We start from the raw sequence: 112,477 nt of genomic DNA, 5'->3' as shown, positions 1-112,477 counted from the left end.
GCCTGTAAGGCTCATAGTATGGTGGTGTGCCTCACAATTGGAAGCAATCATAGAATCATAGAATGGTGGATTTGGAAGGGACCTCTGGAGATCATCAAGTCCAACCCCCCTGCCAAAGTGGGATCACCTGGGACAGGTCACACAGGAATGTGTCCAGGAAGGTTTTGAAAGTCTCCACAGAAAAAGACTCCACAGCCTCTTTGGGCAGCCTGTGCTCTGTCACCCTCACAGGAAGAAGCTTTTCCTCATGTTGAGGTGGAATTTCTGTGTTCCACTTTGTGTCTGCTGTCCCTCGTCCTGTCACAGGAGACCACAGAAAAGAGACTGGAACCTTCTTGACACCCACTCTTCAGATATTTGTAAACATTAGTGAGATTCCCTCTTAGCCTTCTCCAGGCTAAACAGCCGCAGGTCTCTCAGCCTTTCCTCACAAGACAGGTGTTCCAGTCCCTTAATCCTCCTCACAGCCTCTGTTGGACTCTCCAATAGGTCCCTGTCCCACTTGAACGTGAGAGCCCAGAACTGGACACAGTACTCCAGATGTGATCTCATTGGGCAAAACAAAGTCCTGGAACAAACTGAGTTCCTTCACATGGAACGATGACCAGTAAAAGAATAAAACACAATACAATCTCTCCTGAAGGAAAGACCAGTAACTTTTACTCTTTTTGTTGTTGTTGTTTTTTTTTTTTTTTCCAAAACCTAGCAGTGCCCAAAGCTTTTTTACAAAAATAAATTGCACATTTTGGAGTGAACCAAAAAAAAAAAATTCTGCAGAATTAGCAGTGTAAAGATAAATTTTTAATCTCTTATCACTGGTATTAACAGCATTGTAGTTATGTTTTGCAGTAATAGGGCCATGTTTCTACATATCCTGAATTAGTGGGCAAAACTAATTATCACCCTTCTGTAGATGCAAAAGCTGAGGTAAGATAGGTGATGTCTTAAGCACAGTCACACAGTTAATGGTGAGGCAGAGACAGCTTGAAATAGTAACTGCTAGATGTCTTCAGTTTCTAAAGTAATACTGTAGGTCATTATTTAATTTGATGGATTTTATGCAGTTGAAGTGTCAGTCATGGGATTTATGAAGGCAAGGATTGTGCTTATGAAGCTTTGACATTTTTTTCTGGAAAGAGTTAAAATGTAGGATCACAAAGTGCAAAGAAAGTGGTGTCATGTCACTGGATGTGTTTGTGTGTTATTAAGCAGATTTAGTTCTCTTGTATTTTGAATGAGACAATGGTCTGAGATTACTCATCTCTTAATGTCCACATTTACTAAGATTTTTTGAGACACTCCTGTATATAAGGATTCTATGTGGCAGCAAAATTGCAAAGAAACATCTTAGTTTTGAAATAACTGAAAGAATATACTCAAATGAACTCATTTCTGCATTCTGAGGTAAGCTGTAGATTTTAAAAACATAGCTAAGAGAAAGACAATTTGAAAGATGGAGCTAAGCTGAAATTTATAACTGGCCACTGAAACAAGAAAACCTGAATTCACTCCTGAATGAGTTCTTAGGAAGCTAAATGATGGAACTAATGTAGATATGCATAGTGTTTCAGATCAGTCTTGAATTATCTTGAAATATTTAGTTCAATCTTGAATTATTACAACTAAATTAACCAACCAACCAACCAAAAAAAAAAACCCCTACAAAAAACCCAAAAGGGTCCTGGTCAGGCATAGTGTATAATTAGGGTTGGCAAAAATGTCTAGTTGCAAACTTGTTGTTTTGTTTGATTTTTTTTTTGTTTGTTTGTTTGGTTTGGTTTTAGGTTTTTTTGGTTGGTTGGTTGGTTTGGGGTTGGTTGGTTGGTTTGTTTTTCTCCTCCATTTCACACCAGTTTTACTTGCCACTACTTCAGTTTTCAGTATCAAATCCTGTAATTCTATCTTATTTAGGAGAACTGTCTCAAAAAGACCTACAATAAAAACCCAGTCAGAGAGATGTATAAGTTTGTCACAGTGAACCTACAGAGAAGTTTTCTGAATCCATCAGCCCACGAAACTCAGAATCTACAACCAAAGTAGATATGTCTGACTTCATGAACGTTCTCAGAGTCTTAAAATTACAAATTTGTTTTGGCTTGAAAGGCATCACAGGAATATGTGCCGTGAACACTGCAATAGCTTTCTTTAACTAGAACCCAGATATCAATGCAGACAGAAATGTTCATACCTTCTTTGAGCCTAAAGCATTTTCCAGATAGGAATTCATTTATAATGAAAACTATGATAGTCTTAATTTTTGGAAGATAAATGATTGCTAATTAGTTATAATAATTTGAAATATTATAGCACTTTTCTCTGTGGATATCAAAACACTTTGCTAAGATGGTAAGTATTATTATCTCATTTTTCAAAAGAGATAACTGAGACAGCCAGAGGTGGAATGGCTGATACACAGTGTACACATCATTACTGGAGTTGGAATTAGAATTCAGGTCTCTGAACACTCCACTGTGTATTTATGCAACTATCTACTCTCTAACTATTCCTTCAACTTTGGTGATATCAGTTCTGTTAGCCCATTAAAAACTCATGAATTTCATTGAAATATATTGAGATATATTGCAATTATTTTATTTTGATTTGTTTTCTGAATTAAAACTTTAAGCATATCTATTTTCAAGTTTGTCTCAGAACTCCTGAGGGGTAAAGGTAATTTTAATTTTTAAATGAAATTATTCAGGAAAGTCAGACCCTAGCAGAGACTTAGAACTCTTGGATGAAGACTGAGTAGGGCAATTTGACTAGTCATATAATGACAAGAATTACATGTCTACAGTACTTCTTTTCCTACACTTTCCTTCTGGTGGATGACATTATGCTTGGACATTTTGCCTTTCCTGAAATACCTGAAATAGCTCAAAAGATCTTTTCCCAAAAGGATTCTGACCCAAAGCCAGAAACTGGACTTTTATCCTGGTATCAAACTCGGGTATTTCCCATTGTTATATAGTGATTTCAATAGATTCATAGAATGGTTTGGGTTGGAAGGGACCTTAAAGATCCTCTAGTTCCACCCCCTCTGCCATGGGCAGGGATGCCTCCCATGCTCAAGGCCCTGTCCAATCTGGAGCTGTTGACAGCACATGGCCGTGCTATGGTGAGGGTGCAACACTCTGTCTTGGTGTGGGCTTTTGAACAGCAAACGCGGTCTTGTCTGTGTTTAGCAGTGTGCCACTCGGGAGTCTTGTTAGTCCTGAGTCCCAGGGAATATCACAGAATGGTCTGGGTTGGAAGGGACCTTAGAGATCATCTAGTTTCAATCTTCCTGCCATGGGTAGGGACGGCTTCCACTAGACCAGGTTGCTCAAGGCTCCATCTGACCCAGCCTTGAACACTTCCAGGGAGGGGGCATCCACAACCTCCCTGGGCAACCAGTTCCAGTGTCTCACCACCCTCACTCTAAAGAATTTCTTCGTAATATCCAGTCTAAATCTACCCTCTTCCAGCTTAAAGCCACTCCTGCTCATCCTATCACTATGAGCCCTTGTAAAAAATCCCTCCCCATATTTTTGGTAGGTCTTCTTTAGGTACTGGAAGGCTGCTATAAGGTCTCCCAGGAGCCTTTTCTTCTCCAGGCTGAACAGCCCCAACTTTTGCAGCCTGTCCCCATAGGTGAGGTGCTCCAGCCCTCCAATTATCTTTGTGGCCTTTCTCTGGACTCTCTCCAATACTGAACTTACGGTAGCTTCTGGCTTCTCTCACCACTCACCTCTTCCTTATACTAGCAGATGTTCATCTTCTGTGCTGCTCTTGGGATTGCTAAATTTTATTTCTACTCTGGACAAAGATGACCTCTCACAGTGAAGTTCTGGGCTGACCATTGTGTCTATAGGTCCCATAATTCCTCAGCCCACAAAGTCTCTCCCCTGAATCTTTTTTGCTGCTGTCTCTGTAGCTAGCACTCCAATTAATTAACTTTACTGGTCTCTTTCTGCCAGAGACGTGTATTTCTCCTTTTAACACCATTTTCATCTTGAAATGCCTGTCCAGTGTCTATTTCGGATGTTCTGCATGTCACCTAACATGTCTACCTAGCTCTAGGTACCATGGATAACAAAATCCACTAGTGAGTCTTCTGTGGAACGTTTTGATGCTTATATTGGCATCAGCGCTGGTTTGATCTTCCTATTATAATTTTTTTCCTGATACAGGATGTGGCTCTTCCTTCCACTAAGTTTAACAACATATCTTTTTTAAAGCAAACTTCTCCCCACCTAAAGAGTAGGAAGTCTGTTGTCGCGCAGAAGGAATTTCTTTTTTTACTACAGAACTGTGTATTTATTTAACATGGCATTTATGAGCAAATTAGTCAGAAGGATTCATACTACAGAAAGTAATCCCAATTGTCTTTTGCAGAAGAAACTCCACCAGCTGCAGAGGAACAGGAGGAAGAAGGAGAGCAGGTGGAATCAGAGACTGAGAACATTGGTGAGTACTGCTTTCCACTGAGGAGATGTTGGCATGACCTTAAAAATTCCACTGCTTTCTTGTTTCAGTTTTTCATTGTTATTGGTATGAACAGCATTTCAGACCAATGCTGTCATGTTACAGTTCCTGAGTTTCCCTTTCAGTTGACTGAACTTGTGTACTTAATTTTGCTCTTTGCTATGACTGATCTCTGACCTCTGGTTGTTTTCCATCAGATGTCTAGGAGAGAAAAATTCAAGAACAGCTTACAAAATAGGTAACACAGATTTGGTCTGAGGTATTGAAATGCAAGGTACTTTTGTTTATGACTTGTTGCAAGTCGAGAGTGTGATATATTGCAGGCCAGAGAAGGGCTACACTGGGTCACAGTGTCAGGGAGGATGATGGTGTCTGGTGGTCTGCTCTATGTCTTTTTCCTAATTTCTATAATGGTGTGTCTCCAATATCTAATGAAAAGGGTGCCCACAGCATTAAGTAGGACATCTACCTGCTGGAGCAGGTCCAGAGGATGGCATGAAGATGATCAGAGGGCTGGAGCACCTCCCCTATGGGGACAGGCTGAGGGAGTTGGGCCTGATCATCCTGGAGAAGAGAAGGCTCTGGGAAGATGTTATAGCAGCCTTCCAGTACCTGAAAGGGGGCCTACGAGAAAGCTGGGAAGGGACTTTTTGCAAGGGCTTATAGTGATAGGATGAGAGGTAATGAATTGAAACTTGAGGAGGGCAGGTTTAGACTGGATATTAGGAAGAAATTGTTTACACAGCGGGGGCGGTGAGACACTGGAACAGGTTGCCTAGGGAGGTTGTGGATGCCCTCTCCCTGGGGGTGTTCAAAGTCAGGTCAGATGGGGCATTGAGCAGTTTAGTCTTGTGGAAGGTGTCCCTGCCCATGACAGGGAGGTTGGAACTAGATGATCTTTAAGGTCCCTTCCAACTCAAACCATTCTATGAATTTATGAGCTTTAAACTTTACGTGGTTTTTAAAGCTGAGAACGAAACACTAAGCAAAGCTGAAGTGAACTACTTTGGTATATCTTGAATTTTAACCATCAAAATTTTTAAAACTCAAAAATTTTCTTTCTCAGTTTTGAATATTCACAGTGAAGTTTTTAACAGCCTAATAGTACACTTTTTCCAGACTGTCCCAGGACAAGTTGTTTTGATCTGTGGAGTGCCCATTACTCTGTTGAAGGAGGCAAGGAATGTGTTTGCCCTTTCCTTTTGCAGTTAGATGCAAGTATCAGCAAAAGACTAAAATTTATGGTGATTATATATTTCTCTGTGTTCTAACTTTTGAAATGCAGAAGGTGATTTGGAAGAGCAAGATAATAGCGAACAGATATCAAAAAGTCCTCAGAAGGCAGAAAAGAAAATCTCAGAAACTTTCTTCTATAACTATGAAGATATACATTCACGGCCATTTGTCACTGAAGACTCTGGGATACCTGTTAACCTTCTTACTCTTAAGTATCCTTTCTGCTGAGGCTGTGCATATTTAAAGCCATAAATATTTGATAAGGGTTCTTTAAATAGTACTTCTCTAATTTGGAGTAGCCTATCTGCAGAATGGGACAACTCTGTGCAGCCAGCTCTACACAGCCAGCTCCATGGGAAAGCACTCTGTGGGTCTATTATAGGTGGCAGAACCACTTGCAAGTTTGTTTCTGCTGTGCCTTAGGGATTTTTCTTTTTTTTTTTTTTTTTTTGGTGCAAGGGGTGGTGGGGGGTGGTGGTGGTGTTTTTCAATGATGTTCCACCACCCCAACATCCTCCTCAGCCCCAGACAATCACAAGTATGGGGAGCCAGCAGCTCCTGCTGTGGTGGCCCTTCTTCCCCATCTGCACAACACGCATGGCAGTAGCAGCACTGAAGTGACCACAGGGGCTTGGTGGGTGGTAAAAGGCAGAGAGGCAGCCACCTGCTCCCCAGCTACCCAAGGAAAATTTTCCTGTAGTTCTTCCCATCTACCTTGCATCCCAACTGCACATTAGCTGGCCATGCTCATGCTGGCCAAAGTTTTAAATGTTGTAATTTAATTTGTCAGGTTTCATTTAGTTGTCTTTATCTCATCTTTGCTTTTATCTCATTGTGAATTTTTTTGTATTTCAGATTTGATTTAGTTACCTTTATCTTATCAATTAATTTGAATATTACTTTGTTAATGAGTCGTTGAAAAAAGTTGCAGAGCAAAGTTGACACCTCTGATGGCTGAGCACACTGAAGGCATGGGATTAATTAGCTGGCACATTTTACAAATCGTGTGACTCATTATTTCTTACACTTGAACTCCCTTACCCATGCACAATTTCCTTCTTCCTGCCATGCTCAGCTCTGCAACTGGAGCAGCTCTCCCCACTGCTTCCCCTGTATCTGTGCACACCCCTGCTCCCCACAGCATCATGCAGAGCTTACATTGATCTTCAAGGGCTGTGTGGCAGGGAAGACTGGCCAAATTTGCTGACCAGTGGAGAATCGTCTTTTGAAAAGCTAGCTCTAGAGACTTGGCATCAGAGAGTTGTCCTAGACCAGCCTATGTGGCATCAGTGGGATGCTTCTGGTTGAGACATGGATAAGAATCCTGAGTGGTTATGATTCTGGATGAATTTAATCTTGAATTTAATCTTAAATGTTGTCTTGCCCTCATAAACTTTTCTTACTGCTTATTGTCATAACTACTCTCATAGAACTCAATTATGGACAAGTTAATTTGACCAGGCAGAAGACTAGCATAAGAAGATTCCCTGCAAAGCTCTCTCTTTCTGTATAGCCATACATAGTTGAGGGGAGGTGTGGAGAAGAGTGGCTGTGTACCTTGTACTTCCTCAGAACTGCTAAGGGAGAAGTGGGGAAGAAACCAGGTAGATTTGTAGTCTGGTAGAATGGAGCGATGCCCATCAGGTAAGAGGTACAAGAAGGCTTTTGCCATATATGGTGTGTGACATATGGTCAAGAAAGATATGTGTGACTTTCACAAGTGCTTGTGGTTTTCTCTGCAGACAGTCAAGTTGCTATTGAACACTGGATTTTTTCCTTTTCAGCATCTACCTTTAAACATTTAAGAAGTGAGCTTGAGTACTTCCTTGGTTATCTATTGTCTGTAAAACAGTTACTAGTAATCTGATGCATATCTCCTACATTCTATTTGAAAAGAGAACACTTAGAGAACATAAATTCTTTGCAGCCCCGAAGGATCCATCAGAGGCAAGAGGTGTGCCGTGTAGTGGAGATGAAAGGATGGAATATGAACTTTAGAAGGTCTTCACTTGTGCCTTCCTCTCAGTCATAGAGGCATGGTATATGTTACCTTGACTATATACTGAACAAAACTATCTCCCACCATTAGGCTTTCAGTCACCAGATTCAGTATTCCACCTTCAGTTTTCATCTCTATCCTCTTAGAAAACCTTTCTACAAAGCCAGTGTCAAATCTTTTCCTTACTGAACTGTTCTCAGATATTCTTTTGGATACGACTTCAGCAGAAGTGTAAACCTGCTGCCCATCGATAACCAAACCCTGATGTATATAGCAGGCAACCACATCGTGCTCCTGGACTTGCAAACTCAATCTCAACGTTATCTCCGGAGCAGTGGTGGTGGTGGAATTGGGTTTATCACGGTATGGCTTTGGTTTCATCTTTTAGGATGTTACTCACTTCCTAGAAGCAACTTGTTCACTTGATTACCTGATGGGAGCTTTCTACAGCTGCACATAAATATGCATAAGAAAGTGTAATATTGATTAGGGGGATTTGTGGACTCTGCAGTGTGGGCTACTCGGCCTGTCAACATGATTTTCAGAGGACAAGTATCTACATACCTGAGGCCCAGGCACAGGTATCTTAAAGGACTGACAGGTGTCAGATAGGATCAATTTTTAAAATTATTACATTCCTATATTTGCTCATATCAACTTTTTTTTTTTTTTAATCCAATTGATATTAGTATAGTGTTTTGCCTGCAGTTAAAATGTAGAAAATCAAATTCCTAGATAAAGGAATCACAGAATCATAGAATGGCAGGTGTTGGAAGAGACCTTTAGAGATAATTTAATTTAATCACCCTACCAAAGCAGGATCATCTAGGTTAGGCCACATAGGAACACATCCAGATGGGTTTTCAAAGTTTCTAGAGAAGGAAACTCTGCATCCTCTCTGGGCAGCCTGTTCCAGTGCTCTAGCACCCTCACAGGAGAGAAGTTTTTCCTCTTGTTGAGGTGGAACTTGATATGTTCCAGTTTGTATCTATTGCCCCTTGTCCTGTTACAGGACACCACTGAAAAGAGACTGGCCCCTTCTTCTTGACACCCACCCACATTCATAGACATTATTAAGATCTCCTCTCAGCCTTCTCTTTTCCAGACAAAACATCCCCAGGTCTCTCAGTCTTTCCTCATAAGACAGATGTGGCCATCCCTTAATCATCCTTGTAGCCCTTTATGAAGATAAAAAGTATCTCTTTTCACTCTAATAAGATCAGATTGGATATTAAGAAAAAAATTCTTCACATAAAGGTTTATCAGGCATTAGAACAGCCTTTCCATGAGGGTGGTGGAATCACCATCTCTGGAGGTATTAAAGACATGTGGATGTGGTACTGAGGGAAGTGGTATAGTGGTAGTAGCTTAGCAGTTGTGGTGGGATCGTGAGCTCTAGGCAAGCATTTGGGCTTGATGATCTCAAAGGTCTCCTCCAACCTCAACAGTTCTATGATTACAGAATCATAGATACTACCAAGAACTTGGACTCTTAAGGCTTCCTCTGCATTTGAAGCACCTTACCCTGTGAAGGGCTCTGCTCTCTCTCAGTGGTGTTCCTTATGAGCAAGGCTTCCAGAATACTGGCCTCGGACCATTCTGCTCCAATGTAAGCAGCCTTTTCTGGAGAGTCATGGTACATCTTTATGTCTTCTGAACAATGGCATTCAGAACGGCTTTCCTGAAGCTGTCCGCTGAAGTAGGTGGCTGCTGACAGAAATGCTGCTCGTGGAAAGATCAGCTACTGGGTTGAGTGAGGTAGGAATAGTAGAAGAATGCATGATAAAGCAAATTATTTCACAGTTTGTCATGGTTCTGCATTATATGTCCAATTTTGTGTGCATAGTAACTGTGTTCTGATACTGAGCAACAGATTGGCAGTTCAGAAATCTGCTATTTATGGCATGATCTTTTTCCTAATGAGTCAGTCAATGCAATTTAGTTATTACTCAATAACTAGCAGAATAGAGTCAAAGCTGTCATTACAGCATGCAATGGGACTTTTGCTTTTTCCAAGGCACACCCTACTAAGCAGTACTTTGCAGCAGGAGAAAAAGGGAAGAAGCCAAACCTCATAATCTATGATTATCCTTCACTCAGGCCCTACAGGATACTGCGAGGTACTGTAAGAAGTTATATTTTCACTTTACACAAAAAATGCCAGTGTTTATAGATCCCAGCAGATGGAGAAGTTGGTCACTTTAGAGGTTTAGGAGGAAATAATGACCTTTTGGTCCTTCAAAGCAAAATAGAAAACACTGGTTTCAAGCTTTATAATTATTGCATGGGAAGAAACATTTTAGCAGAAATAGTGAACTGAGAGCTTTTACCTGTTGAAAAAAAAATAATTGCAGTCAAAGTTGAGCTGCTTCTTGTTCTTGTTTCTTCCTCTTTTCTGTGAGTTTTGTATGAGGTCTTGTATATTTCTTCAGGTGGAACAGAGGAAGCCTATGTTTTTGGTGATTTCAGCAATGCTGGCACTTTACTGGCCAGTGTTGGGAGCAGCCCTGACTACATGCTGACTATCTGGGACTGGAAACAAGAAAAGATAGTGTTGAGGTCAAAAGCTTTTTCACAGGATGTTTACAGGGTCTCATTTTCCACCTATAATGAAGATCAACTCATTACATCTGGATCAGGACACATTAGGTAGGTTTACTGATTAGGATTAATAGATATTATAAGACGACTAATAGGAATGTATCATTAGCAAACATGGACCATTGAGGAATGCTATTTTATCTGCCCATTACAATTACAAAAATGAGGAAGTTCAAGTCCTTTAGCCAGTAAGCAAAGTCTTTGACACCTTTGCTCTGCTGTTCTTCATGTTGAATATTGGTACCACTGGCTCCACACTGGCAGTTCCAACAAGCACTAGGGAGAATTAATAAAAGGTATTTATATATACATGTCTTCTAGCTGGTAACATGGCATATGTGCCTCCTGTGCCTTTGACTGTGCCTGGAGAGGTTTATATTGGACACTAGGAAAATTTTCTTTACTGAAAGAGTGATCAGGCATTGGAATACATTGCCCAGGAAGGTGGTTGAGTCTTGGAGGTGTTCAAGAAACATGTGGACATGGCACTTTGGGGCATGGTTTAATGGCCATGGTGGTCTTAGGCTGACAGTTGGACTCTGATCTTAGAGGTCTTTTCCAAATGAAACAATTCCCTGATTCCATGATTCTTAAAGTCATCTGCTGTTTGGGCAGCCATTAGAACTGATTGCCAAGTCATATATCAGAAACCCTCTGATATCACCAAAAGCTTGCAAGGAAACCTTAAAAATATATGCTTCCATGTCATGGGTTGAGTTGAACCTGCTGCTGTTATTCATAGCATGCTGCAGTCATGCCAGCTTCAAAACATGAAAGTGCTAACTGGATAATGGGGCTTAAAGTTCAGATTGCAACATGGGAGGCTTCCTGTTCCGGTTGCTGCTTCTGGGTCCCAGGTTCTTGGATGCTGGCTTTTTCTGCAGGCATGGCGGTGGAATGGGTGGGAGAGGGGTAGCTGCTGGTTTGGGTTTTCTGTTTCATGCTGGGGTTTTCCCTGTATTTCACTGCACTTCTTCTGCAAATAGGCTAAGCTAAGGTAATCATGCATTGTATTATTAGATTAATTAGATTATTAAGGTAATTATGCATTATGATCATGATATCTCATGTTATATTAAACTCTTATCTCTTTATCTCAACCCTGAGTTTTGTCTGTTACTTTTGTCCTCACTTTTGTGTTGAGGGAGCAGGGAGTTTAGCCCCTGCACTAAACCATTACATTCCATAAATTCTAAATTCCCTTCTCTGATAAGTTTACAGATCCTTTTCTGTGAAAAAAATAAAACAAAACAAACCCACAAAACCAAACCAACAAACAAACTACAACTTTCAGCTCTTTGGGGCAGTGATTAGCTTTGTGTTCTGTGTTTATTATAGAATCATAGAATTATTTTGGTTGAAAAATACCTCTAAGATTGAGTCCAAGTCTCAACCTAAGACCACCATGGCCATGTCCCAAAGTGCCACGTCCACACGTTTTTGAACACCTCCAGGGATGGTGACTCCAACACCTCCCTGGGTAGCCTGTTCCAAGGCCCGACCACTCTATCAGTAAAGAATTTTTTCATAATATGCAATCTAAACCTTTCAGGGTTAATATAGCAGACACTTAAGATATGACTTGGATGCTATTGTAGTAGGAGTGATATTTTTGTAATTATAAGACATCTAAAGTTTCTTTTTAAAGGTCAAAATCTGAGACTTGCTCTACAATTTGGTTGCAAGGTGGGCCTGAAATAGCAAATGGCTTATTTAGACCCAGAACAAATGTAGTTTAGAATACATTGTTTAAGAAAGTCTGCTAAAAGAAAATCTCTTATGAAGTTTCTTTTGAGCTAAAATACTATGAATAAACTCCAACCTAGTTTTTATAACGTGATAAACATGACCTTTCACTGCAATGTGGCCTCAAAATACAGTTTCCAACACCTGTCTGAAATGTAATGTCTCCTGCACACACAGTGAACTATCTCTAATTGCAGTAGGTGTTAATTTCTGTAATGCAGTGATTTAAAATTATGGTTTACACTGATAAAAATATAATGATAATCTAGAAATAGCTATAACACCTAGGATAAAAGCTTTGCTGAGTGCGATTTTATAGTCAAGCTCAAGTTTGTGGAGGTACTTAGAAGAAATTCAGTGGAGACTTTAGCCCCTCAGATTTAAAAAGTTGAGCATCATATGCTTAAGACAACAACCCTAACTAGGTGTATTTGCTATGCTTAGTAATTTTAAATACTAGTTTTATCTTCATTCTGCCCATTCCAAATCCTTTTCCTCACTTTTTCATAGAGATTAGTATAGGGAAATTTTTGTGTAATTAAAAAGCTTTATCTAATTTTAAAAATAAAATGCCAAGATGTCCTATGGAAAAGAATAATAAATGAACTTCAGAGGTACCCCGGTAAGATTATTGCAATGTCTGAAGGGGACTGAAGAGTGTGTTTAGGAAAGCTTGTGTCAGAGTGATGTTTTTTTTGTACTCAGGTTCTGGAAGATGGCTCTCACATTCACTGGTCTGAAGTTACAAGGAGCTTTAGGCAGATTTGGAAAAACTGCAGTAACTGACATTACAGGTTATGTGGAGCTGCCTGATGGGAAGGTAAGTTAGAAAAAGTTAAACTGATTTTGTGTTCTCTCTCAGATTTTAATATAAATTCTTCTAAGTTGGAGAGTTACTATTTGCTTCAAAGTTATTTGAATTAGACCCTTAATGCACTGCTCTGATAAGCTAATATTGACATTAATGTTCTAAAAACCTGGCTGGCATTGTAATAATAGAAGAATATGGTTAGTATTGCAATTTCCACACAAAAGATCTCTGTTGACTTAGATATGAGGCTCCTCTAATGAGGTAGTGAAAACATTAATATTAGTGTAAAGAAACACAAAGATTGTTAGCTCTAATTTTTAACCATTTCATAAATTACATCATGTTGCAAAAAGTTGAATCTTTACAACTTGAAAATATCTGGACGTTGGTATTGATTTAATGCTTTTATGGAAGGAAGCCACAAATGTTAAGTAGATTCTTCAGAGGACTGGAGAACTTCTCCAATGGGAACAGGCTGTGAGAGTTGGGGCTGTTCAGCCTGGAGAAGGGAAGGCTCTGGTGAGACCTTATAGTGGCCTTCCAGCACCTGAAGGGGGCCTACAAAAAAAAGATGGAGAGGGACTTTTACAAGGGCTTGTAGTGAACAAGACAAGAGGGAAAGGATTGAAACTTGAGGAAGACAGATTTAAACTGGATATTAGGAGGAAATTCTTTACAGTAAGGGTGGTGAGACACTGAAACAGGTTGCCCAGGGAGGTCATGGATGCTCCCTCTCTGGAGGTGTTCAAGGCCAGGCTGGATGGGGTCTTGAGAAACCTGGTTTAGTGGAAAGTGTTCCTGCCTATGGCAGGGGGGTTGGAACTAGATGATCTTTAAGGTCCCTTTCAACACAAACCATCCTATGATTCTGGCCAGTATTTCTGCATAGTAAAGTGTAGGTGTTTATGTGCATGTTTTCATTTGCATTGAAGGTTATCTCCGGGTCTGAGTGGGGCAACTTGCTGCTTTGGGAAGGGGACCTCATTAAAGCAGAGCTCTGCCGAGCTAGACAGAAGCCCTGTCACAGTGGTCCTGTCAGCCAGTTAGTTCTGGAGAAAAGAGAACTTGTCACCATTGGAAAAGATGGCTTCATTCGGGTGAGTTTTTCTCCTGCTCTGCCTTTAGATGTGCAAATCTGTGGTTTGCAGGTAAATGTTATATCTTTTCTTTACCAGACTTTATTTATGAAGGCAATTTTGCAATGCAGTTTCTTTGTGAGAATGAGTTTTTTAGAACAAATAGAATAAGAGCACATCTCCACAGTGTCTGTGTTTGAATAAATGATTTTTTACTCTAGTAAATCAAAATAATTTTCAGTCATTTCTTTAAAAGCTTTGTCCTTGCCTGCATTCTAGCTATTTTTCTTTTAATTTGTAGTTTTGGTTAATCTTTAATTTTCAGGCCTTGGTATTATTGCAAAGGATAAACTATAGCAATATTTGAAATTAATTTTCTGAGTATTTGAAAGCTCAGATTATTATAAGGACAAAAATTAACTAGCCTCTCAGATTAATATACTGAGATACAGGAATTATTAAAAGAAAAAGCATCCTGAAGTTAAGATATCATTCTATAAACTGACATCAAAAAGTTTTCCATATTCATACCACCAATTTCTGATCTCCCCTCTCAGTCATCAAGGATTTTTCGGTCATGTTTGCCTGCTCTTTAAGGGAAGATATGATGTGTATTGTGCTGATGTGTGGAAGACTCAGATAACCAACAGGAAGCTGAGTGCTATAGTCAGTAGAGAGTTTCAAACACCCTGGAGTTCTTGTTGTTGTGTTCTGTAAATTGCTATGATTTCATCAAGAAAATTCACTTAGTTACCAGGGTGCTGACTGTTTTCTTGTCCTTATCTCACAGAGCAGAATATGGATATGGTACATTTCTCATTCTTTCTTCTGTGCTGCTTTAGTATGAGCAATGCTGAAAGCAGGCAGATAGCATTTACTGTTTATATTTCTGAGTATTGTGTCCAATTTTGGGTTCCCTAGTCCAGGAGAGACAGGCACCTACTGGAAAGAGTCGGAGGCTATGAGGATGATGAAGGTATTGGAGCATCTGTCTTACGAGGAGACGCTGAGACACCTGGGGTTGTTTAGCCTGCAGAAGAGTGGGTGCCAAGAAGAAGGAGCCAGTCTCTTTTCAGTGGTGTTCTGAGATAGGACAAGGGGCAACAGACACAAACTGTAACGTAGGAAGTTCCACCTCAACATGAGGAAAAACTTCTTTACTGTGAGGGTGATGGAGCACTGGACCAGGCTACCCAGAGAGGTTATGGAGTCTCCTTCTCTAGATACTTTCAGGACCCATCCGGACACATTCCTGTGTGACCTGCCCTATGTGATCTTACTTTGACAGGGGAACTGGACTTGATCATCTTCAGAGATCCCTTCCAACCCCTACCATTCTGTGATTCGCTGAGGCTGCTATGTGTAGCTCTAGTAGTACCAGGACTGAATTTAATTAACATTATTTCAGAATTGGATAGAGAACTTGCACATATACTTTGCATTGCACCCAAATAGATCAGAGAGAAGTTGCTGAATGTCACTGTTCAAGGTTGCATTCAAAGCAGATATGACAGGTTTCATACTCTGCCTGTAGAGTCTATGCTCCATGGTTTCTCATAATTCTGAATTTCCATATTAATTGTGTATGAAAGCATAACCTTTTTTTGTTTTTTCTTTAATGCTTCTGGCACCATGAAGGTGTGGAACCTCAAATTAATAGAAGCTGCTGATTCTGTGGATGACACAGGGTTACTGGAAATAGAGCCTATGAATGAACTTCAGGTTGGCAGGAATGTCAGTCTGAGTTTCATGGCAAAAGCTTATGACAATGGACAGCCTGTTTGGTATGCTCAGGTAAGATACAGTCAAGTACACCCATCTCTGTGGAGAAACACAGAGTGAGGGAGGTGGTGTTGAATAACAGCAGGAGTACAATACAGATCAGTTTGCTTTTGATAGAATTCAGTCTTCTTCTGAATATAGACGTGTGTGTGTGTGTATAGGGGTGTGTGTGTGTATATCTATATCTATCTAATCTGATTGTTTTATAGATATATAGTCTTCTTCTCTCAAACACTGAAACAGGCTTTCTAGAGAGGTGGTTTATGCCCCCAGCCTTTCAGTGTTTCAGAAGCATTTTGACAATGCTGAGGACAATCTCATGAGGTTCAGTAAGTCAAAGTGCAAGGTCCTGCACCTAGGTTGGGGCAATCCCCGATATCAATACAAGCTGGGGGATGATGAAATTGAGAGCAGCCCTGCAGAAAAGAACTTGAGGATACTGGTGTAAAAGAAGCTGGACACAAGCCAACACTGCATGCTTGCAGCCTAAAGGCCAATGGCATCCTGGGCTGCATCAAAAGAAGCATGACCAGCAGATTGAGAGTTGTGATTCTGTCCCTCTGTCCTGCTCTGGTGAGACCTCACTTTGAGTACTGTGTACAGCTCTGGGGCCCCCAACACAAGAGAGACATGGACCCCCTGGAGCGGCTTCAGAGAAGGGTCATAAAGATGATCGGAGGGCTAGAGCACTTCTCCTACAAAGACAGGCTGACAGAGTTGAGGTTGTTCAGCCTGGAGAAGAAAAGGCTCTGGGGAGACCTTATAGCTAGATTTCATTATCTGAAGGGAGCCTACAGGAAGACTGTTAGGGATTGACTGTTAGGGATTGACAAGGGATTGACTGTTTAGAAGGACTTGTAGTGACAGGCTGAAGAGCAATGGTTTTTATAGTGGAACAGGGTAGATTTAGGTTGGACATAAGGAGGAATTTCTTTACAATGACAGTGGTAAAATACTGGAACAGGTTGCCCAGGGATGTGGTTAAGGCCCCATCCCTGAAGATGTTCAAGATAAGGTCAATGTTGCCCTGGGCAGCCTGATCTAGTTGGAGGTGTCGCTGCTCACTGCAGGGGGTTTGGGCAAGATGACCTTCCAACATGATGCACTTTGTGAATCTGTGAATGCCCTTAACAGTGCGATTTAACTTGGTCAAGCCTGAAGTGGTCCAGCAGTTGGACTAGATGATTGTTGTAGGTCCCTTCCAACTGAACTATGCTATGCTATTCTACATTTTTAGTGTTTCTCTGGCTTTCAGAACTAGAACTATATAATAATAGGAGAATATCAAAAGGTATTGTCCAAGTTCTGTTATCCTGACCTCAACGGATAGGACTGACAGGACCAACATCACCACATTTCAGTTTCACAATGATAATCATTAAGGAATTTTTAAGGAGTCACCTTGGGCAGTTTTATTTCCAAATTCTGTTTGAAAATACTCACGTTATATTGCTTTTTCTTCTACAGGACACCAGTGGAATAATCTGGAAGCTGGATTTGTCTTTTCGAAATATAGTAGGTTTGTTTTATTTTTCTTTCTTCTGAATTCTTGGCAATAATTTCCTTTAACTATGCTGGATGCATCTGCAATGAAGTTTGTGTTTTCTGAAGCTGCACAATTTTAGCATTGAAACATACTCCCCCACCCCATTAAACAATTTGCATGATGTTATTGATTATAATGATTGTACAGGATTATAAAAATATTTTGATTTTTGATTCCTGGCATTTTGGCAGCCAAATTCAAGTTACCTTACAGGAGTTTATTTTCATGAAGTGGTGCTAAAAGTTGCATATATGCAGGAAATTAGTTCAAGGTGTATTGATATATACTATCTAGGTAGTTTTTTGGAGCAATCCTTACTGTTGTCTTTAAATGGCATAAAGAACTAGGAAAAAACAAGATGATGAGATGTACTTCACATGTTTTATCCTACTAGGTTCTAATTATACTGCTGGAAATGTTTTTGATGGAGAAATACATGACAGTTAAAACAGGAGCATTTAACTTTTGCTCCCAAACATACTAAAGTAAATAGGAACAATCTTTTTGAGTGGAATAAAGGTATTTGACAACAGGTAAAATTATGTTTCAAGAATTTTATGGTAAATAAAAGATGTACAAAGCATACTATAAAAACTAATGCAAAAAGTGTATAGCAAAACCTTGAATTTTTGTATGATGAAATGACTTCCCAGGCAGCGTAAGCCCTAGGCTTGGAAGCATTTTCTTTGCCTTCAGAGCAACAGCTCTTTGTCGAAAATACTAATTCCAAGCCTGAAACAACTTAATAAAAGGCAGAAATATTTTATATTGAGAGTGGTGAGACACTGGCTCAGGTTGCCAGTGCCAGTGTTGAAAAGTGGTAGATGCCCATCTCTGGAACCATTTCAGGTCAGGTTGTTCGGAGCTCTGAGCAACATGCTCTGGTTGCAGGTGTCCCTGCTGACTGCAAGGGGTTTGGACTGGATATGATCTTTAAAAGTCACTTCCAACACAAACCAGTCTGTGATTCGTGATTCTGATTCCCTTTTATTTTCACACAGAAAATGGTGGACTTTCAAATTATCTTAATATACCTACACTAATCTGGCTTCTGATTTTATGAACATACAAAAAAAAAATAAAATGGGAATTGCGTATAGATACCTCATGCATACAAAATTTTGTTCACCCAAATAGCACCTGTCTAGATTTTTCAGGTTTGTGGTAGGCCTGTCTAGTAATAACTTGCAAGTGCAGTTCCAGAATCACAGAATCATAGAATCACAGAATTGTTTTGCTTGGAAAAGACCTCTAAGATCATTGACTCCAACCATCAACCTAAGATCAGCATAGCTGATAAGCCATGTCCTGAATGGCAATGTCCAAACATATCTTGAATACCTCCAGGGACGGTGACTCCATCACATCCCTGGGCAACCTATTCCAGTGGCCATAGCAGAACTTCTGTTCTTCTCCTCTGCATTGCAGACCCAGGATGCAGAGTGCCTGTATACTTTTCATTCTGGAAGGATTGAGGCCATGAGTGTTTCTCCCATTACATACCTCATGGCCACTACTGCTCTTGACCGTAAGTATACTGTTCCTCTCTTCTCATACCACTGCAATCACTGGTTTTGAAGAGCAATGATGCTTAGTTTGGAATAATTCTCTTTTGAACTGAAGTTGTGTATTTGCTCTTGAAAAGTCAATTTACAGACAATTGTTATTCCTAAGTGGAATAAGAAAAATCATTAATGTTTTGCAATAATGCATTAAGACTGCTTCATCTTAAAAGCTTGTGTCTTTAACGAATGAAAATTCTAATGGGAAACATAGTAAATTCCATTCTTTCTGAAGAAATGGCTGAAAAGATGAAACATTTCGTTTGAATAACAACACTTGTGTACAAGGCTCTGGATTGATAAATGGTGGGATTTGGTTTGGGTTTTTTTTTTTTTTTTTAGGAATTACATATAACACTATCATTGTATAAGTCAGTGTGAATATCAACATTTGTGCCTTTCTTAGTAAACGCAATAGCTATCATGCTTTCACCAACAGCTAATGTCTAATTACAGGAATGTTTATTTAACTGACATAAATACAGCAATTTAGGCCTCTCACAATTGGCTTTATCATGCTTTGAAGGAAGAACCACTGTCCAGAACATTAACAGTGTCATTGAAACTTCTCAGAAAATGCTACAAGGTCTTTAACTCAATTCTTGTCAGCAGTATCTTGTCATTTGTCTGTGTTATACAATGTACATGCTCATCTAGCCTGAAGACAAACTTCTACCAGTTGAGCAAATGACACTTAGGATATATGCCAGCTGGAATGTTATTTTATGCAGACCAATATGTGTGTCTACAAATCTGTTAATTTCACCTCTGGTGAAACTGGCTTTTGCTTGGACAATCTCCCATTTTCATCCATTTAAATGTTTTCCTCCCAAGGCAATCCCAAGTTTTCTTATGTTGTCAGTACAGATTTTCCTTACAGTTCTTACTGTACAGTAATCCTTACAGATTTTCCTTACTTTGCCACAGCTCTGTGATTATTGAAAATTACCCAGGGTAGTCAGCATTGAACTTCTTATTACAACACTTAGCCCCAATAACTCTTCTGAGTGTGTAAGCTGAAGAGTGAACAAAGCTTATGTTTTTTTCATGAGGACCATGCTAGCTGTGGTATTCTATAACTATCAGTCATATCTTCCCAGGCAGGCATTTGATACTCAAAGAGAAAAAATAATAACATTCTATGTAGCTTTTAATTCAAATAAATAGACATTTCTCCATAAATTTTAACATGTAAGAGATATTGCAAGAAATAAATTCTTACTGTCTTCTTTCCACACAGGAACAGTTCGTATCTATGATTTCATCAGCAATAGACAAATGAGTGAAATGAAGTTCACACAAGGAGGAACAGCACTGACGTGGGCACCTACTGTGGTGAGTTTTTGCTAGTGAGTTAATAGAAATGCCTGAAGGACTTATAAACCTTTCAGCACCAAGAATGGCATTTACTGTAGTAGTATGTATATATAGCTTTGTGCAATAGTATGCATGCATATAGCATGAGTACAGTTTGAATTTACTGTGGGTTATCAGGTACTTTATTTTGTTTTCCTGAGATTTAAAAATCCAGTCTCAGTGTGCAGTCCCAGGAAGCAGTCTTGGTTTATAGATTAACAGCTTCTATGTAACCCACACAGAGTAATTGTCAATTAACATGAGTTAGTTAACACATTTTGAAATGACAGCCCAGACAGTCTACAAACATTTGGAGATAAATCATAGGAAACTCTTGCCAGAACTGATCATTTTTGGAGTGTGGAGTCTATCACTTTTAGACATATTTGCTAATTTTAATTAAAATAGTGTCTAATTATGTTCTTGAGGAAACATAGCAAGTCTGGTGGACTAATTATAAGCAAATTTATGGAGAAAAGTGCTTACTTGAATTTCCAAGGCAAGGGTACCACTAGGACAGTGCTCTCACAACTGTAATTCTGGCCATGCAGACTTTCAGGGATACTGTTAGGTGATAATCTATCTATTTAAGAGGTAAGATGACTGTCACAATAAATAGTACATCATTACAAAACTTACTCAGTTCAGTTTTACAAACATTCTGAAGCCCTGAACCCAGGCAGGTTCACCTAGAGGAGATCACAAAGGAACACACCCAGGTGGGTTTTGAATGTCTCCAGAAACGGAGACTCCACCCTGCTCCAGTTTACAACCACTGCCTCTTGTCCTATCGCTACAAGCCCTTCTAAACAGTCAATCCCCAGCCTCCCTGTAGGTCCCATCCAGATACTGAAATGTAGTTACAAGGTCTCCTTGGAGCCTCCTCTTCTCCAGGCTGAACAGCCTCAATTCTTTCAGCTTGTCTTTGTAGGGGAGGTGCTCCAGCCCAATTTGATGCCAAATATTATATTCAGGATAATATAATGACTATTTGAGTTTCAACTCTTCTCTTTAAGAAGCATCTCCTGTTATATTTGTGTGTCTGTATGAATGACCTTTTCCTCAGATGTTACAACCACATCCTCATTAACATTTTCAGTCTCAGTGGCATTCTGTCAGTAAAAAGAAAAAACACAGTTCAAAAAATAACCCCTAGTCCTCCCTTTACAGTAGCATTTCTCATGTAAGAAACATTCTTTGTGCTTTAGCAACACTTCTATGTAAAATTAATTAAAGGGTAACACCAGAGCGTGTGCCATACAGGTTCTAAGCTCTCAGATGTACACTGTGATTTTTTGTCTTCATTCTCTCACTGAAAGGTAAATCCTGAAGGAAGTATAATTGCTGTGGGCTTTGAAGATGGAGTTGTCCGCATAGTTGAAGTTTATGATCCCAAAGGACTGCCTGTTCTTGCAGAATACATCAATACAGAGAATGCAGAGATAAATCTGAAACAAGCTTTCAAACCTCATACTGCTGCAGTTACTGCCCTGGCATATGAACAAAATGGAAATGTGCTTGCTACAGGGGTCTGTATCACTTCCTTTGGTTATTTTTATTAAGCCACAAGATTATTTAAAGAGATAAGGTAAAGTTTGTTTCCTGTCAACACAGTTCTACTTATTTTAGTGCTGTGGATGGTTCCTTGTATTTCACAGCAGTGCCTGGGAAAGAAAAAGATCTGTTTGGACTCACATTTGTTTTCTGAAGGAAAGCAACCATGCAATTCTTACCATTCCTTTTGTGAATTACTGGACTTATACTGTGAATAATGTAATCCCTTTGAAGATGGATTTGGTTCATTTTGGCATTAGCTTAGTGATATCTGTTAGTTTAATGATATATCACAGAATCATAGAATCAGTCAGGGTTGGAAGGGACCACAAGGATCATATATCGGCAGTGAGGTTGAGTGCACCCTCAGCAAATTTGCAGATGATACCAAGCTGAGTGGAGTGGTTGTTTAGATTGAAGGGTAGGATGCCACCCAGAGGGACCAGGATAGGCTGGAGAGGTGGGCTGAGTAGAACCTAATGAGGTTCTATGAGGCTCCAAGGTGACCTTATTGTGGCCTTCCAGTATCTGAAGGGAGCCTACAAGAAAGCTGGGGAGGGACATTTTAGGCTATCAGGTAGTGATAGGACTAGGGGGAATGGAATAAAGCTGGAAGTGGGGAGATTCAGACTGGATGTGAGGAAGAAGTTCTTCACCATGAGAGTGGTGAGAGCCTGGAATGGGTTGTCCAGGGAGGTGGTTGAGGCCCCATCCCTGGGGGTGTTTAAGGCCAGGCTGGATGAGGCTCTGGCCAGCCTGATCTAGTGTGAGGTGTCCCTGCCCACGGCAGGGGGGTTGAAACTAGATGATCCTTGTGGTCCCTTCCAACCCTGACTGATTCTATGATTCTAAGTGTAAGGTCCTGCACCTAGGTGGGTGCAATCCCTGATACCAATACAGGGTGATGAAATTGAGAGTAGCCCTGATGAAAATTACTTAGGGGTACTGCTGTATGAGAAGCTGGACATGAGCCAACAATGTGCACTTGCAGCCCAGAAGGCCAATGCCATCCTGGGCTGCATCAAAAAAAGTGCAGCCAGCAGGTTGAGAGAGGTGATTCTGCCTCTCTCCTCTGGTGAGACCTCACTGTGCTTAGCTCTGGGGCCCCCAACACAATAGAGATGTGGACCTGCCAGTGTGGGACCTACAGGAAGGCTGGAGAGGGGCTGTAGCAAGAGGATGAGGGCAATGATTTTAAAATGGAGCAGGGTAGATTCAGATTGGACATTAGGAGGAAGTTGTTTACAGTGAGGGTGGTAATATATTGGCACAGGTTGCCCAGGGATGTGGTTGATGCCCTGTCCCCGGACACATTCAAGATCAGATTTGATGTGACTATGGGCAGCCTGATCTAGTTGGAGGTGTCCCTGTACACTGCAGGGGGTTTGGACAAGATGACCTTTGAGGGTGCCTTCCAATCCCATGCAATCTGTGAATCTTGGAATTAGTTAAAGCAAGTCTTTTAGTACAGCCCCTTGGCAGATGCTACCCAGCACTGCCTGGCCTTACAACAGGACTGACCAGTTGGTTTGTCAGTGTGCCTGCTAGTTGTTGAGCTAATTTTTAGTCAGTTTGGTCTGTCTTTGTAGAAATTAGCCTTTAGCCATGATCAGAGCTGATTCACCATGCATTTCACTTAATGAAGAATTTAAGCTGTCATGTATCATGCTGTGCACCAGTTGTGGCTTTTCTTGTTATCCAGCTTCTTCAGCCTATCCTCATAGCAGAGGTGCTCTGGCTCTTGAATTATCTTTGATCCAAGTTGTAATCTAGTTCTAACTTTTAAGATACCCATAAATCTCCCTGTTGAGCCACAAATTAATTGAATCACAGAATGTTAGAGGTTGGAACGGACCTCTAGAGATCATCGAGTCCGATTCTCCTGCCAAAAGCAGGATCACTTAGGGTAGTCTGCACAGGAATGCATACAGGTGGGTTTTGAAAGCCTCCAGAGGAGACTCCACAGCCTCTCTGGACAGCCTGTTCCAGTGCTGTTTCACCCTCACTGTAAAGATTTTTCTTCTCATGTTGAGGTGGAACCTTCTATGTTCAAGTTTGTATCCATTGTTCCTTGTCTTATTACTGTGCACCACCGAAAAGATTGGCCCCCTCCACTTGACACCCACCCCTCAATATTTATAGACATTGATCAGATCCCATCTCAGTCTTCTTCTCAAGACTAAACAGTCACAGGTCTCTCAGTCTCTCTTCATAGGGGAGATGCTCAAGTCCCCTAATCATCCTCATGGCTCTCTGTTGGACTTTCTCCAGCAGATCGCTGTCTCCCTTGAACTGGGGAGCCCAAAACCGGACACAAGATTCCAGGTGTGGTCTCACCAGGGCAAAGTAGAGGGAGAGAAGAACCTTCCTAGACCTGCTGGACACACCTTTCTTGGTGCACTCCAGGATCCCATTGGCTCTCTTGGCCACAAGGGCACATTGCTGCCCCACGGAGAACTTGCAGTCCGCTAGGACTCCAAGGTCTTTCACCATGAAGCTGCTTCCCAGCAGTGCATAGTACTTACAGTATTCAGATTTTTGGTTGGCTTTGATTCAGTCATCATCTTTTTGTTTGTTTGTTTTTCCTCAGAGTAAAGACAACACTGTTTTCTTTTTTGCTATTGAGGATCAATATGAGCCAATCGGATTCATCTATGTCCCTGGGCCTGTGCAGGCATTACAGTGGTCTCCACCTTCTCAAGTGAGTAATGTATGTTTGTTTTCTTTCCTTCCCTACAGAGTGAAAATGTCATTTTGAAAAGAACTTCCAATGAACCCTAGCCATGTTTTTTATAGACAATATAAAGGATGTTTTGCTACTTTGCTGTTCATGCTGCTTAAGCTGCTGTGTAATGGTATGTCTGTTTTGGTCACTTTGGACGTATTTTTGGACTTTGGATTAAAAAAAGCAGAAACATCTGCAAACCATAAAATTTTGCTCAGCTTTTTGGATTTCTGCCATGAAGAAACAAGCCTGTTCCTCAGGCTTTGGAAGGTGTTAGTCTTCTTTGATAAAAGAGTTATTTGAGCATTAGTGCCCGTGTCTCTCGCCCATATTAAAACAGACTTTTGCAAAGCTTTCAGACCAACTTCTTGGAATTCACACTCTGTGTTTGAAGTGTGTCAGTGACATATTCAGATAGATTCTCGATGATATTTTAGAAGTTTTATAAATTTATAGTAACATCAGAATTTTTGGTTAGTCCAGTATTCTTTTATTAGAGGCAAGATTGTTAGTTATATTTAGATGCAAAGTGGCCAGCAAGATACATTATACTGGTGGACAGTGGAAAAGTGTAGCTATTATTGCTTGTTCATGGGAACTGATAAAAACTGTGCTGGTAAAAGAACTCTTGCTGGTATGAAATCTTACCTTACTGGGGGAATGGCAGATCATGATCTGCATTTTGAGTCCTTTTCTTGAGAGGAGGTGGTGTTCCTACTTAGTGAAAAGGCACTCATCATTTCTTTAATGTGCTAGGTTCCCTCTGAGCAGTTTTGTCTACTGGTGTCAGGTCTCCACTGCTAGATGTGAACACTTACTAAATGTAGTACAAACATCTTAGTCTTACACTACTCTTTTCTTTCTCTTTTAAAAACCTAACTTAGTGGTTAAATACTATACATCTAATGAATACATTTGTAAGGCTGAGATTTTATAGACATAAGAACCATATCATTTCTAGCTGAGCTTTCCATAGCAACTGTAATATGCCCCCTTTGCACGTTTTTAGTGACTGGTCAGATAAAATAAGCCTTCCTCCAGATTGCTTAAAAAAATGGGAACTAAATACACATTTGCCTTTAAAAATCTCCAACAGTAAATAATTATTTCCCTTGCCTTGCCTATTTTTCCTGACTTTGCCTTTTAAAGAACCTGGCAGGTATCAGCAAAGAACAAACAAACTCAAAGCTAAATATTGTTTGGCAAGATTCCAGGCTTTAAAATCAAAGGTATTTATTATGGTAGAAATGTGTGAACTTCCAAGCAATTATGAAGACAAACCTCAGCGCCTGACTTTTGGGTCAGATTCATCCTTTAATTTAACCAAACTCCCAAAATGCAGTCATGCTGCTTCCAAGATGGACGTTACCAGAATGATAGCTGGTTTGCATATGGCAAGGACTTCTTCAGTTCCTTAGCTTTGCTGAGGTTACAGAGTATAAAGCAGCTCCCTTATTTCTGATGTCCATTTAGAAGTGTCCATTTGAAAAAGAGTACAGTTAGAGTGAGTGCCTCCTGGCTGGAGCTCAGCTTTGTGTTTATGCATCTTCTGACTAACTTTTTCCTGTTTCTCTCAACTCTGTGTATGCATCTGCCCTATAGTTGTATTCTTTGTGATTTTGTACAGGTGAAGAGCACTCTGCTCATCCTTTGTGAGAATGGCTTTGCTCTACAGGTTCCTGCCCCTCTCCCTGAAGAACAGGATACATCGTCCACCTATCAAATAAAAAACTTGCCCACGCAGTACTTCCGTTTTTCTAGTATAAAATCTCGAATCAAGGTAAAGAACTCTTCTGTAGAGGAATTCCATGTTCTTCATATGCCAGAGAACAAAACTACCCAGAAAAGTTTCTTGTCTTTGTATAGCATCACAGGATATTTGCCAAGCTTTTTAAAGGGTGTCAAGGTGCCAAAGTCACCGTCCCTGGAGGTGTTCAAGAAACATGGGGATATGGCACTTTGGGATGTGGTTTAATGGGCATGGTGGTTTTAGGTCAGTGGTTGGACTTGATGATCTTAGAGGTCTTTTCCAACCAAACCAATTCTGTGATTCTGTGAAGGGTTAGAGCTGTACCAGCCACTAAATGAGTGACAGACACTCTCTATTAACTCCTCTTCCTTCCCCAAGGGGTAAAGAAAGAGAATAACAGAGAGAGACTTACAGATTGGAAAAGAAAACTAAAACTATGTCAATGAAAATAATAAAATTAAATATATATAAAACCAATACTGAATCCAACATCCCTGATGGGGATTGCATCACTGTCACCACTGATGATGCAGCAGAAGTCCCAGACTGGACTAAGCAGATGAGAACTGAATCCAGAAGCTGGATTCTGGAACTGGATTCAGGAAGTCATGGATTGGGATTCAAGGCAAAACAGAGAGAGTTCTCATTGCATGCCAGCTGTTGAAGCAGAGAGCTTGATCCTTGTAGACCTTCAGCTTTCTACCGAATACATTGTACTCAGGTGGATATCTTGTTGGTCAGTTTAGGGTCACCTGTCCTGTCCGCTGATCCCCACAGGTCCAGCCTATTCCTCTGTACCCTCCAACATGGCACACAAGATTTAGCAGTGGCTTTGGCCTGCACACCAGTCCCTGGAACTAACTATAACCATCAAACTTTATCACTCCTAGAAGCAGACTCTGTGCTGTTATTTTCAGAAAGTACAGTTACTGAGAAGAGACTGAGGTGAAACGTAAAATCACCAAAGAGTTTTGTTCTAGCTCAGACCAGGACAAAGGGGAAGGACAGGTGGAGTCTGTGGCTGAGTTTCAACCTTTGAAATGACAAGTTGTTATTTGTTTATTCAAATAGAACATACATCACACTGAAAGCATGATGTGCCTTTTGATTAGAATTAAAAGATAGCATTAGTGAAAAGAAAAGGTAGTAGAAGCATGTCTGTTCTTGAAGTATTTTCATTGTAGTAATTTTCAGGGTTTATGTGACTCCTTCAGTCAGTAATGTGTTTCATGTCAGTTTCATGCCTTGGTTTCATGTCAGTTTCTCTGCATGTTGTGATAGCTGGAAGAGGAGATTGCACTAAGAGAGAAAAAAAAGCAGGAAAAGGAGAAAGCAAAGCTTGAATGGATAAAGCAGCAACTGGAGATGGGAAGGGAGATAGAACAAGAATCTGGAGAGGAACCTGAAGAAGAGCCATTGCCACCTCTCTACATACCAGAGGAGCCCTGTCCCATCCTCTGTGGATTTTATTCATCCCCAGGAAAATTTTGGCTTTCCTTGGTAAATAATTTTTTATTTCATGTTGATGTGATTGCCAGATGTGGCAACATGGCCTTCACATCTTGGTGCCTTAGAAAGTGGATTATTTGACACCTGCCAGCTCGAGGACATGGAATTCCCTTCACAGCTCATAGTTTCAGTGTTTTTTGTGAATTAAACCATTAGTACCACTCCAATTCAGATTGTTCAGTAAATTTCCAGTAGGTACGCTTCTTGGTGCTGCCTGACTGAACACAAAGACTAAGCTGTTCTCTCACAAGCAGAAGCTAGAATCTTAACATATTGGTTAGGATGGCTTGTAATGCCAGTGATCATGATAGGTTTTTCTTTGTGGGTAAATAGGATCTATAGATGTTTGGAAGCAACATTTTCTAATCTGTCATGGATTCTTAAGAAAGGAAGAATTAGTCTGAACATTGCATTTACCTGTCATCTGCTTCAGTGTTCTTTTGACACCATTTCTTTATGGTCCTTCTCTTCTTCAGGGTGGGTATGACTCAGGGTTCCTCTATCATTGTGAATTCTCAAATGGTCACCAAGGAGACCCTGAAAACAGGAAAGATGAACCCTTTGAAGTGATTCCTATTGAGGACACTGACAACAATCCCATCCAACAAATCTCCTTCAGGTAAAATGTTGTAGTTTAACAGATAGCTTTGGGATAAAGCGTGGTGAAAGTGGATTTTGAAGGGAGAATGGTACACTGCTTTGCCCCTTTTTGATTGTGGCTCAACTCCAGTGTGGAGGAAGTCTCTCTTATTCACTTCAAATTTCTAGTGGACATGGTTGGGCACTGTGTCTGACAGAGTAATTCTAAAAGCCCTTTAAAGATTAAAACATCTGATTTCTAATTAAGTACTGATTAGGATTCAAACATCCTAGATTGTAGATCTCTAGGAAAACCATTAGAAGTCTCTGAAAAATGTGATCACCAGAACAGCAATGCTTTTTAGTAGTTATCAGAAAGAGGACACAGCCCTCAAGGACAACACAGAGGGATCGTCCTCTTCCTCTTGTGAAAAGAATACAGGCTTCTCAAGGACATCCTGTGAACTGTACGAATGAAAAGGGTGGACTGTTTCCAGAATACCAGTATTAGGTTTCTGTAAGGCTTGCCATGTTCTGCATCTAAGGAGGCAGGTTTAGTTCAGGCTTTAATCTACAGATGGCTGTGCTTACCACATTCATACTAGATGAAGATCAGGGAAGGGAAAGTGCTTTTATAACTCTGAATTTGGTGTCTGCTACCCTACCCAACTCAGGACTGAGAGCATTTCCATGATACCAAATAAGTGCTGTAACATTCCTGATCAGCCAGTTAGCTGCAAAAAATTATGTATTAGTATCACATGTACTTTAAATGGTCAAAATGCTTTGCTTCCTGCTTACAAATTTGGGGAAAAAAATGCATTTATTAAGCTAGATTAGCTCTTTTCAAGTATCGTGTTCTGAGCTCTGGCCCTGTTACAAGTTTCCTGCTATTTCTGTTTCTCATTGTGTATTTGACAGTACCAGCAGACAACTGATGTTCTGTGGGATGCAGAATGGTGCACTGCGTGTTTACCCTCTCCAAGATAAAGACGTCTCAGTGAATACCCTGAAGGAATACTGGTCCCTCAATGTACATGACAACGATCATGGCCAAATCCAAGGCATCTGTTGTAGTTTTGATGACAGGTTTCTGATTACTTGTGGTGAAGATGGAAACATTTTTACATTCAACGTTTTTTCGGAGGATGTTCATAAAGAGCTAAAAGCCCAAATCCCCTCTCCTAGGGTGAGTTGCTGCCCTCTTTCACTGAATTAGGCCTATTTACTATGAAATTACTGCAGATTGACAAAATGCAGCTCAATTACTTGGTATCACAGACCTTTCATAGCAAACAATTGAAAGAATAGCTCTTGCAAAAGATTCCCTAATAAAGAGGCTCTATGACTGCATTTTTCCTTCTCAGTGTGTTGTGATTGTCTCCAAAAATCATAGTTTGTGTTGCTCACTACAAGAAAAACATTGAGGTGCAGGACTGTGTCCAGAAAAGGTCAATGAAGCTGGTGAATGGTCTAGAGAACGGGTCTTGTGAGGAGTGTCTGAGGGAACTGGGATTAGTTAGCCTGGAGAAGAGGATGTTGAGGGGAGATCTCATTGCTCTCTATATCTGCCTGAAATGAGGTTGCAGTAAGGTGGAGGTCAGTCTCTTCTCCCTCGTATCGGGTGATAGGATGAGGAGAAGTGACCTGAAACTGTGTCAAGGGAGATTTAGATTGGTTATTAGGAAAAATTTCTTTACTGAAAGACAGGTCAGGCATTGGAAAAGGCTGCCCAAGGAGGTGTGGAGTCACCGTCCCTGGAGGTGTTTAAAAAAACAAGTAGATGTGACACTTTGGGACATGGTTTAATGGCCATGGTTGCCTTAGGTTGACAGTTGTACTTGATGATATTAGTGGTGTTTCCCAACCAGAACACTTCTATGATTCTGTGAGTCTACTAGTCTTTTCCCACTCAAGGGTATAACCATGCACATTTCTAGAATGAAAGAACCACAAGAACTTGTCATACTTAACACTTGTCTTGGATTTAATTTCAGTAAAGCAGGATTCTGCCCTGGGTGGGGATTCCAGAAATAATGCTGGAGACTACCAAATGTACACTTTCTTGATGCATCTAGTACCATTCATATACAATTCTGAGGTTGGATTTTTAAGTTTGGAAATTGGTGTGGAATGATGTTGATCCTGTTGCTCTTTCACCCTTGTACAGCAATTAGTAGTAATGATTTATAGGTGTCTTGTAATCACTGTAGAGCTCATCACCTTTAACATGTTTGAACAGATGATGCTGGAACACAATAACATTTCAACCTCTAATACACAAGAAGAGAGAGCTGTCAACTGAAAATCATAGAACAATAGAATTGTCTTGGTTGGAAAAGACTCTTAAGAGTCCAACTGTTGACTTAACACCACCATGACCATTAAACCACGTTCTGAAGTGCCATGCCCACATGTTTTTTGAACACCTCCAGGGATGGTGACTACACGACCTTCCTGGGCAACTTACTCCAATGCCTGACCACTCTTTCAGTAGGGAAATTTTTTATTAATATCCAACCTAAACCTGCCCTGACACAATTTCAGGCCATTTCCTCTCATCTTATCACCTGATACTTGGGAGAAGAGACTGACCCCCCACCTGACTACAACTGTCTTTCAGGTAGTTGTAGAGAACGTTCAGGCTTTACTGAATTTTTTAAAAATCTCTTGAGTCCCTGATTAAAAATCTAATGTGAAAGAGGCAGTGAGGCCTGTTGAATAAAGAAGTCATACACAATGAATTTTCGAATAGATATACGCTCAGTACAGTGTCAACATAAAACAAATTCAACTTTAAAATATTTGTAATATGAGTTGGTAACTAGTTTTTAAAGAAGCTTGATGAGGGAGGCAGAGAGGAAATTGTGATTTTTGTCATTTAGCTAAATTGTTCTTTACTGGTTGGAATTCTTTACCAGTATCACAAGAATATGTAGTACTGAGAAGAGGCTCAACATTATTTTCTTAAACTAAATTAATGATCGGAACCTGTGATATCAGAACCTTGCTAGCTCCAGTATTACAAGTAGTGATTAATTTACATTTATAAAGCATAGATAAAGTGTTATCATTTTGAGGATGTAAGTGGCTGTAGATAAAGACCTTTATGGTCAATTTCTGTTGTTCAGAGTAGCAACATAGCTTAATGACCATCCTAATAGAGCTTTTCCTTTATGGAAGTATATCTTAATTAAGTATCTATTCTACATTTAAGTCATATGGAAGATTTAAAAAAATCCATCTTTATTCAACTTAATGAGATTCTTAGAGAATCAAATACAAATCCTCTGAAACTAATTGAGTTAAATTACAGATCAATTTAATATGACTGCATTCACTGTAGGGTGATAGTCATCCCCTCCACCCTTTTTTTATAGCATGATTGCCTGGGGGAATGAGACTCATGCGACTTCAGTGTCCATCCATCTGTCATTTCTTCACAGCTAGTAACTGTGAACCCATTATGCAGTCAGCAGAAAGCAAACTAGATTAATTGCACATGTAACTTGGAATTATTCCAGGATATGTTGTGTCTTGTCAATGTGGTAGTGAGGAGAGACCAGAGAATTGGGTTTGGGGAGTAGAGAATCAAAGATGTTGTGGGACAAAGTGATGTTAGAACAAGCATTGGTGAAATGGTTAATGTTGATGGGGATGATATAGGGTTTGTGTTCTCTGTTCCTAAGAATTATGCTTCATTAGTTCTTTTATATGTAAACCAACTTAATTGTTTTTAATTCTTGAAACATTAAAGCCTGATTCTTAAGACCCCTATAGCAATATTGATCACAAAGGCTTGTTTTGGGTTTGTGATAGGCAGTGGGAGCCCTGTCTTAATGTTTGCAAAAACTTTATTGTCTGTTGAAACTGTTGCTATGTTGTCTGTTGAAATTATTTCTTGTTTAAAGACAAGACAATGTTTTTATTCCAGAGTGGTCTTGAGAAGGAGAAGGCTACTGAAGACATTGAGAATCCCAATGCCTACAAGTAAGAGATGCTTGGATAATGATAAAAGAGATTTCAAGTGCTGATAGGTCTTCCTTCAGACCACAGGTTGTTTTTTTTTCCATTTTAAGAGGAGTGGGAAGTTGATCACCATGAATTTGGGTCGTTTCATTGATACACACAGTTTTTTCAGCCTTTCCCTCCATTTCACCTACTTCGCTGTGGTAGGAATTGGAACTTCAGACAACAGAGACATCACAAAGGCAAGGTCAAAGCCTCACAGTGTTAGGACTGTACACATAAACAGGAAAATGATTCCTCTCTAAGTTACTTTAAAAGTCATTGAGTTCACTGGGAGTTTAAGGTTGCCAAGGTTATAGAAGGTGGTTAAGGTTACATAAAATACAATCTTTCTACTTTTTCATTGAGATAACACCACTCCCTTTTTCGTGCATTTTCAGCATTGAGCAAGTCAAGCAGAAAGAGGAGTATGAACGGATAATGAAGGAAGCTGAAGAAAAAAAAAATAAGAAAAGGGAAGAGTTACTTGCACTGAGGCATAAGTTTCTTTTTCTTCTTCAAAAGAATCAAGAGCTGCCCAAGCACATGCAGCTACAGAGAGAGGTACATGTGTTTTTCATAAGGCTCATTTACCTTCAGAGGTACCTTCTTCTAAAGTGCTGGTAGGCAATGTGTCAGGGCAAAAGAAGTTGAACTCTTTGGATTAAGGTAATTCTAGGAATACATAATTTGCTGGGACTTCTGAATCACAGCTGATGATCTGTGCCATTTAAGAAGCAGGTGTGGGAAAACGTGGTTCTCTGTGGAGATCTGAATAGCTCCTTCAATAAAGGATTGTGGTGATACGTATGGATCTCTGGCACTGGGGAAAAAATATTTATTATAAAACCTAGTAGCCAAGATAATGTCATGCTGGGGTTTCTGACTTTCTGCAGGAGTATGAAATGGATCATAGGATCTTCGAGGAGCTGACGAGGCAGACAGCACAGAGAACCCAGTTGGTGCAAAAAGAGCTGGCTTGGGAGCATGAGAAAAATTTGATTGGACTGCAGAAACTACAAAATCAGTAAATACCACTTTTCTTCTACCTCTGACCTGGTGTGGTAATCATTTATGAAGTTGTACCTGACACAAGAAAGTAGAATGTGATTTTTTAAAAAAAAATTTTTCCACTCATATAATTAATATTTAATCTGTTCTGGTATGATTCTGTTTTTATTTACTTGGAACATATATAAGAGATACATTGATATGTGGGTGCGCTTACTTCTTACTTCTTTTGAGACTTTGGTAAAAATTCAGATATTCAAGTCAGGGAAGAACCTTAATTCTGATTCACATCTATATTAATAAAAATTGTTTGGGTTTGATTTTTTTGCTTTTTAGATTAAGTTTGCCTGGATTTTTGCCAGTAAGAAGCAAGAACTCTTATTAAAACTCTGAAGTACAACATGTGAAATGAACTTTTGTAGATATGTTGAGTATCTGCCAGATATTTTCGTGTCACTGCTAACACAATGTTCCCTATACAATTTAAAGTTATGAAATGAACTTTCTCAAGAACGCAAGTTTAAACATGGGATGCATTTGGTATTGGTTTTCTTAAATCTAAGTGTATAGCAAAAGATGAATTCCTAAAAAGAAATACACAATAGAAACAATCTGCAATAAGAAGAACACCTCAAGCATGCAGCATGTGTGACTGGATAAAAAAAGACTTGAATTAACATATTTTTAGTCAGCCCTTAAGAGAAAACAAATGATATTTTCATGAAGAACCTGATTTAAGTTTTGATATTGGGAGAGGTCTTACGATGTTTATTCTAAAGCATCTCCATTACTAGATTGAACAAAAGTCAACAGGTAGTGTCATATGTCATAGAATTATAGAATTGTTTGTGTTGTAAGGGATCTTAAACATCATCTAGTTCAAATTCCACTGCCGTGGGCAGGAAGACTTTCCCCTGCACCAAGCTGCTCAAGGCCCTATCCAACCTGGCTTTGAATACTTCCAGGGAGGGGGCATCCACAACCTCCTACTGTCTTGTGAATTTACATGCTAAGATTGCATGTGCAATAGTAAACCACATTATTCATGTCTTTTTGGTCAAAGAAAAATGGTAGGTTGTGCCTACTGACATGAGACAATTTTGTCTAATTTGGCTTTTCAGGTTTCGGGACTCGCTGGAATTTGACACAGTTGTTGTTCATGCTATTCAAAGCAATCATGAGATTTCCACCTACAGACTTCTAGCATTGCCTGAGAAATGCTACCAAGATAAACAGATGGGGGAACAAGCACAAGAAAGGGAGATCGTCACAGAGAAAACACGTATGCATTGGGCTACTGATGACCATTTGCAGTTTACTAGTAATATGGTTTCTGTCTTTCATCTCAGTTTGTTTTCCTGAGTCCATGCTAAGGTGTCTACATTTTGAGCCATCAGAAGCTCTTTTACCCCTCCCCAAAAGAGTAAAAGAAAAACGCTCCACACAGGATTGGAAAGAACTGGAAATTGAAATGGAAATACTATTCACAATTATATACAACAGTACAAAACCATACAAAATACACAAATCCATATTCAGCCTCAACCCAGTTCTCTCCAGCCTGGGCTTACCAAAACCTCAATAGACTAGAACCTTCTCAAAATGTTCCCCTCACCAGGCCAAAACCCCACGCCTCAATGCACCCCTCCAGCCCCTGCCCCACCCCCCACCCTGCTGCCCCATACCTCTCTACCCAGGCCTGGATGATGCAGTAAAAACTATCCAGGCTGCTCAAGGCCAGAAGCCTTCCCTGAAATACCAAAGAAGAGATAGCAGTCTGCACTGGGAGCAGGAGAGAGGGAAAAGGGGAAAACAGCCTGTGCTGTCCATTTATAAAGGGGAGATGCAGGCATGATGGGATGAAATAACAAAAGATTACACTTTCTGGTGTCCACTTCCCTGCACTTCTCTGGTACTTGGAGGACTTTCAACTCCATGGCTAAGACATCCACAAACCCACAACATGAAAGAAATTAGAATTTCTTTAGGTACAGGTAAAGAAATATAACTGTGGTATATTTTTTTCAGTGCCTACATATATAGTAACACAGAGACACAGTTTTTCCGTATTTAGGTCAATATCAGCAATTGTCTGTGAACCCCATGGGTATAATGAGACTAAGAGTCAAGACAAAGAACCCAAGTATGTTCAGAACATCCACTACACTGAAACTAAACTGCCTGACCCCAGCTCTACACAGGCCATCCTGGGGGAGTTCCATTAGTAGGGACTGCGCTGTGCTGCATGCTATCTACATCTTCACGTGATGATTTTTTGGTCCAGATCCTAGAATTGTTGAGGAGGAGACAGCTGAAAAACTGGAGACATTAGAGGTCCGAAAGCCAACCATAAGTTATATAGAAAGCAAACATGAGAAAATCAAAAGAAGCATTGAGAAATCCGACAAGGTGAAAGCTAAGATCATGAAGAGGAAGGCAGAGTGGGATGAATTGTGAGTTTTGAACTGGACTCTGTGCCCTTTTAGTTCTGCTTCCTGTTTGAGGTCAGGTAATGCTATCTAGCTGTCATATGGCACTATATTCTCCTTGGCTAGCCTTTTATATTCCTAATGGTTGTAAGTAAAATAGATGAGTTTTCAGGTTTCTCTGAGTCTCAAGAGAGCATTACATTCTTTTGGTTAGTTTCTGTGGTGCTTTTAAAATATTAAAGAACTTGAATTCAGCTACGTGACTGCATTTTCAGATAGGGAGTAAAAAGTGTCTAAATGACTGAGAGATACCTGGACCATTACAGTCAAACTCAGTTCATAGCATCATAGAATCACAGAATGGTAGATATTGGAAGGGACCTCTGGTGTTCATCTAGTCCAACCCCTCTGCTAACACAGGTACACCTAGATAAGGTTGCACAGAAACATGCCCAGGCAGGCTTTGAAAGTCTCATTTGAAAGAGAAGGAGACTTCACAACCCCTCTGAGCAGCCTGTTTCAGTGCCCTGTCACACTCAAAGTAAAAAAAGTTTCTCCTTAAGTTCAAGTGAAATAGCACATACTTAGCACATTCCTAAAGAAGGAATATATTAAAAAGAAAGAACTGGGGGAGAATATATTACAGAATCATAGACTCATTTGGTTGGAAAAGAATTCCAAGATCATCAAGTCCAACTGTTGATGTAACACTTGCCTGGCCATTAAACCACGTCTCATAGCGTTTTGAACACTTCCAGGGATGGTGATTCCACCACCTCCCTAAGCAGCCTATTCCAATACAAGGCTTTTAAGGCTAGGCATAGAGTATATAGCAGTATAGAGTAGGATCAGGTATTCTGCACCAGAGACTGCTGGAGTGTTGAGACAGCTCCCTGAGATGGCAAACAGCAAGTACTCCCTAAACCCATAATTCAGCCAGTGTGTAAAAACTTAGCCTGTCTCATGGAAGAGTTGTTATAAGAGTGGTGCAGTGGTGGTGGGGTGTGTGGTATTAATCTGATGTTTTCATTCAAATGTGCAAGGATATTCTTCCAAAAGTAGCCATTCTTTTCTGGAGGACGTGTGTGGTTCTTGATCCCTGGCTCACCTCCCAGGCCTTGCTGCACAAACCAGAAGATATGCAATGACTCCATTTTTGATCCTAAAGTTCAGCTTTGATTTGTACCTACCAGATACAAGAGCAAACCTTCTGATGACTATGAGGATCCCAAAGATGCTGAGGAAATCAAAGCAGCACAGGAAAATATGGGATTTTATGAGCTGAAGACTGCCACTAACTACAGAGTCCCTGAACACAAGCATATGAATGTTGAGAAGAAGATGATGCAGCTTACATCCCTGGAAATGTTGGTAGGTAAACCGATTCATTAATGTCTATGTTTGCCCCTTTTTGGGGAAGGGAAGTGTGGAGGGTTGAAATTACCCCCCCAAGTAACTGGAATTTAGCCTCAGAGTAAACTACCAAAAAAACCCTCAGAACGCAAAATGAAAGTTATATTTACAAAAGGCAAACTAATATCTACAAGTGTAAAATTCAATGAATATGTACAAAATATATTTACATATATTTACAATTCAGAAAAACACAATTACAAGTATCCCAATGTACAGAATTACCCCCTTGGATGATCCAGGGGCACTGTTGCAGCCTCCTCCCCTTCTTCCCTTCCTGGTACCTCACAGACACAATACTGAGCCAGCAGAAGGTCCGGAAAGAGAGAAGGGAGCAAGCCATGCAAGCCATAAAAGAGAAGAAACAAAAAGGAGATGATAGTTTATGCATCAACCTTTATTTTAGTCAGTGAACAAATGGAATGATGTAGACAAATCAGTTGTTATTCTTCTGTATCCAATGGCTGACTTTATTTACCTTTTACCATTTTCTACTCAAAGTCTCTGGAATTTTCCTATTCTTGTTTATAATTAAGGCACTAGGCTAAAGCATCATCCTCAAACGATAACAGGAAGATAGGGTATTAGTCACTGAAGACATTTTTGTAAAGGAAATCAAAGTGGATGCAGATGACAACCTCCTCCTCCAAATGGTGGAGGAACCAACAAGAAAAGGTGCTGTGCTGGACCTTGTTCTCACCAATAGGGGAAGGGCTGGGGACCAATGTGAGGCTCAGGGATAACCTTGGCTATAGTGATCATGAAGTGATAGAATTTAAGATCCTCAGGGCAACTAGGAGGACGTATCCCAAGCTTACAACCCTGGACTTTAGGTGTGCAGACTTTGATCACTTCAGGAATCTGCTGGCCAAAGTATTGTGGGACAAAGCCCTAAAGGGAAGAGGGCCCCAGGACAGCTGCTCAGTATTTAAGGATCCCTTTTCTGTGTCCAGGAGCAATGTATACCAACAAAGAGAAAAGCACAAAAGAATGCTAGGAGACCTGCCTGGATGAGCAAAGAGCTCCTGGACACACTGTGACACAAAAAGAAACTCTACAGGGAGTGGAAGAAAGGACAGCTATAGTGGGGGCATATAAGGAAGCTGTCTGAGCAGCAGGAGATCTGGTTAGAAAAGCTAAAGCTCAATTAGAATTAAATCTAGCCAGGGAGATCAAGGGGAATAGTAAAAATTTCTATAGGTCTGACAGTAATGGTAAAAGGAAGACTAGGGAAGGTGTGGCCCCCTCAGAAAGGAAACAGGTGAATGGGTGACAAGTGACATGGAGAAGGCTGAGGGTCTCAATTACTTCTTTACCTCAGTCTTCACTAGCAAGGGCTCCAGCCACATTCCCAGAGTAACAGAAGATAATGGCAGGGACTGGAAGAAGGAACTGCTCATTGTGAGTGAAGATCAGGTTCGTGACCATCTGAAGAACTTGAAATTGTTCAAGTCCATGGGACACGATGAGATACCCCCACGAGTGCTGAAGGAACTGGCAGATGAGGTTACTAAACCACTCTCTATTATATTCCAAAAGTTATGGCAGTCCAGGGAGGTCCCCACTGACTGGGAAAGGGGAAACATAACTCCCATTTTCAAAAAGGGAAAGAAGGATGATCCAGAGAACTACAGACCAGTCAGCCTCACCTCTGTGCCTGGTAAGATGATGGAGCAGATCCTCCTGCAGGCACTGCTGAGACGGAAGAATAATGATTGGGTGATTGGGTACAGTCAGCATGGCTTCACCAAGGGAAATCCTACCTGACAAACCTGGTGGCCTTCTATGTCAAGGTCACAACATTAATAGATGAAGGTTGAGCAACTGATATAATTTACCTGGACCTGAGCAAAGCCTTCAACACTGTCCCACACAACATCCTGGTCTCCAAGCTGGTACAGTCTGGGTTTGATGGATGGACCTTTCAGTGGATAAAGGACTGGCTTGATGGCCGCACCCAAAGAGTGGCTGTCAATGGGTCCATGTCCAAGTGGAGGCCAGTGACAAGTGGGTTCCCTCAGGAATCAGTCCTGGGACCAGTCTTGTTCAACATATTTGTTGGTGACATGGACAGTGGCATTGAGTGCACCCTCAGCAGGTTTGCTGACAACAACAAGCTGTGTGGTGCAGCAGACAGGCTGGAGGGAAGGTATGGCATCCAGAGGGACCTTGACAGGCTGGAGAGGTGGGCACAAAAAAACCTGATGATGTTCAACAAGACCAAGTGCAGGGTCCTGCATCTGGGTTGGGGTAGTCCCAAGCATTGGGCAGCGTCTGGCTTGAGAGCAGCCCTGAAGAAAAGGAGTTGGGGGTGCTGTGGATGAGAAGCTCAACATGAGCCACCAGTGTGCACTTGCAGCCCAGAAAGCAAATCACATCCCGGGCTGCATCAAAAGAAGTGTAGCCAGCAGGTGAAGGGAGGTGATTCTCCCCCTCTACTCCGCTCTGGTGAAACCCCACTTGGAGTACAGCATCCAGTTCTGGAGCCCCTATTACATGAAGGATCTGGAGGTGCTGGAACATGTCCAGAGAAGGGCCACCAGGATGATCAGAGAGCTGGAGCACTTCTCCTATGAAGACACAGAGAGTTGGGGCTATGCAGTCTGGAGAAGAGAAGGCTCCAAGAAGACCTTATTGTGGCCTTCCAGTGTCTTAAGGGGGCCTACAAGAAAGCTGATGAAGGACTTTTTAGGGTGTCAGGTAGTGATAGGACGAGGGGGAATGGAGCAAAAATAGAAATGGGTAGATTCAGATTGGATGTTAGGAAGAAATTCTTCACTATGAGGGTGGTGAGACACTGGAACAGGTTGCCCAGGGAGGTGATAGAAGCCCCATCCCTGGAGGTTTCTAAGGCCAGGCTGGATGTGGCTCTCAGCAACTTGATCTAGTGTGAGATGTCCCCGCCCATAGCAGAGGGGTTGGAACTGGATGATCCTTGAGGTCCCTTCCAAACCTGACAATTCTCTGATTCTAAAAGACCTTGAAAGACAGACTATGTTGAATCAGCTTTAGTTACAAGTCAGCCTTTCTCTTGTGAACCGTTAGTGCTTCACCAAACTCTAACCTGAATCAATCCAGGGTAACTCTCACACTTTTTAAATAAGAAGGAGAATTTACCCTTTCTAGTCCTTCAGCAGGAACATCTGGAAGTTGCAAGCAGGTTTTGTCACACTTGGCTGTTTAATTCCCACCTCTGACATCTGAAATAAGCATCACTTTTCAGACTAGTGAATCTTCATCTTGAGTTGGAGAAAAAAATATTCAGCTGATGCTAGAGGTTTCTGAGTTGACTTTGGGACTCTGGACTGCTGGAAGGCCTGAAGTTAATTTGTTTTGGTCATTTAGTGGCTTGTATGGAATACAAAAACATCTGATGGGATGTTAGATTCTTGCTTTTAATATTGTTGTCTACTATACTTTGAAAATTCAAAACTCTGTTCCACTTCTGACCCCCTGCAGTAGCTGTGACTTCAGCTTCACTATCACATATTAAAGAGAATAATTTCATCTGTCTTTCAGGACCTACATTTATAGAGGAATATTTCAGTATCTTTGAGGTTATGTGAGATAAAGGCTTTGTTTCTATCACTATGTCAAAGCAGTCTAGATTTCTGTACAAACGTGTTTGGTAGTGTGTACAGTAAAGATACTCTCAGGTGTGATTCTTTTGTCTTGGAGGTGGAAGCTTGCTTTACAAAATACTAGAACAAGCCTATTCTCTTTTTTGTTAGTGTATTGTTTGTACTATATGTCTGAAAAGAGGGCCATATATCAAAGCTGTGATGCTCTATATTTAATGAGAGACAGCCCAGATGAGTAATTCTCTACAGCCCACAGCTTACTCTCACAGCCTCTGTCTGCTTTGTGCTCTGCTTCAGCATTTCATATCAAGAAACTCATAATTCAGTCAGGAGCTGAGAGAATGAGGAAAATTTATTTCTCTTCCTACACCTTTGCTATTTTCTGTGAAGGACAGGAAGAGAGGTGGTTCCAGAGATTTTAAACCCACAGATTGAAAGACAGAGGTGTAAAACTGCTGATGCGTGGAGATGGTACAGAAAAGAAAGCTAGCATGGAAACAAGGAAAGCCAGTGTGACAAAACCCTTAACAATTGTGTGGGGAAGAGTGAACACTGTAAATTATTTTTCCTTTGCAGATCCATGAAAAGAAAGCAGATATGAACAAAGAGATCATGTCTTTGAGGGATCTCAAGGTTTCTACTATTGAAGAAATCAAGTGTTTGGTGCAAGAATTGGAATCCATACAGGCAGCCTTGGATTTATCAGAGCGTCTCCCTGTTCCCCCAATCCCTCAGTTACATCCAGATGAGTTTCCTGAAAAAAAATTTGAGTGTAACAGTGACATCCTCCTGAAGTTCAAAGAGGAGCAGGAGGCCAAGGCAAAGCTCCAGGAACAACTGGAAGGGTCTTCCTCATCTCATGCATTTGGGCATGAGTTTCTTCGAGCTCCTTCCAAAGAGGAGGCTGTGGGTGCACACCCACGGAAAACAGCATCATCTCAGGTCACAGGGAAGCAAAAGGTTTTTGAGATTGAGAAGTTAGAGCCAACAGAAATGGAACTGGAAAATTTGAAGAGAGAGAAGATTAAAAATCTATATTTGCAGGAGATTGTGATTAAAAAGGTAGGATCAAAAAAGTTATTTTTTTCTGAGTGAGCAACCCTACTGCATCAGAAATAAAGCTCCACACCCTTCCATCTCAGGACTGGAGCTACTCCTACCTTTCTGAAGGCCAGGAAAATGCTATCTGGTGCAAAATGACAGTGTAAATTGGTATCAATTCTTAACTGTGACCTGTGTGCTGACTATTGGCATTTGAAAAACAGATCTTAGATTTCTTATTGCTTGTCCCATGAAACTGTGAGCTTAATGGGCTAACAAACAAACAAAACCCTCAAACAAATAAAATATTATAAATCATTTGAAAAGCAACAAAGATTTTAAAAAGAGCACCACCACAACCATAACTTTTTAGATTCATGATGCTCTCAGGTCTTATATAACTATAGTCCTGACTCTTTGGTCTCAAAAATGATTTTGTAGACCTAGTAAAGGTACAAAAGAGACTAACCAAAATGCTTCATCCTGGAAAAGCTTCTTTTAAAGGCACCTCTAAATGAATAAAGCATCTTTGGCCTGAAAAGGGGCAACTGAAAGGGTTGCAGCAGAGGTGATAAAATTATGAATAGCATAAGAAAGGAGAGTAAGAATCTTCTCTTAAAAGAAGGTGAGATATCAGATGAAATGGTTGTATAGAAAGCTTGAAATGTGCAAGTGGAAACAGTTTTCCTACGCAACAATAACTAAGCTTTGGAACTCAGCTTTAGGATGTGGGAAAAGCTACAATTTGAAAAATTCTGGAAGAAAAATCCATTCAAAGCTGTTGAAGAGAAATATATTGCTTCAAGCTCAGGATGTCCCCGAAGTCAGAGGTTAGGAGAGTACAGAGAGAAGTGTCAGAGGTGTACAACTGTTCGCATGTTTGCTCTGTTTCTTCCATCCTTTCTGTAACATCTGCTGTTTGCCGTTGCCTCTTTGGTCTACTCCAACACAGACACCCTTATGCTTGTGCATGAAAGTTTTGAGAGAATATCTAAATGCTGGTGTGACCATCACACAGACCTCATTTAATAATGGCAGCTGCTAGTACTGGTTTGACTGTAAATGTCTAAGGGAAGAACTGGCAGGTATTCTGAAAGAAGTCTGGCAAGGCAGAAGATGTATTTATTGTTGCAGTAGCTGGGATTATGAACTACTTCAGGCTACTGCAAAATATTCTCTGCATTGGTGATGCCACACCTCAGGTATTGTGTCTAGTTTTGGGCACCTCAGTACCAGAACGACATCAAGGTGCTGGAGTGGGTCCAGAGAAGAGCATCAAAGCTGATGAAGGGTCTAGAGAACAAGTCTTATGATGAGCAACTGAGGGAGCTGGGGCGGTTTAGTCTGGAGAAGAGGAGGCTGAGGGGAGATTGCATTGCTCTGTACAACTACCTGAAGGGAGGTTGTTGTAAGGTGGGTGTTGGTCTCTTCTTCCATGTAACTAATGATAGAACAAGAAGGAATGGCCTCAAGCTGCACCAGGGGAAGCTTAGTCTGGACATAAGGAATTTTTTTTTCATTGAAAGGGTTCTCAGGCATTGGACAGGCTGCCCAGGGAGGTGGCTGAGTCATCATCCCTGGAGGTGATTAAAAACCATGTGGCTGTGATGCTTGATGATATGGCTTAATGGTGGACATGGTAGAGAAGTCTGAATGGTTGGACGCAATGATCTTGAAGGTCTTATCCAACCAAAATGATTCTATGATTCTATATGACTAAAGTACTTCTGGGGTGGAGTAGATGGCAGTGAAATACTCTTGTGAAGCCCTGGTGATGCTTTTACTTATGTGCTGAGAATGAAGACACATTTGGTGTTAATTTTGTCTTTCTAAGCACTTCAGTAATCCATAGTAAATTACATGGGTGAGTCGTTGATTTGACAGAGATAATTTTCCCCTTCTGCTCCTTTCTCTAGCTTTACATGTTTAGCTTCTCTCCTAATACACTCTGTGCTCCTCATTTGACTCTCTTGTGTGCTCCAGATCAATGCCCTGGTAATCAATTTTGATGCTGAACTTTGCATTCTGCGGCACAAGAAACTGAAGCTGGATGTGCAGATGAAAAACGCTGACCTGCGCTACATCACATGGTATGAAGAGCTGCTTATCCTGAAGAACCTTGAGAAACAAGAGAACTTTCTCCAGGGGCGTGTTACCACCCTCACCAGTGAGCAGGAGGCCATGCAGGTAAGTAGGCCACTTGTCTCTGGGTTTATCGGTTACACCAATGCATGGCTTGGGAAAAAAGCAAGCCATAAAGTAAATGGTGGCAACTTTTTGCTTCATTTTAACACTGATCCAGTGTCTAGTGCTGAATTTTGAAAAAAACAAGAAACTCTTGATGATCAGCCTGGGATGGTCACCTTTGACTTCCAATAGTTAATCTTTTCATAGCTTTAACAGTAGTATTTTAATAAGTACTTCATTATGTGGAATAAGTTACAGATCATATACTTAAATTTAATAACATACTTCTAGGTTTTTCTTGGTTGAAGAATGGGTTTAAAGAGAGAAAGACAAATTTAGCATTTCCAGATCTCACAGAGGCATCATATATACACACACATGGGCTTTTAACTGAAGTAAGTTTTTTGCTTGTTTAGTCAGAAATGAACAACTACCTTGCACAGATGGAGGACAGAAAGTGTGAGATTGCAAAGCTTCAGGCATGCAAGAAAGCTCTTTATGCTAGCTTCCAAATGTCCCTTGGAGAAAACAATGAGTTTGCCCCTTTTCTGACTGAGGTTCTGGAGAAGAAAACCAAGTACATGGAAAAAAAAGAAGTAGGAAGAGAAGCAGGTTAGAGATACTCTCCTTTTTTGTTTTATGGATTTGTTACACATATTTCCATGTGGTCAAGGGGTAATGGGTACAAGTTCCTCCTGGGGAGATTCCAATTGGATTCCAGAAGAAAAATTTTCACCATGAGAACAGTTAGACATTGGAATCATCTCCCAAGAGAAACAATGGATTCCCCTACATTAAACAATATCCCAGACAGCCCCAGACCCATTCCTTCTGTCCTGCAGGACCCTCAGACCCTAACCCTGTGTCCCCAGACCCCCCTAAATCCACTCCCTGTGTCCCCAGTCTCACTCTTGTGTCCCTCTAGATCCACTCCTTGTCCCCCAGACACTTCCACACCCTAATCCTGTACACCCAGATTCCTACAGATCCACTCCCTGTACCCCCCCACCCCCCAATCCAGTCACAGGACTAAACACATGATGAGAATTTAATTTATCTTAGTGACTCAGGTTTAAACTGGTACCGCTGGGCAGTCTTGCTGAGCTAAGATACTCATGCTCTCTCTCTGACTTTTGATTTCAAGTGGGGGTTGGAACTAGATGATCTTTAAGGTCCCTTCCAACTGAAGCCATTCTGCAAAGAATCTATGAAGATTAGTAAAAAGTGCAGAGAACACTTCTGTGCTTCTGTGACAGTTCTGTACTTCAGAATTTTGATTGGTTGATTAATCTCTGTAGTAGAATGGCAAACCCACAAAGTTTAAATTCCTAGCACATGTAAGGAGAGGAAATGTTATTGAAGGAAGTCTCACAACCATGCCTGTGCCTGTGTCTGTGCCTTTGGCGCTACTAGGTGATCTCTATTAATCTTTTTTTTTTTTTCCCTTTGTCTTCTTTTTGGTCTTTCTGTCAAATTATCAAATCAATGCAATAGGCACAAGGTGCTGGGATTCACGTATTACCAACATGATCTTTCATGGGTTTATTTGAGTTGTGTTCATCAGCACATTGGCATAATGCACAACTACTGGATCTGAAGATGTTCTGCATGCCAGCAGTACTGTCCTTTTCTTGCAGATGAAGATGATGAGAATGAAGAGAAGGGAGAAGAGTCCACCTTGGGGACTGATGAGGAAAAATCTGGATCTGAAGATGAAGTCTTTGATGACTCTGTGTGCCCAAAGAGTACTTAAGCCACCATTTTCTTGGGTTGACAATTTCTTTAGCTTTAGAGGCAATATTGTGTGTTTAAAAAGAAAACTCAGAATGTTTCATTATTCACTGCATAGTAATGCCATTAAGGGCTAGCATGTGTGTACCTCTCCCAAATGAAACATTTCCTCCCAGGAAAACTCAGTGAAACTAATGAAACTGCTGGTGGTATGGGGTATTCTAATTTAAAATTTTGGAAAAACATAACGTACCTAAGCACTAAGAATTAATTGTTTCATGAAAAGAACCATTCACCGTTTCACAGCTGTTTTCTGGAGAGAAAACGCCTCGCTCAGGAATGAAACTGGAGCGAGGCTTTGGCGGCTCTCTGGAAGCCTGCTGCCTGGTCTTGCTGGATCCCTGTCAGGGAAGTTCAGCGGGGCCCCCACCATGCTGTTGAATCAAGCTCTTTGTTACCACCTCGTGGATTTATGCAGCAATTGCCTGTTGCTAGGCTGCTCTCTTAAGGGTATCTGAAAGGAGCTTTACTTTACAAAATCCTCTTCCTTCCGTCCTTGCAAAGGCAAGCCACTTCCCCCTCCCCTCTTCTTTTGTACCGGTTTAACTAGGTTAGGGTGCTGTTTTTAAAAACATCTGCGAGCGGTATGTTAATGACCATGCAACAACACTGCTTCGTTTTCAGTTAGAACTTACTAAAGTAATTACCATATAATTTCTTCTTTTTTTAAAATTGGATTTTAACTTCTTTTCCACAAATTGAATTTTTTATTAACTCTTCATTCATCTATATTTTCAATGACATGTTGGAAAGAAATGAGGATTTTTACTAATTTAATAGGGAAATTACATGTGGTATTAGCCTCTTCATATTTGTCTATGAGCCATTTACTTTCCCCTGATTGGACTCTACTTTTAAACTTATTTTTTTTAATGCCCACCAATTTGGGCATAATTATGCACTTGATTAGTATAAATGAAATCACTGAATTAGACAGAAATTCACAGTTCTTCCTTACCATGAAACAAATTAAACAAATCCTATGAACCACAGCTTTGTTTACAAACAGAGCTATAACTGATTTATGGTTGGACTTTATCTTAAAGGTCTTTTCCAACCTAAATGATTCTGTGATCACTCCAAGATTTATAGTGAAGGGTGGAATGGATAAACAAGTACATGTTTAGATTGGATATTAGAAGAAATTTTTTCCCTGAAAGGGTTTTCAAATACTGAAATAGGATCCCCACAGAGGTGGTTGAATTCCCATCCCTGGAAGTGTTTAAAAGATGAAGAGAGGTGGTGCCAAGGGACATGGATTAGCACCAGACTTGGTAGAGTTAGATAATAGTTGGACTCGATCTTAAAGGTCTTTTCCAACTGAAATGATTCTATGTTCATGTAATTGAAGAGTCTACTGTAACATGTTTTGTACATTAACTGTAACATGTACTGTAACATTAATTACTGGGACTGCATTACCTACAAAAGCTTATTTTTGAGCACTTGGCTTTAATACTGGCTATTGATGCATTTAGTCTTCTGGAAGCAAACTGAGTGTAAAGGAAAAAAGACTCCTCTAACACATTCATCTCCTCATGGAGGGACGTGGCCCATGTGGCTTATGTTTGAGAAAGCTCCAGGGAACCAAGAGCATGGTCTTATTATGAGGAACACTGGGCAATGTGTGCAGTAGGAGAAGCTATGAGCTCAATCCCATAACCGTAGTACAGTTAATAGTCAGTTTCATCACAACACTGAGCTATTCTTTGACTCTTTCTTTCCTCAGACTGCAATGAGGCACTCTTTCGAAACACCATCCAGCTCCGGCAGAAGCTGGTCGATATTAAGGAAGATTTAGCAGAGGAGAAAAAAGTTGCTGCTAACCTAAGAAAGAAATATAATGCCTTGGCCAAAAAGGTATTTGAGTGTTTTCTTCTCAGCAAGCATCAGCTGGCTCCATTACAATAAAAATGTTGTGCTAGTGATTTCAGCTAAGATTTAAAGACAAAATCCTCACCCTGTGAGAGGCCTCAGTTCGGGCAGAAAAATCTGTGGTAGCAGAGAGGCAGAAGGCAGCTTGATGTGGATCACCTGTCCTCCTGAAAAGATGGTCTGGCCTTGGCTGCAATGAGGCTGGATGTAGAGATTAGATCCAGTTCCTTAGAGCTATCGAACCATCATGTATGTCTAGGAAGCTATCTGACCATCCACCAAGTCTAAGGAGGTTCTCCTCTCCCTCTTCTCTGCCCTGGTAAGACCATACCTGGAATACTGGAATAATGGGTAAAAGCTGGAATCCAGAAGTTCCACCTCAACTTGAGGAGAAACTTCTTTACTGTGAGGGTGCTGGAGCACTGGAACCCGCTACCTAGAGAGGTCATGGAGTCTCCTTCTCTGGAGACTTTCAAAATCTACCTGGATGTGTTTCTGTGTGGCTTGCCCTAGGTGACCCTGCTTTGGCAGGGGCCTTCTCCTAGATGATGTTTAGAGGTCCTTTCCAACCCCTACCATTCTATGATTCTGTGCAGCAACAGAAACTGGATTCTCTTGTTCAGATGAGACACATGGTGTAGCTGTCCTCTAGGCATGTATATGGGGATGGAGAGGTTAAAGAACACTTCTCCTAACACAAATTCAGGTTGAAATAAATGCATTAAAATGCTGGTCTTCAATCTATTTCTTTTAGTTATTTTCTTTTACTTTTTGTGATAGTAATCACTGAATAAACTCTATTGGTGCAAGTTTTCCTTTTAGCTTCTTTGAGCTCTTTGCATTCATCAGGACATTTGATTTATATTAATTCAAAAATATCTTAATTTGCAGGGTTATCCAGAATAGTGAGAGAATTCTGCCAAAATAACATTATGCAAGTCTTGCTTTTTATTGTGCCTCAGAAATGTGCCATCAAATATGCTTAACTTACAACATTTTTTTTTGTTTAGTTTTTAAAGGCTTTCCTAAGTGCCAGCTGCCACATACTCACCCTGGGGTCTGACATTTGAGTCTGAATTGTTTCTTTCTCATGCAGAATCAATAAGCATTTCCAGGCATAACACAATAAAAAATATCTTGCAGGCTCTGTAGATCTAGAAGTGTTTTAAACACTAAACAAAGCAGCTGCCTCTTGACACATGCAGGACTTCTCTACTTAAGGAAACATTTATGGGTGTGTATGTGTATGGGAGGTATTCAGGGTAGAACCTTGCTTGAATATGTAGATGAGCCTTGTGTTTGCCTATAAAACTAATCTATCATGGTATGTTAAAAAAAAAAAAAGCATTTAAAAATACATTTCTTTCCTTTTGCATCAGGAATCTCTAATGTAAAAGTTTGCTGCCTCACATGTGTGAGTACACCAGGATCTGTGTTGGTTCACAATTTGTCTTTTGCAGGCAAAAGTAGTGGAAACCAGTCTGGAAACTGCAGAGAGGGAACTGGAGACCCTTCGCTGGGAAAAGCAGCAGAGAATGAATGAGCTATATGTAGCTGTGCCTTTGAAACTCCATCAGGTAATTCAAGATATTGTGAATCTGCAGGTGCAGAATGGCCTGTGCACATCTAAACAGTGGTGTTACTGTTCCTTGGGACCATTATTTCCTGATGCACTAGTGTCCTGGGAGTGCCACTAACTGAACTGCATTCTAGGGTTGTTTTTTACCCTTCTCCTATACCAATAGAAAAGAGGTAAGAACAGGCAGGTTGTCTCATTACTGAAATGTGCATAGTCTTCAAGTGTTCCATAGGTTTGGCATTGGATTTTCCTTCAGGTCTGTACCTACTGATAGTTTCCTGGGGAAAAAAAAAAACACTCCCCCCCAATAAAAAACAACAAACCAAACCAAACCAAGTAACCAACCAAACAAAAAACCAAACCAAACCAAGATAGCCACCAAACCATTGAAACTAATGGGAGTTTTGCTCAGTTCAAATATGCTGGATTGGATGCAATGCATTCATCTACACAGCTGTTAGCCCATGGATAGGAAGTAGAAAATGAAGAGGAAAACTCAAGACAGTACTGTTATTTCCTCTGGCCTGAATCTTCTCCTCAACGAGAGAAGATAGGCCTCTGACTTTCTGGTTTATATACCACTGAGGCAAGCTTAATTCTCTCCATTTCTTCTGTTTCCTTTCATTAAGAGGTTGGTAGTAAAGACAGAAGAGTCTAAGGCCTGACCCTGCAATTCTGCAGCTCTCAGATCATTCAAAACTCCCTTCTTTGTTCCAAGTGTCGTGGAAGAATTGACAGCTTTATACATAGGCAGTCATCACAGCTCTAAGCAGTCTTTGAGCTGTGCTGAGCGGTAGTGATTCCATGGCCTAATTCATGAGAGTGGTGCCCATGCTTCCCTCACTTGTTAGTCACTTATTGTTATCCAGAGATGACCAGCACCCCTAATAAGTAAAGTCAAACTTTGCTTATGGCTGTTTCTCGCAGGTGGAGTACTTGGTTAATGGGGAGATGCCCAGTGACCTCTCCCAGGCTTTGGTGTTTAGCAACCAGACCTTAGAGTATCTACAGAAGAGAATTTCAGAGCTACATGATGAAAAGATAATGCAAAGAGAGATCTACAAGAAGGCCCAGAAACACTATAAGCAGCTTGTTCAAGACAAAAAGGAGATGGAGATAAAGATTCAACGTGAGTAACAGAGACTCTGAAAAACACAGTATGTGAATGCTCATTCTGTGCCCCCTCACTGGGTATGGTTTATCACCAGATGTCTGTCTTTATGCTCACAGATGTCACAACTCGCTACTGCAGACAGTAAAACATAAAGAGCAGATTGAGTGGACTGTTTTGATGAAGTATTGGTAATTTTCCAGCACTGCAGAGTCATTATATTATGTGAAATATTTTAGGAACTTAGTATAAGGAGAGTTGACTGAGATGAGACACTAAGTCAGGACACAATTGCTATTTCTGGCTGTAAACCAGAACTGTTAGGGAAAAAAGTATTTCCCCCAAAGCTACATAAGCTTTTTTTTGGCAGTTTCCTTCTCTGTGTAACACAAGAGTGAAACAAACCCTATTCAAACCACTTACTTTCCTAAGGGCCAAATCCAAAGATGGGTCTAGTGCCACCAAAAAACTGAGGTGACCCCATATAGCCTTTGGGGTGGGAACAGCTTACGAGGGCTGGCTTAGCATGTGGCTTGGTGACCTCACAGACGTGGTTATGGGCAAGGACAAACAGCAACATTCTGTTGTGAGCTCTGTGTGGTTGTGTGTGAAATACTTATTGCAGAGCAAATACCAAAAAGCTCAGATGGGATAAGGCAGAAATCATTATTAATCAGTGAAAGACAGTGCTGCTATTTGTGCCATGTCCCTTCTGGTAGAACTGGAAATGAAGTGCAATGATCTGATGGTGAAGAAGTTTGGCCAGCTGGTGGATTTTGAAGCAGTTCAGACACACTCTGGTAGCATACGCATGGAGGAGCTCCAAGTTCAAATAATGGAGAAAGAATATATGCACTCCCAGGAGCTCAGGAAGTGGGAGGTAAGCAGCAGGAAAAGGAGGAACATGTATATGATGTGATGCTTTGTAAGGTTTCATTTCCCTGGGTCTGAATACTTACACCAAAATCTTTTATGCATGTTCATGTCCAGGGTGGTGGTGGAGTCGCTGTCCCTGGAGGTGTTCAAGAAATGTGTGGACATGGGACTTTGGGACATGGTTTAACGTTAGGTTGATGGTTGGACTCGATGGCCTTAGACGTCTTTTCAAATCAAAGCAATTCTGTTCTGTGTTTGCTTGGGTTTTTTCACCTGTCATTAACAGACCACAATGTCAAACTCTTAATTTCCCATCATCATTCCTACTTCTGCTCCAGCTGCTGACACACATCCTATTTTCTCATGGAGGTAGTTGATGATCTTTTAGGTTTACTTTCCTCAAAATGTATCCTTCTGCTTCATTTTTTATGTGAAGTTATTGCATTTACTGCCTTCTCCCACCACCTTTGGTGACAAACTATTTGAGCTTAGGGCAGCCCTGGCTCATGCCTGGGGTGCCAGTTTGAGATATTCATGTGTGTCTCAGGGTGTTGGGCAGGCTGAGGTTCAGCTACTGTAGTGCAAGCAGGCAACACTTAACACTGTCCTTGCAGAAGGACACGGAAGTACTGTGTACCTCATGGCTTTCTCTTTCCCACACCTCTACCTAACTGCTATACCTTCTGAGGCATTCCTGCTCCAGTGGAAGGTGTCCCTGCCCATGGCAGGGGACTTGGAACTAGATGATCATTAAAATCTCTTCCAACTCAAGCTATTCTATGACATTTGTAATATTAAAAAGAAAAAGAAAAACACAACCAAAACCAAAGAGGATGCTGCCACCAGATTGCAGTAAAGGTTCTGTGGGATCAGGTAGTATGCATGGAAAGTCTGTTCTGTGACACACAGTGCCTAGCACTTCTTCCCCACTTCAAGCTTTTTGTCTTCTCTTACCCCAGCTCAACATTTTAAATCTTTCCAGGAAAGAATCTCAGACCTGCGTCAGCAGCTAATGAAGCTGACAAAGGAAAACACCATCAAGCTACAGCAGCTGAACCAGTTTCGCCTTGAAAAGCAGCAACTTGAAACTAAAATGGCATCACTGAAAAATGATCTGGTGAGCCTTTTAGCTACTGCACTCATGGGGGTTTGGAACTGTTCAAAATAGGTAAGGGATCTCTGCCCCTCACCAGCTCTCTGGTCTCACCCCCTGCTCTGCAGGCAGCAGTTTGGGCTAACATTGCCTAGTGGCACAGGCTGAACAGCTGCCCCAGGTCTTCTAGGAAGGGAGACAAATGAGCTGATTCTGAAGTAGGCCATACCTTAGCTTCTGTAATTTCTTACTTGGCTGCTTTCTACTATTAAAACAAACTCGTTTTATTTCTAATTAAAAACATCTTGCAGCAAGTCAAAGTAGTTCCTCTGTTACAAGAAAACAGCCAAAAACAATGAAAAATGTTTTCTCTGATTAGGAAGTAAGGCAGCCACCTGTAGCAGTCTAACTTAGTGGTTCCTCACTCTGACTTCCATGTAGTTCTGACTGAGGAGTGAAGTCATGAAGATGTCCTGCCTCTTGGAAAGCTTAATTTTCCTGCTTGAAATAAATTTCCACTGTTCATCCTCCTGTATTTTACAGGAGATATTTTCCCCCCTCTTCATTCTCGCGTATTTTACTGGAGCTATTTTTTCCCCCTCTTCATACAGGGGATAGAATTTCAGGCCACCCGAACTACTGATGTCAAAGAGAAAGCCAAGCTGAAGTCACGGCTCAAGCACTTGACTTGTGACACAGCCCTCCTAAGAGAAGAAATCCATTTTCTACGGAGAAAAGATGGATGCCTCTTTCTACAACCTTCATCACGTTAGGAGTGCAAGACAGCACCTGAATCCATTCCCTGTTCTTACACCAGAAATGGTAACTAACAGTCCAAGTTTCCCTTAAAAATGGACGTAATTAGCTGTGGCAGTAGTCATACCTGGAAGTGTGCCATAAATTGCTTTGGCTGTACAGGGGGTTAGTTGTAAAGGGTTGTATTTGTTTTCTCTGTCATCAAAACATGGCTGTAGTGACAGATATGGAATTAAAAAGTCCAAATCCAGCCAGTAATTGCTGTTACCAGTCCATTGTTTTGGTACCTGTTTTTTCAAACATGACAAGAGGTCTGCCTTAAATGTGTGTTATTTGCTGAACATCCCAGCAGCAATGGCCCATCTCTGCTAACTGAGAGAGTTAAAGAGAAGTTCTGTTTGGAGAAAGCAAAGGGACCTTTCTCCTCATGCCCTACAGTGCTCAGATGGGTATGGAGCCACTCAAAAGACTTTCCCACTTGCCTCTGCTCTGCAGTGCTTGCCTCTCCTCTGCACTGGAGAATGTGTATCTACCTGGCAGGAGGAGAGTATAGCACATGGCACTCCAGGACATGGTTTAATGACCCTGGTGGGACTTGATGATCTTAGAGGTCTTTTCCAACCCAAAAAATTCTATGATTCTCTAGCAAACACAGAGTCAGCCTTTAGTTCCCTTGGCTTGCACCTGTCTGATCAAAGTGAGAATGCACTGGGTGCTGTATGCTTTTAGGTTTTACTCTTTCTTGCCTCTGAGCGGGTACGATGTTGGTGCGTCACCATTTGTAGCACGCACTTACCCTGTCTTACTGTGAGAACTTCCTTCAACCGCTAAGCAGAATGGTTGTGTGGTACTGTGCTTCCAGTGCAAAGCTTCTGAGGAAAGCTTGGGGTTTGCTGCTAAATTTTAATTAAGTAGATTGAACAACCTGCACCTGTTTTCCTTCTCCTCCTCCTCCTCCTCACTCCCTTCCTTTTGCCACTGGTCTTTGCTCCTGTCTGGTGTCTGCTCAGCCAGGCTCCAGCCATACTCCAACCAGACATGAGCACTGCCCCTTCTGGCCCAGCACCAGCAGTGAGTGATACTGGAGTCACTGGCTTTGTCGCTGGGTCCTTGCAAATGTGCTGAGCAACTCTAGTTTCCTTAAGAGAATGAGCTCACCCTAATCCACAGGATGCTGAAAGCTGTTGAAGCTGGAAAACTGCAGGATGGGGGGTGGAAACAAAATTTGCTGACATTTGAGTGTCTGTTTATCTCCCTCCCACCACCGAACTCATGCAGCTGCCCTGGGAGGTAAATGAAAATGTCTTCCAGCTGTGCTCCTCATAAGACATTTTATGTCACTCAACTGGCACAGGTAGCAACCGTCCCTCTTCTCCTGAGCCCAGCATTAAGATTTGTGTTGGTGGCTATTTGGAAAACTGTAACTACAGGAACATGTTGCCTTGCCCCTGTCCTGCTTGCTGTATGTCTGCAAGAAGAAACGAAGAGGTTCCTTCTGTGGGAGGATTTAGCATAGAGGCAGCCACAGAAAAGGCTAAAGCCTTTATTTGAGATGTCAAGCGTGGGTTTGTCTTTACAGATAGGCAGATGCAGATGGCATGTCTGTGAGGGTTAAGGTGATTGGGCAGAGTGCACAGCTCCTCCAGTCCGTCCCCAGGGTCGTGCTCCTGGGACAAACCTTCCTGTGGAAGAGAGGAAAAGATCTTTCTGACAGCATTATTTTTTGTGAAGCCCTCACTGCAAGAGGGTGCTAGATCTTGGTGGTGGCAGCTCTGGACCCATGTCCCACGATGTCTTTTTGCTGCTCTTTCCATCTTATGCTCAGATGAACACCATGGTGCCATGGACAGCTGCTGCCTTGTTTACTGGACCCTCCTGTGACCTTGCTGAGGATGCTTTATGTCTCCATAGCATTATAAAAGGCACATATATGTCTATATACAAGTGCATAAATATATAAATAGGGGTGTTATACAAAAATAAATACTCATTCTCTTTCTCTCTTTAGAATTAAAGTCTTTTGCAAAGGCTGCTTGGTCCCTAGCTGGTGGGAGAATGAGTCTCTAAGGGCCTCAGTGGTGGTGGGCTTCTGTCCAGATGTCTTGGTAGGTCCTGACCCAAGGATGTGATCACTGGATTATGGGGATGGAGATCTCCTCTGGACTGGCAGCATTCTAGTCTTTCTACCTCTTCAACTGGCACTAGGCCGAGGCAGCAAGGGCTTCCTGGAAGGGAAAGGAGCAACAAACAATTACAATGCCTATGGAAAAGAGAGATGCTGTGGTAGCTTTCTAGTCAACAGTCCACTTTATGAGGATAGGTACAATGAGGAAGACCTGCTTAGTGAAAGTCCTGGCTACATGGGAGTTTGATCCTGCACTTGTACACAAGTCTGATCCATGCTACAGGGGCGAATCAATGGATCAGGCCCTAGGAAGAAGCATTCAGATGATTTTTTCAGGGACCTTCTTATTTTACTGTTGGTCTAGAAAATGTAGGAGTCAAAATGACTGAAGAATATCTCTGCAACTATAGGTGAGCATCCACCCTTCTGGCAGCACACAGCTCAAGTTTTTAGAGAAGTCAGACATTTCTCTCAAAATCCTCTAGAAATGACTGAGGCAGTTTACAATCTCCAGCTGTGAGTATGGCCTTTCCATGCTGTTCTAAACAGTGTTAAAGCTGTGTGCACTGCAGAAGCAAGCATGACCAGACCCATCAGAAAGGCTCTACAGTGAGATTCCCCTTCAAGATCAGCCTAGAATGATGAGATGAAGCAAGAGTGGAGTTTTCCAGACCACTGACCTTGGTGGAACAGGGGATCCCGTCGAGCATCCAGGCTAGGGACTCCCACTTTGCTGCTCATCAGTGGATGATGGAGGCCAACAAAGTGCTCTTGAAGGTGAGGACAGTCATCTTGTGGCTGGAGGAGCTGGTGAGTGGAGTCATCTGGGAGACTGTAGAGGAAAGAGCTGTCTTCTGTTCTTGAGCTGGGCAATCTGGGAAGGCAAAGAGGTTTAGCATCATTAACAGATCTTTCCTCCCTGAAAGACATGATCTATTTAACATCTCAGCCAGCTGCAACGATGCAATGACAGAGAGCATTCCTAAATGAGGGGAGGAGTAGAAATTGTGATGTACTTGTGGGATGGGAATGAGGTTGATGTGACCTGGTATGCCACAGAAGCTGGATGGAGAAGTACCTCATGGGGAGCATGGGAATAATGACATCTAAACAGTGAGACACAAAGCACCCTCAACTGGACCCTGACCAGGTTCTGGGGCAGCTGTTTATAAGCCAGCTTCTCTCATCCTACTTTTTAGTTGTCTGCTTGGGAGTGAGGGAGGAAAGGGGAGCAGAAGGTAGTTCCTGGCCATCTCTACAATTTACAGTATCCCTCCCTCAAACCATAAGAAGAAAGAGCTGTATGGAAATAATTTATAGAATCATAGAATTGTTTAGGTCGGAAAAGACCTCTAAGATCACTGAGTCCAACCACTGACTGAACACCACCATGGCCATTAAACTATGTCCTGAAGTGCTATATCCCCATGTTTCTTGAACACGTCCAGGGATGGTGACTCCACCACCTCCCTAGGCAACCTATTCCAATGCCTGACCGCTCTTTCCATAAATAAATTTTTCCTAATATCCAGTCTAAACCTCCCCCGGCACAATTTCAGGCCATTTCCTCTCATTCTATCACATGATTCTAGAGAGACGAGACCAACCCCCACCTTATTCCAACCTCCTTTCAGGTAGTTGTGGAGTGCAATGAGGTCTCCCCTCAGCCTCCACTTTTCCAGACTCAATAATCCCAGTTTCTTCAGACCAAGAAGACCATTTAGACCAAGAAGACCTAGTGCTGGAGCATGGATTTTTCTCATGTGAATCAGGACAAATGAAAGCACGGTGAGGGCAAGCTTTGTGAGAATGCAGCCTTGCGGGTCCCACTGAATTGTTCCACCCTCCTGCTCCGCATGCCAGGACTAACCTGGAGGGCTGGTAGTCTTGCTGGGGATTCCCATTTTGCAGCACTCTTGCCTGCAGTAAAGCACTGGTCTCCTCATGTGACTGCAAGGACAGAGACAGATTGTCAGCAGAGCAATACCACACAGCAGCATGAAGAGGCAGGTGCTGATCTGGAAGCTGGAGCTGTATGGCAGACTGGTGAAGCTCTTCTGACAGAAAGCAGAGAATGTTTGTGCCGCACAGGACAGTGGAACTGGGCACCAAAACCTCACCTCATGCTCACTGCAGAATCACTATAGACTGATAAATTTATACTCTCATTGTGGCAGTGCCTTGGCTTGTGTTGCTCTGTGTTAAATACACAGAGTCCTTGTGGTAGGCTGAAAAACTACCACAGTCCTCAACACTATCAGTCCCTGTGAGCTTTCTTCAGGAGAGACAGGAACCATTCATTTAAGTGCATCCTTTGTCACTGCCTCATTGTTTAGAGGTACTGTCCCAGGAAAACACCTCGTCACCAGTGTTACAGAGACCTTCCTGTTCCTCTCATGTCTCCGACTCCACTACAAAGGGGAAATCTCTTCTAAGATGCCAGTCTTGCCAATTCTACATGCTGGAAAGGGTGCCAGCCATGACTGGAGAAGCCCTCTCACTGCAACTACGGCCTCCAGCTTACGTCAAACCAACTTTTAACCACAGGTAGGACATACCGTAGGCATTTCATCTGGACTGTAATCTCGGGGCTTGGTGCTGGCATACCCCACTCCTGCAGAGGGGCAGATGCCATTCAGATGTGCCCCACTGGCATAGGGCTGTCCGTTAACATAGGGATGTCCATTGGCACGAGGAGCAGAGATGCCCCGCAGAGGCACCATGGTGTACTGACAGGATGATACCAGCAGCCCAGCTCCTGGGAAGCCCATGTCAATGGTTTGCTCTGCAGAGGGAAGAAAAAGGAATTCTAAGGCTAAAGTCAAAGGTAAATTGAGCCTCTTGAAGTTCAGCAGGGATAGCATTAGGTTGTCCTACCAGGCAGCTATTTTAGCACCCAAAGCACCCTTGGAGACAAATAGTGGAAAGGGGCCCTACATGAAGGTAAAGGGAGCATCCCTTTCTCCCTCTTCTAGTTCCAGAATTTCTTCTCACCAATGTAATCAGGACAAGGGATGAACAGTAGCCTTTTGCCTTTATGGGGTTCCACAAGCCTCGAGATTTTCCCTCTACCCATCTCCTCTCCGCTTCCCAGAATGTGCAGCCCTCGAATTCTGGGTGTTTGATCCAACCACACCCAGGGTCAGATCACAAGGGAAAGAACATCTTAAGAAAGAACCCTTACTCTGCTTGGACCATGCTCTCCAAAGGCAAAAGGGGATGAAAGCCACGATGAGGAGTACGATGGAGCCAAGCACAACACCTACAATCAAGTAGGGCAGATCACTGGAACGGGCCACCATGGCTCCTGTCCCCAGGCCACTGTGCCCACCACTGAGTGGAGGATGCTGCTGGGGGACCACTGTGGAGGGTGGAAGACGACCTGGCAAACCAAGAGACTTCCGAGCTGCAAATGGAAGAGATGAAGAGTGTTAGAGATGGCAGGTGGAATGGCAGCCTGCTCCAGGGACTATCATGTGGATAGACTTCTACGGGAGCTTTAAAGGAGTCCTCCTGGATGACAGAGGACTTCCTAGGCTGATTCATACTGCAGTACAGACAAGTCCTCTGTGCTTGGCTTACAGACTTGCCAGGCTCTTGGACTGTGAAAGGAAAAAGGGAAATAGCTTCTCCTGGGGCAGAGATACACACTTGGATTTAATGCTGTTCCTGTCATGACAGTGCAGCTGCTTGAAAGACCACCACACAGGAACTGCTCATACCCCAAACCAGGAATTTGGCACAGCAAAGGAAAGGTTCAGCCACCATCTATGTGAAAATAAAATATAACTACTACTCTGAGGGAAATGGTGTTGGGACTCTGCAGAAGGGTCTGTGACTACCAGTATGGGTAGACACATATCCCCATCAACAGCATCAACAAACCTATGCCTCTCTTCTCCCCAGTGCTGCCTCCAGCACCTTGACTGAGCAGGCAGGGATGGTACTTGCCTTCACAGAGATGACCTCAAAGGTCATCTTGTCCCCCCACCGCCCTGCACTGTGCAGGGACACCTCCAGCCTGCCCAGGGCCACAAGTCTAACTTTGAATCTCTAGGAATGAGGCCTCAACCACATCCCTGGGCAGCCAACTTCAGTATTTCACCACTCTCACTGTAAAGAATTTCCTCCTTATGTCCAACTTATATCTACCCTGTTCCAGTTTAAAACCGTTGCCCCTCATTCTATCACTACAGGGCCTTCTAAACAATCCTTCCCCAGCCTTCCTGTAGGTCCCCTTCAGATACTGAAATGCTGCTATAAGGTATCCCCAAAGCCTTCTCTTCTCCAGCCTGAAGAGCCCCAATCCTTGCAGCCTATCTTCATAGGAGAGGTGCTCCAGCCCTCTGATCATCTTTTGTGGCCCTCCTTTGGACCCACTCCAGTAGGTCCATGTCTCTCTTGTGTTAGGGGTCCCATAGCTGGACACAGTACTCTAGGTGAGATCTCACCAGAGCAGAGGGGCAGAATCACCTCTCTCGATCTGCTGGCCACTGTGCTCTGACAGCTGCAGGCAGCAGGCTGTGCTCCCAGAGGTGCCCTGTGGAGCTGCTTACCTTTGGTTTCACAGATCATCACATTGCTGAACTCGCTTTCACCACCCTCATTGAAGCACTGCATCTTAATGTCATAGGAGGTCTCTGGCTGCAGGTGGCTGATGGAGTGCCAGTAACGATCTCCTGGGGAGGGAGCAAACACATGGTGTCTTGTTAGCTTCCGCAGGGAGCAGGCAGCTGGCCAAGCTTTGCAGCACTGCTGGGTAAAGCAGGCCTGGGCAGCAGCAGCAGACACTTCTGTGCATAGGACTCCTTCTGACTGTGTACTCTTCCCAAAGGAATCAGCAGCTGGGACTGGTTTCTCAGTGTCTCCTACCTTCCACCACATCCTTCTTGTAGTCGCTGTCATTGTCACTGTCAGTGGGACGGTAGTAGATGTAAAAGCCATGGATGGGAGTGTTGTTGTTGCTGGCTGGGATGTACTGCAGAGAATGGGGGAGAGAGAGAGAAATTAGCAGAGATGTCTGTGCCCTCCATTGTGCTAGGTGAGGAGCAGTGGGGATAAATGGGATGGAATGTGAGGAAGATCTAGCAGGGAATTCTTCCTTGTGCTGCCAGTGGTTTGCACAGTAAGGTCTCCCTTCCAAGAGCTCAGTGTCATTTTGTATTCTCACACCTTGCTTCTCTCAGGTAACATACCATGGGTGTGATACAGTCACCCCAAGAATTCAGCACTCTGTTCCCTCTCAGCAGCCACAGCCAATGCTTCAGAGAAAAATATTCCTCAGCAGTGACTCAGCTGGGCAAGGGCAAGCACACTTTCACCTTGACCCCAGTGGGCTTCACAGCTTTCAGACAAACTGTATCTTGCCACAAACAAGTGACTGCAGGAGTCTCTTGTTTCTGAAGAAGCTCTGTTCCTCCCCCACCCAGGCCAGTACTGTCTCAGCTCCATGTGTTCTTGCTGTCTTTCACCCAGTATTTGATCAGTTACTGTTTGTGTTTAAACAAACAGCAGTGCCCATTCTGCCCCATAGCAATTTCTGGCTAAAAGAAGCTCAGAGAGGGCAAAGTGTCCCTCTGAAAAAGCTCTAAACTGTTGGAAATACTTGGATCTGGGCTTGTGATCCAAAAGGAATTGCTAAATCTTCTGTAGTGGACCACTGTAAATTATATAATAAGTACTTAGAACTGCTACCTAGTAAACGAGAGTGAAGGACATACCTGTTGAAAACTACCAGGACAGAGGTGCTAGTGGCTTCCAGGGATTTGTCCAGAAGAACAGGCAGCCACCATGTTCAACTGTGCTTGTTGAATAAAATCATAGCATGGTCTGGGTTGAAAGGAACCTTAAAGATCATATAGTGCCAACTCCACTGCCATGGGCAGGGACACTCTCCACTAGACCAAGTTGCTCATGGCCCTGTCCAGCTTGGCCTTGAACACTTCCAGGGAGGAGGCATCCACAACTTCCCTGGGCAATCTGTTCCAGTATCTCACCACCCTCACTGTAAAGAATTTCTTCCTAATATCCTCCAGTCTAAATCTACCCCTTTCCAGTTTAGAGCCATTCTCCCTGGTCCTATCACTATAAGCCCTTGTCAAAAGTCCCTCCCCAGCTTTATTCAGGTACTGGAGGTCAAGATCTCTGAGATTATCTGCTGAAATGCCTCCTGGGTACAATACTGAATTCAGACAAAAAGGATCTCTTAGGCCCTCTGATTTCATCCACTTCTATGTGGCCCAAGCCCACTCCTCCTTTGGTGGAGGGAGCAATTGGATCCCAGATCCATTTGTTCTGGTGATAGGTCCAGTGTGGTAACGTGGAATTGTGTACATGGGGCAAGTGGAACTCCCAACACCTGCTTCCTGCACATTCAGAGATCTCCACCCCTACAAACCTTACCATCCACTTCAGCATGATGGTGGTCTCATTGATGGCATCTGTGAAGGTGATGTATGGCCCAGCCACGGGGCGCTCGTAGACTCGGTTGCTGTACCCAGACACCACGTATGGCCGGGATGCCGCGCTGGGCTCACTCTCTCCCAGGATGTTCAGTGCACGGACACGGAACTTGTAGGATGTGCCTACGGGAAAAATGAAAAATAAAGGAGTTTAATGTTAGGGGGAATTTTCAACCCATCCCACAGAGACTGGAGTGTTCCAAGACTTCTACTCTCAGCACAGGCCTGACTGTGAAGCGGGGCTACTACATCTTCTCCAGAAGACGGAGAGCCTACAAAGAGATTCTGATCGAAGCACAGGTGAGATTTCAGCCATGCGCTAGATGGAGTTTGAGGGTTTTTTTGCCTTCCCCCAGTTCCTGGCTGGACAGTCCAGAAGTGAAGTAGCAGTTCTGGAAGGTGTTTGAGTGGGTTCAGAGATGCCTGAAAGGATGTTCTTATCTGAAAGCAGGTATGGGAAGGCATCCTGCCTCTGCTACATGGAAATTAAATACATAGAATCATAGAATGGCTTGAGTTGGAAGGGACTTTAAAGATCTCCTAGTTTCAACCCCCCCTGCCATAGGCAGGGACATCTCCCACCAAATCAGGTTGCTCAAAGCCTCATCCAGCCTGGTCTGGAACACTTCCAGGGATGAGGCATCCACAACTTCTCTGCGCTACCTGTTCCAGTGTCTTACCACCCATGTAATACAGGACTTCTTTCTAATGTCCAATCTAAATCTACTCTGCTCTAGTTTAAAATAACTGCCCTTTATACTATTGTCACAGGCCCTTATAAAAACAGTCCCTCTCCAGCTTTCCTGTAGGCCCTTTTCAGGTACTGGAAGGCTGCTATAAGGTGTCCCTTGGGCCTTCTCTCCAGACTGAACAGCCCCAACTCCCTCAGCCTGTCTTTGTAGGAGAGCCCTCTGATCATCTCTGTAGCCCTCCTCTTGAACAGATCCATGTCCTTCTTGTGTTGGGTGCTTCACAGCTGGATGCAGTACTCCAGTTGGGGTCCCACCCGAGCAGAGTAGAGGGGCAGAATAAGCGCCTCATCAATCAGCACCCCCAGGTCCTTTTCTGCAGGGCTGCTCTCAATCCATTGGCCACCCAGCCTGTATTTGTGCTGAAAGCCTAAATAAATTTCTTCTGAACATTATTTCACTGGTATTTAAGTAGAAGTAGACATGTTGCCCTTTTAAGCTGTCCCGTTCAGCGATGCTTTTCTCAATGTGAAGTGCAATGGGAACTGCGTCTCCATCTGTCTTTCCTGTGGCTAAGGAAAGTTCTGTCCTGTCTAGTAAATGGAAAAGCCAAATGCCTTTAGTAACAACATCCCATAATACAGCAAAGTATGCAGAAGCCTCCCTGAAGGAGGTCAAATCTATGCTGGTCTTTGCAGCTGGAGAAATTGGAGAAACATCTGCAGCTTTTCCCCATACATCTAAGGCTCGAGCTGGGGAGGCTTTGTTTTGCTCTCACATGCCAGGGCTAAGCATGGTGTGACAGATGGTTAACCATCCTACAGGGACTGCACAGACTTCCTAAGACCTCCAAGAAGCAGGGAGGAGAACACCTGCCCACCTTTCTCCAGGCCTGGGATTTCCACAGAGAGACGAGAGGGAGGAATGTCACTGGTAGCCAGGGCCCAGTCTCCCAACTTCTTCAATTTCTTGTATTCCACACGGAAAGACTGAATGGGGAACCCACCATTCCCACGGGGGATCCAGGTCACGTACACAGATGTCTCTGATGCCATGGAAATGGTAGGACGGTCTGGTGCCTCTGGAGCTGCAAGTGGCACAGAAGGACATGAAACTCATTTTTCTCCCCTGTCTGGAAAATCTTGTAGCTTAGAAATGTGTGTATGAAGGACTCTACCTGCACTGCACATACCCACATGCTCTGTAAGTCCTGAACATTCTCATTTTTGTCTCATAGCAGAGCTGGCACCTCCAAATCCTCACTCCTTTAGGTTAGTGCCCAGCAGTCATCTTTTACTCCTGTATGCATCTTGCTGCCTTTCCACTCCCAACTCAAGTAGGATGAGACATCATGGGAGGGAGAGCAGTGAGAGGTCTGCATATGGGGCTGAAGATAGAGCCAAAGGTCTGGCTGATATGGAAGCAGTGAGCAAGGGGACACTGACAATGGGGATGGAAAAGTATAGGAGATGAAAACAGGAGAATAACCCTCTGAGCAGGAAATAGGGAAAATTCCTGAACTGTAAAAATATAATTTGATAGGCAAACAATCGAAAGATGGGAGAGAAAGAGATGAACGGAGCTGTGGAGATGAAAGAAAAGGCAAGACGCAAATGAGTGTGGGGGGACTGAAGGAGAGGACTTCACAGAAAGGACAAGGATTGAAGGAAAGAATTTCACAGAAAGGGTAATGGTGCTGATGGATAATAGTAACAGCACACACAAGGTGGGAACAATGAACTGGATTAACCAGTAAGGAACTGATGTTTTTCCAGTGCAGGAAAAACCAAGAATGGGCACTAACTGCCCTTTGTAAGGGCTTGGCTGAGAGAGGAGGACACCAGGACCTGCAGGGACTTGGTTCCCCTTTACCTCTCAAAATTCCCCAGCAGCCCTCCCTCTCCCTCCTTGCCCAGCCCAGGGGGACCCTTACGGGACAAACGGCTGTTGTCAGACTGGTTACTGCTCTGAGTGCTCGTGCCAGGATCATCCCTCTGGATTTGCTGCTCTTTGCTGGCAACAATCTCTGGTTTTGGGCGTCGGCCTGTGCAGAAGGAAGAGGTGACATTAGTGACAGGGAGATGCAGCTCAGAGTTCATTTTTGCTGTGATGAACAAAGCAAAGATTCCCAGTGTCAGTACTGAGCACTCTCTGGACTCCAATTGCCCTAGGGGTTCAAGGTACTCAGCCTGCAGGAAGGAACTAAAGCTACAGGGGCAGGTTTGTTGAACTGTTAGTAGATTCCTCTCATAATTTTATTTTCTAAAAGTTGTAATTCATTTTCTTGAAACGTTGCTAGATTTCTGCCTGAGAAGGCAGTAATTAGCACAAGACAGGGGCCTGAGGGGAGATGTGAGCAAGCCCACCACCACAGGCAATGTTGCTACAAAGGGAATACCATTCCCCACACCTGCTGGACACATGAAAAGCAGCCAGGGGACACGAGGACTTAGCAAAGACATTTGGAACATCCTTTTAGTGGCAAAGACAGCTTGGCATCAAAGCAGACTGCGTGGGAAGGCTTGGATTTCCTTTGGTGTACAAGCTTTAAGGACCAATTAGACAAACACCTGTTGGGAACGACCCCCACAGGCTGATCTTGTCTCCAGGAAGAGGATGGATTAAATGACCTCTTGACATCCCCACCAGATCTATTTTCTACAGTTCTGCAGGTGTTCCACTGAGGAAGGAAGGAAGGGACGTACTGCAACCCAGGCAGAAGGAAAGACCTGATTTTGCCGATCCTGTTGCAATCCCATCCTCCACTTTCCCTTCTGACAGAGTCACTTTAAGCTAAGGCAGATGTGTTTCCAGAACAGAAACAGCCCCTTTGTCCCAAGGCTGGTGCCTGTGCCTCAGGGCTGGGGCAGGGTATCTCAGAGGGGCCCTGCCCTGACTCAGAGCAAAGCACCCAGGGACAGGTTTGACCTTTACCAGTCCGGAAGGTCACCATGGCTGTCTGTCCCTCGCCGGCACAGTTGTGAGCAGCCATCTCCACCTCATAAAGGCTCCCAGGGTCCAGCTTGGTGAGGGTCAGGCGGTGCTGTGAGGCTGGGACATCCTTAACTGCCCAGCTGTCCGAGGTGTTGGTGACCTGCTGGGAGACCAATACAGACATCACAAAGATGTGGGCAAGCTGGGCTTCTTGCCTGCACTAAGATCATAATCTTTCATGACAAACAAGGTTTTGTGCCAACCAGGGCTACCTTCACTGCCTAGAAGCTTGTTTCATGCCTAGAAAGGAGGGAAACATCACTGGCCAGGTCATAAAGCTGAGGGATTCAGGTATAAGCAGCAGCACAAGCACCCAAGTATGTTTTTGACAGGTTCACTCAGCCTCATTCTGCCCATTGGACCCCTCTGATACCAATGCCCCTCAACATGCACATAAAACTCTGGAGTAGATGTTTCCACATTAGCTAGAAGCTCTAACTGCTTTAAGCACTAAATGTCTCCTGCAGCTGCTGAGCTGCTCATTTAGATGCTGGCCACTTCCATGGGATGATTTACCCAAAGACCATTTTGGTCACCCAGACCTAAATCATTTAACTAATGGCTTTTAATCCAGTTTTATGCAGCTTCAAGGCTGGCACTTTCTGGCTGAAATGAGCAACTGTAATGTTTGAGCACAGGTTACCGCAGGAAAGAGACCAAGTATGGCTGTGGACCCCCAAAAAGGCTTGGAAATAGAGTTTGGTTTGTGGTGATACCCTGATGCCCTATATGGAGGAGAAGGGAAGGTATAACCTTCCTCCTTCCCAGCTGCAAGAATAATATTTTTGCAGGCCAACAGGCAGGACATTGAAGTGACCCAGTGCCGAAAGGAGCATTAGCAATGCAGGCAATACAACAAAACGGAAATGCCAGGACTCTGCCATATCATTCATCTTCTCCAAGCATTTGACACTGACTGATTAATGCCTGCCTCATCTTATTTTCATTCTTGAGCCTGTGGAGTTGTGAGGCCAGGGAGAGGAGCCCTAAAGACTGCTTAATATCCAGGAAAGAAAGAGCAATTCTTAAGAAACAAAGGTAATAGCTGCACAGCATCTAACTGCTTGCAGGCTGCTGAGATTTCAGGGGCAGCATAAGAGCAGGGGAAAAGAAAAAAAGAGACATCTGCAAATATTTTCCAGAGAAGAAGCAGACCCTTGCCCAGTACAAACGTTAAACCTCCTGTCAGTAGATTTTCACTTTCCTCATAGCCATCTATAACACAAAGAACCTTTTCTTTTCTTGCTGAATTGATTCCTTCCCTCTCCACACACATGCTTTTCCAGTCAGAGATGTCAAAACCAGATCCCTGTATAACTTGATCTTAAGGATCTCTGATAGAAAGAGACTCCTTCTGAACAAGGTTAAGGGTTGTTGGGACTACTTCCTTTCCACACAATCCTTAAGCATCCCAAGAAAGAGTCTCCAGCTGAGAATTTGGACTACACTGAAAACATATTACTGCAAACTGCAGTGACCCACAGTGACCTCCACTGCCCTACAGCCCCTTCCAGGTGAAGTGCTGAAAAACAAATAAAATGTGGACAAACTCCAGCCTGTAATTCCAGACTGCATGTAGAATTGGTAGTTACATGATACACCAACTGGGAGACAAATCTCTTCTTGGCAGACAACAACAACAGGTAAGCTTGCACTATTGTGTTCTGGTGTTGGCATCTTCTGCCTCTGTTGTAAAGGGTTCTTTAAAGTGTTGGTTAGCTAAAACCCTTCTTAAGTTTTGTACGGAAAGAAGCCAAGGATGTGTAGGGATTATAACAGCCTCCTTTACACAAAATCAAATAATTCCAGGAAAACAGATACCATATAGTCACATAAAATTGAAAACAGTGCCTTGCAGTGGCTGGGAATTCAAAACATGCAAGATCTGGAATGTACTAAAACACTAAAGCAAAACCTGCCTCTCTCCTGCATCCTCCTGCCTACTCAAAGAAATACAAGCAGCAAACAGATAAATTCAAGCTTCTTTTTCCTACTTATCCCCAGCAAAACGGGGAGAGATGTTCTACACCTCAAAAGCAGAATTTTTACCTCAACAACTACTGGGCTACAGCTCTGCAGAACTTGGCAGTGTACCATGTGCTCACCTTGTGCCACCAGCCCAGAGACACATGCCCAGCAGTGCACTGCCTTTCAGCTTCCAGAAATAAACTGGTAGCTGAGAAGCTTCCCAGAGGATTTAGAATGGCTACAATGGCTCTCTGCTGGCACAGTGTTGATTCAGTGCTGCTGAGCAGGGCAGGTACATGCAGCAGAGAGGCCACTGCTCTGTGTGCTGCAGCCCAAGTCTTTCAAGGCAGAGTGTCCCCTTGGTTTGGGGCAAAAGCATACAGAGCAATTTACTATGCAATCTGCCCTCAGACTGTAAGTGCACTGCTGGGAATTTGAAGTGGAAGCTCTTCAGGCTGGCAATATGTGTGTGTGCATACACCCTATGCATACTCAGGCAGATGGGTGGTCTCCAACAGCTTGGCAAACCCCCTCTTGCAGCCTGTACTCATCATAGAATCACAGAATTGTTTCGGTTGGAAGAGTCCTTTAAGATCTTTCAGTCCAGCTAACCTAAGACCACACCTTAACTGAGGTGTACCAAGGCTGCAGCTGAGGAGGTCCCACCACCAAGGCCACTAGTGAGCGATGTGTGCCCCTGCCCCAAGGCACCTGCTAAAGAGGTGTGAAAATGTGCAGGCCACGGGCCTGCCAGAGGAGTGGCACAGAGAAAAGATGGGAATAGGGCAAAAGAGCAATACCTTGCGATGCTTCACCACGTAATAGAGGATGGGGGCTCTGCTGTCAGGCCGAGGTCTCCACACCAGATCATAGCTGTCCGTCTTCGATGTCCGGGGAGAACTGAGGATGATGGGGGCCTCGGCTGGAGACACCAGCTCTGAGTTGGCTGCACACTGAGGAGATGCTGCCAGTGGGGTAGTCTCAGGCTTTGGCAGTATATCTTTATCCAGGGACAGCTTTAAGGCACTGTCTCTGGAAGGTGGTGTTGAAGGCTGAGCTGAGCCCAGCTGGGCATCTTGCCCAGGTTTGAGTGTAGCTCCTGAAACATAATATGGTGAAGCAGGGTAAATGCCTCAGTTGGTTGTGATGAAGACCAATGATAAACACCTGCTGCAGCAATAGGTACCTTAGAGGTACCAGCCCGTAGGCAGTGCTGCCTGCTGAGCCACTCAAAAAGGTGTTGACAATCATCTCTTCTTCTCCCACTATAAATCTAACACTCTGGCACTCTGAGGACAGGCCTTGGCCACATGAGGCTTCCTCCCTCTCTGAAGCCACTCTTACCCTAGATAGGTTCAGCAGGGTCCAAGGAATCATGTGGTACCCTCTCTTACCCCTGGTGAATCCACCCACATAAGTCTTTCTGCTCTTGCTCAGTGCAAACTCAGAGGCAGAGCTGAGTATATCATAGAATGGTTTGGGTTGCAAGGGACCTTAAAGATCATGTGACTCTAACCCCCCTGCCATGGGCAAGGACACCTTCCATTAGACCAGGTTGCTCAAGGCTATAGGGTAAGGGCACTACACTCTCATGTCTTACATCTATCATGTAGAGATAGCTCAAGTAAGCACATATGGCAGTGCACTAAGAAACAAAACTGATACCATCTGTTCCCCCAGGGAAATAGAGAGATCTCAGTCCAAAAAAGCACTCAAGGGGTAGAGTTAAAAGGGAGAGAAGAATCAGGCAGCTTAAACACAAGTGGAGGGGTTATAACGAACTTTCTTCTGCTCTCCCTACTCTGTTCGGATCTGGGATTGAATGGTCACAAGCTGGGAGAGAGGGGGTTGGACTCAATGATCTCTAGAGGTCCCTTCCAACCCTTAACATCCTGTGATCCTGATCCTGTGCTCCTGTGACTTACCGGGCCGGGTTGTCCTCAGCTGCACCATGGCTTGCGCGCTGCCGACCTCATTCTCTGCCATGCACTGGTAAATGCCCTCATCCTCGGGCCCCACGCCGACCAGCCGCAGTGCCCGCCGAGACAGCCGGAGCCGGTGGCTGGCAGAGAGAGGGACAGCGTTGCGCAGCCACATGACAGAGGGCTGTGGGTTCCCTCGCACCTCACAGGTGAACTTGGCACTCTGGCCCCAGGGAATGATTTGCTGGGACAGCTCCATGGTGACTTCTGGGGGCTCTGTGTGGAGAGGGGAAAAAAAAGGATGTTGAGTGCCAGTTGGCAGGGAGCATGGCACGGTCATGGTTTTGCGCTTTCTTCTCTGGCATAGATGGGGGCAGAGATCCTTACTCCCCCCTAAAGAACCACTCCCTTTGTAGGAGCCCATGGTAATTCACTTCATTACATTTCCCCTTCAGTATCCATGTGAGCTGCAAGGAGACATGACCCAATGGCATTTGCCCCTCTCACATGAAAGTGGCCACCTACAAGTCCCATTTTCTGGTCTGGACTGCACTTGTGTCAAACCAACACATCATCACCTGGTTGAAATGCAATCTAATAAAAGATAAGCTTCACCTCCCTAATGCTTGTCAGAAGGGGAAGGATGCATGTGGAAAGCTAAGTGCAATATCCCTTCCATCTCCTGTCTGATAGAGAGCTTCCCTACAGAACAGAATGAAAAGCAAGACACACTGATGGCTTCCCTATGACAATGTTAAATATGTCTAAGAGGCAGCCAGTCCTCCACTAGAAAGTGTTAGAGCAATGCCAGTGCTACAAATTACAAGAGAAGAGCTTCTGCAAAGGAAGGGAGGATCCATCATCTCCAGCCAGTGGTGAGAGCCTGGAAAGAGGAACTCTTACCCTCAAGGAAGAATTTGTTCCATCTCCTAGAAACTGGAACCACAAGCAGAGGTTTGTATTATATTATGATTTGTCCGGGGAGAGGAAGAGCACAGCAACATTAGTATTTTACCCTGAAAGCAGTGAGAAAAGACCAAGTTTTTCCTGAAACAAGGGCTGCATCAGCACTCACCAAACACCTGCACGTTGTAGAAGATGAATGCGGCTCCAGCCTCCCCAACCCCATTGTCAGCTGTGCAGCTGTAGGTGCCTGAGTCCTCCTCACTCGTGGGGTCAATGAGGAGGTTGCTGAGCAGGAAGCGCGTCTTGTTGTACGCAGAGACACTGGAGCCATCTTTGGCCCAGGTGACACGTGGAGGAGGGATCCCGCTTGCCACACACTCCAGGATGAGGCTTTGGCCCTTGGTGACAATGATGGTCTGAGCTTCAGGGGGGTAGATGATCCGGGCTGCCTCTGCTGTGGAGCCTGGTGAGGAGAGGAGGAGGAAAGAGAGGTGGGTAGGAAGAAAAGTGGCCTGTGGGAAAGCAACCTGTGTATAGTGTAGGTAGGGCTAGTGTGCTGCTACCCTGTGCTAGGGGCAGATAAACAGCCACACAGCCCAAGAGGGACCTTCCTTAAGGCATATGTGCACACAGCAACCTAAAGGCCTTTGCTTGCCCATCACCAAGAACAAACCTTGAGATACAGAAATCCCAGGATTTCACACACATACCACAGGAGCAGACTTTGGGGAATTCTGCTGCTGGGAGGGAATTTTGGTTGGAAAAGACTGCTAAGATCGAGTCCAACTGTCAAGCTAAGACCACCATGGCCATTAAACCGTGTCCCAAAGTGCCACACCTACACGTTTCTTGAACACCTCCAAGGGTGGTGACTCTGCCACCTCCCTAGGAAGCCTGTTCCAATGCCTGACCACTCTGTCAGTGAAGACATTTTTCCTAATATCCAGCCTAAACCTCCCCAGCACGATCTCAGACCAAACTATCAGTTCACACAGAAAGCCAATTTCACTAGCACTGGTACATGCTCCCAGGGCTCGAAGTGCTATGGAGAAGACATGCAGTGGAAGGCAAGTGGCTTACGTCTCACACGGAGTCTCTCACTGGAGACAGAGGTTTTCACCTCCTGTGTCACAGGGTTGTAGGCAGCACATTTATAAGTTCCCTCATCCTCTCGGCTGGCATTGACGATCTGAAGGTTTCCAGACGGCATGATAAGATAATTATCTGTAGAGAGAGAAGAGAAGGTGGCAGGTGGTCACAAAATATGCTCCCACCCAGCCTCCTGAAAGACACACAGAACCCTGAAGGAAAGGTGGACAAATGGGAAGGGAAAAAATAACGTGGTAACACCAACAGCACTGAAATGCTGGTTGGTTCAAGTATCAGGGAGAACAACAACAGAAGGAACAGAGCCTCAGATGAAACTAGCTTATCACAGAATGCACTGAGTTGGAAGGGACCCTCAAAGGTCATCTTGTCCAACTTTCGAGGGTCCCTTCCACTGGTCTGTGTGGCAGATGGAGAGAAACTACAGAATTCAGATCCAAATTTTTACAATTTCACCAGATGCAAAGTTGTCTTTATCCAGGTTGGGCTAGAAGAATGCTTCACAGAAGCATGGAGGTGCCCAACGAAAAGTGGTGTGCATCACCTAATTCTGCTTACTTTTCTCAGAGTTACATAATGGTAGGGGGGTTAGAAGGGACCTCTGAAGATCATTGAGTCCAGCCCATCTGCCAGAGCAGGATCACCTAAAGCAGATCGCACAGGAACATGTCCAGGTGGGCCTTGAAATTCTCTGGTGATGGGGACTCCACTACATCTCTGGGCAGCCTGTTACAGTGCTCTGCCACCCTCAAAGTAAAGAATTTCCTTCTCATGTTTAGATGAAACATCCTATGGTCAGTTTATACCCATTACCTCTTGCCCTGTCACTGGGGACCACTGAGAAGAGTCTGGCCCCATCTTCCTTACTGCAAGCTGGTGTTACCAATGGCTTCCCAGTTCCAGGCAGCAGGGCTATCGGTGAGACCTGGGAGAGTCCCTAAACTAACTTGTGCTCAGACTGGTGGTGAATGGACAGCAAGGAGGCAACAGACAGAGAAATCTGTAGAGAGGGGTAAACCTGAGGGTTCTGGAGGGGACCCAGCAAGACTGATCCTTGTGGCACTCACCTCGGGAGGCCTCTAGCCACTCCTGCTTCACGCTGTAGCGGACCTGAGCCTTGGGGTGACTTTCAGGCAGGTCGCAGGCGATCACAGCTGTGTTCCCCTCATCCACCTCGATCACGTGCTGGCCGTCAAACTTGAAATCTTTCAGATCTGCAGAGAGAGTGAAGGACAGGGCATCTCAGAGGCTGGCTCAGCACCTTGGTGTCAGCTCATCTTCTTCCTCTGGTGGGGGGACATTTTCTTATGGTGCTGGCAGAGCTTTGCTCCATTCCCAGCAGTTAGGGAAACTGGCCTGGTTTCAGAGCTTTAGTTTTTTTCCGCTCCTCCTCCCTTACAAAATGGATAAGTTAAAACACAAGTTGTGGAGAAACTGCCTGCTCCCTGGCTGAGAAACTGGGTGTGAACAACTCTGGCCTGAGAGTAAGAAAGGAGCCAACTTGCTGCAGCACTGAAAGGCAGCCAAAAACGGTTCTTCTGCCACCTGCTCTTTCAAGTGTGGCTGCTGTCCTCCTACCGAGAAGCTAGCTTTTCAGTCATAACTCAGGGACTCCAGCCTGCTTCAAGGGTGTCCAAGACATTGAGCAACACAGTGGGAGAAGATGTGTGAATGTTGAATGCTCCCAGAGCTGCCCTGAGCTCCTCCAGTGCCTCCACTCCAGGCACTTTTGCTCCTATCAAATATCTCATGGATGAAGGCTGGTTAACCTTGATGCTTCACATGTTCCCAAGCAGTGCCCACATCCAGCACAGCTGCCCCCTTCAAGAGGCCATGAAAACACCCCACCCCAGCACGTGTCCCCCAGCGAGGCTGTGATGGAGGCTGCTCCCCCAGCAGGGCTGATGCAGACAGCAGGGCAGGGGGGAGCGGTGCTTGACTTCTTGTTTTCTTTTCCCTGTTTTACAAAGCATGAACAGATGACTGCAGTGAAATCCAGCAGATCTGGCAGGGCAGGGAGCAAGCCAGCCAGGCCCTGCTGAGCTTCCCAGAGATAAAACCAGTCCCTGCTCTATCTGGGCACAATCATAGAACTTTCTTGGGCACTGCAAGCCCAAACTTTGTCTGGGTCAGCCTGTGCTGGGAGGAAAGAGGTTTTGTGCCAAGGAAAGAAGTGCATGCATTTGTACAGTGCTGTGCACCAGCCCAGGCGACCACTAGTGCCAGCTGCATGTCCTGCAGTCAGTCACAAGTCACATTGTTCTATCAAGGCTCAAGCTGAAACATCAGCTTCAGAAAGACCTTATAGTGGCCTTTCAGTACCTGAAGGGAGACCTACAGGAAAGCTGAGGAGAGAGTTTTCACAAGGGCTTATAGGGATAGGACAAGGGCTTTAAGCTGGAAGAAGGTAGATGGATATTAGGAAAAAATTCTTTAGAGTGAGGGTGGTGAGACACTGGAACTGGTTGCCCAGGGAGGTTGTGGATGCCCCCTCCCTGGAAGTGTTCAAGGCTGGGTCAGATGGAGCCTTGAGCAACCTGGTCTAGTGGAAGCCGTCCCTGCCCATGGCAGGAAGATTGAAACTAGATGATCTCTAAGGTCCCTTCCAACCCAGACCATTCTGTGATATTCCCTGGGACTCAGGACTAACAAGACTCCCGAGTGGCACACTGCTAAACACAGACAAGACCGCGCTTGCTGTTCAAAAGCCCACACCAAGACAGAGTGTTGCACCCTCACCATAGCACGGCCATGTGCTGTCAACAGCTCCCTTGTCTCTCCAAACCCTTCCCAGGACGTGGTGCCTGTGACCTCGGGCAGTTTGGAGAGCCTGGGGCTGGTGGGAGAGCAGGAGGGCTGGTGGCGGGTGGACGGCAGGCAGCCTCCCTTGGCAGCCTCAGCCAGCAAAAAAATGTGGTTTTGTTCTCTGGGAAATGCAGCGGCGCTCCAAGAGCAAAAGACAACTCTGGCTCCAAGCTTCTCCCACCCACAGTCATGGAAAAGTGACATGAAATTTCTCAAGTAGACTTTCTGATTAAAACAAGATCCTTTATGGAGTTTAAATAAAAAACAGCTCTCTTGGCAAGGTAGAGAGAAAGCCTCCCCGAGCACGGCGCAGCGGGGCTGCTGGGCAGCTGCCGGTGGAGCCAGCGTTCCCGGGCTCAGATCTGAGGGAATGGGAGGAGGTTGAAAAGAAAAGGGGAGGTTTTGCAATGTCATAAAAATGATTTGCAGTGAACATGCTTCATACTTCTGGAATTTCTTGGCATCGTTCAATTAAAAAAAAATAATAATATAAAGAAGGAATAGGGGGGGACTTCAGAAATGTGATTAATGCTTTCAGACAGGCTGAGGAGGGGAGCCATGTTTCCACTGGGTATTAAAGCCAGATGAAGGTTAACTCTTCACTTGTGAAAGGCTGGTAGCACCTCGAAATCCTCTGACAACGAAAGTTACTGCTGGGGAGGGGAAGGGTGCTGGGTATTTCCCTCTCTTTGCTTTTCCTGTTTGATCAGGGAATAAAATAATCAGAGCCACTGAAATGGAAAGAGGTGGAGAAGAGGCAAGAGCCCAGTGTCTGCCTGCCCACACCATGCATATTTCTTCGATCAACAAAATATAAATGAGCATCAGGAAAATTAATGTGCGCCTTGGTGGTCTGGATTCATCACAGCCAAACGAAGATTCCGGAGCCAAGGCGAAGGCTCCAGCAATGCTGGCAGGGATCTGCACACACACACATGCATGCACAGACCCCGAAGAGGAGAAGGGGCGCAGGAGCCCAGAGCACGAGCAGACCCACAGGCCCAGCACAACAGAGTCCACCGAGGAGCACCATGCTCTCAGAACTGCAAAACGATGTTCCTGTGCCAGGGGGACACCCAGCATGACCTGGGGCTGGGCAGATGTGTGTCCCCCTCATGTGCAGCCCCTCAGATGGCAGCTCAGCCCACTGCTCTCACAGCTGCAACTGCTGCAGCCCAACAGGGTGGTGGGGGAGCAGGACCTCTAGCTTTTCCTGCCTTTCCCTCCCAGCCTGGCTGTGAGGGTTGAGAGGTGAAGCTATGGATGATGGGGGAAAGCACAAAGGAAAAGCAACTTGGGGAGGCAGGGGAGCAAGAAATGGGTGCCACCAGAAAAGTGGAGCGAAATTGTTAGAGCAGAGAGGAAAAACACCAGGTTGGCACTGGGATGGACTTTCTTCCAATATGCAAGTGTAAGTGTTTCCTGCCAAACTACTCCCCTAAATTCCTGCTCCCCACAGCAAACAAGAATGTTTTCTTTGCCAGTTGGTTTTGGCCATGGGCATTCTCCACCACCCTGCTCCCTGCTGGTACTAGCACATAGTGCTGCCCAGTAACACTGATGGGTCAGCCAAAGCCAGCGAGCAGTGGTCAGGAGCACCCCTGGCCACCCCCCACACACAGGACAAGCCCCTCCTCACACATGTCATTGCACTTGGCCCTAACACAGCAAAACGGAGGGTGCGGCACTGGGCCGGGACATCCAGCTCCATCCTGGGGACTTCAAACAAGCCACCCCTCAGATGGGGGTAGGGCACATGTATTTCCCCCCACCAAGCAGTGCAGTGCAGTGCAGAGAGGGGTGGAGGAGAGAGTCAGTGCCAGGAGGCACACAGGACTCGCCCCTTCAGCTGCCCAGCTGGCAGCAGCCATGTAACATACAATTTGCACCCTGAGCCTAACCACTCCAACTGGAAGCAACCACATCCCCTCTCCACTGGCTGGGTTTTCCTTTTCATATGGTGGCACCCAGCATGCCAGTCCCTGTCCTTGTCCTTAAAAGACACAAGTCCTCAGCCACCAGCCCAGCTGGGAGGTGCTATGGACACATAGAGCACTGCTCCAGCTGTGCCAGGGTAACAGGGCTTATTTTTCTGTTTTTTCTTTTTTCTTTAGAAGGGAGCACAACCAAATGCCACTGCTTGTGTCCATTTGTGTCCTGCTCTGAGGCACGATAGGGTGAGCTGGGGTGCAGAGAGGGTCAGCCCTGCGACTAATCGTGCTGCTGTCACTGGGGAGGGAAACCAGCTGAATCCCAGGGCTGAGGGCCAAGCAACAAGGCAGGCCAGACAGACCAGATTAAATGAACAGGAGACATAAATAACTTTGGAGAAGAAGCTGTAGTAAATAAAATGTCGGCACTCAAGGTGAAAGTCATCTCTGTTGTAAGGAAGGATGAGGGAAGGAGAGACTCTGACAAGAGGAATGCACAGGAATAGGAGCCCCACATCCTGGGGGCAGGCACCTTCTGCTAACCCCTGTCGGCTCTCAGAGAAGCCTGGGGTTACAGCTTTTGCTCCCTGTCTGGTCAGCACCACAGGAGCCTGGGCACTGGTGCTGTCACCACCAGTCCCCTCCTCACCCCCTGGGACAAGCACAGCCCCCAGCCTGCCCACTCACCCCCAAGCACACCTCCTTATGCCATGACCCAGACCCTCACAGCCCTTGTGCCACAGCTCCACCAGCTCACCAAACACCACCTGTGTTTTCCTGCTAAGCCCACCTCTGCCCCCAGGGCTAGAGCTCTGCGCCTGCTCAGCAAAAGGTTTTCCAGCAAGCAGCCTCCCCCTTCCTTCCCTCTTGCCATGGCCTCTGGAGAGCCGTCAGAGGAGAGGCCCAGGCAGTGAGGAAAATGAATGAGGCTGTCTTCAGAAAGCAGCTGCAAATTCCTGGGGGATGCCTAGCCCGACCCTGCGCAGGGTCACTGCCCATGAGCGCCGCACACTGAGGTCCAGCTTCCCCCGCATGCTGCCACAGAGCCGAGGGCTGTCCTCGCCAGCGCTGCTGATGGAGGTCACGGGGCAAGAAGCCCACTTTGTTCCCCAGCATCCCCAGGATGCAGTCCCCCTGCCCTCCTCATGTCCCTGCCATGTTCCTTTGCTGCGCCCTTCATCTATTTGCTTTGTTTTATTTTTAAATATCATACCTCTCCAGGTCAGGCTTGCTGCTGTGCTCACTGCACTGATTGTCCACACAGGCAGCTAAAGGCTGGGAGTTGCGTGGTCTTCCCCACCTCTGCCCACCAGCTTTGCTCCAGCCTCAGACTTCCTGTGAGCTCAAAACCTTCTTAGTCTTTTGTCATTACAGGGCCAGCCCACAGCATTGTGTTTGTGTCCCTGGTGGATTTATCCCGCCCCACCAGAGTCTGCTGCTGCTGTGCCTCTCTCACATAGCACCTCCACCCAGGAGAGAGGCTGGAGCAGGTCTTCTGGTGTGATAGTAACTTTGCTACCTGAAATGGGGCAGAGAAAATATCTTTCTCTTTCTTGAATGCTTAGGGCTTGGCACAGAAACCCAGGAATACTCCTGTCACATCCGTTCAAGCTGTTCCAGACTCCAGCCCATCACCACCAGGCCAAAGGGCTACCTCAGGGCCACGCAGGGCTGATCGTGTGCAGCACAGGCAGACCAGCAGTGATCAGCAGGCTGCCATGGTTGAGTGTGGGATCACGAAGCACAAGGCTGATTCTAACAAGAGTGTCCAAGTAATGCCTGAAGTGTCGCTTCTTTTGTTGTTTAAAGAAATCTTCCCCTTTCTGCACATCCCTCCTTCCTCCACCCCTCAGCTTTCACGTCTGCTCGAGGAATTAAATGCTATTTTCAAACAGCCTTCTGAATCAGGGAGAGCAGAGATGGACTCAATATTGCTGTGCCACAGGTGGGAGAAAGAGGAATCAGTCTCAAGGACACACAGTGGTTGCCAGCATTGCAGCAATGGTTATCTGCTTGCAGTGACCATCAGCAAAACACACAGAGGCTCTCAGAGTCAACCATGCACAGCCTCAAGGGTGTTTCCCCCAAGAGAGGCAGAAAAGGGTGGAAATAGCCTAAAAGCAGGCCAGATGATGTTAATGTACACCCCTTGAAACCTAGAAAGACACTTTTCCCAATAACTCCAGGTCCTCTTCCAAAATAAACCTAAATCTTGAAAAGATTTACACACACACAACCCCCCTTGCTTTCAGTCACGTTTCAGTGTCATTCTCCCCCTGGCCCTCCAAAATAATTGTGAGATGGGGCTAAAACTTGCAGAGGGTTTTCCTTCATCCCAGAAGGTGATCTGAAAGGGATGTATCAGCTGCAATGCTGACCTGCCAGGGACTTCCCTCTTCACACTCACGACAATGGTCCTCATTGACCCAGCTTAGAGCAAGGCCCTGTAGAGAAGGTCTGGAGCAGAAGTGAGAGCTGGTGGCACATGTGTTAACATAGCTTTCAGTCTCAGTCCCACAACACATCGGTGCCCACTTCAAAGCCACTGTTGCAAGCAGCCTCCAGCTCACTGCTTATTTGAACCCTTCCAGAGGGTTTCTTTCTTACATCTTGAGCCTCACATCGTTCCTGGGCTGTGCCCTCTCTCCAATAGCTGAAGGCAATTTGGTGTCTGGAGAGGGCTGACAGGACTACTCAGTTGTGGCTTTAATTTGTCCTGAGGGACACCGTAGGACCTTCTGGTCCTCTAGGACCTGTTTCCACCACTGAGGCTAGACAGGTCAAACAGTCATGCTTTGTCCCTGGAGACAGAGCTAGTGGTTGTGGGTTGGGATGAGAGGGATAATCAATCTAAGAAGGAACTGATCAGGCTGAGTTGCTGTGCAGCCCCTGCTCTCCTAAATGCAAACCATGCCCTCGGTAATCCCATCCACCTCTCCCCTCCTTTCCTTCCCTCTATCAGGCCACCAGCGCACACAGCCCCCTTTCTGCTCTGGAATGTGTTCTCCGAAACTTAATCTCGGCATGGGGCTCGGGCCAAATCCCCTGACAGATTCGGCCCCGTGACAACCCCCTCCCACTTCGCTTCAGAGCTCAGCAACTCTCCCCTGGCTTTCCTTCATCATCTCCTCCCACCAGCCTGGCCTAAACATTTCACTCCTGATTAATGTATCAGTGACAAGCCAACAGCTCTCGGCTTTAAAGCAAAGCCAGCCTCCACTTTGCACAAACATCTTCACTTCTTCATTTTCTTAAGACTTAGCTCCCAACTCCCCTTTGCCTGGAAGATGAAGCCCTTTCCACACCCCTGTCACGGCCGGGGGATGGCGATCTCCTCTGCATGCACTTGTTCCACTGATGAAAACTCTGCAGGTCTCTGAGAAGATCAGACTCCACATTACCTAAACAAGGGTGGTGTCCCCATCTCAAAGCAGGTTTGGGTTGTCCTTTCTCAGATGCATCCAAATACAGCATTTCTTCACATTTAGGCATAACATCTGGCCCAAACCAGCTGCCAGTAAGAGAAGCTCACGTCCCACTCTAAGACACTCCCTGCCATGCACACTGCTCCCTTGGTCTGCTGTCAATGCCAGAGGGCAGCAGCGAGGGACACTAAAGCTCAGGAATAGCAGTAAAGTCCTTCTCTCAGGGCTGTGGCTCAGAAACACAGTGGTTCTTTGCTGCCATGTCACTGCAACCTCACAGGAGAAGGACAAAACCCTGGAGAGGGGGAGCATGCCCCACTGAGACCACAGCAGTGGTAATGAACACAGTCTCCCATCCCTTAAAGAAGAAAAACCTCTGTAGGAATGCTTTTAAATGCTCTGCTCTCCTGAAACCCCTGTTGACTTCTGTGCCTGCATTACCAAATGAGAAGAGTCTCTGCCTTCAACATCTCCATAGAACCCTCCCTCACCTTGCCTTTTGGCAAAGGATCTTCCCTATAGTGCAGAGAGGACCACCAGCCACTTAACGCAGTGCTTAGGAGCACCTCCTCACCACAACCAGATTAACCTTTCCTTGGTATGAATGTAGGGGCTGGTATTTTGGCTATGATAAACCCAGGGGCAACACAAAAAAGTGCAGCCCCTAGCACAGCACAAGCAAGGCAAGGGACTTCATTTTCCGTGCCTCAGGAAAAAAGTAGAAGTTAGCACACACTGACACAGTGCTGGCAACTACTCTGCAGCAGCATAGGCAATGGTTTGGCCCCCAGCAAGTACTTTTTGGTAACATCAATCAAGAAGTCAGTGATCAGATGTGGCAGCACGACAGCCAGAGAAACAAACATATACATAAACTCAGGTATTTCCTGCTCTTTGTGGTCTTGCAGTAACTGTCACTGAAGGACAGGTCTGCAGCCTACCACATAGGAGGACTGCTTGGGCCACAACACGATAGCCAGGCCATGATCAAAAGTGCTACAAAAGGACCTAAATGAAAGAAGCTCTCCCTTGATGCCAATGTGAACAAAGTGATCATGGACGAGCCTCTCAAGATGTGAGGGCCCATGCAACGAAGGAGATGGTAGAGGACTAAAGCTACTCACTAGCTAATGTGACCACGGCAGGGACACTGGCAACGACTCCTTCGGGCACACAAGCAATGCACTGGTATCGCCCCACGGTGTAGTTGTTGAGAGCCATGATGACAAGTTTCCCTTGCTCGATGTGGATACCCAGCACCTCGTCTGATCCAGCCAGTTCCTTCCCGTTCAGTCTCCAGGTAAGGTTCACTCCAGGGGGGTCCACCACACACCCAAGGCTGACTGAGCCCCCGAGCTTTTGGACAGTGGAAGCAGGTTGCACTGTGACCTGCAGAGATTCACCTGCAGAGAAGAAAAAAAAAAGAGGAATAAGAAAGCTCAGTGAGACTCAGCAAACGAAAGGACAAAGGGAAAAAAGTGCAGTGCTGGTACATTTTGCATTCTCCATTGCTTCCATTTAGCTCCCCTAGTGCTTGGAGGTGCACACCAGTCCCATTATTGGCACCAACCAGACAGAATCACAGAATGCATCAGGTTGGAAGAGACCCTTTAAGGTCATCTTGTTCAACTCCCCTGCAGTGAGCAGGGCCTTCTCCAACTACTCCAGGTTGCTCAGGGCTCCATCAAGTTTGACCTTGAATGTCTCCAAGGATAGGACCTCCACCACCTCCCTGGGCAACCTGTCCCAGTATTTCACTACCCTCATTGTAAAGAACTTCCTCTTAATGTCCAGCCTAAATCTACCTTGCTCGAGTTTAAAACCATTGTCCCTCATTCTATCACTACATGGCCCTTTTAAACTCCGAGTGTATCCCCTTCTACTCTGGAGGAGCATTTGAACCTGGATCTTTGGTTAAGGCTATTAAGGAAGCAGTGGAGAAAGGAACCTACTCTGTGTTTGAGGCATGGCTACACTAAACAACACCAAGACAAAACACAAAAGAAATGGAAAAAACAGGTAAGGGCAGAAACTCACTCAGTTCAGCAAAATAGCTGGCAGCTGCGAGGATCAGGCACAGGATGGGGGACATGGGCCTCTTCTTTCCACGTGTCATTGCCATCCCATGCGGTGTGTCTTGGGGTGCCCAGGGAAGGGTCCCATAAGCTGCCTCAGGGGATGCAGTGGATGTGTTACAGCTGATTCCTGCAGATGACAAGAGACATGATGGATGAAGCCCTCAGACTTTCCTCTGCTTTTCAGTCCTGCCTGGCTTCTCTACCAGCAAAGTCCCAGAGATTCATCAAGTCAGCGGTCTGAGGAGGCCACAAACACCGATGCAAACACTTCTCCAGCCTCTTCCCAAACATGGTTGTGATTCCTCAAAGACTCATCCTCAGCCCTCAGAACACATTTCTATGTATGCACACACATCCTTCTCTTGCCCGCTTCAGACCTGGCACCATGAACAGATGTCTCTACTGTGCCAGCGATGCACACCGAGCAATGTCCAGGAGCAAAACACAAACATTTCCAACAAAGTGTCACTAGAAACATTTGCTAAATGCTGCTGCCACTTCTTGGCTGTGTCTGGAATGTATTCTAGCTTGAACACAAAGTAAATGAGTAGCATGAGTTCCACGAAAATACAGGTGATCCTGCAGTTTAAGAGTCTCATCCTGACACATCAGCATACCTATAGAATCATAGAATTGTTTTGGTTAGAAAAGACCTCTAAGATCTTCAAGTCCTAAAACCATCATGACCATAAAACCATGTCAACACATTTCTTGAACACCTCCAGGGATGGTGACTACAACACGTCCCTGGGCAGCCTGTTCCAATGTCTGACAACTCTTTCCAAAAAGAAACTTTTCCTAATACCCAACCCAAACCTCCCCTGACACGTTTTCAGGCCATTTCCTTTTGTCTTGTCCTGATACTAGAGAAGAGACAGACCCCCACCTCACTACAGCCTCCTTTCAGGGAGTTGTAGAGAGCAGTGAGGTCTCCCCTCAGCCTCTTCTTCTCCAGACTAGACAATCCCAGTTCCCTCAGCTGCTCCTCCCAAGACCTGTTCTCCAGACCCTTCACAAGCTTTGTTGTTCTTCTCTGAACATGCTCCAGCACCTCAATGTCTTTCCTGTAGTGAGGAGCCCAAAACTGAACCCAGTATTCGAGGTGTGGCCTCACCAATGCCCAGTGCAGGGACATGGTATTTCAATCTCGATGGATCTCCTCAGGAGATGTAGAAGAGTTTCAAGGCACCTCTGCTAGGAATTAATCTGACATGGAGGTGACACTTTTTCAACAGAAAAGGAATGCCCAGTTCTAACTTTGTTCAGATTCAGTGCAGTAAGCTGAGGGCAGATTACACTTGGTGCAATACACCTTAATTCTAAACTAAAAGACCCATCCTACGGAAAGATTTCAAGTTAGATTGGGTATTAGGAAGAAATTCTTTACAGTGAGGGTGGTGAGATGCTGGAATGGGTTGCCCAGAGAGGTTGTGGATGCACCCTCCCTGGAGGAGTTCAAGGCCAGGCTGGATGGGGCCTGAGCACCCTGGTCTCATGGAAGTTGTCCCTGCCCACGGCAGGGAGGGTTGAAACTAGATGATCTTTAAGGTCCCTTCCAATCCAAACCATTCTATAATTAACTGACCTGCCTGTTCTCAGTTGGACTACCCTAACTTCCAGGTTCATATTCCAAAGTATCAGCAATCTCCAAAAAACTTGAAGCCCAAGACCACCCATCACAACTCAGGTTGCTGTGAATAGCTGCAGACCACAGCAGCTGTTTTGGAGAGACTGTCATGAATGATGTTAAAGCAGACGTGCCAGGACAGGGCAACTAAAGACCTTAAGAGGCTGCCGCAAGCAGATCAAAATGAATTTAGTTTCAACCACAGGCAAAGGCCTGAAGTCAAGAAGAGACTTGCCTCTATGGACATCACAACAGAGCTATAGGATTTTGAGCTCCCTCCAGCTGCAACACTAAGATGACCTGCAAGTCTCAAAGGCATTTCGAAATTGCTCCTGTGGCATGTCTACACTGGCAAGCAAGAAGCCTGAGACCAAACTAGCCACAGCAGCCAGCCCAAACAGCAGTTAGAATTCCTGTTCCCCCTGAAGATACACAATAAACTCTTTAGCTACAACCACTATTCTCAAGATCACCTGGACTCCACATATCATATCATATATCATATCATATCATCAATTCCTATTTCCATCATGGGCACTGTTCAAGCTTAGTACCTGTTTGAGCATGTCTGTTCCATAACAATCTGAGTCAAAAAGAGGGGACAAGTCCCTTCAAACTAACTCCCGAAATTAAACCTCCTACCTCCTGAGGCAAGGACAGCCACAGATTCCCCCCAGGAGATGCTCAGTGAGTTGTTCAAGGCAAGGCTGATTGCTGTTAGCAAGAAAACACAGCATTTGGGGAAATTTCACCAAGCTGCTCTCTGGTGACTTTGCTTAGCCTCTGGTAACAGCAAAGGTGCAAGAGCACAGTATAGTACAACGTCCATGGTCAAGACATGCTGAGGTCCACACGGTGACAGCCTAGGTAGCTTGCATGCACCTTTGCCCCCTTTGCCTGCACTATGCCTCAGAGCAGTACTTGGGAGAGAAGGAGGAACTTCCTTTGAAAAGAAGCAATGTCAAGTAAAGTCACCTGCAACTGGAGCATTGCAGGCACCACAAAGAACATTTTTTATGTGGCACTTTGCAGGCCAACATGAGCTCACCCTACCCAGCAGCCTCAAGGCAAGGCAGGTCTTTCTCAGGAGTCACACAGCCATGGTTAGTGTAGCTGTGAGGCCACAAGCCCTAGTAAGAGGTAGGATAAATTAGGTCAAGGTTGGAATGACCAAACATGGCTTCCAGGCGGAGAGGAGCACGCACAAAGCTTGCCACTGTGCATCAGGCTGGGAGCACTCCGAAGGCAGCCAGACTCATACTGTAATCCACAAACCCATTACATCTGATACTGTAGGTAGCCTCCAGTGTCAAACCAAGAAGACAGCAACTTTTCTCCCACACAGCTGATCCTTCCCTCATTTGAGGAAAGAAGGGAGTCTTTGAAGAGTTTCCCCCATCAACCAGCACATGTTGTTACATGAGATCCTTTAGCTATTGACTTGGAGACCATCTGAGTCACTCAATTTCTCCATGTAAGAGAGCCACCAAAGCACCCTTTGTTATACCACAGCCATCCTGGGCAAATCACCACTGACCATGACCAAAAAAGTGCATGAGGTCCGAAAGTCCCAAACATGCACTACTGACATCACTGCTGATGTGCGAGTTGGTGTGCCACTAACCACACTCATCCCAAAAAGATTTTGAGGTCTCTTAGGCTTAAAAATACTTCATAGTAAAAGGTTTGCTGGAGACAGAAAGCCTTCCACCAGTGTAGAAGAAGCATTCTGGAGCAGGACTTAACATCTTGTTCCTCAGTGCTGGAAGACTACAGAGCAAAATTGACTCATTCCCTCTATCTGGATGGGTTTGGCAGCCCGATGGAAAAATGTTGGACAGTAAAGAGTTGCTCCTTGGAGCCCATGCTGGGGGAGGGGCTAGGCAAAGATGTTTCCAACCAGACCTCCCTGCAGCTCTGCATCATGCAGAGCCTTTGGCCAGACGGGCAAAGCCAAAGGCGCAGAAATGTGTAATGGACCCTTCGTGAGCTAGGACCACCCAAGCACATCGATGAAACTACTAAACTGGCTGCCTTCAGGTCTGTAAAAAGATGACGGGCAATAGATGGGGACAAAAAAGGGGAGATCAAAAAATTTGGCCACAGCCCTGGACCAATTGAAGAGCATTGACCAAAGACTGAGGAGAGAAGGTGTGCTGCAACAAGTGTATGGTACCTCCCCAAAGCTCCAGGCAGAGTATGAGCTCTAAACAGGGACATGTGGCCATTTCTTTCACAGCTGAGTGAAGTACAAAAAGTAAATGGCCAGCATAAAAATAATGAGGAAAATGAATGAAAACACCAATTCCAAAAGAGCTATTAGGATCCAGGGCCAGATTTCGAAATTCTCAGCTTCCACAATTGAAGCCAGATTTTCAAAAGCATTCAGTTCTTGCAATGCTGAACTCTCCTGAATAGGCAACCAACTTATTTCGATGCCTAAATGGGAGCTGATCTCTTTTGAAAATGCTGCCCTTAAGCAGCCTGCAGTAGTGCAAAGCAAGGAACTTTATTAATCAGGCAGCTTTTGATTTGCCCTGGTGTCCTTGCAAGCACCAGAGTGGACTGCAGTGGGAGAGGCAGTAGAGATGGGGAGTGAAAGAGGCCCCAGGCCCTCCAGTTGCCTTCCCAGAGCTGGTGGTTCTGGGCAGGAGGCTGTGCCAGGAGCTGCAAGGTTACTGCATGATGGTGTCCTGCTCTGCCGCCTCCTCTCCCCAAGGCAGGCACACTACAAGATGGCACTTTGGGACATGGCTCAATGGCCATGGTGGTCTTGGGTTGACAGTTGGACTTGATGATCTCAGAGGTCTTTTCCCACTGAAGCGATTCTATGATTCCATGATCTCTGGTTGCCAATACTTCTGCAGCCACTGACACCACCAGCCCTGAAAGCTCCTACTTACTTGCTATCTGGGAAAAGAAAGAGTTAAAAGTAATTTAAGGAGCCTTAATTGGGGAGGGAAAACAAAAATTGTTTATTTATTTGTAATTCTTTCCTGCCGGGTTAAAATAACAATTTCCTGTCCGTGGAGCTCTAAATCCCTTTCAGACAGCCCAGTAAATCAAAGGAGGGGCCATTAGGAGAACAAAATTAACAAGAGCTTCATCAGATATGGAGGGGTGGTGGGGGTGTAAAATCTGTCGGCTTGGCTTCCCCCCCCACACCTAGGCCCGCCAAGGCCCCTGCATGCAGCCCCAGTTGTGCCCCAGTGATGGAGGGCACTGGAAAGGGAGCAGAGCAAGAAAGAGAAACCAGAGGTGAAGATATAAAAGGGAAGAAAGGTGTGTGGTGCAGCAGTGGGTGACAAAGCCTGAAAGGAAAAAGGGATCAGAATGAAGGGCTGGCAGCAGGAGAGGTGTTTGGTGATTAGAAGCTGAAGGTTTTACTGAGGAAATGCTGCTCACAGCTCCAAACCCCCTCCTGCTTAACGAGGGCTGGCCAAGCAGCCCTTGTTACTGCCATGCTGTCATTTACAAGGCTCCCAAATAGGAACCAGCTCCCAGCTCCAGGGCAGCATCCCTGTACCACACAGCCCAGCTCTGTGGGTAGGCTGGAGGTGGGGAAATGAAGGCAGACTGGGAGATGGGGAAAACTTGACAATGCACACAAAGGTGGTTTGGGGTTGTGTCAAGCGGCCAGACTGCGAGCCTCTCTTCATGCAGGATCGGAACAGCAGGAATAGGAAGCGGCTGATCTGCACCAAGGCAAAGGCTGTTATGACTCAGGTCCAGCTACCAGCTGGGGACACCCTGGGTGACTCTGGAGAATTCACTGCAGCTGGTCTCCATTTCCAACAGGTCAAGTAGGGACAATGATACTCCCAGTTCTCTGTTTTATACATTGACACTTAAGTTCTTCAGGAAAAGCAATGGCTCACACAGTACAATGTGCCAGTTTTATTTGTAATCATTATTTTTTAATACAAGACAGTGGCTTTTTTGTTGTTCCATAGAACTTCAAGCTCTGAAAATGCAAAAGAGAAGAGGGCCACATTACCCGCTTTGCTTTAGACATGAGGGAATCTGAAGACTCAAAAATGAAGCTAACCTGGCCCAAGGTTACACAGCAAAGCAGTAGCAGGACTAGAAATCAAAAGCTCTCTGACCTGGATCTATAACTCATCAGGCAAGTTGTTCTTGGATCCCCAAATCTTTCACAACCCATCTCAAAAAAAAAAGCCACTGTACAACTTTGTAATCCTCTAGCTGAAAAAATTCTGTCCAGGTGGCACACCTGAGTAGGTCAGCTGCAAAGTTCCCACATCACTCCTGGGCATGGAACTCAATCAGGGCACTCCTCATTGTTTGTCCCAAAATTATCAAACAGTAACATCCTAGAGAGCAAAATTAACCTCTACAAAACTCCCAACTCCACTCCAAAGTATTAATTTCACACCACTAAGTTAACACTCATTCTCTACAAAAGGGTTTGGAAAAGGAGAGGTTTGCAGCAGGAGAGACACTCCCCCTTCCACGTAACAGCACAGCCATACAACAAGGATGAGGGTGCAGATTCCATAGGCAGAAGCGGAATCCCAAATGGGAAGTGGGTAGTGTCAGGAGGGGGCAGAAGGAGGCAGCATCCAATGCTACACCACCATGCTTAAAGTCAAGGAGGTAGCACAGTGTATGTGCAAACAGGGATAAAAGCTTGCCTGCTTCTCTCCCTAGCTCTGAAAGCTCCTGACTTCAGAGTGCATTAGCTCTGTTAACACGGCCCTTGATTAACTGTGTGAGGAGCTCCCCCCGCCCCCCGCCTTTTTTAAAGTGATTAGGCAAAAGAGACTCTCTTACTGGCTGCTTGTGAGCTCAGTGAGTCCATCATGAAGCCACAACAGAGAAAGCCTGAGATAAATTCGAGCTCATAACTGGGAGAAGGAAAATATCCAGAGGAAAACCTAGCATGGCACCATCCCTACACAGATGAGCAAGTTTGCCTGCAACCTACAAATTGCGCTTGGGCGCTGGGAGATCCTAAAAAAGAATCACAGATTTTCTTCAAGCAAGTCCTGAGTGACTCAGTGGCAACAGACCTCTCTCTAAAAAATAAACTTGCAGGTAAAACAGTTCTTTTTGCTTGAACAAAACTGTTCATGCAAACCAAACCAGCAATGAACCAAACAAAACACACAGTGACCTTTGTGACATTTTTTTGGGTCTTTCTCAAGATGAAGCTACTGCCCTGGGTACCTCCTTTCCCCAACAGCCTGTGGTTATAACCAGGGAGGGCAATGGGCATGCTGGCTTCAAACTAGCAACAGGATGCAAAGCCTTCTCATTGCCTGTCTGACTTTTGCCTGCACCCCTAAAGACCCAGCGCCTGTGGTTTCTGGCACCTCTCCATCCAACAGTTCCTCTGAAATGAGTGCCCCTTTCCAGCTGGCACTGATAGTCTGACTTTGCTGAGTCCCAGTGAACCCCTTCGCTTTGGCATTTCATCAGCCAGTGAACGTGAGACGGCTTGAAGAAAGAAATGCCACTCTCATGCCAGCCACCAGCTCCCCAGTGTCACCAGGGTGGTGGCATCACAGTGAGCACAAGCTTGCCTTGGCCAATGCCTGTGGCATGGTGGTCCCACAGTGGCTGGACCCACTAGCCTGACACAGCCCTGCTGCAGATGGGCTGGGGATGTGAGGATGGCCTTGCCCTGTGGGATATGCCACGATTTTCCTGCAGCAACCAAGAGAGGAGCCCCATGCTAAAACAGTATGCACGCCAGCATTCGCTGCCCCTTGGTGCACCCTGAAAACAGCTCTAGCCCTTGAAAAGACAAGGCTAAAGCATAAGAAAGAAAGAAACCCTGCAACCTTTCTTCAGTATCATGCTCCCCCCATGCTCTAGACACTTAATTTCCCTCCTTCTCCCCCCCCCCCCACCCCTGGCTTCCCCCTCCATTCTGAGTAAATTCAATTTGACAACCCTGCTAATTGGATAAACGCTGCTCCCTACGCTCCTTTAAGGCTGTCCGCTTTTCTCTCCTTGTTTTTGGAGGGTGGATTGTGGCTGTTCTTTAACATGAATTCCATCTGCTTTATTTCTCCTCTGCCCATTCAAGACCCCTCCTGAATATGTATGAGAGGCTGCACCCCCCACCCCCTTTCTCCTCCATCCCACCTCCCTCCCTCCTCACCCCCCTGCCTCTCTCCCTGCCCTCTCCCATTGCCCGGGACAATAACCCCCCAAATGCCCCCTTCTCCCACCCCGGCCTTTTTTGCTTTAGATAAACACAGGCAGTGTCAAGTGTGAGGAGGGGGGGGGAAGGATGGGGTTCAACTGCCAGTCAAGCCTTGGGCCCTCAATGAAGCCCGGAGGCCTACCCTAATCTGCTGCATGCTTGCCATATGGGAGCTGTGTTACCCTGGGAAACACTAACAGGCAGAACGGAGCTTAATAGAGTCCATATTCATTGTAATGCAGTGAAATGGCTCGAGGGACTATTGCCCCTTGGGTCTGTTTTCATTCTTCTGTTCCCCCTCTTTCTTTTCTCTCGCTCTTTTTTTTTTTTTAATAAATTTTTTTTCCTCCCCTCCTTCTCTCCCCCCCCCCCCCTTTTTTTTTTCCACTCCCCCCTTTTTCTTTTTTTTTTTTCTCTCTTTCTTTCTTTCAAAAGGACCAAGTCTCTGGAGAGCTCTAATCTGGAGAGGCTGGGGGCTTCCTGAAGGGCCAGTGGGGCAGGAGAGGGAAGGGGGAAGGGAGAAATGAGGGTGGAGGTGGTTAAGGTGGCAAAGGAGAGGTGGAGGGCAAGAGGAAAGTAGCAACTAATAAGCATGCAGCCAGCCAGCTGTCAAGATGCTGACAATGCTGCTTTGGGTGCAAAGAGCCCAAGAGGCAGCACTGGCACAGAGGCTGGCGCAGGGTCCTCCCGGGGAAGTGCTGGCCTCCCCTGAGAGCCTCTGTCCTCGACTGCCCAAGACGGCACAAGCAACACACACACACACACAAGAGAAGGGCGCAGATGGAGCGTGCTGTGCAGCCTCTTCAGAAACAAAGTGCACCTAGGAAACAGATGTTGTTGCTGCAACAAGCCCAGAGCTGCTGGCTGCTCTTCTCCCAAGTGTGTGAGGGGGCAAAGCAGCCCCACAACAGTTGCTGGCGTTGCCCCTGACGCCAGGAGAGGACACCTCTCCCATCAGAACATTTCAGTCCAACTTCAGTCCCAACCTGGGAGAACTGTCATAACTTTAGATCAACTTTTCCTCCACATTCACCATCCTTCTCATCCTTGATCCACTCGTAGATTCACCAGCCCCTCAGCTAACATAAAGAGCTGAGGACTCCCAAAGGGATTGCACATCTGCAGCACTTACCAAGGGGTGCAGGTCATGCCTCCAGGGGGTTGAATGTCCAATGTCAGAGAATTACCAAAATTTCTTGTAACGAGATCCTGTGAGACACCCACCAAGTGTACACAGAGTTGCAGCTAAACCTACTCTCCTGCCAAGGCTGTAAGGAAAAAGGGTCAAGATCCCCTTGGAAAACACATCAACATAGCCACATATTTGTGGAGATCAGTTACACACTTGGGAGCATTTTTGGTTTGCCCCATGTCCCATGGTGCAACAAGAAAGCCTGACTTACCTGAGGCTTTGCAATGAGGCAACATTGCACCTTCATGGTGAGAAACACTTCAGAGGAGGCAACTCATTAACAAGTGTGATGTGAAAACACACCTTCAGTCTTAGAAGCAGAGGATTTACTGCACTGTATTACTTGCATGAAGCGTCACATCTCTTGTCAGGTGAAAACAACACCTGCTTCATCATTCAGAACTAAAGCCAGAGATCAGGGTCAGTGCAGCAGCCAGATGCTGTACTAAACAGAGTGAAAACAATCCTATGTCCTACAGACTTCACACCAATGGCTAGAAGGGCTGACTCACTTCAGGATGTTTGATAACAAGCAGTAAAAAAATTCACCTATCTACACATTTTCCTGCTTGGACAAAGAGGTAAAGCATGTAGCAAGGAGCTGGGAATGAGCAAGAGTGTGCACCTGGGCAAGGAAAGCCCAGGGGTTGGCTCCACTGGGGGCTGATTCTGTGGGACTTAAAGGGTGGGCAGAAAGTGCTGGCTCTGGTCTGGGCTCCACTGCACTGAATCCCACCCCAACATGAGCTGGGTATCAGGTTGTTCCCCCTCCCTGTCAGCAACTGCAGTGGAGAAGAGCACTGAGAGGGATAGGCACTTCCCATCAGGAGCCGTCATCGCGCAGGCACAGATGTGCCTGTGGCCAGTTTACTTTAGTTGGGGCGCTGCTTTTGTTTTTCCCTTCTCATCCTTTCTAAATAAGTAAATTAAAAAAAAAAAACCAAACAACAAAAACTTAAAGTCTGAGGTTAAGGCTCTAATTGCCTCTTGGGTTACAAAGAGGTTGGAGAAGGCATGTCCAGCAGACACAGGGAAAGTAACATTGGGCAAAGGCCCTCCAAGATACCAAAGGATAATGGGGATAAAGGTGGCAGGAAGGAAAAGACAGGAGAATTCAACTGAGATGAGAGAGATGAGAAAGAAGGAGAAATGGAGGACTTGGGATTTTGATCAAGTTCCTTATGCTGCATTTGTCCCCAGGGTACCAGGGTCTCAGCAGGCAATGAATGCCATGGCTCACTTGCCATGTGTGTGCCCAGGCTCAAGTCCTTGCCCTGCCCTCCTCAAGAGGAGGCTGTCACCTAGGACTGCCACATCTCTGACAAGTCTCTTTCCCCAGCTGCCACTTTACCACTTTGTTTAAATGTGGGTTACTTGTGATAGTGGGAAACCCACTACTACTCTCACCAGAAACTCCATCCTGCTCCAAGACAAAAGTTTAATCAACAGATGTACTTCCATAGTATGCTCTGGTCTCAGTGAAACAGCATTCTTCCACAGGGAGAGCAGGATGCTCTCCTGTAAAGTTGTTTTTGCTCATGTCTAAATTGCTTCCCCCAGCAGCTCCTGAGGAGCATACACACCTAGCCAACTTTTACCACCACACTGACCAAAACAAGAATTTCACTACTGGCATGGCAGCCATGCTATAAATCCCACATCCCAGGCTACCTAATATCACCCTACAGCCTCTCTGCAGATGGATCAGGGGTCAAGAACGGGCCCCAGGGAAGGAGGACCACGAATGACAGCAAAGGTGTGATCTGGAGCTACCCTGAAGACACCCCTCTCTGTTTTATTGTCTGTCATGCAATGGGGTCAGCCTTGCAACAGGACAGACAATAAATATCACCATGTCCATTCATGCTGGTAACCACCACATGAAACACTCCTTTCTCTGAAAGCAGAATCTCTAGAATATACACCAAAGCAGAAAGGAGTGGGGTACCAGACAAACACTACCAGTCAGCAGCTGCACGATATGCTGCAGGAGTGCCTGGGAAGCAGGGAGCATTTGAGAGTGTCTGTTGGCCAAGGCCACCTTCAAACCAGGCCTCAGAAACTCTTGTTGACAGAGTGGCTTACAAGCCAGACAGCAGCTATGGATGCTTTTTTGAAAGAAGGTCAGCTCTTTATATGCTTAAACATGAATCTACCTTTAAGTACCAACAAAAACAAACAAACAAAAGAACCCCCCCAAAAAAAACCCAACCAAACAAACAAAAAAAAAACAACCCAAAAAATCATCTTTGTCTAGGAACAATCGAAAAATCTTGTCCATGTCCAACTGGGAACAATACCCTGAAAGAAACACACAAACAAAAATTCCCCAAACCAAAAAAGCCCACAGAAACTGCCAGTGCCATTGTTAAGCCTTCCTTAGGGAAACGTGCAATGGGGAAATTTTACTGTTGGAGCAGAGCAAAGCCTTTGGTAGCTTTCCTAGCTTTTGAGCCTTCTTCCAGTGTATATTTGAAGAGCAGGGGTGCCTGCAACTGCTGGAATAAAAAACTTCACCAAGCTTATAGTAAACAGAAGCTGGCAGCACGGCAATGCCTCCTAACACAGCGCCATAACACAAGATCATAACAGAGGACTCGATTCTGCCGCCTCCAAAATCAGCCTGATCTTTGCCATGACTTCAATGGGAGCAGGCCCAGAAACTGCATTAACAAGCAGGAGGCTAGTTTAACACAGCTGACATCAAAATCCAGAAGAGCATACAAAAGAGACAGGACAAAGTACTCGCCAGTAACGTCAATACAAAGTTTAATCCCCAGATGGCTGGCTTTAGAGACATCCCCATCACCACCATAAAGAGGAACTGCCTTCTAGTTTGCACTCTTTTCAGCAATGACTTGTTGCTGGGATGCAAAAGAGCACAAGCTCATTTTTCTTGTCCTTTGAAGATGGTATTTAAAAGTTGTTTTTTTTTTTTTTCCCTTTTCTCTTTCATAAATTTGGGAATAAATGGGAGCTTTTACTCTCCATAGCTGTCACTTAAATGCTTTTCATTAACAATACTCATTTTGGTATGAGAGCAGGTCAAAAGCCGCTAAGACTCTCTGTTGGGACAAATTTCCCCTAGAAGAGATGTCACTTCTCCAAAAAACACAAGAGGAAGCTCGAGGCCAGCAAAACAAAGGGACAGAAATGACAGCCCACAGAAAATGGTCTGGCCAGTGACAAATGCCTATGTGGGGTGCAGGGGCCAGCATCCAGCCAGACTGAGTCACTGCCCTCATTCATGCTGTTGACCAGCAGCCACTGTGCTGCCCCTAAATGCCAGAGGGCACACCTGGAGGCAAAAAATGATCGGGGACACACTTGGAGCAGTCTTTGGATGGGTGACAGATTTCCCCTGCCCCAGAGATAAAAAGGAAACAGTCACCTCTTGGGCTTTTAAAAAGTCTGTTCTTATACATCATTTGCCCTGCTTATCATCCCAGCCATAAATACATCTCTCAAAACAATACAGTCAAGTTGAGGACAGCGTACCAACCATAGGAAGGAGATGGAGCAAGACCTTGCATCTGTCTGCAGAGATGGGCAAGGCAGGGTGGTGAGACACAGGAACAGGTTGCCCAGGGCAGTTATGGATGTCGCCTGTTCAAGGCCAGGTGGGATGAGGCCTTGAGCAAGGTGGTCTAGTGGGAGGTGTCCCTGCCTATGGCAGTGGGGTTGAAACTAGATGATCTTTAGGGTCCTTTCCAACCCAAACCATTCTATGAATCTGTGAACACCTGGCTTCTCCCTTCTTGCAAGTGGATGCTCCAAAACAAAAGAATAGCAAAACACTGCTGCCCCAGAACCTAGGAGGGAAAGCTTACCTGGCTGTGTCCCAGCTATGTAACAGTGCCCACACCAATGGGGCATGGCACAGAACTGGTAACAGCTCCCTGCTCTTCACCCTTGCCCATTTACACTCAACTGTCACGTTGAGAGTGCAAGCATGAAGCCAAAGGCACCTCCCCAGGCCCTTCACACAATAAGGCCCAGCAGCATTTCCAGCTGCAAAGTTTGCTTTCCTTGACGTACAGTTTACTCTCTCCATTTCCCCACATCCCGCCCCTGCCACTTACCCCTCACTCCAAAAAGGCTCTCTCAAACAGGCTTAAGCTTTAAACAAATAAGGGCTTGGAAAGCAGCAGCCTGCTCCTGTTTCCCTCCCCACCACCCCTGCTCACAACCTCCCCCCCAAAATCTCCACCTCTGAGCCACAGCACAAGCAGAGCTGGCGAGCGCCGCAGAGGCACAGAAAACAAACACATGGAGCAGAGCCAGCTGTGAAGCCAGATTTGGCATACGGTGTTTGCAAAATGAATAAAAGCACAGGGGAGGGGGGGGAAGAGGAGAAGGGGGGTAGGGCAGGGAGCTGGGGGTGCTCTGGCCTCAACGAGAGAGTGTGGCTCCATTACAAAGCCCTTAAGAGGGTCTGTATTTACAGGGACTGATCTTGCGCTGTGCGTGGGTGCGGAGGGGAGAGACAGGTCTACAGCAATGTTTCCTGAGCTACTTGGCATCACCACTTCCCCACCCCCTTCCTAGCAAGTTGGACTGTTCTTGCTTGCCCTCCCTCCTAGGCAAAATGAGTGTGCTCTGATGCAACATGTGAAAAGTAAGTATGCTTTTACCTCCCAGGGATTGCAATTCTCCCCCTTTCTTTACAGGGGCTTCTTATTCCTCATGCACACCAAGTGCCACAGCACAGGAAACCCTGACACAACTTCCCCATCACCTCAGCTGATGTGTATGTTGATGACACACATTCACACTAATCTCCTTCCTCCTCACCATATTTTTTAAAGTTGATTTGTTTCTTCCCCTCTTCTCAGCTGTCTCTTTCTGGAACCTTTTCAGACAAAATAACCCTCCTCTTACACCCAAGCTCAGGCATTATTCTGCTCTCACCAGTTTGGTCTAGCCAATGGGAATGGCACTTGCAGGCTGTGGGAACCCATGTGATGCCCATCAGTGCTGGATACATGCAGGTTTTCTCCATCTCCCTCCTCTCTCAGTCATCTCCAAACAAAACGAAACAAGCCCATGCACTTTGCCCAGTTTGGGTTAGAATCGAGCTATTTGATGAGGTTTGTTTGTGGTTTCCACCAAAAACCATAAACCAGCCCAGGTTTGCTTGGAAGGTCCTCAGCTGTATTTGGAGGTGGTAAGAAAAGCAGCCGTGTCCTACCTGGTCTTGAACCTCATCCAAAACAGGCCAGACAGATTAACAGTCCAAGCTGACCACCCAACCACCTGCAGGCATGTTTTCACCAGCCTCATTACCTGAAACAGAGCAAGATCTTTCCCCTCTCTGGCCCACCGTGAGTGCTTGTCCCTCAGCACCGCTCCAAACAGGTAAGACACAATGTTCGGATATCACTTTTCCTGTCAACCACATTATGGGCCCCTGATCATGTAGCCAAGGAAAGTAACTTACCCTGGAGAAATCTTGCCACTGCCATTTTGTTCTTGGGTAGAATTTAATGGGGTGCCTAAAAAAAAGCCATGGATCACCGCAAATAAAGTGTTGCTCAACCAGTTCACTCGGATCTCTTTCTTTTGGGGGGCAAATTAGGTATTACAAAACCTAGTCATGGTAGTTATGACACCACATTTCTGGAATTGCTTCTTCATCTGTTGGAGAAAACATACCCTTATCTTGTGTCTCAGATTCCCAGGTTGCACAAACAGGAATAGCAAACCTCAAGCAATAACCAGAAGAACACAAGTCAGACAATTGCAGATTCTCAGATGAAAGGTGTTAGACAGGTATGTAGTGTTATTATCCGTACTGCTTCCTGGTTGCCCCAGGATTTCTGGATCAGTAAAATACAGATGTCAGCATCCTGAGGATACAGCCTCAGTAACTGAACCAAGCAGGGAGGGGCAGGCTGATTACAACAAGGGGAACAATGTGAATTTACACCACACACACAATATTGTGGTTAAGGGAAACAGCAACCAAGAGACTGCTGACAACAGAAAACAGGGTAATTCAGTGGGGTTTGTCAGAATAAACCTATAATCACAGACTCCAGGGAAAGTATTTGTCAAGAAAACATTCAAGCATGCAGCTGCCAAGAACTAAGTAAACAGAGAAGGAGCAGCAGCAGAGTCAATGTGGCACCACTTGCAAATGCCCCATGATCAGCTGTCACAGGCCAAGTGAGTCAACCAAAAGGCACGAGTGAAGCCAAGGGGTTGAGCTACTACAGGAAGACCCACCACCAGGTTACATGAACAAGGAGCAATTCATGCCTTTGAAATATTTTCAGTCAGCACAGCACTTGCAGACCTGGGTAGGTGTGGGTATGGTGGTCTGAGTGGGTTCAGCAGACACTTTCCTGCACCACATATGTACACATGCAACCACCTGGGTAAGTGAAATGAAGCCAAACTCCAGGCTGAAGGGAGTCCTCCAAGATAAGGAGAACTAGCCAACAGCTAGCTGTATCACCCATTTATTTCTAGCCCCACAAAGATAATCAGGGGGCTGGAGCACCTCTCCTTATAGGACCAGGTTGTGAGAGCTGGGGTTGTTCAGCCTGGAGAAGGCTCCAAGGAGACCTTATAGCAGCCTTCCAGTACCTGAAGGGAGCCTACAAGAAAGTTGGGGAGGGACTTTTTACAATGGCATGTAATGATAGAGAGGGAATGGATTGAAGATTGAGGAGCATAGATTTAGACTGGATATTAGGAAGAAATTCTACAGTGAGGGTGGTGAAACACTGGAACAGGCTACCCAGGGAGGTTGTGGATGCCCCCTCCCTGGAAGTGTTCAAAGCCAGGTTGGACAGGGCCTTGAGCAGCCTGGTCTAGTGGAAGGTATCCCTGCCCATGCCAGTGGGGTTGGAACTAGATGATCCTCAAGGTCCCTTCCAACCCAAACCATTCTATGTTCCAAAAGATATTACTGTGCTTATGAGGAACCAGAGACCTAGGCCAAATACAACAGATCTAATGGCAAGTCAGCTGATCCTAGCTCTGAAATCAAGGGTGCTCTGTAGCACTGAGCAAGTGAAGGAAACATTGGCCTCCTGCTTCCCACCCTAGTGCCTATCCTCTGGTCCATGCCTCCCACCCATGGTTTGCAAGACCACTGAAAAGGTTACACAGATGACTTAAGGGGTCCAAGAAAACAGAGGAAAAATGTTCAAGTTCAGATATGCTGTGAAGTAAGACGTGTACATGAAACCAGATCTACTGACCTCCATGGGAAAGCATCCAAGACTGCACATGTCAAAAAATAAAGCTGAAACCCATCAGAGGCAATTCTGCACGTGCATCTTCTGTCCACATGTTCCTATTCTTCCCCACCTCATCCTGATGGATGACATCAAAGTGGTGTTACGTTCATTTCCTACAGATCAGACCTCTCTTGGCTGTCTAGAAAGAAGCGTGCAAGACATAAGGCATGTTTCAAGGCCAGCACTGGATGCATCATTTCTCTGTCAGTCACTGGACGCCAATGTATCCACAGTACTGCTGCTATAGCCAACCCTTGGTGTGTCTGGGGCCAGGGGCACACTGTGCAAGTGACCAAAAATTCACATGATGCATTCAAATCTGCTGAGAAGAGGAAGTTTGTGGTCTTCAGCCCAAAGTCACTGAGATCTTCTTTGGAGGTGAAAATTATGTTCATGTTCAGGAGCTTTAGGGGGAATTATGAAAGCTGTTAGCTCCTCAGCTAGACAAAAGAAGGGGTTTTCAGGTTTAGTTAGCGGGAATAGTGAGTCTGCTTGAAGTTTACACAAAGGGACTTTGTGCATTTTATGCATACAGCATTGGTTGCCTCTAGCTCTGTGCGAAGAGGGTGGCCTTCCCAGGAGAATCCCATCCAGATTGAAGAGGCTAGATCTCCATACCAACAAACAGCCCTGCACTATGTATAAAAAACCCTGGGATTTTTTAATCAGGAGGAACACGACCTATTCTGGAGTCCTGACACAAGTGCTCCAAGCATTTACAACCTGAAAAAGATCTTCATAAAAAGACAGAGTTGCCTTAACCTCCCCTTCTCCGCTTCCCTCTGCCCTCACTGTCAGTCTGCCACCATGCAACAGTGCTGGGGCAATTAAAACAGCAACCCACACACTGTGCAATTTTTATGGCCCAAGGCAGTCAAAAATATAGAAGTACCTGTCTATGGAGGCTTTCCACAGACCCTCCAATAATACAATTTTCTTGCACAAGAGACTGGCTGATAACAGAGAGTAGGAAACACCACTGTGACCTCCCAGCAGACCCCAGCACAACTATGAGCTACCCTGGGGGCTAAGTCTTGCTGCTGCCCTGGTTCCAGCAGTGAAGGGCTCTTTGGTCAAAGGACAAGGTGTTCCCAAGCATATCATGAGGCAGAAGTACTCCCTGCCCCCTGAAGGGAACAGCTGAAGCAGAGTTCAACAGTGTCCCAAATCCCACCAGGTGCTTCTGACAGAGCAGGAAACAGCATGGTGGTCCTGACTGTCAAGAACATACTGATTTTGATTTTCAAAGAGCAACCACACTAGTTCTGGACCCTCACTGGTAAACGAGTACAGATATCTCATTCACTCATGGTTTCCAAAAAAGAACCTTGAACTATTGCTAGCATTCAGTCACAACAGCAGATTTTGGCTTGAGACCATTCAGGTCACCTGGTCTTCTTTTAGGTCTAGGACTTCAGTGTTTCCCTGCACAGCAGAAGTGGAATGACAAAGGGTTAAGTCTGGTATAGCCTCAAATATTGCTCTTTGCTTTCCAAAGCAAGAACATCTTTGGCAGGGTCTCCATCTGGGAAATGACATCCCGTCCCCCCTCACTTCCCCCTCGTCTCCCCCCTTAACTCAGAACAAAGCACTGCACTGCCCAATATGCTCCTCCACCGGTTTCATCTTGGTCCAAGCACTTCTTGTGTTTCAACTCCTGCCAAAAAAAATGCATTAAAGAAAAAAATATAAAAAAAGGCATATGTGGGGCAGGGGGAGAGGAAGCACAAACAGTAGAAGGAAATCATTAGAACTGAATCTTGATTAGCTACCATTGGTGGAAAAAGCAAGTTAAGGGAGAGATCTTTCTCTTGTCACCTTGAAGCTGAAATTAGTAGGTCCAGAGACTTCACCACACAATCACCCACCTAGGACCAAACATAATTTGCTTAACCTCTCCAGTCTACCACACACCACTCCACCACTGCCCGAAGAGACAACTTCTTCCATTCCAATCACCACACAGTTTTTCACAACTCTCACAGCTGTAGCCCCACCAGCATTCCTCCACCCTGCAATGAGGCCCTGTTGGCAGAGGGCTGGAGGACACAGCACAGCTGGCCTGCCTATGCTGGCCTTTACACCTTGTATATCTAACCTAAAGGCTTGGCCATTGCAAAGCCATATGGAATCCTAGAAGAAGTAAGCACAGAGGAGATGGCTTGTACATGCTCTATGGGTAAGCTGGATGGGCCAAAAGAAGAGCTCCTGACTGTCTTCCAAAGAGACACCCTCCAACCAAAAATAAACTAAAAAAAATTTTAAAAAAATCACATTGGCTAAAGGAGCCAAAAGAAAAAAACAACCCACTTTGGAGTCTGCAATAGCTGAACCCAGGGATATGCAGAGGATGTTTTTTGTTCCCTCAGAACAAAAGCCCTTGGTTTCCCCTCCTTCTCATTCCAGCATTTCCCCATCGTGGGTGTCAGAGACAGTTCAAGGCCTCCCTCCTTGACCAGCACAGACAAAATAGGGTCTTGCTGCCCTGAGGACCAGTGGCATAGGGGGCTGCCGGAATTAGGGATATTTGTGGATGAGCTGGGCAGGCTGAACTTGCTGTCTCTGGAGGATGGCCAAAGGGTCATTATTCCAGTATCCCTTGGAACTGCCAGTCAGGTCAGTGCTTCCCTCTGAGGTTTGGCTCCCCTAGGTGTGACTTCGGCTTGTAGGGTGCAGGGCTACACCATTTTGACTCCCCAGCAGCTGGTGCTCCGCAGTGTGTCAAAGAGAGGGAGAGACTAACTCCTTTCTGAAGTATCTCATTACTGTTATATTTTTGAACACAGCTGGTCAAATTTTCAGCAAAGCCATAAAGAAATAAGTATTAAGGAAATTTCCTGACAATTTGAAAGCTTTACCTACTAGTTTCACCTTTATCAGACTATATTCTCTCTCCAGTATGCCTAAGCTCCACTTGCTTTTGCTCTTTCTCCTCTAAGGACCAAACTCATTGAACCATCAGAAGAATGTCAAGATTCCGCTGCTTGTACAGTTTTGAGATTTCAGCAGCCACCCTTCTGACCAGTGCAGCAATCACACATTAATTTTTGTCCTACATGATGAGCTTTCATTTGCCCTGTTACCACCTCTCAAAACCCAAAGATCCAGACACTTCAGAACAATCTCCCAACCCTGTCTGCAAAATACTTTTTTCCCCCGCTCTCCAGGAGAAAGACAACAGAACACAGCCCATTGATCCTCTGATCAGTTTTCTTTTGTGGATCATCCCACCTCTCACCAGCTCCCATGCCTTCATCATATTCAATTTCATTTAGAAAACAATCAGTTTCTACAGCTGTGGACAACACTCAAAATCATCATCTGTGGTGACATTCTACATAAAATAAGAAAAACAACACCACCCACCACCTCCTATTAACAGTCTGTAAAAGAAAGCAAACAGTCATCCACTTCAGAAGAAGCCTAATACAGGAGGTGGCATTTCTCTTCTAGCTTGTCTCTGCCTGCCACTGGCAGACAAAGACTGTTCAGCAGCAGTTATACAGGATTCTACTCTTACATATGTAGCAAATAACGTTTTGGGGGCAGCTGAGAAAAGGGACCCCAAGCATGATGCTCTGGACACGAAACAACAGAAGTGCTTGTCCCCCAAAAGGCTGCTTTTCTACAGTATATTTTACCAGTATGGTGCCCATTTAAACCCCCTTCAGCTTTGGAAGTGAAGAGATGGCTTTCAGCTCCCAGCCTCTTCACCCAAATGCTAATCCGCTCCTTGTAGCCCAAAAAAGGAAACAAATTCATGACCAAATCACTTCCAGTACTTTTTTTTCCAGCCTATTGTTATGTGACTCCATTTGGAAGTAAGAGAGAAAAAACAAATACATGACTGTGGTCAGTATGTGTCCTAGAATATGGGAAGGAAAACAAACAAACAAACAAACAAAAAACAACCCCCAAACTCAGTTCTTGTTTCATACATACATACATACATACATACATACATATATATAAAGTCATTTTTGGAGAAAACTGTAAGCAGTTAATGAGAAATGGAAGAAACAGTGACACCAGCCCCTGGGCTTTGTGGGGTGACAACAGAAGAAGCAGAAATTAATCTTCTCAAAAGTGAACCTATTAACATATACTGTTCAGTCCAAGAAAGTCTTAAAATCCCCAGGAGTAGTCTAAGCCAAGAAGTCTGCTTCGCCTTCTGTTACGAAGGACTAAGAAGATTTTGTGCTGTGAACTGTTTTACCCATTTAAAAAGCTTTTTTAATGAAAACAAACAAACAAACAAACAAAAAACACCCTTTAAGGGCTTTTGTAGGAGTTTCACAGAAAAGATCAAACTATCCTCTCCAAGCTGTGGTCTGAGACAACATAGCAAACCTCTGACATTTGCTCACTTGTCTACCGGGATAAAAATAAATATTTAAAACTCTTTGGAGCTTCCAAATATCCTTACATTATTACTATCCAGTAAAGGAACAGAAGGAGTATTCAATTTTCTTATTTTACAGAGACTCCTTTAGAATCTCAGTATTAGGTACTCTACAAAACCACAATAAAAAAGACATCCTCTGCCTCATGGACATTTATCTTTTAATTGCTAACAGAGACTGTCACTTTTTTTGAGAAGAAAAGTCTGTGACTGTCCCGTAGCACTAAACATCCCTAGGAAAAAAAAAAAACCACAAAACTTTCACTGCTCAATGCAGTCATGTGTAGATCATTTCAGTCAGTATCTACTCTCCAAATTATGTTAAATACTCACTTTTTTTCAGACCACAAGTGCAATGTTAGAAGTGAAAAGGAATGAGGACTTTCCCCCCCTCCCTGTAGCACTGGGGAAATGCAGCTATATGAGGGAAATACAATCAACAGAGTTACCAATAGGGAAATTATTGACCATTTCTTAATTTGGAAAATACCCAAAACTCTGTAATTTTGTGACTCCATGATTTTAAATCCATTTGTGCAGCTGGCACACCCTGCCCTGGAATGGATAAAGCAAGCTGTTCTCCTACATTCATGTCCACAGCACACTGCTGTGGATTTAATAGTCTCTCAGGAAAAGAGATGAACTATATACTAAAAACAAGAGGTAACGGCCTCAAGCTGCACCAGGGGAAGTTTAGGTTGGATATCAGGAAGAAATTTTTTACTGAAAAACCAGTCAGGCATTGGAACAGGCTGCCCAGGGAAGTGGTGGAGTCACCATCCATGGAGGTGTTCAAGAAACAAGTACTTGCAGTGCTTCAGGATATGGTCTAGTGGTCATGGACATATCGGGTAGAAGGTTGGACTTGATCTTAGACATCTTTTCTAACCTTAATGATTCTATGATTATATAAACATAAACTGTAACAATGTGTGATGGTTTGAAACTTTCTCTTTAATTTTTCTTCTCAAAGTTCAAGCAGAGAAAGTGAAAGAATGTAAATAAGTCACTATTGGGTGTAAGAAAGCAAAATAGTGATTGTTCTAAACACTTCCATTGGATAGACAGAAATGTTTAAGAACTATTACCCAAAACAAAGTAGGCACTCTGCATTCTGCAGTCAGGGCAGCTTGCTGGGCTGTCTGGCTGCTGTTTCTTCTTCTCTTCTGGCTGAAGATTACACACTGACCTTGGAGAGCTAAGTTAACAACTTTCTGCTTTAGCTAACTCTGCTTTCTGCCAGGGGGGTCTGGGGGGAGGAAGCCCCCTGGGAGAGAGGCCCCTTGGGAAAGGTCCCCTTTGGGGGGAAGCAAAGGGAGCTTGGTTGTGCTTTTTCAGTTGATTGTATATATTTGTAAATGTTGTGAATTTTGTATATTTGTACATATTCATTGCATTTCATCACAGATTGTAGATTTGCTTGTACATACAGCTTTCATTCGCTTCCATGGCATTCCATCCATGGCAATGGGACCCAAAAAAATTGGCTTCCAGAATTCCCTCTACAAACCCAACAGGGAAGCAATGCTAATTTCCTTGTGCATTTCTCACCAGCTGAAGTTTGTCTGTTCCTCTCTTCTGCCAATAACAAACATCTGTCAAAAGCATCCTTCTGCATGCAAGAAGGGAACACATCCATTGCAGCCTCTGGGGCTCTGTAACCCAGCAAAGCCTCTGGAAAGCCCTCATTGTAAAAGCCACAGGTAAACCTTTGTTTTACAAAAGTGTTACATGGAAAATGAGTTGTTTTGAGGTTTTTTGCAGCCCTCAAGACCTTCAGAAAAAAAAAACAAGTAGCCTCTGGCAGAGGCAATCTCTTGAGGTCCATCCCTGACCTGCCTTTCTAAGAATCTTTATTTTAGGGTCTTCCTTCCCAACACTTACCTACTACCAGCTTTTACTCATCTATTTCTTTGGCAGAAAGCTCTAGAAACTCAAGGCAGCAGGCTTCCAGATACAGCTGCCAATCTGTGGCTCATTAACAGCTCACTGAGACTTTTTGGCCTAACACTTATAAGCACCTTGCAGATGCTGGCATCTTGGTGCATGCCATGTCCACCGGCCCCACTGAGCTCCTCTTCTGGCTTCCTGTAAGCAGACAGGTCACCACAAAACCCTCCCAGTCTGCAAAATGTGGTGAGATCAGAAACAACGTCAGAGACTTTGAAAACATTGCCTTTGAACCCCTGAGCCCCAGTCCACCAGCCAGGGGGAAAGAAGGGCAAGAGAGACATGGCTCTCCTTTCAAGGATAGTATTTCTCCAGAATAACCTCTGGGGAGACAACAGCCCTGCCTGCAACTGCAGGCAGCCACCATGCCCAGGCAAGGGCTCCCTGAACCCGCTCTGACATGCCAGCACCCTGAACTTGCCCCGGGTTGGTGAGGGCTGGGAGCACCTCTCTGGCAGCGGGCTGGCGCCTGAGGAGGCACCTCTAGTTGTTCCTTATCAGCTTTCCCCAAAACAAGTAAGGACAGGGGCACCCAGGATACGGCCCAACAAGCCTTTCTCAGCACTGGCAACTGTTGCTGGCGGCACAGGGATCTCAGACAGAGGAGGGCAAATGAAAAGACGGAAAGTGGGGAGAAAGTGGAGTGCGAGGGCGCTCGTGGTGGCCCCCACATCCTTTGGGAGAAACACAGAGAACAGAGGCATGCTTGCAGCTTGTCCCTCCCCATTGTGGGGTCTGGGGGGAAAAAAAACTTTGCAAAACTGGGTGCCAGGAGAGAGAAAGAGATTATTTCCCTCATGCACAAGGAGGGATTGATGGGACAACATAAAACCATTTCTGGACATCTTCTCCATCCCAAGACTTGTGCAACTCAGATGAAGAGACATGAAGGCAATGGCTATATTGGTGCCTTCTTGCAGTCTCTCATGCACAAGGACAGGGGCACCTGAGACCAATAGAGATGAAAAAGCCACAACCGTGCAGCTGTCTGGCATCTCCCACCACCTTTCCACTCCCAAGGAACTGACTGAGCCAGGAAGAAACTGTAAAGGTCCAAACATCTCATCTAAGATCTCTTCCATAATTAAATTATTTAGCTTGCAGAGGGCAGATCAAACTCACTTGCATAATGGAGGAGACTTGCTTCAGATAGGTGCCTCTCCCTTGCAGAGCACAAGGATTCACCTCTCCACACAGGCACAAGGAGCCCTTGGCAATGCAGTGCCATTAAAAACATGATGTTTCAAAGCATTCTTCTAAGCAGAAAGCTTCTAATTGCAATTCAGGCTGTTATTTAGACAGCAGCAGGGCACAGCCACAAGCAGCCCATCAGAAGAGTTTGTCCACAGCGTTTTGCAAACAAACAGGTGCATCCTCACCTGATCCCCAAAAGCTGCTCTAAGTCAGACAAGAAAGGAGGAATAAAGGACCCTGCCCAGGTTTCACTGAAGCAGTCCTATCCCTCTAGACAGGTAGTTCCCAGTTACCCCATCAGGTCAGGTTTTGCTCATACTCTGCTTTTGAGATCCACACAGCTGCTCCATGCTGGGCTGCCTGTGCTTGCTGGGGTCAGGCTAGCATTCAGGTACTCCTGTGTGTCCCTAGCCACATGCTCAACATGGCCTGCAGCTCTCAAGAAGAGCAGCTCTTCGTAACCCTGCTGCTCCTCATCCCTCTTCCTGCACCTCCCTCCAGCACAAGATACCTCTGTGCTGACCATGAAGAGGTGAGCAAAGCGTCCTCTTCCACCTGGGCCACAGTGCAAGCCACAAACTTGACCTTAGCAGCATCTCTAAGAGTTTAATCCTTGGCTTGTGAACTGAAAAACAGTGTCTCCAGAGCAGCAGGAGCAATCTCAGACCTCCTGAGAAAGAAGGCACACAGTATTTATGAGATTGCTTTACCTGAGATTATATGCTGCAAGCAAAACTCTTTATGGCACTGGCTCTGCTCTCCCAGGTATCTTTCAAAGCATGACGGCACAACTTCAAACTATCTGACAGGAGCAAACTAAAGTCATAAATGGCTCCTTCCTTTTCCCTTCATCCACACACACTTGCTTTCCACCTGCTGGTCCCCCAGCAGACTGTGTGTATATGGAGCTTCTACTCTATGCAACCAGCTGCTTGCTCCAATTCAAAGCATGCCACAGCAGCAAGATGCTACCAACACCTGCAGTACCAAGTACCCCATCTGGGCAGCCATCTACCAGAGCATATGAAGCCACACCACTCTTTATTGACTGATATGAGCTGTAGGCTAAGGAAGATAAGACTCAGCTATGGACAACTTCCAGCTTCAAGGCAGACAACTTTCAGCCAAGCCCTAGTGATGCTCAACATTGACCTTCTCTTCTGATGAGCAGGGCAAGGTGGAAAATGGAGCACTGGATATCAGGCAACACAAGGTCCATACTAAGCTCCAGTCCTGACCTGCTGCGTCACTCCAAGGCAAACTCGTCCTTTTTCATGCTCCGTTTTTACCTTCTGTTGTGCATTTGTCTTGCTGTTTTAAAAGGGGATGTAGGAACCATCCCCACCACATTATTGGCATGATATCCAACATAGCCAGGTACCAGCCTTGGTTAAAACTTGTAGACATAACTGTAACACAAATAATAATTTAGGTTTTGGAATAGGGTACTGGGGGAAGATGTTGTGACAGGTCTTCTCTCTGGCCTTTATCCAGAAAGTCAATGTTAAGAAACCTCTACTTATCTTCAATGCTGGAGCTATGCAAAAGCTAGGTTATGCTCACATTTTTGTGGCTGCTGGATTTTTTGCTTGTTTGCTTGGTCACCAGCTTGGGAATTTTTTTTAACAGTGGTTCTTTCAAGTGGCTCAGAGGTTAGGGATGCCCAAAACTGTCCCAGGGGAAACAGATTATAAGGTAGAGCAAAGGTCAAGCATCAATGATAAATACTGCCTGTCACTTTGCTCTTGATGTTGTTCTCCTTGTGCTCCTATTGCCTCCTCCCCAAATCTGCAGTCCAGGCATTCATGACACAAACTGGACAACTGCACATGTAGCAAGTATGTTCCTGCCTGACTTGCTAAATGATGTGAACAGTTACCCCTTGCTCCCACAAAAGACAACAGGCTTCACAGGATCATGAAACAGAAACAGAGAATCATTTAGGCTGGAAAAGACCTTTACTATCTTTGAGTCCAACCATTACCTGACTCTACCAAGGCTGGTGCTAAACCATCAGCACCACATCTCTGCATCTTTCATGGTGCAGTTAGCAAGATCCCACAGCTTGTACAGCTGTTTGCATACCAAGCAAGTACAGCTAGGACTTACCAGCAGACTGGTGCCTGCCCAGTGAGACAGAGATGGCTTGTCTTGCTGTAGCCATGTTGCTCTTCTCTAACACTTCCACAAACTCGCTACTCACATGCCTACCATGATGGGAGTATATCCATGCTCCAGCAGATCCAGGTCCGTATGTTGGTAGTGACCTCCCTTTCTCAGCACCTGTCATTGAGCTAATGGCCTGCATGGTCACCTAGCATAGTTGATCACGAGCCCAAGACCTTTTCCCCCTCTGCTGTGTGAGCAGCCATCTCTGGCAGGGCATGGAGCTGAGGTGTGAACATGCTAAACTACTCTTGCAACATTACCAGCAGCTCAGGAACCCAAAGCAGCAAGATCTTCAAAAGCAGCTAGCCATTATGCTGCCTTGGACTCCTTCTCTGCAGCATTATGGAAATGTTCAGGCATAAGCTGGCATCCAAACAGGAGATCTGCTCCTCATCTGCTGGGAAGCAGAGACTTTTTCCCTTCAGGCGAGTCCTAGATATCCCAAGAGCAACATCAGAGTGATGATACAGTGATGATGGACTCATCCAGAGCAGCTGGCATGCCTCTCTGAGGAGCCCTCCATGTTCCAGCTTCTGACAGCCCTCTCTCAACCTACAAGCCTTAGGCTCCAGAGGTGGCTAATGGCTAAAAGCCAGATATCCAGCTTTGCCAGATGAGGGACTGGGAAGTCTCTGCAGGGATTCAAGAGCTAGTAAATGTCAAACACTCATCCTGACAGGGTCCCACAGCTCTGCTGTAGTCTGACTACGCCACAAGGCCCAGAAGAAGCCAGTCACAAGGTGCTCCTTATTGGTTTCAAATCCTGTTACGGAAAATGGCTGGTTAATTGGGCCATCTAGCTCTCCTTCCATCCAGATGGCTCTGGCTTAGAAGCTGTACTTCAACTGCTTGCAAGCTGAGATGTGCATGATTGCTACTTTTGAAATAAAGAGTCCACTTCTGCACAGGCATAGGTGGTCAGGACTAATTTGGGCAGCTGTTACAGTGGTGACAAGTGGGACCCTCCCCAAGCATGACACTGTACTTAAAAGTGAGGGGAAAGCTAGCTGGTCTCTCAGTGCACAAGTCTCATTGACTCTCCACCACATCATTAAAGTCACTCCAGGTGTTTCTGAAAAATCCCACCCAGCATGTTTTTGAAAACATCTCTTCATGCTTGGACTCAAACCCACCCCTTCAATTTGACACTGCTTGGGTTGTTGAAAAAGCAGCTTTCTTTGGGGGGGGGGGGGAGAGGGGAAGTAAGAAAAATCACATTCCCATCACCATTCACAGTGCCCAAAGGAATCCCTCACTGACAGCTGCAAGCTCTGAAAAAGTGGGGCAAGCTTGTCCTTCTTGCCACCCACGGCCAAGGATCGTGCAAGCAAGCAGCACCTTCCTACCCCACAGGGGACTGCCATCCAGTGGAGGGCTGGAGCAGCGAGAACACTGCATGCCAGCTACAGCTCGGAGCAACTTGAGACAGAAGGCATTAGATGAAGTAAACTATTATTCAGTATCCAGAACACTATTGGCTTCCAAATAATTGTCTATTTGTGTGCGTGCATGCACAAGAATCCTTGCTCCATGGTCTGTGCCAGCATATTCCCAGCGCTGCGACTCTCCAGGGACAAGGCCCATGCTTGTATTCAATCTTGGCTTCGGATCTCAAACACTAAGGTTTCAGATTTTGTTTTAAAAAACATTTTCTCTGGCAACTGGGTTGTTAATGGATTTGATGTTTTTGCTCTTGCCTCCTCCCTACCTTTAAAAGCTTGGCACTAAACGGTTTCTTTGAAGATAAGGCCAAATTTGCAATTTAAGGGGAGGAACTTCATAAAGCTAGACGTGAAGGGATGGAGGGGGGGAAAATCCAACCCAGGAGCCAGTGCTGGTCGAGATGTACACCGTACAGTACGTGGGATTACAATGGCCTCTCTGTACCACCACTGGCTGGAGCCATAAATCCACTGCAGCTGCAGCCCTACTACCTATGCTAGACTCCCCAAGGGTCAATGCTCTGAGAGGGGTTTCTCTACAGCTGCACTACTAGCCCACCCCCCAAATCAAAACCAGCCCTTATACAGCCCACATCCACCCACCACGAAGGGGAGAATGTCCCCAAAGGCAACCACAAGAGCCTCCCACTTTGCTGCCAATGGCTCAGAAGGCTCTCTGCTGAAACCAACTGTGGTCCTTATCCAAGAGGTTTTCCAAGGGCCCGCAAACCTATGATCTCTACCTTCAGTACCACAAGGAGGCAGGGAAGTGCCACTCTCAGGTTTTGCAGGTGAAGACCTGAGGCAAAGAGCAACCTGCCCCAACCTAGAGGAAAATCTGCTTTGTAGAGGAAAACCAAACCAAGGTCTCTGCACATCCCAGGCTTGTACCCTAAAATACTGGCATCACTATGTGAGGTGGCTGCTCTGCCTAAAAGTGCCATGAAAAATTACAGTGACATTAGCAGAGGAAGCTGCATTTTAGATGTAAATGCCAGCGTATCCACATCTGAGGTTTATTTCTCAATTACTACTTCAGGAGGTTTATATCACCACAAGCTTTCTTAACCACACTAAGCTCAACACACCAATTTCACAGGGCTCTGCCTAACCTGTCAATTTGTTTGTAAGAAGAAAATCAAAAGGCAACCTTATTTTGGTATTCAAAATCTGATGACACAGTTCTGCCAGGGATCTTTATACCCTTTTTCTCTCTCCAGTCCTACCATTTAAAGAACAGCACAAGGGCCCAAAGAGCAGTCTTTAGACACATAAGCTTGTTCAGACTCGCTGACACTGCAACCAGTGAGCACATCCTTGCATTTGGCAGGGTCCCAGGACTGTGGCTCTGCATAAGAGTATGACCTGCTGGCTAATCTCTTTGCCAGAGTGGCCTTTAAAGAGCCAACATGGCATTGATGCTGCAGGACTCAGGGTGAAAGACATACTGCCTATGCTGGGCACAGAGGTTAATGAAAAATGACTGGTTTCCAAATACCATCTGGCTTTCACAGACATATATAGAGACACCACAGCCCAAAACCTCTGTGAACTTGACAACAGTGGGTTTTCATAGGGCAACATATTGTGGTGTGGTTTGGACTTTACCCAGCAAGCCTCCAACACAGGCATAAGGTGCAGTCTCCATCCTCACACCTAAGGGGAGCTCAGGGAGGGGTTTCGGTCACAGGGCAGCAGCCTCCCCAGAGCAGCTGAGCAGAAAGCAAGGGTAAAGTTTGGCTCTCACTTCTGTGCTGGCACCCTGCCTGTGAGGAGGGCGAAGAAGCTTGAGCACGTCCCACACGCTCCCTGAAGCACATTTCCCCCCATCAATCCCACCAGAGCCAAAATAAATTGGCACTGCCTCTTGCTCAAAAGCTCCTACAACACACAGAGCAGCCCTGAGAACCCCTCTCAGGCACCCTGTCTGTACTGTGCCAGGTGCTCTGCTAACAACCCCATCAGGCACAGCTGAGCCTCCCATCCCATTTGTCCTCTTCAAGGCAAGAAGAGAGGCCATTTTAATAAAAGGAGCAAGGAATATCCTCAGGGTAGGGATCTGTTGTTCCCTGTTCATGTAGAAAGCCCTGCAGTAGCTCTGGGACTCCTGCAACAAACATACTTCTGAGCTCTTCAGACAACTTGCTTCTACTGCATCCACGCTCCTTTTGTTTTAGCTTCCCATGGACATGGGAATCATAAAGCTATGTTGCTGGAGCACAAGCTCCTGTGAAAAGCAGATTTAAGAAAAACTCTTATGTGAAAATATGCATACAAAGCAAATTTTGAAAGCTTCCCATCCTACAAGCATTCCTTTTAGAAAATCAGCTTCAAGCACTATGTTCAGCCAACAAAGCACCATCAACAATGTCGTATGATTCAAGGCCAAGAGGAACTAAATGCGACATCAGGAAATAAAAAAAAGACGCTTATGATACTTTTTGTTGAACAAGTACCCAAAGTACATTCAGAAAACTGGATGACAGTAACTTCCTTTCTACCTAAGGACCAGCAATTCATTTAGTCATTATTTGCCTTGGTTCTTGTGGCCTGGGGACCGGAATATGTAACAACTTCTTAAGCTGAGACTGACCACAGAAGCACCAGCATATACAGCAGCAGGTTCTTCCCTCAGGATGTTTTCGGTTTAACCAGAAACAGGAAGTCTCCAAAGATTTTGCAAGAAAGCTTTTTCCTTGTGGGATATCCCATCCTAACTGTAGACTTCCCACTGCAAAGTTTTTAGCCTAGGAGGTAATGGTTTAAATCAAGAGATTTGCAAGCCTTGGTCTGTAACATGCCAGCCCAATAGTAATATATCAAATCATCTTTGCACATTAGAGAAGTCCAAGGGAATTGTGCCTCATACCTCTGAGGCACCCGACATCAGGCATTAGAACAGCCAACCCACTGTTATTTACTGCCAAGGAAACTTTTGTTAATTTGAAGTTACATTGGCTTATGACTAAACTGAGATTAACTGAGCCCGAGGTCTCCAAAAACCTCCTTGCAGGCCAACCTGGGATAAAACAACCATCGTGGTCCTCAATGCATTCTTCCCTGATTCTGCTCCCCATCCATCTTGATAAGGCACACAAGGAAGGAGACTGAGAGATAGCCTGTCTTTGCCTGGGAAAAGGGAATGATTTTGGAGGTGTAGGAGTGCCTCTTCAGCCTTGTGGCAGTCCCAGGGAGGCTCAGCACAGCAGAGTCTCCTGTCACATGCCTCAGCTCTGCTCTGAGATACAAGGGTGGGTGCCAGCTGGTGGGTGAGAGTTAATAGGGATGGCAGTATCTCCCCCACCACACTGCTTCCCATTTTCTGCTTGGGAAAGGAACAGGGCTGTGGAAGAAATGGCACAAGGCTGCAGTGTTCCTGTGGACATACAATTCAGGAAGAAGCACAGGCAGATGGATTTGGTGGGGTTTCAGTCCAGTGTGGTCATTCAGTAACAATGACAACAAACTAGAAAAATTCTTGTCTGCCCTAAATGGATTAGTCTTTTAAACTCAGGAAAGGAAGTTTCCCTTCTACATCACTGGGAAGGATGTGGACAAAGAAGGCTGCTCACTTCATGGCCCCATCTGCAAGGCCTCTTGCTCAGCAGGAGGCTC

General features: G+C 44.8%; 2 protein-coding genes across 2 annotated transcripts; one reads left to right on the top strand and one right to left on the bottom strand.

Annotated features, from left to right (window-relative positions):
- Window positions 1-600: 600 nt before the first annotated feature.
- Window positions 601-53,067, top strand: CFAP44 (cilia and flagella associated protein 44). Its single transcript, XM_054387050.1, is given in 34 exon segments — window positions 601-607; window positions 4,378-4,449; window positions 5,753-5,915; window positions 7,903-8,065; window positions 9,720-9,822; window positions 10,135-10,351; window positions 12,755-12,869; window positions 13,793-13,957; window positions 15,575-15,730; window positions 17,186-17,233; window positions 18,693-18,792; window positions 20,067-20,161; window positions 21,502-21,711; window positions 24,327-24,437; window positions 26,089-26,241; window positions 27,493-27,711; window positions 28,197-28,339; window positions 29,221-29,488; window positions 32,234-32,289; window positions 32,709-32,871; window positions 33,204-33,334; window positions 34,440-34,600; window positions 35,510-35,771; window positions 36,941-37,118; window positions 41,318-41,803; window positions 43,766-43,969; window positions 44,386-44,581; window positions 45,607-45,714; window positions 47,490-47,620; window positions 49,096-49,212; window positions 50,142-50,343; window positions 51,045-51,205; window positions 52,184-52,318; window positions 52,906-53,067. Coding segments are annotated over 34 exon segments (5,361 nt in total).
- A 2,023-nt stretch (window positions 53,068-55,090) lies between these two features.
- Window positions 55,091-81,505, bottom strand: BOC (BOC cell adhesion associated, oncogene regulated). The gene is made up of 18 exons (XM_054381762.1): window positions 81,421-81,505; window positions 80,508-80,786; window positions 72,290-72,436; window positions 71,196-71,339; window positions 70,285-70,578; window positions 69,213-69,485; window positions 68,088-68,386; window positions 65,260-65,422; window positions 64,259-64,369; window positions 63,206-63,412; window positions 61,578-61,759; window positions 60,048-60,153; window positions 59,732-59,854; window positions 58,360-58,581; window positions 57,734-57,960; window positions 57,046-57,125; window positions 55,856-56,049; window positions 55,091-55,275 (listed from the first exon to the last, which is right to left on the bottom strand). Exons 1-18 carry the CDS (start codon window positions 81,503-81,505, stop codon window positions 55,091-55,093), a joined length of 3,321 nt encoding a protein of 1,106 aa, XP_054237737.1.
- Window positions 81,506-112,477: the final 30,972 nt, after the last annotated feature.

Source organism: Indicator indicator, chromosome 1 (assembly GCF_027791375.1).
Source record: "Indicator indicator isolate 239-I01 chromosome 1, UM_Iind_1.1, whole genome shotgun sequence".
In the NCBI taxonomy this organism is placed as follows: domain Eukaryota; kingdom Metazoa; phylum Chordata; class Aves; order Piciformes; family Indicatoridae; genus Indicator; species Indicator indicator.
This window is presented reverse-complemented; position numbering and strand designations above follow the sequence as displayed.

What these genes read in the sequence shown, in the direction of transcription:
- BOC (XM_054381762.1), bottom strand. Translation starts at nt 81,505, where the DNA reads ATGGCAATGACACGTGGAAAGAAGAGGCCCATGTCCCCCATCCTGTGC. An exon ending in CAGCTATTTTGCTGAACTGA is followed by an intron (nt 80,787 to 81,420) that starts GTGAGTTTCTGC and finishes TCTTCTCTGCAG; the next exon opens with GTGAATCTCTGCAGGTCACA. An exon ending in GCTGAGGACAACCCGGCCCG is followed by an intron (nt 68,387 to 69,212) that starts GTAAGTCACAGG and finishes ATTATGTTTCAG; the next exon opens with GAGCTACACTCAAACCTGGG.